Genomic DNA, 142331 nt, shown 5'->3' on the forward strand with positions numbered 1-142331 from the left:
ATTGAACATTGAATATTATTTATTTTTAAATGCGTAAGAGACGATGCTGATAAAGCAGTGCGTTAGGCACTCTAAACTCGACGCATTACTGTCAACATACGAATGTTTACAATTCAAACGTCAAAACATGGCTTCCAAGCTTATTGCATGGCGTTGGTTATAGAAAAAATTCAAAAGTATCTGGTCTTTGAAAGCGTGCGGACGTGTGATTCGATTGTGCTCGTGTCGTGTGTTGATTTTTGACTAAAAAGCGCAGAAAAAAACGAGCTCTTTACAGGTAAATGGATAATTATCGCGCAAAAAAACGTTAGTATTGCACGTGTGCCAATAAATAGCTTCCCAATAGAGCTCAGCAGCCTTGAAATTGATCGAGATCATGCTCGGTTGAGGTCAAAGGCAGGGTTAGACCTGAAGGAAACCCTTGCCAGTGCTACCTTATTGGTGAAACCTGTGGCAACGTGCTCAGCGCGGAAAATGTGTCGAGGAAAGGAGTGGTTGAACAATTAATATTTCCTCCGTGGGAGTCTGCTCGGGAGGCTGGAGTCAAAACGCGTTTTTTCCCTCAAGGGTCGTTGAAGTGTTTTATTCTTCTCCGGTCTTTGGCTCGTTCCTTCGCTGAAGGTTTGTCCTGCTCATTCACGCATAAACGCGCCTTTCCCGTGGTATGTGATTAGAGTTGGTGTGAAAAGTCACGCGTTCCTTTCCAGCTCGACGCGTTGGTCTAGGCAGGAGTCGCGTTGAACGGTGACAGATTGCAGTAGGGGGTCGGACAAGCCCCCCTGCCCACCAGTGTCACCTGTCCGTCTTCAACCGGCTATGGTAACAAGAGGGTGGGAAGCTGGACGACGTTCCCATCCTCTGGTGGCCAGATGAACCACCGTCGAGATTATCCTTGCGGCAGGATTACTTTGATTACGTAGCTTCCTTCCTATCCGCCGGATGGAAGTGTAGCAGCAAGGCGTGCCGCGTACGAGAGAACAACCGAAAGAGAGCACGGGAGCGGTCCGTGAGCGAATCCGTGTCCTTACGAGTGCGAGCGATTGTGTGCCATTGCGTGGCTACAAGCGTATGTGTGTGTGTGTAGCGTGCTGAAGGATAGTGTGCGGTTGCTTCTTCGATAAACACACGCCAGGATATTTTTTCCGGCCCTCGGGGGTTCGCCCTTATTCGCTTCGTCCCACGCAACGAAACGGGATAAACGCGTCGTGTCGCTACGGGGCGAACACACCAAAACTACCACAGCCCAGAAAGGAGTACGCAAAGTCAGAGTCGTCAGGCAGACGGAAAAGCAGGCGCTGGAAAAATCGCCCTCCCGGGTAGCGTAGTGCTGGCACTGTGGCAGAGAAGTTCCCGTGTTCTGGCAGCATCCGAATAGCGCTGATCCTGGTGCTGCCCGTCATTGCAACGTAATTAGTGGCATACAAAAAGGACGAACGCTAGGACGTGTCCCGGGGGTTAGTGCGCCGTAGCAACGTTTGCAGCGCTGTGTGTGTCCGGATTTCAAGGGGCAGTGAAAAAGGTTGGGTCTTTTGCGTGGGTTTTTGCAATCGACGCCAAATCGTCCTGCCGTTGCTTGAGCGAGGAGTGGTTTTCTTGTTTTGATAGTTACAATTACCCTTTTGGGTGTTCGTTTTTCTCTTCCTCGCCAACAGCCCGCATGGAATCGGTTCCGAGAAAAGGTGAAACAGTGAGCCCGTGCAGTTGAGTTGAGTCGTTCGTCGGTCGAGCCTGGTTACGTTCACACGATGAAATATTCTCGCGATTCGCACTGCCGGATGGTGATGCTGCTGCGAGTGTGCGAGTGAGTGCGAAAGAAGTCAGCTTCCGGTTTCTCGTACGGTGGAAAACGCCGAAACCAAAGGATCGCGACGTGGAAAAGTGTACCCGTAGGGTGGTGTTCAAACGAAGCATTCGTGCAGTGTGGTGTGGAGCATTCAGAAGTGCATCGAAAGTCGATCCTCGAGTGTGCGTGTGTTTTCCCAGCAGCATCCCGGTCGAGAAGTGGTGGTAAAGTGGTGAGTGGCAGAGGTTGCTGTGCGAAAAAGTGAGGCCCAAATATATCCCGCCAGCGTGTGGATGCCGTCGTGCCCGTTTTCCCGTGTCGGTCGAGAATCGGAGGATGCGTCAGTGAGGAAGAAAAACCGCTCTGCTTGCAAGAGCGCGTCGCGCGTGTTGTGTTGAGCTGGGCTCAAGTTTGAAGAAATCCTTCCAACACGCGACACCACCACCGCCGGGCACACACACGGAAAGCAAGCAAGGAAGCGAGGCCGTCCGGGGGTGCGAATAGAGAATTGTGTCAGCCTGCACGATGCAGTACGGGAACGTGGTCATGGAGCAGCATCAGCCTGCACCGTCCTTTCTGGTGCAGCTGCTGCATTCGGTGCCGCACATCAACATCACGCTGCACCGGGTCAACGATACGTTCAATCCGAACAGCACCGTCTACACCGAGGTAACTACTTATGGCCGCGAGCCGTGGAAAATGGGCATGTTTACTGTTGTTTTACTGCAAAGGCGTTTACTCAAACCATCTCTGGAAAGTGACCCCCATCCCGTAACGATTATTTTGGCCCAAAATGAAGGGAGAAACAGCGTGATGGCTTTTCTGAGAGCACATCCTTCATCCACAGAGGGAAAACAAAATCCCTCGCTCTCGCTTGCTCTCGCGTATAAAAATTGGCTGGAATCGAGGATTCGAAAAGAGCGAAAAACAGAGCGAGAAGGAGATAGTTCGAAAGTTTCCCTATTCCACACAATGTCAACATCACGTCAGATGGAGAACTTTTGTCGAGGCACCTCATCCAAGAGACCGGGGCTGTTTCCCAGGTTTCCAAGGCGGTGAAGCGATGATAAATAAATGATTGATTCCTCTCCCGTTTATATGACCCATCGCGGTACTCAAACCTGCTGCTGACGTCACGCAGCATATCCTTTCGAGGCGGTGGTTGGTGCGGAAAAGCGAGCCATTTTTCCGAACCGTGGTGTGGTTTTTGTAGAGACTCAACCCTTTCTAGTTTTGTCTCGTGCACAAGTGGATCGTTCTGGCGTGTCCTTCATCCGTGCCACATTGAATTAGAAGGAAACAACTCAAAACACACCGGCTGGAAAGGGCGGGTTGAGTGGTTGAGCTGCGACGCTTTTGCATGACAATTTGCCATTTTTATTTCCTACCGGCACACATTCCACCCGGACTGCTGATGATCCATCCGCCCCGAGTGTAAGAGTAGCAAAGCTGAGATTGTGTCAAAAGAAGAACTCCCTGTTTTGCTCGTACGGATGTACGCAAAAGGACGATGCTGTGAGCGAAGTTCGCACACCACCACCAACACAATCACAGTGGAATTTGCGTCATGACGACACACACAAACACACTCCTTTGCGGCTGCCCACACTTCACACCCCAATTTGTGCTTGTGTGTTTCGCCGGGGACGTCAAACGACGCAGCGGTGTTCTCTGTCGTCCTGTCGGCATCCTTTTTGGTGTTAGCAGAGCAGCAAAAGCTGACAGGAGGGCGGTGTTCAGCATCTCCACACCACGAGATGTTAGGGCTATTTTTGAACATGTGGTGTGGCAGAACAGCGTTGCTACACTTCGTCTACTGATGTCCTTTCGCCGCTGATGGGGGAGTAATACGCAAAGGGCAGTACCAAACCGAAGTCAGCCACTTGGTCGGTTCGCGTGTATGAGTGAAGGTCGTATTGTGCACTCTTGCGCAGGTTCGAAGTGTTCGTGAGATCGACTCACAGGGCAGGACACGCGTGTACGGTCATTTAACTGCGGGAAGGAAACATCGTCCTCGTGCAGATGGCATCGGAGTTCGGTGACGCCATAAGAATTGTGTCCCGTTTTCGCAAACGCGTTCCAGTTCCTGCGTTATCCTCAGGAACCCTCCCGGTCTCGCAATTTTGTGACAGATGTCAAACGTTCGATTGCCGATACGGCGAGAAGGCGAGAGCCTTCAGATGGAACCACGAGAGAGCTACGGCGGGATTACGTGGGTCGTAAAATTTACGTTTATTTACGATTAAAATTCACCAAATCCTCTTTCCTGGACTCCAGTATACATGGTTTCATGGATCTAGAGCGCGAAAGCGAGAGAGATAGGAACCAGGAAGCAATGCATTATCATTACGATAGAATTCGTCCAGAAATTGACGGAATAGGGAATTCACTTGAGCGAACAATTCGTGGCTCCATTCGACGCATGACGTAAGCGATATTCCCGGATCTGCGAGACCCATCGAATTTGATCGATCTCTCGCGAGACCGCGAAATCCCTTGGCAGCTCGTGATGGGGTGATTGGTGCACCTTTTGCAAGCCTCGAAAAGGCGTCATCCAGGGGTGTGTTGTCCGCCCAACAGGCGGCTGATTTTAGCGCTTCCCGAAACGATCGATTGGTGTGCGCTTGTTGATGACGATGGTGGCTGCATGATTGAATTTATTCTCGCGTGATTGTAATTAGTTGATTGAATCGATTTGCCCCCGATACGTTCTCGCCATGCCAGCGTGGCTCCAGCGGACCGTTGCCGTTTGGGATGATCGATGCCGAGAAAACGGCCCTGGAAAATTCCTTGCGTGTCAGTCACTTTATGCCAGTCCACTTAAAGGCGGTTTGTGTGAACGGCCGTTATCTTTATTTTGTCCCACTGGTTTCACGCCCGCGTCAGGTCCTGTGGCTGGTGTGAATGGTTCCGAAAAAAAATGACCCATTCATGAGTGTCGCTATCTTGCATCGAACTTATCGGAACGTTATGGAGCGATTTAAAACACATTAACCTCCGTTACGTGTACGATAAGGCGGTGTTGTCGTTTCGGGCGTTACAAGCTGCGGTTATCGACGATATGCTGTAATTGCCAACAGCCTAATAAAGGCCCAGATTGAGTGCCATTCTGCTACTTCCGTTGACATTTCATCGAATGACTCAGAATAATCGGGTTATGCAGGAGAACCAGAAGTGTTCGTCAAACGCATTCAATACAGCTTACAAAACCGAGCATCACCTCAGACTTGTTTCTTTCCGTGAAACCTAATGTGGGGTGCAAAAGGCCAAGCTAAAAATAATTGTCAAATCTATTATTGGCTATATCTTCCTGTCTCGATTGAAAACTACCATCCCGAGGTGATCCATCGCACATAAATCCAAACACGCCAGTGGCCATCTAAAAGACTTTCCACGGGTACGTCTTGGTCTCAGTTTTATGGTCGAGCTTGTTACATTCCTGCGGAAGAACCGCGATCCCTCGATTCCTGAGTCTCTTGTTTGGTGCCTTAATGCCACTCTACGTTAAGGTCGTCTGCGGCCAGGAGCTTGGATTCTTCATTGGCGATTTTTGGTAGTGATTCTACCGAAAGTGAGCATGAGTAAGCAGCAAGACAACATCTCAGCTACTGACGAGCTCATTCACGATAGACTCTGACGTTGATGGATCGATTCAGATATTCGTGCGCTTGTTGTGATTATGCATTTTTCCTTCGATATACTATTTAGTTGTTGAGTAGTTTTTTTTTATAATAGAACACACCCCTAATCGGTGCTGGAAGGATAGAATTATTTTTGAACACAACGGGTTGCACTTTGCAGACTTAAATAAACATACCCGTATGTAGAAAAAAAAAGATCCTCTATTGTGCATTTAATGCTTATTGCCCAAGAAAGCAGAACATACGATGGAGCGTTTGGTTTGAATCAGGCGTGAGTAGCATAAAATTCACCAAAAGCCTCACTTTGCAATTTAATGCCCACCGTACTCCAATTCGCCACTCGCGGTTTCTCAAATCGCCCGCGGTTTCTGATTACCCATGCATTCGCCGTTCGTTAGCCCTGCCGATGGCGTGTTTGTTGACGGTCCGAAAACAAACCCCTATTCGAACCGCCGGCTGGTTGGCCACAGTCGTCGATACCAGGTCGAAACGTTGGTCGGAGAAAGAGATGAGATTTTCAATTAATTTGCACCCTTCGGCGGTAGTTCCGAACCAATCTGCCGTTTAGCGAGAAAAATCCCAAAGCAGAGGAAGTTCCACGGGCCAACTTCCGACTCCGTTTGATTGTAGCATTCGTGTAAATAGACCCAAGAGCCGGAATGCTCAGGGAGAACGCCTTCTGAAGGGCTAGTTCTTGGCCTTTTTTTGCACCCTCTGGCGATAGTGATCCTGCAACACCAAATGCGCGCGCCCATTGAGATCGATTTTGCTGGTCCACATGTAACCGCAACAAGGACGGTTTTGCGTCGAAAAATGGCGTCCCTTGGTGTTGGTTGGTTGGCAGCGATAAACGAGCTACACCACAGCAAGAGGAACAAGAGGGCGAGTTTGCTCTCATGCTTCACGTGGCCCAGCCGGGAAACTGTGCCCGAGAACTCGGCAGCTTGATTCATTGATGTGGGCCTCGCTTCCGGATTGTGAAAAGGGCCAGGCCTCTGAAGGCGCTCTGCTCATGGCCGCCGTTTTGCGGTATCTGATGGAATTGTGCTTTTTTTTGCCCCCCTTTACTTGTAGGAGACATTGCGCGATGCTGCCCGGGTTGGTTTCGATAGTGCACATCCTGCACTGGGTGCACTTTTTCACTCGCCACGGGCAACATTTGCCGGCTGCAATCAGCTGTACAGCGGAAATCGTAGGCCGCACCCAAAGCTGGCAGCGTTGCATAAGCAGAGCACATATCAAGGCGTTTCGGCGAAAGCAAACTAACATGTTACGGAGACACAACCAAGCGTTCAATTGTGGTTTTTCACAACGCTTAAAGCACAACTAACACTGTTTCTCAGTTACCTTTGTACTTAGCTTTACACTAATTTGCATTGGTATAGCAATATCAATTGATAATATATAATTGCAAGCGATCAAACAGGTACATGCATTGTTCGTCAATGGTAGGTTATAAAAATCTGATTGCCTCACTAATCGGATCATTTAAACGTCAGCTTAGAGCCACCAAACCTGCATTAAGAGGTCCATCATTTTGTTGCCCGTTTGAAATGCAATTTAATGGAACATTTTACAATCCCAAACAGAGTGCTCCTTGGTGTTATAGCAGCAGCAACAACTCTATCGCACACAAAACAAAGCTGAGGCTTAAATTTTAATATTTCACGCACGGCGCTTAAATGTGCCCACGTATGTATATGCACTTGTTAATAATTCGTTGCCCGTGGTTGCCGTTTCGCGCCATGCTTTGAAAGGAAAGGACAAAACATGTTCGCCATCGTCGTTGGTACTTTATTCTTCGTTCCATATTTTCACTTTTTTCGTCCACCACATAATGGGCATAATTACTGACATATGTTTGTGGAAATTGTGCACCATTGAGAACTCTAGTAGTGTAAAATATAAAAAAGAAACCCCATGCAGCGGACCGGCATGTAACAGCGAGACTGGAAATTCATCCATCCTGGCTCCATCTCGCTGTAAGCGTGAGTCATTAGTAGTCGGAAAAGGTACAAGGCCGATTAAGGAAATGACAAAACGCGTTAGCTGGGCGAGTCTGGTCGGGTTTGAGAACGAAAGCGAGCAACCACGTGTGAAGATTGTGTTTTTTGTTGCACAAGAATTAAATCCATCTTCGTAACGTTGGCTCTAGCCGTCCTGGAGTAGAGATTTAATGATACTCACTGTGCGAGATGCTCTCCATGTGTATGAACGCGTACCTTCATGGGGAGTTGTTTTTCCGCTTGCAAAAGAACGTAAAAACCTACCTATCTTTATAATTTTTGCGTTTATTCACTGCCGCTGCTGTGTGGCCTCGAAATGAAGCCTTCAGAATGTCTCATTATTTATGGGTTGAGCGTTGAGCAGCACTGGCGTAGTTTTGTGTAACTTTTCCCTTTTCTGGCAGCTCCACCGAACCACCGACCCAAGCGAGAAGGAAAACCCCCGGATGTCGCCGGTCTTCTTCGACCAGCCCCAAAGCATACTCCCCGCTTCATCGCTGCGTCGCATCGTGTTCATTATCTTCACTCATCAGCAAATGATCCGGTAACATTAGAGCGGCAAGACGAAAGATGGCGAACGCTCCACCAGCCACCCAGTGTTTGGGCAAAACTTTTGAACATCTTTCTTTTCGACCGTATTCTTTCTATTCCGCTTATGCTTCACGAGGCTCGCTCTTTGGTGGTATGCAAGGGTTTAGAAATTGGTGATGGCGTAGCGAGACGTACGCCGGTTTGCGTTGGTTTGCTGAGTTGTCGTATTTTTTGGAGCGCGCCTGATGCTGAAAACTCCACCCGATGCGTTTCGCTCCAGTGACGACGAAACATCACAAGGCGCTGGTGTTTGTTTATGGTGCATGGGGCTGCTCTTTCCCGGGTTTCGAGCTGTAGAAGCTCCTTGCAGAAAGAAGGAGCGAAGCAGCGATAGTGGTCTTCTCCACACCAACATGGAATGCGTTCCATCACGACAGATGTTTGTGTCGGTTCAGCTTTTGGGGTGCATAGGCCCTTGTTTTGTCTCTCCACCGATTGGTGTGGCTAGGCAAACGAAAAATGAGATGGCTTCTGGTTGAATGGTGTTTACTTAGGTGCACGAAAACACAAAACTCACCATCCAGGAAGCATACCACTGCCAGAGTGCGCATATGGCATTGACAAATCAATCCATTTTTTTTGTGCTTCTGGTCATGCTTTTTTAGATTTTTGATGTTGCCGATGTCGGTGTGAGTGTGTGTTTGGGGGGGTTTATTAATAAACACACTTACCAATGGCGGGAAAGGTGCAGCAAGAATTTTTTTTTCGTGAAAAAATTATATAAATTTCGTGCAATATCTCTTCGCACTTCATTCCTTGCCCACGCAGCTTCGATTCGCGCAACACAAAAGACTCCCCTCCGAGGTATCCGTTCGAAAGGTATTCGCCTGGAGTGTGCTGGTGCTCCACTTAACCTCTTGACCGTGCCCCATCCATCCTGCTGGGTGCTCTTTCGATTACTTTCCCGTACTGAGGCGTGCTGCGTACTTCCCGGAGCACGTGGTTCGCGGATGCAAACAACAGACGCGCCGAAACACCCAAGATGAAGCCATTGTGCCGAGCGAATTGTGGAAGCAAAATTGAGGGCAGAGTGCCCTTTTCTTTCCCTTAAGTGTTTCGTGGTGCGTTGTTTTAAAAGCTAAAAGTAAGTAACTGTCGCCCACGCCACGCCGGCCAGCTCTAACCGAGGGTGACACCGTCGTCCATTGAATTTTAATGTTGCCAGCTCGCACATTGATTTTTCACTTCACGCGCCATTTTTTCTTCCTTGCTGTCGATTTGAGATCGCAACACTTCGCGAAGTGTTAAGTGTGGTATGTGTGTGTTTTTTTTTCCTGACATTAAACGTGCTTTTTTTGGAGAGTAAAAGATACTCCTCTACCGTGATGTGATTTTACATGATATTGTAATGAAATGTTGGAAATAAAAAAGCACAGTTTATTGTTGTAATAAGCTTGCGCGTTGAGCGTTGTTTCGTAACTTTTGATTGAAAGTGTAGGTGTCTAATTTTGTTCACCCCATCCTTCCGCAGCCAGTGGAGACCGAGCGAAGCCATAGGCCGCGTATCTATTCGTCTATTCCGGTGTTGATTGCTTCCTCGCCTACATTATATACGTCCCATTTCCCCAACTCACTCACACGCAATCCTCCTCGCTCGTCTTGGCCAGCGTCTGGTGCATTAACGTGCTTTCACTTCCATTAGGGCGCCAAGCAAAGCCTCCGAAAAAAAGCCTATCGCTAGCCGATGCGTATGCGTATGGCTCTGGCTCCCTGTGAGCCCTTCAGCGATTGTTGTAGTGTTTTTCTTTTGTTAATGCTGTCGGTTAACGTAACAACACGTGCGCGTGCGCTTTAAGACAACAAAACCTGTTGCAAAAGTAAAACCGAAATCGAAATTATGCGTATTTAAGTATCTAAACTCTTTGAGTGACTACTCGAGTCGTTTAAATATGGGCATTTTTCATAAACCTCCACGAAGCAGAAAGTAGCTTCAAAAGCTGCTCATTTCCAATACTTCATACATTTGCTTCAGATACATATATCATCGTTTTCGCAGTAAAAAAATGCCTAATGCTTAAGATGAATTATGGGTTTGAATGGTATTGCAGCCGGCTGTGGAGAGCTCTAGAGCGGAAGCGTATCCTTGGAGATGTGAATTGTGCCAAATTCCGTTACGACATCCAAAATCCCCGGTTGCTTCGCAAGGATATTGCGTTTAGCATTTTTGTTTCCCCCGCTCTCGCGGTTCTTTATAGGGAAATTGACAATCCATCCAATCGAGAAGCGGATCCTTTTGAAGGGTTTACGTCCTAGGTACGTCCTTAACCCGCACACGGAATCCGCTTTGGTCGTTGCCGTTTGGTTCGCTTCTTTTCGTCCTCCTCCCTTCTCTCTTTCTCTCTCTCTCTCGGTCGTGGTTTTTATGTCGCAGTCAACCGCAGTCAACACCAATCTCACTTTGCTAGCCCGGATTTAGGCAGTGAACCCAGTCGAATTGCTCTTGCGTAACGTGTGGCGCCACCGAACCGAACCGCGTGTTGTCTCCTTCCGAAGAAACGGGCTAACCAACGGCGCCCGATAGTCCTTTCCTGAGGTTCCTGGTTCCATGCCCATATCTCCCCACGGGTTTCGCATTGGGAAAACCGGGAAAAAGCTTGCTCGTTTCCATCTCGAACCATACTGCAGACCTGCTAATGGGGGGGGGAATATCGAGGGCGACCAAATCGGCGTGTAAAAATAATTTCGTTCCTATAAATATTAATTTCCGCAAAAAAAAACCAGTTACGGCGCGTCATCGGTCGCCGCGGTGCCGATGGAGCGGTCAATTTCGGACACCTCGCTGGAAATCGTTTAGCGGTTGGAACGTTTCCTCCAAAAAAGTCGAAAAAAAAAAACCTCCGCAGTGGTATGTGGGGCCACGCGCTCTGTGGTGACCGGAAGCGGATCGTCAGCATGAACGCAATCAAAACCTAGCCCCCCCCCCCCCCTTTAACTACCCCTACGGTAGGGGTTGATGATGGCCCTCGATGGGGTTGGTTGTGTTTCGGGTTCGTTGATTCTCGGTCAAACTGGAGCACAAGCAGGAAGGCCCCCACGAAACGGCAAAAGAGTGTCGAACCTGCGGTAACACGACTAACGGTAATTAATCACAAAATGTTAATGTTGAATCTGGCGATACCCGGACCGGGAGAAGAGACATAGCGAGAAAGAGAGAATAAGAGAACTGAAGAGGGATTTCCTATACTCATCTCGCGGGAGCAGCATAAAATTCTGAGAACTGTAGATCGGGCGGAGCATTAAAATCGAGCGTAACGAACTTCTTCGGTTTCACCTTTGGTGGACCGTTACTTAACTGACGTCAGGTCGAGATGGGCGAGAGTTTTTCACCACCCCCTTCGATGGTACCCCGTTAGAAAAACTGATCATCAGCGACCGGGTTTCCGAACGTTTGCAGTGCCTCCAATCACCGCTCAATGGCGGGTAACTTATCAACAATGGTGCGAAATCTGCGCCTGACAGGGTGTTCCAAAAGTTTCCAGACATTTTCCCAGTCTCGCGGAAAGTGAGCTCCTGGCGCGACCGCCATTGTCGCCACTGCAGTCGCAACTGCCGGCCTCGGGGCTAAAGAGTACATCAAATATTTATGCACATTTTGCGCTCGCCTCTGTTTGTTTATTGGCCCTGTCGTGCCGTTCGGGCTCGAGTCGTAAAGCATCTCCCGGAGCATCGATGCCGGGTTGCTGGGTGGGAAAGTCCCCGGGACACACAACGTCCAGGGTTCAGGGTCCAGGGTTCGTGGTTCACCGTACGGGTAGAGGATGCAGTCTCAAAAGGAAATATTAATTGTGCAGACGTACGTGTTCTCGTCCGACGCTCGCTCGTCGGAGTGTTAAACCTAACCTACATCTTTGTACAGCCACAGAGAGAGAGAGAGAGAAGGAGAGAAAAACTCGTTTCCTTCTCCATCACCTCAAAGCCCTTTTGACTTTGGTCGGTGGTCGAAAGCGCGCTAGTTTGCCTTCTTGCGTGGTGTTATGATCGCCTGCAATTCAGCGTCCTCTGCGCCAGTTTAACGTGAGATGATCCGACTGCGCGTAAACCGATACCAGTTTCTCTCTCACATCGAGGTCACTGGCGGGCGCATTTTTCCGACCACCCTTACAGCCCTTGAGTGGTGGAATCCACCCTACTTGGGCAAAATCAAACTCCAAGTCGGGTGCGGTCCATTTATCCCCAACAGGGCAGCCATACGCTAAGGATGGAGGATGTTTTGCATATTTTTGAGCCTGGCTTTTGTTTGCTGCAGCGGGATGAGTTTGAAATCTGATCTTGGCGAACAATTGGATGATTGGGCTGATTTAAAGTGTAGGGAATTATGGAAGCAATCTTTTCAAATTGTACTTTCCTTGGCCCGATAATATTTGCTGTTTGTTTTTTTGTTTTGTTGTCCAGCTAATGTAAAGCTTCTGGATGGGGAAAAATTCTGAGTTGTGAGGGTTTATTTTTGCAATAAATTTGAGCTTGTTGTACAAACTTGCTAATTGGTGTATTTATTTGCATTTTTATGCGAGATGCGCGGCTGAGATTGGTATAATCTTCACCAAGGTGCGAATTGCCCCAAAAGAACCGTGCTAAGATCTCGCACTCAGTGGGCGGAATCGAAGCGAAAAATTAATGGGAACTTTATCATTTACCTTTTATTACGAATGGCATCACGTCACGAAGGGTCCGTGGATGGATGGAAACCCGTTTCATTCAAATGTGCCCGTTACATTCCGCAGTGCGCAGTGATGATGAAACACCCTCCAAAGTGGATAGTCAATTTCGTACCGAGCTACCACCAAGTGTCCACAGTTCGTAGTGATTCATGCGTCTATCGTAGACACCCGTATTTCTTGTCGTGCCTAGACGTTTTGAAATCTTTAGAACTCCTCTCAAAGGCCGTCGCCGGCACCACTAATACCAGCAAACGCCCTTTATGGGAAAGCGCAAGAGCAACTGAGCTAGCGAGAAGGGCCGTTGAACGTGCGGGACAAACCGTAACGAATTTGGATACACGATGCAGCTATATGCGTTCGGTATGGCTCGCCCGTACATTTACCTCTCGGATGCAGCAGTGGATGCAACGTACGGTCTTATCTTGGGTGGTGCATTTTCCCCTCATTCCGAGGACACACGCGAACTCTCGTCCCGTCGTTCCATTACGCCGTGTATGAGTGTCGACGCGTTCATTCATTGAATTTTTAAAGCTTCGTTTAGCTCGGTTTTCATGCTGCTTCAAGAAACGCAAACAGAATGGTCTAGTAATTATTTTTCTCTCGAAACGGTCCTCAGCGCGCGGTAGGTGCATAACCACGCTCTGGCAAAAGGACTCGTTTTGAGGGATGATAATTACGCCTGTAAGCGCCAGAAAGTTAAGTTTCTCGTAGCTGTTCGCACAGAACTTGACCAAGTCTCTTCTTTCGCTATGTAGCCGGTATGCACCGATGCTTCAGTCGCCGACCATGCGGCCGTGGGCGTTGAAGTGCATATTCTCGTGCCATTTGCCGTCCTACGGGGCTGTGGCACAGGTTTTGGAAGAAGGGGATTCGTTTCATCCACAGATCCGGCTTACCAACACCCGGTACAAAACTTTACAGACATTCCGATTCGAAATTATATCGAACCCAAAGCTCGATGCTCTCGTTGGCACGCCAGTCAGATTGGACGGAACGAGCTCGATTTTTCCTACGAGGCTACTAAACGCCCAGAATAAACTCTAGAATAGACCACCATTGGGGATTCTTTTTCCCTTTTTTGTTTCTGTGGTCGAGCACAGTGCATCTCGTCCCGGGTCTCAGCCAGTGCATCTCGAGTCCGTGGGCGATGCTGAAGAGAAAGTTTATTGAACCGAAATGCAGACAACGCAACATCGGCTCGATGGTGCCCTCGTTCCGTGGAAGGGCCGAGTTTGTTGATGATTATTTTTGAAGGGCCTCCACAGTGGCTTCAGCAGCTCGGTCAGAACTCGAGCGATGCTTGAAATTGAAAATCGTAGAATGAAATACGGGTGGCAAGTGAAGTGGAATAGATCTCCTCCAATTAGTGTGATACCACCTTCTATTTCGAGAGGCAAAGTATATGTATGAGATCGTATTTGTGGCAGAAGTACTTAGGCAGGAAGTTATAAACTCTTCTTTATGATAACTCCTTTGAACCGTAAAGGTACCTCACTTACATCTCATTTATGATCATGGCGTCTAATGGCTGACTTCAGAATGATGTTTGTATTCCGATTTGGAACAGCTTCTAATCAGAGTGCAGTTACAGGCTCAATAGTTTGAACAAGTGTTTTGTTACTGTATAAACAAGTGGAAAAATACCAGTCATTCATTCTGAAGGCGATATCTATCCATTGCTATCGATTGGTGAAGTGGTCCGCTTATAGCTAAAGCATATTCGCCTCTTCGTTTGTCCGGAACGAAAAACGTTGCTTGAATTTTTGTCATTCTACTGGGGCACTATTCCGGACGCGCTATTTTTGGCACGACCCTGTGAGCTTCTCTTCGCAGGGGGTCACAAAAGAAGCTACAAATGAACGCTACGAGAAAAAAAAAGACAAAATACTCACGCACCTAAAATATGCTCTCAGAGATAAGGACCTCGAATCGCTCCTGCTGTGAGCCAGTCCTTCGAGCGAATGTGGCGGAATGCAATCGAAGACCTCTGCAGAGTTTTTCGGTGCACCCAGCAAAGTGGTGTCCTAACGAGCTGCTGCTTGAGCAAAGAATCTCAAGCCGAAACTTGACCTCCTGCCGATTTCGGGTAGAATCGACCATCTTGACAGATTCCCTTTCTTCTGGGTGGAAATGGGTGTCGTTCGAAGCTAGAAGTTACATAAGATGGCACTTACAACATCACGCGCTCGCTATCACTTCCAATTCCATGGTTTCTGCCTAATTCCACATCGTGTCCCGTTTTCCCGAAAAACGCTCGGACGAGCCCCTGACTCTCGTTGCTATGGTGAGCCAGTTTAACCTAGTTTTCGGTGTGTCGAATCGGAGCGTGGGGTTGGTGAAAAAGGATGCTACCACCAACCTACGTCACTATCTGCGCCGATGACGTCAAACGTGACCGTGTAGTGGAATCGAACATTTCGCACCGAGGGTGCTCGATTTCTCTCTCAACCCAAGTCTCGGGAAGAACAACCAGACTGGTTTAACCTCAGTTCCTAGAACGCCTGCATCTCCTCTGCGTAGCTTGTGTATATGTGGTTATATCTGTTGCATTCACCGTTGCACTGCGTTGAAATGCAGTTGTACGTATGTTCCGTTCCGTTCCGTTCTCTCTGTTCCCTGTCTCTCTTGCTCTCGCTCACTCTCACTCTCGCACATACTCGGTATGTCACAGGCACTGTCGGCTACAACTTTAAACAAAGCGTGATTGCACATAAATTAGAAGAAATTGAGTTAGTGCATCGAGCCGTCAACGTGGGCCAAACTGTCTCACGCATCCTCGGCTCACACCACCGTGCTGGAGCGATGGGCGATGGGCGTTCAAACCGTGGCAGGGCTGGGCCCGTGTTAAGCGAATTTTGTTATTTCATTCGATTTACTGGCAATCCAATTCCCCGTTGCGCAGAGCCTGGTCGAGCGAAAAAGGGAACGTTTTATTAACGATACGGGCTATCTGCAAGGGAAGCGTACACGACGTCACAGCCCTTGGTGTGCGAGAATCAAACGGGGTCAGTTGAGAAGATGAAGCCATCAGATCCGATTTGTTGGCAATCCCGAATTCCTCTTCAGACGATTTGCCGCCCGAGTGGTACGCTAAACCATCGTTTTATCGCGTTTCACCCGGAGGTCACACAAACGCCATCTTCCGGGTTCGGTAAATGTCCGCAGTGTTGTCGTCTCTCTTTCTCTGTTGAATATGATTTATTTACGCCTCGGTTGAATCAAGAAATGTCAATCTTAATAAATCCGTCGAACACCCTTTTTTTTCCATTCCGCCTCGGTTTACTCTCCGTGCTCGAGGCTGCAGCTCGTCCAGCTCGTGGCTGCAATACCGATGGTTTGATTTATTCAGCCGCCTTGAATCACGCAGCAGGCCGGTTTCGCGAACGTTTCATTCATGCTTTATTACTGCTACATTACGATCGATCGCAGCAGCCTTTTATCCTTGCCTGCCATTTTTCCAGCTCCTAATCGATCGTTTGCGTTAAGGGCTCCCAGCTTTATGCCAAGAATACAAATCTGAAAATTTTCCGGCATGATTGATTCTGGTGATTTTTTTTTTTGCTGCTTCAATGCGCTCTCGTTGAAACCCGATTTTCATGTCGGTCTTGGTCTTTCTTTCTTGCCTCGTCGTTCGCCGGAAACCATGCATCATCGATCGCACACGGATGAAGGGAACAGCAGTATGTAAAATCTAAACTCCCTCATCACGAGCCACTCACTCTGCTATGTTGAGCCCGAGCCGCATAAGCCACACAGCATTGCCACGGCCAGGGCCAACATGATCCTGTCCCTGCCGGTTGGCGGTTGGCGGTGAATGCCGGAGAGGACAGAGTGGGTTTGTGTGCAGCAAAGCATTAAACCGTTCGCAACCGTGCAGCATGAGGAAGAGACATAATTTTCGTCCCATTTCCATCCCATCCCGTCCATGCTTAGCGGTCATTGATGCGTGGCAGAGACGGCACGGAAACGCGACATCGAATATTTCACATGCGAAGAGTAAGAGAGAGAAACATTTAGCACCCCAAGAACTAGAGAGAGAGAGAGAGAGAGAGAGAGAGAGAGAGAGAGAGAGAGAATGAGAGGACTTATGCTAACGCAGGAGGAAAGTATGCTCGTCTCTAAATGCGACTGTAAATCTCATCCAGAAAGCAAAACATTGACTTCGAAACTAAAACGACACTGAGTGTGTGTGTCGTATGTTAATGCTCAGTATCGTGTGTTTGTGTGGGTTGCAGGGGGTGGGACGAGTGGGGGGGGGAGGGTTGAGAGCGATCCGAGAACGGCATGGAACCGGTTGCGTCGAACGAGCATAAGCAGCATAAATATTCATAAATTTCATTTCCTCTCTCAATAATGTATGTGTTCCCGGTTCGAAGCTGCGACCGGTCGCCTCGCCGTTTCCGTGGGGCTCGTTACAAGCTAAGGTCTCTGCAGTGGAGAAGTGAATAAAAAAACACAACAACAAATACATCAAACCGACCGGGTGTTGGTGCAAAGATAGGAAAGTAAGAGTTTAAAAAAAGTGTCAGAGCACCCGGCACTGGGCGAAGGGTTCGAAAGGTTGCCCCCTACAGAGAGGCGCACAGACGGCCACACTTTTCGTGACTTTGCGCATAAAAACGTGCATTGCTAATAGCTCCTTTTTTTGTACCGCCGCCTACATTAGCCCGGTTCTAGATTTGCGGCAGTTTTGGGAGTTTTTGCCACCCTGGCCTTATTTGTCAAAGTTATTTCGTGCGATCTCTTTCAGAGTGGCGTTTTGCTCGCTTTTACTGAATGAATCCAAATTTGCAGTGTCTTGTTTGTGTTTGGGAATGTTCTAAAAATAAACGCAACAACATGATGTTGTGTTATCGAACCGTTTTCGATTATGAATTATCAACAACCGTGTGAATGTGCGCGATATTACTCGAGACGTCCCGAATGCGTTGTCCTGACGAATTTAACAACCCAAAACGGTCGTCACAATTTGTGACCCGGTCCGGGGCTGCGATAAGGAAACGTGTTATTATTTCTCCGGCAATACTGCGCCGGAAAATGCTCCCTAAAACCACGCGGTGACCATATTTTGGTTTACGAGCTCGAATGTTTACGACCGCTACTCTTGCGCGCTCACCTTTGCTTCGCGGGTGCTAAATTTTATTACTTGTATCGTCCTCTGCAACCGACCTGCGGCATAGTGATCGATGGGTGAGCCAACAGAAGAAGGAAATGGAGAGAAAAAAAAGAATTCATCAGTGGGTTTTTATGTGGGACATAATTTTCCTCCTCGATGGCTTTGCAAACATTCGATACGCCACCAACTGATGTATTGGGGTGTGATCTTTGATTTTTATTAATAAGAATTGTATTTGAACTCTATCAATTTTTGCACATATTAGACCGACAACTCTACCAAACCTAACTAGCAGAAAATTAATGTAGGTATTCTCTTTCCTTCCTTTCTTCTTCTCTTAGGTAAGCTTGTTTAATTTACGATGGAATAGGAGCACGAGCACGCCATGGAGCATTAAAATACAATCCGTCATACAGCTGTGCATAAAACACTTTTGCATAATAGGCCCCGTAGTGACATGCGCCTATGGTATGATTTATGGTTGAAGAGAACCCGAGAAAAAGCTCGAAGCTCGATCGACCGCCATCCTGCTGGAGATGGGCCAACAATTATGACGTGCCTCGGGTGTCGTGAGTTATAAAGATATGCACTCGACATGTCGCAGGACTCGGGGCTTGTTCGGGAGGTTTCTGGGGATACAAAAACTGCTTCATATTTGCGGTCAATCACCTCAAAAGAAACATGTAAGGCTATTGAGGTTAGTGGGTTTTGCATAATAATCGAGGGGAAAGCATTCCAGAGAATCGGATGCGGAGATTGATGCTGCATACTGCCAAAAAACTGCATCCATTACCGAGAATGGATTGAGTTATTTTAATACCAGCAAAGGGAAACAAAAGTCAAATGTTTTCCTTGAAAGCAAAATGCTGTGGATGCTTCTAGGTAATGGTGATAAATGTTAGATAGCGTAGAATGGAACATTTCGTCGAAAATACGACCGGTCTGGGCTTGTTTGCTTTCCGATAAGATAATTTCACCAGCGCAGCTGTGTGTACCTTCAGCTATCCATGTGCTGCTGTAGATAACGGGTTTCGGGATTGTTAGTAAGACTTGGTAAATAGAAAGGCCGCTTGGTTAATTGTTTCGAATGTTAAACTTGCAAGTAAGGGAGACTTTTACTGCTTTTTATTGTTATGTTTTTATTTGCTATTTACCTCCATTACATGCTCTTTGATATTATCATCGTTTACTTTTCGGCAAACGACGAAACACACAAATTTCATTGATTATTTACAGTTCAAGAAAATTCAATTTGCATTTAAACTCGATTAATTCGAAGGCTGTTCAGTAATAAGCATTCATTTAGAAAATAACGTCAGAATCTTTGATCCAACAACCTGTTTGTTGTGCGGGTAAAAATACGCACCATTCAAAACTGAACAAGAGCAACAAATGATCGGAAACTAGCTTCTATAGGAATCCGGTTGTCTGTGCCTCAGCCAACCGAAACCCATTTCCAAAGTGTCATAAGCTGTTAGATGGCCTTCTTGTGACGAGCATTGTCATTCCATCGCTTTTTTAATGTGCTCGCTCGTTCTAAACGCTTACGCGAGGACATTTTATCGATCATGCTTGAAACGATGCCATTTCGCGATATCGACGTTGTCATCATCATCGCCATCGCCATCGCCATCACCATCAACAAGTAAATCAAGTTCACTTTCCGAAGCAAAAACGTTGGCCGTTTTGCAGCGAACGGGGCAAGTCGCTTGACCTTGAATGAAGTTTGTCAATTTCTTTTTTGTTTCCCTGAACGTCTCTCGCTCTCTGTTGGTTTCCCATTTATGATCGTTGTCCATGCTACTGAAGAGAAGGCTCAGGCTGATATCGATGTAGCAAAGTGTCTGTTTTTCGAGACAGCGGGTCTCATTATGCGGCCCCAGGCCACCCCCAAATATAGCCGAAATTCGTCCGTTGTCGCGTGTCCAAGACGCAACAAAACGCCAGCGTAAGAAAGAGCGCGAGAGGTCATTTAATGGAATGTTAAATCCACCACGCTGCCGTAACACGCGCGCACGCTTGTTGCCTCGAGAACCCGTTTCCTTAGCGCTGCTCCTTACTGGTTCCGTTTCCGTTTCCTGTTTCGCTCGATTTTAATGTCATTGATATTCCACAGACGCGGGTGCGGGTCCTCCTTAAGAAACTCGAGTCCAAACGAAACATGTAGGGTCTGGTCGTTTATTAATTCTTCTCTCAGTCAATTGATGGATGAATTGATAAGTTTGTGGCATCGTCGGCCCGTTTGCTGTGCTCATTGTTCAGTGCAGCTCCATTGGCGCCCACGTAAGTCCTCCAACAGAAGACAAATGAAGGAAAATATTCTACGAATTTCATGCATTGCCAAATAAGCAGTGCATCTCGATTCGAATCAACCTTATGGAAGTGTGCGGCGAAACATTAGCCAAAGGCAATAATTGGTTTCAAGAACCGCTGCTACAACGTTACTTGGCACGGGATGAATCAAATGTGACAAAATGGATCCGGTCCTTGCCCGTCATTTCTTATTCATTGATTCAAGCAGTGGACGAAAAGGCTTACCGCGAAAAGACGAGCATCCGTAATGGGCCAGGAAGTGGCTGTCCTAATAAGGAAAGCGCTGCAATCGAATAATGGTTGCCCGGGGATGAATCAGCACGTGGTAGTGATCGAGAGCTTGAACTCAGAGAGACTCAAAGAAACTGTCCAATCTTCAAGCGATTCATTGCTAAATCTGGAATCCAATCCTTTGCTTTTGCGTTGCGCATTACTAATCATCTCGTTGCAGACTATAGGATCGTATTTCGTAAATGATCAGTTAACAGTATTGCGATTCATCTGACGAAATGTCGTGTTAAATTTGTAGATTAATCTTATTTTTTTTAACATACGAACACTCTATTACTGATTTGCAGTTTATGTTCACTAGCAAGTAACAAAGGCCAAGCACAAGTTCACACTTCCGCAAGTGTCGAGATACGAACTAAACAAAAGAAATAAGACACGCCATCAACACATCACGTTCCGTTAGATAGATGGGCAGAAATTGTATGGAATGCTTCAATAAAAAAATCCATCTACCAAAGGTCACGTTTTTCTACGACGAACCAGGCTAGTGTTACTTCTCTCTACCGAGATAAAAAGTACCATTAAGCAACATCCCGTACATGCCCGTAGCCGATGGGATTTACTTCCATTCGTTATCGGAAAACGATACGCGGTACAATTTGTGCTGCAGGCAAGCGGGCGAGGCCTGCAGTTGAATGAGCGGGATCGAAAATCACGAAACCGGCGGTGAAAGAAACTACACTTGGAGAAATGGCAGCTATTTTTATTTTGATTGTACTGGAAAATGAGCTCCGAAGGGTGTGGGGTGGTTGGATCGATCGCTGGAAAACTCATTTCCGCGTGGGACTGGCGCTGGTTGGAATCGTTTTTAATTTCGCTGGCTGATTCAACGCACCCGACGTAATCATCCACTTCACCTTGTTTCGTATATTCTTGCCAAGCTTTTCCTCGGCTTCCCTGCTTTGGATGGAAATCGATTTAAATGATAGAGACATCGAGAGCAGGAAGAAAATCATTTCCCTTCAACGTAACAATTTGAAGATAATTTGTCAAATTTGCTAAAGTTCTCGTTTTCGTGTTGCGGCGCCCCCTTAGGGTAAAGAGAAGTGTTTCGCACTTTTTGCAGAATGCTGTTTTTCTTTTTCGCTCATTCCATTGTTCCAATAAGTTTCTTATCCTTTAGATACGGTGTGATAAATTGATGCCGGTGCTCGGCAAAGGGCAACGGTCGATAGGCAACGTTTCTAGCTGTAAGTTCAGGTCATGCCCATTTCTAGACGAAATTCAATCTCGACGAAAATTGAATTAACCGAAGTGAAGGAGTGCGAAGGAACGCAGGAGCTCGTTTGGAAAATGGCGCAACATCAGCTGGAATGAATGAGCGCTTTAGGTGCACTTTTCCTCTTCCGATGCTGATTGATCATTGGCCTTTAAACGAAAGTGATTGTATGAAAGAGACACGAGTGGAAGTTACCGAGTAATCAGGACGGATTGATTAATCACTTTTCGTCCGGCACAGGACACTCTATTCTCGGTACTCGATACTTAACTGCTAGTAAATCCGGCGCTATCAGTTAACAAACATTTCAAATGCTAAGATTTGATCTCACTGTACAATCGCATAATGGGCATAGTAAAAATAGGATTTACTAACACAAAGTCAACACAACATCTGTTAGGGAGGAGAATATGGATTGTTGATCCTAACAACAGTTCCAGCTGGTGCTTCATTTCAGCCTCCGTCAGCTCTGTGGTTAGATGCTATTTTTCCACGTTTATTTCACCAATTCAATGGTTTGTTTGTTATTATTCCAAATCCATCCCGCAATACCTTGGTTTGAGTTGCACACCGCGATTAGCACAGGAGCATCGTGGTTTGATTAGTGTACCAACTCAAGCTCGATGAATATTGAACTGGGATTTGATTGGATTGCACAAACGTGCATATGTGCTTTACAGTTACAGCTAGAATAATTGGATGGGGACTACGATTTTTTCGTTCAATTAATTTTTTATCAAACGTGATAGGCTGTTCAAATCGCAGTTCAAATTTAATAGCTATCCTTGGGAGCAGTTTTTATTCACTTTTTAGTTGCCTCTCTGTGTTTTTAGTTGTGTTCGTGTGTTTCAGTTCCATTTCGAACCTACTAACAGTGTAATTTATTTCGAAAGCTGAGGTCGATGGCTTCAGCAAGCCCGTTGGCAATTTGCACCTAATCCATGCATCATGATCATGTTGCATGTTGTGTGGCCCAAAGTGTCCAGATTGATTGACCAGTTTGGTCAGATTTCAACGTTCCGTTCGGTGGGGTTGGAAATATTTGGAAACACTCCATTCAAATTAAAACAATTGCTAACAAATCGCCAATGCTTTACCTCGAGGCCGTTGCGACGGAGGCAAAAGTGGTTGAAATATGAAACGCATGCTAGCGTGCCTCTCCATTCGGCTGGTTTCGCTTTCCACAATAATTGATAATATCATCGACTGATCGACGGCCTGTCTGCCATCGCCGCTGCCCTCGCGGTGCCTCGGCTTCAGCATAATCCTGATTCTGAAAAGTTGAAATCCATCAAATGGGCTTTCCGATTCGCTTTCATCATGCATGTACGGAGTCGATGATGGCGACGTCGTACTTAAAAAAACACACAAAACCAAAACAGCTGATAAACAAACACTCGCGAATTGATATGTTTTGCCCACTTCGTTGTGGCCACTCTATGTGAACGATTATTTTTATAACGAAAATGTATAGAACACAAACTCTTTGACCGTCGTGAGCTCTAGGGAAACATCTAATTATGTAAAGCTTGAACGAGTTATCAACGTCAAACGCAATCGATTGGCGAACCACGATACCTGGTCGTAATGGTTAGCGCATAAAATGGAATCAAAATGATTAACTGGTACGTTTTCTTGCTGGGATTTAATAAAAAAAAACTCTTTCATAGCTACATCTGTTGGTCAGGTGAAAAACGGTACGTTTGGTCATTTAAGCTCAATAGAAACGCAAATGCTATTTCCGCTGCCAAATGTTGATGTTATGCTTGGGGGATAATTTCGTGCACACTATTTTCTCGTCAATCAGCCTTTCAACTTATACTGTTTATTCTAACCAGAGCATTTCCTCTTCTTGATTGCTTTTGAGTAGCAACAATATTTGTATGGAGCATGTCGACGATTCAGCATAATTATTGTTTGTTTCTCACGTCGCCTTTTTTTGTCGCACAAAAAGCGAACTCTTAATAAAGAAATAACAACAACACAAATACCATTGACGTGCTTTTAAGGCATCGTCTGGGGTAAACATTTTTTGACCAAAATATCGTCCACCGCTGCGCTGTTCATATTGTCACAAAAATAAAAGCTAAAAAATACTAATTTGACATTTTTTTCACCTTTTCGGCATGTTCCTATCGTCCTGCCTTTCCGTAGAAGCGTCATTTCGTTTACAATTAGATGGAGCTGCTTTGACAGTGGCATGACGGCGTTTGCTAAATTTATATCTTCCGCCATTCATTCGGCAAGGCGGGATTGAAATCCGTGGAAAGTGTGTATATTTCTAGACTCTCGGCGGAATGGGGTTGTTTTTGCTTCTGAATCTATCACGCACGTGCACAACTCATATTGCTATCCTCTTTAAGCGCTTACCTTAATCCTAGTCCGTACGCATCATGAACGTGCTGCCTTAAACTGGTGTAACTTTTGTTTGTTTTTTACTCAAGTGTGAGTCAAGCGGTTGGGGTGCGTTTTGGCATGTTCGAGCTGTTTTCCGGGATAGGCAAAGGAATTATCAAAATGATTCATGGGTGCAATCGTTGCAGGCGGTGAGATTATTTACTTATGTATTTACGTGATTAGTCACCGCCTGAACAGACGAAGAACTAACGGGAAGAATCGTGGGGGTGTGACATCATCCTTGAGATGAAACAGCACACTTGGCATTAATCAGAGCGTATTCTTTGGCAAGAACTTAATGAAGGCTGGAATTTCTGGAAGCTACCACTTTACGTTCTGTAGTGAAAACTGTTACACTATTCATACTCTGAACTCGATTTTTTAGGAAATCATTTTATTATTCTCTCAGTGCTATTCTTTCCATTTTTTCTGCTTCGTCCTTTTATAACACCTTACATCTGACGTATGACAATGTTATTTTTTCTGTTTTACCTTCGGGGCATACATTGTGAATGTGGCATTCTTCTGGTGCTATATCATTATTAGTTTTTTAGTTTCCTTCTCAACCAAACACAAAGTGGAAAAAGTCAATTAACGAGTACAATCCGTTTCACCACCCACCGTTGCACATGGAAACGCTGCGGACACTGGAAGGATGTTTTTAGAGTGGCCCTTGTGTTTCCAGTGCAGCAAATGCGCCGGAGATCGTCCATCAGTCAATGGAGTGCAGATACTCTGCTGTTCTTCGTCATCCGCGGCATTTGCGATGGAAAGTTGCATGTACCGTCGTGTTTTAGTCTCTCTGTTTTTTCCTCCTGAGTGAAAAAATAAACACGTTTCTATAAATAAATTGCAATAGCTAGGGTGCGATTCGTCCGGACCGGGAAGCGACTGCAATGAAGGACTTGTCGGTTCTTCTTTCGTCCTTCGCAATAGAGCACCAAAGTCCGCAGCGGAAGTTCCTCGAAGTAGCTCCACATAGTTGTGATCAAAGTCAGTAATATGAGACTTTGCAAATTCCGACACCACAACGAGCATACCTGTGCTAGGCGAGAAAAAATCCCCTTACATCCTTATTGCAAGAGAAATGTAAATAACTGCACATTGCTGCCATATTGGATTGCGATAACGGAGCGGCTCGTGGAAACGTGGCCAATAGATCCTGCGCGTTTGCTAGCCTTTTTTTTAAAATTCCCTTTCAATCTATAGTGCATTGCGCCCGGTTCGCGATTCGTTCAAACTTGCTCCTGGAATGCCGCCCGTCTGGTGGAGTTTGCTACTTCCGGTTAATTTCCCACCGGTTCTCTCTCCTGATCTACCTCCTGATCTGCCGTTTGTCACTCCCCGGAAATCTGGAATAAAAAAGCATCGACATGGGCACCGACGAGCACATGGGAGGTAAAAATAAATCCCTCCATCCAGAGGATATCCGGATGGTGTCGTCTTCCGGTTGTGACAGTAGTACGCTCCGTCGTTGTAAGCAGAAACAATCGAACGGGGGATGATTGAAGCTAATTATGTGAACTGTCGCTGTATTCAAACGACGCTGCTTCTCCATACCGCTAGCTCGTTACAATCGATATTTGTTCATCGAACGGGCATAGAAACACAGGGAGTTGTAGGATCTTTTTTGTAAAAGCACTTTTTTTTTCTTCCTCTTCTTCAAGAACAAAAACTCTCACACGTAGTTCCCCCCGACGAAGGATTCCGATGAGCGTGGCATTATTCACAACCCGATAATTATTCTGCCGCGCGCTAATCAACTCCTGCCTTCATTGTGCCGCGTCGTTGGGCGTGATTGCCGCCCGTTCGACAGGCAGGCCATCGAACTTCCGGAATGCGGTACAATTAGGGTTTTATTATCATTATGCTGACGGGCACGGTGATATTGTCGTGGCCGTGCTACAACATCCCGACGCTCTTTGTCCAGCAATTTGGCTCCGAGCCACGGTTTCGGACGAGCGGAAGAATTTCATCAAGCACGGAAGCCCGTAACTCAATCGCCCCCAAGCGCCCGTAACCCGGGTCTGGCCGTTTCGTGGTGGCTTTCACCATGACCATCAGGCTGCCCGCGGCTGATTAGGTCATCGAAAGCTGAAATGGAAGCCATAAACGGGCTCTCGCCACGTCTTCTACCTGACGATGCTAATCCAACCAACAGGTCCGCTATTATAGGATAAACGCGTGCGCGCGTTAGCATGTGTGATCAGCAGAGAAAGAGAGAGCGAGAGAGAACGTGTAATTTTCCGAGGTTTTCTCCTCGGCCCCTGACGATGGACCTCCTTAAGATGTGCCGTGCATGCCAACAGAGCTGAAGGTTAATTAATAGAGACGCGCGCTCCGGTGGTTCCAACCCCAGCGTTGGGATCTCAATTGGAGGCGTTGGAAGAAATGAACTCAATACATTGTGTGCCGGACAGGAAGTTTGTGCGTTGCGTGTTGCAATGTTGCCCAGGAAAAACGGCAGGACCCACAAAGCAAGGAAAATATGTTTTTTTCCTCTTTCTCTCTCTCTCTCTCTCTCTCTCTCAACGTTGCTTTCGTGCTCCTTTCATTGGCGACCTGTTCTTTGGTGACATTTTAAGGCGCCAAGCCGTTGAACTGAAGCCGAACCGTGAGTTGTGATTCCTTCATTCGATTTGCAACCTGCTCGTCGGTGCCGGCCGGGTCGAAAGCGTGTGCATAAATTAAGGCATAAACCCCATCGCGTGCCGGGAGGCATCAGTTTAAAGCGTAATTAAACCACCAACCTCACCACCAGTAAATGACCAGCGCCCGGGGAGACGTCTTGGGTCTTTGGGCGCGTGGAAGTTCCTCGTTTTTGAAGGGAAAATTCCGCATTCCTTGCGGGAGCGCTGGGAAAATGGGAAAGTTTATAACGGGTCACCCTCGCTCGCTGCTGTCGTACGGTGGAAAGTTCAATTAAGGAAACCAAGGATTATGTTTCGTCAGTGGCGTTTTCCTGTTTTTCGGCTTTATGCAGAAGTTGCTGAGGTCCCTACGTTCGCCTTAGAGGTGCTCGTTTGTTCGTCGACCCATCCCCCCTTGGAACGTGGTTAAGAAGCGTAGCACACATATTTGGTCTACCTTGTGCCGCTACCGTTTGTTCGCCGTGTTCTGGTTTTCGGGTCACGCGGGAACAACGAAACTACCCGGGGGGTGAAGTTTTGGGCTGAAGTTTTCCGGCGGCTTTTTTGCTAAACCCACCCGGAAGGCGGTTGCAGGGTTTAACGATGGAAGCGTCCACAGTTCCTTTGCTGCCGGTGACACCAGCACTTGGCAGATTATGAGTATTTTATGGTTTCGCCTCATCATTCCAGCACGATCCGGGGAGTTTGAGGACTGCGAAATCGATAAACTTCCGCCTCAAATTCGGTTATAATGAATGGGCAGAGAAAAAAAAATGAAACAAATAAACTGGGCTCTCGGTCTTATACATGTTTAACGATAATTGAATGCGTTGAAATGAAGTCGATAAAGAATGCGCTCTTGTTTTAGCTTCAATAATTAAACAGGAAGGATTACACGCGCTCACAGTACGGCTCTCGGGAATGGCCAACGTCTTTAACGGACTTCCGGTGCGTACGATGTTTGCAGCTCGTAGCTTTAATCGTCCGAAAGCTCCATCTGTCCCACACGGTCGTGGTCGGTATTATTTCGTTTGGTGCCTCCAATTGAGCCCATGATGGCTTCTAATTTGGTTTCGGTTTCCGGCACTGTTGTGTCAGAAACCTGGCCCAACCCCTGGCTGGGGAACACTAGCAGATGGTGCAAACGAATACGGATCGAATCCACGCTTGCGGCTACGTGGCGATGGCTCCAGCAGGTTTATGAATAATTTGTCCTGATTTGTCCCCATCATATTCATATAATGCCGCTCCCCATTACTTGCAGCGGGTGTTCCTTACGGAGTAGCAAGGCTTTCCCAATGGCGGCGTCCCCACGGCTCGGTTGATTGGCGTAAAATGTGTCTCGGGCTCATTTAAGTGACTCACGAAACCCACTCCTTGTAGAAACCGCATGGGTGCCATAGCTTGGTTTCCTTCCTCCTCCAGGGAAAAAGGTGCATTTCCAGCACTCTCTCCTTCACGAAGGCGCCAGTGTCACGCGCCTGGTCTCTTTTTTTCCCCTTTCGTGTTGCGCTTCTTGTAATACCGCCTTGCTCTAACGAATTGCAGACACCATTTTCGATTGCTTTTCTGCCACCAGCAAGCCGTAGGTTACGGCTGGCTTCCTGGGTTTTCTTCACTCGGTCAACCTGCCGGAAAAACCACCCACACCCATTCGTTTCTTCAACCCCACCGATGCACCGAGTGTAAGGGCTCGATTTTTAGTTTCTTTTCGCCGCACAATGGTGCCGGAGGTAAACGTAATTCTGCACAGTTTATTGCTCGTTAGCATGCTTACCCGGGCCAATACCGGTGGGGAAAAAGTTTGATGCCGTTCTGAATTCGCTTGCATCCTTCATAATAGGGCGTGTTGAATGTGAACAGCGCTTATTGAAAAAACCTTACCGTGGGGACGATTGAAATAATATCCCCCTCGGTGTGGCACCGTAATGTAATGTAAATTTATCTTCCCGTACACCTTGAACCTCAAGTCGAATGTGCTACGTTTTTTTTTTCTTATCATTCTTCACTTTTTTTTCTCCACCACAGAGCCTTGGCATATTGGCGTCGATACCGGCGGCCCTGCTGATCATCTCGCTCGTGTTTCTGCTGCTGTATCTGCTGACGCGCTGCTGTGACCGGAAACCACGCAAACCCAGATCGCACGGTTGCCAAAAGTGCACTCTCATCTTCTTCGCCATCATCTGCTGTGCGGCGATCGGTCTCGGTTTGTATGGCAACGACGATCTGCACAATGGTGTGCTGCAGATCTTCGGTTCCGGGCGCAAGATCGAGCAGCTTATACTGAACGTGCGGAACCAGGTAAGTAGTGTCGTACGGGACAGCCGTTTTCCAAACAGTTTCCCGCTGGCTTGATTCTCGGACAGCGGCTCTCAATCTCAGAAGTCGATAGCTATATATATATATACAACGTTTATTATTAAAATAAAGTACTTTGATGTGTTGATACATTTTGCACAAATCTGCAGACATACTATGTGCTCGATGTGCTGAACGGAACGTGGACTGGTAATGCTAGAAAATAAATCATTACGCCGATCGCACTTGGATCGTACGATTGGATTCGTACGAGAACTGGTTCTCCCCAAGAGGTACTTTCAAGCCAAGAAACACGATGTTGCGGTTTGAAATGATACCTTCGCGTGTGTGTTTTTTTTTCTTCTCCCGCCTTTCGTCTATCGAACGTCGCGGGACTGTGGCGAAATGGCGCGCAAGATTTACCACCGATGGTCCGGGCGCGTGCCGTTCCCTCACATTTAGCGTTAGTCATGGGACGGTTGCAAATGCGGTTACGGCTACGGTATTCGCTTCAGTGAAGTTGGCTGAAGTTTCTTTTGGGCATTTTGTTGAAGGAATCAGCACTCCCACCGAGCGGGATTGGCATTCCAACAGCAGTGATCAACACGATACGATCAACCCTCACGTTCGTTCTGGCAGCCAGCATTGCGCAGGCTCGATCCACAGCATGTCCAACTACATTAGAGACTAGTTGCTGGCTATTTTTCTGGACCAGACCGTTCAAGATTGATTCATAAACAACCCCTGCTTTAGTGTCAATACCTCGGGGATATACCATTGATGAACGCCATACGAATAAAAAGAAACTCAACTGCTACGGCCTGCAAATCATTTACTCCCTTTGGTCTTCTAGGTGAAAAAGCCAAAAGCCACAACAATCATTGTACATGTTGGATCCGTAATCTTAATTCTCCGGCGTCGGTAACAAATGATCATCAAAATAAAGGGGTTCTTCCCTTTTTGGTTAGGTTTCATTCGGTGACCCTTGGATGGTGGTACCCGTACCATGGCTGGTGCTTTAGTTCCAATCAGTAATTCTCAGCGTGTTTTTGCCCTTAATGTCGACATCCAAAATTGTTTACCAATTCTTCGATCTGGTCAATTAAAAGTAAACGATCCAACTGATGTGGTTTTTTAATTCGAGAAGTAATTTAAGCGTTGTTAAAATGATTCATAGTATTTGTATAGCTAGCACATGGTTTGAATTAGATATTTGATAGCTCATTTTCTGAATATGCTGACGTATTTGTTTCTTTTTCACAGACGGAAATGGTGAAACATAATCTCAAATCAAAAGTGGTCCTGTCGGAATTGGAACAAATTTTCGAGCAGCCACCACACCGCCCGAACGTCACCGCTCTCTACATGCTTCACGATTCGGTCAAAATGGCCAAGGACAACACGACCTTCGCGATCAACGCCCTGGAAACGATCGTCTATCTCACCCGACCGGCATACACCGACATTACGCTGAAAAGTCTACTCGATGTAAGTAACGAGTACATTTGCTTCGTCATAGCTTTGCAATATTACGAAACAAACTGCAGCCGGCGAGAAACAGTGTGTGTGTGTAATTTCCCACAAGGAGCATTCTTTTCGCGGTGTCCTGCTGCTGTCGAGCAAAAACAAAATTGTTTCTCGTCGGTTTTATAGGACGATTCTTTTGTGCGATGCACAGCAAATGAAGATGCACTCGTTTGCCGCACTCGTGGGATTGACAAGACGCAAACAAAACGAAGGGTTGGCTCAGCAAAATTATGCCATTGTAATGTTACTTGAGATGTGCATCCACCAATTTTCCCAAACGCCAAGGGTCACCCAACGCTGCACTTGCAGTATTAACGTCCTCATGTTGATGTACATCAGTGAGACAAGGGTACTGTGCCGAGGGAAAACATCCGTGTCATGTCGATTTTTGTTGCATTTTCGTTTTCCCTATCCGGTTGACCTAGTTTTTGTGGGATTGTAAATGAAGGAGGACTGGTTTCTGTATATTTTTTCCTTCTAAATGCGCGATAGCGGTATCCCTTGCAGATCATTCTCAAATCCTGCTGGTATTTGATTTTTTTTCGACCTCTCATTTTAGAGAATTTTCTGTCATCACCGATAGCTGACTGTTACACCGCATGTTGGTACTACGCGTCATAAATGCATTGCTTCATACCATCATAGCGTCAGCTTTTTTGGATGAAACCCATACTTTCCGGAATGCGCGCTGCTTTGCGATTTTCCGTGGTAATTGCTCCCGTCCCCACGGAACGGCGGTCGAAATTGTTGCAACACCCGACAGCTGCCGGAAGGACAAAAGCATTCGGAGCAGATGAAAAATCACGCTTCAACGCCTGTAGTGTTTTATCCACCGCGGCTAGCCTCGAGCCTGGAGAGAATTTTGTGCTTTGTTATGCAGAAAAGAACCGCCCGTTCGCGTTTGCTCTGTGATGTGATGATGCACAAAACAGTGTTGTTTCCTTTAGTTTTTCTTTACATTCGTTTGCTGACTTACATTTAGAGGCCGCAATGCTATGCTTTCAATGGGATTTAAAGTCACAAAGTATAGATCCATTCACGGAATTATAAAAACAAATTAAAGTAGATTTTTCTTATTGACAAACTTAATTAATTGTACCGCAAACACAACCAACCAGGCCTGTACTCTATTAAATGAACAAAAAGATCCTTTCATCAAAATTTTCCATTACCTGACGCGTTTGAAACAGCATTGGCAATAGAGTTTTCCGGTCCAAGATTTTCTGCCCTGGCAAATATCTTAAGAGGCTAAAGTTTTTGTGCCAAAGTTTCTCAGGATACTCATAAACTTTGTTTTATTCCGCCGATGTTTTATTTTTGTTCCTGAAAGGATGTGAAAACCTTCTCATTCTGAAATTGCATAATCTGTATGAATCTGAACTGTTTTTGCCACTAAAATCAGTCCACGAATTTGTAGCACGTATATACTAAAGAAGAAAATTAAATTGTTGGTTTGGGTACGTTTGCATCCATGGTACGATGAAAGCATTGAAGAAATAATGAACAAATGACGAAACTCCCGAAAAAGTATGCCTTGCACCGATGAAATGTTGAATCCTAGTATTGCATAGATGGAACGGTAGAAGTTTGCTTATTAATAATTTAAATAGTTTTCACGTGCGATCTCACGCAAGAAACTGTTTTCTCAATTTACTTCACAGTCCATTTGTGATGTTCGTTTTGTTTCTTCGTTTTCCTGTGCTAAGTGGTGTTGAATGTTCTTTAAAAAGTTGTACTCATCGGGAATAAACTTGTGCTTCATTTGCATTCTTTTTCTGTTACTATCGTTCTCATTTATCCTTTAATTCTCTGAAAGTTAATCTCACCAATTGAATATATTACATGACATCTTTTGAAAGGAAAAATCGATAAAAATGTGGTTCTCAATTTCCGGTTCTTTTCCAGACGTACGAGTTCTACGAAGAACTTCGGTGGCCAATAACGCTCGGTTTCCTGACCTTCTTGCTGTTGCTGTGCATCATACTGATGATTGGAGCGACACGAAGCTCGCGGTGCGCTCTGATCTTCTTCAGCGTATGTGGACTACTAGCTGTCACCGTATGCTGGCTGCTGTCCGGAATATATCTGGCCAGTGCCGTAGCGCTGGGCGACTTTTGCATGAAACCGAACGACTTCATCTGCAGCCATGTAAGTATTTATTGAGCAAAATTGTCATAACTACCAGCGACACGCAATCGTTCCTCGCTACACCTGTTAAGTAAACCAACGAACGTCTGATGTTCATTAGAAACAGTCGCTCATCACACGGTCATGTCTCATTCTTTCAAGCAAGATCCTGGTTTAAATTGCGAAAAATGCTAGCGGTGTTATAGAAATATGGTATGGAGCTTTTTTCGAAGGCCGCTAATGAAAACAATCCATACCGATAACTCCTGCATTGGGGAAAACAGGAAGGAAAATGGGAAAGGTGCTATACGATAAATAGCACATTTGTATTTACGCCAGCGTATTATGTACATACATAGGGGAGAAACGTATGTATCCCAAGAGTCATTTGATGCGCCGCAGAATCTTCTTCGTTCATTCAACTATCCCACTAAGAGTCGCGTGTTTTTTTATTCGTCTGTTGTTTGTGCAACCTATGCAGCATCCACATCTGCGCCATTCGTTTTTTTTGTTGTGTTTCGCGAAACACACGTTCCGTCTTCTTCGCTCGGTGTTCACCGTTGGGAATTCAAGAGCCAACCGTAGTCCCGGATGGCAAGAAACGCGAACTCGCGTCTAACCACAAGAACCTGCGAGTGGAGTAATTAAACAGAGCTTCAGATTGCGCTAGGAGGCGTTCTCGGTGCTGCGACATTGGACTGTTTTCCATCCATGTTTAAGGGGTTTTCCTCAATTTTTTCCCTAGCCAGAGCACTTTGGAGAAGATATGGATATTGTTGACAACTATCCTGTTCAGCTACATATAGCCTTAAATTACACTGATCTAATACACTATAGTTGTTATTGCATAACTTGAAACATACTTTACAACATTGTGGATTTATCTGCTCCCTATATCCTTACATATATTTTTTGTACAATCATATAATATGGATAATCTTTCAAGTTCAAAAAAAGCACGCCCTTTTATTTTTAAACCAGAGTCATTACCATTTCGATTTTGATAATTCCCTTATCCCCTTTTCCGAGAAAAGCTCTCTGGCTCTGCCGGACCGGTGAAAATCCATTTGCATTTCCGTACGGTCTGCTGCATCTTTCATAACGTAGCGTACCATCTGAAGTGGGCTCAAAAGTCTCGCCCATATAGCGATGCCACAGTGAACGAAAATCCGAGCTCAACTTAGCGAGAAAGTTGATAGCATTTTTCCACACGATCCGTTTGGTCAAATTTGCAAATTTTCTTCCTTTAGCCATGGCAGACGAACGAGGGGGAAGATAAACAAGATATAAAATTATCTCCATTATGTCATATCTCAACGTTAATTGGATAATAAAGTTGAAAGTTGGACGAGATTGAGTTGTGTGAATGCAAACGCTCAGTCCAGAATGCGTTCCACGATCCGGAACGCGTATTTTCAGGAGGAGGGATTAAGATATAGCGAAATATATCCGCGCGGAGCGTAAAGGAAAGTCCAGGCGACTCGGCGACCGGGGTCCGAGTGGCTTTCTTCAATGAAATTGTTCCCATTGTGTGCTAGATTGTTTTCCAAGCAGTTTTGTGTTTTTTTTTCTTGCTTCACAGTTCATTTTCCTCTAATTGGAGACAGTATTTTACCGGCACAACCGGGGTCTTAATGCAGCTGGACCCGTTTCCTGTTTCCTGATCCTTTGTTAAGGCCCAAGAACTTGGCGACTTGAAGCTTTGATGTTAAACTTCACTTGGCAAAACTATTTTGCACTCTATACTAGTAGCTTCGTGCTCTACTTTGATCAACTTTGTTGCCACAATTACATTCTTTGTCCAAGCATATTCTAACCGAACGATTGAAGTGTCAATTGACTTGAAGTATTGGTAGTGTTTTTTTTTTCTATTGCGATAAATGCAAAGATCACAAATATACAATCATTGATTTTGTTAGTAATTTTGTTTTTCACAGTATTTAAATTTTCCGTATTTGAAGCAATGATCCTTTTTGATACTTATAAAGTTTTAGGATTTAATAACAAAAGATAAGCCAAAGTCTTACATAATATTTTATGCAAATAATGTTGCCTTTATATAGTTATATAGTCGTATAATTTATGATGTCACATAAGGCGTACTAGTAATTTTGTTCCATCTATCGTAGGCTAATGGATTGTTTTAACGATGAACGTCGGTCCCATAAACTAGTTGGGGAAACTACATGGACTAGAGCCATTAAAACTGTTTCACTGTCCATTCTTCGTAGAAGCATGGTAACGAAAAAGTTTGCTATCGACAAACGAAACCGTGCAAAATGTGGCAGGTTCTAGGTTCTAGCTGCAACCATTTATTTCGCAAACTGCTTGAAAAAACCATAAGACATGTGTTTCAAGCTTAACGACCGTCGCTAGAAGCTTTCCTGACGTTCGTGACAAATCATAATGGTGCAAGGTGATCGTTACTTTTTATATCATTCTTGGCTCATCATCTTCTTGCTTCTACCTTCTCCAACAGCCCAAACTGAAGGACGTACAGTATACGTATTGTAGCACTGTAGGCACCAATCGTTATGTGCTGAGATTGAACGAGTCGAAAGTGCACGTGGACCGTGCCAAGGAATCTCTGGAGATCGTCAACAGCATCGGAATGGATCTATATCCTGGCATCCAGATCAGCTCGAAGGTGAACAAAATCAATGGGGAACTTGACGACAGCAAGCGCCAGTTGACGGCTCTTTCGGTGATGTTGGATCGTCGCACCGTTGCGGAACACTACTCGGATGCTACACGAAGCCTTTGTGAAGGAGGCCTGCTTGGACTCACGCTAATGCTGCTGGCCAGCTTAGTGTCCGCTGCCATCCTAAGTTTACTCGTTTGCGTCGACTCGCACACATGGATTTATCTTACGAAAAAGTAAGCTCCTCCATTAACCCAGTTGGCACGTTAGCATGCAATAATGAATACGTTTGTTTTTTTTCTCTCTCTCTTTCTCTCGCTTTAGACGTCCGGGATACGAGGACAAGGCCGAAACTACTCCACTATTTCCAGCGGGTGCGAACGCATCGCCAACCGCACCGATCATTGCTTCCGGCACGATGACGGTGAACCGAACACTGTTGCACGCCCAGACGGCCACAGGCAACGGATCGACGGCAGTGGTTGGAGCCGGAGGAGTCGGAAACGCTTCCGGAACGCTCATCCCGACAAGTGGCCGAAATGGCACCACACACGGAATGCGCGGGTTTGCATCCTATAGCGGCGATGAGTCGCCACCGCCAGATTATAACGTTGTGGTGCATGATAGCAACAGGCATGGCTTATTTTTTTTTCTTATTTTTATCCTAAGTTATCCTTATTCATATCTCGTATGTTACACACTTTACGGCAGTGGCAAATTTTTATTTAAATTTTGTTACACGCAAGCGCCCATCCAAGGCAGATCATATAGCATATGAACCGATGCATCATGATGAACACGTTGATCTTCGTGCGTACTCGACCCGCCTGGACGCTCGGGAATCGGATTTCTTGCCCTATTTTCTATGTGCTTTTGAATATCGAAATTTGTGTTTCTTTCTTTTCACACCAGCACCTTGATTGCGACAGGAACATGATTGGTTGTAGTACGGGTTTGGCAAATCGTTTTGCTGTTTTTAGATACATTTATGTACATTACACCATTGCATCAATGCAGTAGTTAGACTACCATCTCGAATGTCATTCCTTCGCGCATCATCCGTGTGTGCTAGACTTCTTTCACGCATCTATGTGGAGTTAGATTCTTTTTTTGTATTACCTGATTTCAGTTTTATAACGCACAGCAAAACCATGACATTATTTCTGGGCACAATTTTATTTCATTCATCCGGCTCAAACACATTGAGTATTCGATTGTTGCTAGCAGTGAATATACTATTTAGTCGATGCAATAGCTTTTGAAAACAGTTTTCACTTTCCTTGAAGATTTTGCTTAAAGTTAATTTTGAATATTTTTCTCTTCAGAGCATCCGGACATCACACGCTTGGGCGGCTACCGTCCCAGCACGCTCCGATGATGGGCCCCAACAATGGCAAGTACGCCACCCTTAGTAAACAATGCAAAACCCTTGAATCGAATGATTTCTACTGAGAATCGCCTGCCTGCAATATGTCTGCAGGCAGCAATAAGCTAGGTAAGATCCTTATTGCCTGTACCGATATTAAATGTTCAATATGCGTGCCATTTAATAAACTGTGTCTTTCGGTTTGTGGTTTTAGATAAGAAACTGACAGCATCAACTGCAACACTCTCTGATAAGGATCCACGAGATATTTCTAACAACGGTTTCAACCGTTTCGACCCCAAGTACGTCAGTATCGGCCCGAAAGCAATTCGTAACACGGTAAATAACGTAACGGCGAACGTGAATAAATGTGCCACTCTGCGCCACGGCGGCCGTTACGGTGGTTCGCTAAGCGTTAGCGGCGGATTGGGCGCTGGAGGTGGCCACCACGGGGTTGGTGGGTTCGGTAGTGCCCGCTCTGGTACAAGCCCTAGCCCGAATCTCAAAAACGTTCAGCAACCCATGATAACCCCAAGCCAAACACAGCAATACAAGCAGCACCATCAGGACAGGCAGCTGTCTCAAACCTCCGGCAATACTGCGATTCCCAGCGGGATGGGAGGAGAGCGAACGGAGCCAAAGCTCGCCATTTCAACTGTGTCTAAAGAATACAACCAACAGTCGGCATCGTATTCATGCGCAACGCTTCCCTACAAGAAGCCTGGTAGTGGTTATACAGAAACCTCGACTGCATCAACCGCAGTAACCACCTCGATATTGAAAAAGGAGAGTAATCTGGATAATCAACACAACCAGCGCTACGCTCCGACCGTCTACAGCATCGACACTTCTGCCTATCATCATCAACGGGAAGGCAGTGGAAGTGGCTTCCACCATCAATCTTCGCAATCATCTCTTCAGCAACAGACGCTGACGCAGTCGCAACAGTATCAACAACAGCTGTTACAGCAACAGCAGCAACAACAGCAACTACAACAACAACAACAACAGCAATTACAACAGCAACAACAAAATCAGCTGCACCAACATCAACAGCAGCAGTTGCAACAGCAACAGTTACAACAACAACAGTTGCAACAGCAGCAGTTGCAACAGCAGCAGCTGCAGCAACAAACTCATCATAGATCTCTGTCCAGTACAAATCAATTGTACCAGGAAACAGGAGCAGGCTCGGTATTTGCCAGTCCACCTCCATCCATTGCCTCAACAGCAACGTCCCGTTCAAACGTGTCGATCATTAATCAACCCCTACCGGATATTCCAACCAGCGCCGGTGGTGGAAGCGGTTCAGTTGCAGGAAACTCGATAAAAAATAGCCCGCAACCTCTTTGTGCCGCTACGCTGAATCAATACCGCTCGCTGCAGCGGCCGCACAAGCAGCAACAAAACAGTAGCAGCGGATTGTCCGTGTTGGCCACACCAACAGGACTCGGAAAGCCTACAATTCCGCCCAAAGTCACCCCACCGATGTTGCCACCGAAGAACCGGCACAAAGATGATTCCCAGTATCAGAGCAAAGCGGCGGCATTAGCGGCTGCCACGACGGGGTCCGGTATGGCTCCACCGTTGCCATCGTCCCGGCCCCAACAACCGTTACCTCAACCACCACCACCACCACCCGTGCAGTCGCATCACCATCACCATAGCCAACCAGGTGGGCACGGTAAATCTTCAGCTCAACCGCAGTATGGCGGAGGCGGAATGAGTGTGTCAAGCAATTTTAACGCCATTCAGCAGCAGCTGCAAAATCAGCTCCATTTCAAGCAGTACCATCAGCTAACTCAGCAACCATGGCAACGGGAGCAGTTGCCTCAGCAGTCGGGAGCGAACGTCAATATCGCAAGCAATAGCACGTTCGTTAGCTACGATCGTAATCAAACCGCCATCAATACAAGTACGAGCCGCAATCGATCGTATTCCGGAGGCAGCAGTAGTATCGACCAGCCACCACCATCGAAACCGAGCAATATCGAAAAGGCCAAAAATCATCATTCATCATCCGGCGGAACTGCGGTGCCCAGTGGAGGTGGATCGATAGTAGCAAACTATCAAACCCTTCCCAAAAATCATCATCATCACCATTATCCACAACAGCAGCAACAGCAACAGCAACAGTATCAACAACATGGCCAGTCAGCCTCGTTTGGATCGACCAGCAGTGGCGGACAACACCAGCAGCAACCGAAAAGTATCCTCAGCAAAACGCGGCCAAATGAAACCCGCGAACGGGAGCAGCGTGAGCGTGAACGAGAACAAAGGGAGCGGGATCGTGAACGAGAACGTGATCATCATCGCGAACGAGATCGAGAAAGGGATCGGGATCGCGATCGGGATCGTGATCGAGACCGTGATCGGGAGCATCGAGAGCATCGGGAACATAGAGATCGTGAGCATCGTGAACGCGATCGAGATCGGGATCGGGATAGGGACAGGGACAGAGATCATCGTGATCGAGATCGTGAACGAGATAAAGATCGTGATCGAGACAGGGAACGCTCTGAACGCAGCCATCATAATCGAGGTAGCCATGAGTATCATCACGATTCCAACCACGGTTCCTCGACCAACAATAAAAACCCCAACGTTTACTATCGCTCATTGCAAAGGGGTGGCTTGCAGGCTAACAACGATCTGTATTCTGTAACAGAGTTGTGAGAAAGGTTTGATTTTTAAGTTTGTTCTTATGCCGCCTAAGTTCGACTTGCTAATCATCCTCCTGCACGATCCGGAGAGAACGAATTTGAATAGTCATCTGGTGGTCGCTCGCGGAAGAGAGGACAGAATTTTCATGGCGTGGTGGATGTCGCGTTTCCTACCATGACTATTTCTACTTCCAGCCTAGCATCTTTTTCTAATCCATTTATCTTGCACTCGTGTTCTACATTATACAATTTTCTGATATCAAGAAAACAATTGCTCATACGCAACGATACGTAACTCGGACAGCATAACAGATTTCTCTGGTAATCAGAGGAATGCAGAACAGCAATAGAATAGTGTTAGGTGCGGGGAGGATACGTATAGATGTCTATGCGCGTTTTAACACAACAAAATCGTCAATGGAAGTCCTGGACCGGAAACGATAATGCCTGGTCGTTGGAGCGAAAGGGCTGGAGCTAAAGCAGCACGTTACAGAAGTGCTTTGAACAAATATCGAACTGTTATGATGGTGTCGCTAACGAAGGCAAAAATGGAAAAACGTCTAACGAACCAAAATTCAATTTTTACACGGGGCGAAAGTTGCAGGAATATGTCACAAGTGTACATAGGAAACAAAGAAACGATCAGATGAGAACGCTATCGAAAAGCGATAAAATTTTACTGTTAATGTTATTAATTACTGTCTTTTCAGACTACAGTAGCGCAAACACAAATGCGAAGAGGAAAAAAAAAACCACAGATAAAATGAAATGTAAATGTGAGAGTAATAGAAATTTCAAATTTAATCCGCCAAAGCAAAAATAGAACATCCCAACGTTTCGAAACGGAATGATTGTTCGAAAAAGTTGCAAAAATGAGTAAGACAGAAAATAATTTTCAAATTTCATATAGAAAAAAATAAGAACTTAATTCAATAGATCGAAACATTCCTCAATAATTACAAAGGACAAAATCCTACGGCAATGACAAATTGACACACGACCTTGGGAATACAATTAATGAAATACGAGCAGAAGAATGCACGTTCCAGAGTGACTCGATTACTGTGAGAAATTTTCAAGACTTATGAGTGAAATATTGAAACAAGAACAACAACTACAAAAAATGATTCGTCTTAAATAATCACAAGGAATGGGAAACATTTTGACAAAAACGAGAGAAAAAAGCATGAAGAAATAATACTATAATACTGCAGGTGTAAAATAGAAATTTGATGAAATATTCGATGCAGTTATGTTTCAGAAATCGGTTCATTTGTTTAAAAACTCCATCTTTTATGTGTATCATGTTGGAAATGCTTAGAGATTAGTTGTATCTACCGGTATTATGACACGCTATCTAGTTCTGGTAGGATCTTTCGTTTGATGTATGCAGTGTTTGTCAGTTTCTTATTTAGTTTATTTGTTGCGAATCAAAACGCATTTCTATTTTACTTCATTATCCTACTTTGTTCCAAATGATACATAGTGTGAGTATTAGATTTAAGCGCCAACAAAACGATCCAAGCGATGGAAACATTTTTATACCAAAATACTGAGAAATAATGAAAAACATTAAAAAAAAAGAGTTTAAACAAACAATCAGTGCAGATAAGATACGAATCAACTCCATCGTGAATGATGGTGCGCTGATGGGTAGAAAATAAATACGGAAAAATGAGCAAAAAAAAACCACACGCCCGCAAGCACGAAAACGCCATGCGGCATGGCACCAAAAGCAGCAAAAAAAAACACACACACACATTCATTCATTCTTGAAACAAAACAAATTCTAATAATAGTTGAAGAAGCCAACAAAGAAATCTCGTTGAAAGAATTACATTAATTAATAACGATAGACGCATGTATCGTGGAAGTATATTAAGCATATAATAAAACATTTAAACATTAAAAAGTTACAACCGGTAATGTTCGGGTGGAAGAAAGTTGAAACAAACGGTGGTTTTCTCGAAACAATATAGTTTAGCTGTTAGTACGAAAACAAAAAAAAATCAACCAATAGTAACTGTAAGAAGAGGCAAAGGCAACGCTCAAAGGAATGAAAGCGAACGAGCAAGCGTTTACTCGCGAAAAAGAATATAAGATTAAAGATACTGCAATCGATTAATTATGATATGATGAACCATAGAACGTTAGGTCGCATGGTAATCTAATAGTAATCAAAAACTCACACGCATACCCACATTTGAGAAGGAAAAGTGAAGCTCACAGCATAAACTATAATGCATGATTCCGGAGCAATCATAATGCACTAGATCGATCCACGGATTCCCTGAAAGCGTGAAATTGAAGGTGTCGTTTGAAATGAGAAAGTAGAAACATGTGAAAAGAAAAAAAACACATGATACTCCAACAGTTTAAAACTCAAAGCCATGGAAAGTGTTGCTCCCAATGCATGCAAGAAATGCCCAATTTGCGAAACCGAACTGCGGTGCAGAATTCATTCGTGTTCGACGTAAAACTTTTCCATTAGAACGAACGGCAGTTGGCTTGATCCTCGAGGGAGTACCGATCCGATCGAACGGCAGGAGAATCTGTTGCAAAAAAAACCCTAAAAAAAATAAACGATGGACTGTTGGAATAAATGAATGGCCAGGGAAGGAACGTCGTGTAAGCGAAAAGACATAATAATTACAAGCAAGATTTTTGGGTCAATTTACTACTGTATAAGAAACGAATGGGGAATGGAAGGCTTAGCAGAAGAAATTAATAACCGTTAGACGAGTCACAATCAGGAAGCCAAAAAGCAAATTCACTCGACAAGTATCATGTACTTTTGTTCACCAGCATCCTTGCTAGCCTTTTTCCCTTTCCAAACATGCAATAGTTTTAGTTTTGTGTGGACATTTGTCATCCCATTTCGCCAGTGCGCTTCAACACCCGACGCTGGAACCCCCGCGCAATTTTACAGTATTTCAAAACGGCTTCTTTAGCGAACCAACGGGTGCAGATGCAAATCCCCGAACCAGAGACAATGATTTTACTACAGTAAGTTACTACACCCATGTAAAAAACACACAACTTAGATTGCGTGGTAGATTATTTGAATCGAAATTGGAATGTGAAACCCGACGTGATCTCGTAAAGGACAGGTGCACCGTTTGAATGGCTTCGATTTTGATTTCGTATCATGTGACATGTGAGCAAACCTGCCAACAGTGAAGGAGAGAACTTCCTCAAACCTATGAAAACTGCACTACACAGAGCTTCAATATCAGGCAACAGTTGTATTAGGGTTTGTATAACGGACTACGCACATTGAATGCTTTGGTTTTGTTTCGTAATCCATTCTTTCACGAAAGCTATACGCGGCCTGGAAATTGGACGGTATATAGCTCAAACGGAAAGCTGCTCAGTGAGTGCGTTTGAAGCGTTAGTTTGGAAACGAATCTAGACCCAGTTGGGTGGAGAAGATAATTATATAAAAGTAATAAAACGACAGCCGAACAAGACACACCCATTTTCCAACAAAGGAAAAGCAGTTTGAAGAAAATGTAGATTATGTCAAAACTTTTAGGAATTACTAGTATTATAGAAAGAGTAAGATAAGCTGATCCTGTTAATCAAATAAGCAGTTTTGTGTAGTAGAAAACAGGGCTGGCGAGTACGGTCCGTAACATGCCTGGAGCACCCTGGTTCCTTTTACAAATGACCCAAGGGCGAACGGTCGAGAACATTAGACCCATTGTTTATGCTGTGTGATGTTGCTAGTTTATGGAAGGGTGCCATCTTGAGTAGTAGAGAAACAGAAAAGCTAAACAGTAAGCAGAACGAACACGCAGCGGAAACGGAAGTGCGTCAGTCACACGCAAATGAGGAGCAAAGTTCGTGAATATATACCGCTCTATGTTTCGTGCAGCGATGCACGCCGGTTTTTCTTTCCTTGTTTCCGCATTTAGTCGTTAATTTGTAAGTTATTTGTAAGCTCATTTACGTCACGAGCAGCCTGGAGAATCTATGCCACCTACCCAAGTGCACAATGCAAGATTTTTACGTTACTCTTCCACAGTCCACGTACGCCAAACCGAATGGCCGCACCCCACGTGGGAGCCCAATTCGCGTTAGTTGATAGGAACGATATATTTATTTGATGTCACACACATGCATGCCCTGTGTATCACTTGCTCCTTCGCTAAATCGATTAATGTTTCATGATTCGTCGTCAGTTTTACTTCCAGCAAAACACGAACGCAAGAATGTGAAAAGGATAAATAAACAAATCAAAACAAAATGAACCGGTGTCGTGAGTCGTTGTTTTGTTATCCTGATATATGTTGTATCCTTTCTCAGGGCGGCTCGAAAGAAACTGTACTGTTTGAAAGAAAAAAGCGGGTAAGCAAGAATGCTGTTTGTTAAGCGTAATGTTGAAATATCACAAAATTATCATGTTTTATTGGGTGTGTCTAAACTATCTTAAAGTTGTTTTTGCTGATTTCATGCGAATTCCAAGCAGTTTGATGTAAAAGGTCATTTTAAAACGTTTAAAAAGTTATTGTGAATTACTGGCACAAGAAACGAAACCGCGTTATAGTAAACCAAGGTATTCGCGAAGAACATGCTAATTAAAAAATTGCTCTCACTGAGAGCGGAGTGAAATAATATTGATGCGAAAATTTCCGCCAGCCGCACGGGTAAAAAAACTAGTATGCTCTCCTGTTACTTTTTTGGTAACGAAAAAGTAACAAGAGTCCATACCAGCTAGGAGGTGACACTTTTCTGTACTAAACTGTGCTACTGTTATACTGTACTGTTGTACTAATATGGAAAAATGTTTAAAATGTTCACTAATAGATGGCGCTGCCCGCTAATAGGTTGAAACCTTTCCAACGATGAAACATTTCAAGAAATAATTTAATTAGCGCTCTCTATGGTTCACTAGTGTAAGCATATTCTCTTCTTAACGCACTTAGCGCCACCTATTGGTTAAAAAAGAAAGCAACGAAATATTTTGAAACATTTCATGGATTTTCTTCAGTTTTATTCATCGAAACGTTTCACCCGCCGATGGTATGCTCTTGCGTGCATATTTTGTTTGGATAATTCGGAATGATTTTGTAAATTGTTTAATTTTTGCTTTGATTCAAAAGGTGTGCTAGTTCACGGTTGCAGTTTCCTTTCGCTTTTACCTTTGTAAATATATAGCAACTCATTGTTCAAATCACCGTGCAAGATCAAGACAGCTAAGATACACACGTTGAAAACAATGGCATACCTTATCTACGCTTACTTTGGTCAAAATGTCATCTAAGGAAAGCACTAAACGACCGACGTTCATATGCTCACACGAGGTTTTGTTTTCATACAGCTCTAGTTTTGTTCTGTAACTCGAAATACTGTTGTGCCGCACAGCAAAAGATGGGGAAAGCTAAAGCACATCGTATCAAAAAAATAGCCGCTCCGAAAGCATTCCTGGAAGAGCAAGTCAACGAAAGACGAGTCTCGAAGAAATCAAAACAGCCCAAGATTCGTCTGCGGGCAGAAGAACGCAACTACGTCGATTCGAAAACCTCGAAAAAAATCCTAAAACAAGCTCGCAAACAACAAGCAGAATTGAATTTCCTCAGTAGCTCGTTTGGACCTACACCGGCAGAATCTGGCTCAGCTAAAAAGCGATACCGATTGGACGGTAAGATGTACTCTAATCGCGAGATCCCAACAAACGTTGGCCTGTTCAGCCAACGAACAGTCTGTATGTATTTTTTTTTTTGAATATTTCTTCTCAACTAGACAACGCATCGTCCGATGAGTCTGATTTAGATGATCGTGAGGAGGCGGACATCGATGGAGAAAATTTGTACGATGACATCAAAATTAGCGAAGAAGATGAACGCGCGCTGCAGATGTTTCAAAACAAGTAAGCACTTGTCTCAACCATGATTTGAGCGGCTGTTTTTTTATTCTTATTGCACGGTTTACGTTCCCTCAGGGATGGTACGAAAACACGTACCTTGGCGGATATTATATTGGAAAAAATGACGGAGAAACAAACCGAGATTCAAACACAATTCTCGGACAACGCTTCGCTGAAGTTGGACGAAATTGATTCAAATGTGCGCGAGATGTACAAAGGTGTGCGGGATGTGTTGAAGCGTTACCGCAATGGTAAGATCCCGAAAGCATTCAAGCTGATTCCCAAGCTACGAAACTGGGAACAGTTTCTGTACATTACGGAACCGCAGCAATGGAGCGCAGCCGCCATGTTTCAAGCAACGCGACTATTTTCTTCTGGTCTAACGCAACACATGGCGCAACGGTTTTACAACCTCGTGCTATTACCACGTGTGCGTGATGATCTTGCCCAGTACGGTCGTTTGAACTTCTTTCTATACCGAGCATTGAAGAAGGCACTGTTCAAACCGGCCGCATTCATGAAAGGCATCGTATTGCCGCTCCTGGAAGCTGGGGATTGTACGCTTCGGGAAGCAATCATCATCGGAAGTGTGGTAAGCTGCACGTCGATTCCGGTGTTACACACTGCTGCTTGTTTGCTGAAAATTTGCGAAATGGAATATTCCGGGGCCTGTTCGGTTTTCATCCGTATCATTCTGGACAAGCGGTACGCGTTGCCCTACCGGGTTGTGGATGCTGCGGTGTTTCATTTCCTCAAGTTTGAAATGGACAAACGTGAGCTGCCTACCCTTTGGCATAATGCTTTGCTAACGTTTGCCCAGCGATACAAAAACGATATATCCTCGGAGCAGCGTGACGCCTTGTTACAGCTTTTAAAGTAAGTAGCACCGGGCGCGGTTAGATGTTTTCGAAACAATATTGTCTGATTGTTTTATTGCAGGAAAAAAAGTCACTACAAAATAACGCCCGAAATCCGCCGAGAGTTGATGGCAGCACGTTGTCGTGATGTAGAAATCGGTCAGAGCCTAGATCTTGAAGGTGAAGTCGAGTTTGAGGAAGATAATGATTTCACTCCAATGGAAGACGATACCGAGCCACGGATTAGTTCTCATGGAGCGGCAAAATCCGCAACCATACATGGGAAGGACGAGGCGATGGATAGCGATGACGATGACGATGAAGATGATTATGAAGACGAGGATGAAGATGATGATGAAAATCTATAAAATAATATATTGTTGCATTTTATATGGCATAATATGCTGCGCATAAATCACGTATATGCTTTCGAATTTGTTTGTTTTGTATTTTAATTGCGTACCCGTGCATACCTTGAAACATAGTCACCTTGGGCGTTGACTGTCAACAGTGAATCCTCATAAAAATCTCCTAAAGTGTCAAGCGAGTGAATAAGCCAGAAAAAGCTAAAAAGACCGTAAAACTGTGAAACAGCTTTTCCAGCTGCTCGTGCGATCAACATTAAGTGCATCGATACCCAGCGTCTAGTCTTCATTGCCAAAAGTATGTATGCTTGTAGTTCATAGCATCTGAGAAGAAGTTTCCCTATTGCCTTTTTTTTGTTGTGCTTCATGCAACTACTCCAAAGTATGGCTAAGCCGCTCTGATAACAGCTAAATGACGTAGCCCTTGTGGTCAGTTCGTGACCAAAATGATTGGACCGATTGTGTAGTGAAAGAGGCGCTCTATTCGCGCATTATGCCAATGTTCTTTATGTATTAAACCGATCGTAGTGACGCCATCGTGTAACATTATTTATCACTCTTCTCTGATTTCCATTTAGGCCCCCCTCCCTATACTATCGGTGGTATCGGAGAAGAAAGGAAGGCAACAATCGGAAGTGTTCGATTGATTAGAACCCTACAGTTGACGCAGCTTATTTTGTTTTGCAATATTACACCCCGATAAGTAGTCAAGCGCTGCGCTGCTCATCAACACACAATGGCCGGATTGAACGACAATCCTTTCGGCGAACCGGAGATCGACAATCCGTTTGCGGTAAGTGTCGTACGAATTGAGATGCAAATTATCTCCCCCCAAAAGCTAGGAAGTAAAGGAGAGATTTTTTTTTAACTTTCGTCAGTTAACAAGCAAATGGCTTGATTATTCATTATTTTATCTTCAATTTCGATAGGATCCATCCATTCAGCAGATAACGCGGAACACTACTAGCTTGCAACAGACACTCGATGACTATCGACCTTTTGACAATGACCAGAATGTGTTGGGAAACAGCAGTGGCACAACACAGCCGGCCACCTTACACCCGTCCACACAATCCCCTCCGGTCTACAACCAGAGTGGGGCTCAATTTCAAACCAACAATAATGGCGCAATGGCCGGTGGAAGTAAGTCCCCCGGAATGACACAAATCTCCACCGCCGAACTGGAGGTAGGTAAAACAAGAGTCCTTACAATGCGTATATCATATTCCCAGCTCGATTTGTAATGTTTTTGAATCTCTTCTCAAATACGTCAAACAAAAATTTCTACTTTTAAAACGTCCTCAACTTTCACATCCACCTGGGACAATTGTGATCCGGGATTGACGTGCTTGCGTCGCTCTTTGTTTATACACCACAGGATCTTCGGGTATGTTTGATAGCTTTTCAATGTAAATGTTATAAAATACGCTTATTCTTCTGAATTGACTAGCTCCGGATCTGCTCTTTTCTTTATTAGTCAATGATTTCCTTAATGGTATTGATTGCTCGCTAGCCGTGCATTCATAAAAAATGTCAGTTTCCTAACATGACATTTTCTTATCAACTATGCTATTAGACGAAAACGGTTACCGACTACCAGTGGGACTAATATCAAGCCACATTCTTTATTCGTTTCTTTGCATTTAGTTCATTGCTTGCCAGCAGTACCTTATCAAAATACCAATGTTGCGCGTGTGTATATTTTTTGTTGTCCGATAACGCATATTAATATTTAATAATTAATCTCAAACATGTCGCCCAACCCCCTTTAAAATTGAGTTAAAGCTTGCATTATGTCTTGTAAACCAAAAATTACCATCTTTTTGAATAGAAGCGTATATCTTAAAACAGCCTTAACAATATCATTATCATTTTGAACAATGTTGGCTTTTAAACCGACTTTGCTTATGTTTTTTGACGACATAGCCCTACGGTGGAACTACCGTAGGCCGACAATAATTAACATCAAACTGCATTTCCTTTGTTCCTTCTTTTATTCCGGGCATATTCGACTTATTATAATTAGCCTTTAAGGCGTAACAATGCTTTCTTTAAACAATACGTTGGATGTTGGATTTTAGTGCGGACTTTAAGGATTTAATGTGTTCTCTCCCTAGCGCGCTCAAGAAGAGCTAGAACGCAAGACACGCGAGCTGGAACGCCGGGAGGCAAATATTATGCGGACATCCAACGAACAAACCAACAATTGGCCCCCTTTGCCGTCCATGTGCCCTATGCAGCCATGTTTCTTCCACGACATCAGCATTGACATACCATTCGAGTTCCAGAAGACGGTCCAGCGGCTATACAAGTTATGGATGTTCTACGCGATAGTCATGGTGGTAAACATATTCGGAGGCTTAGTGATACTGATCCATTCCGGTGAAATACGCACCTTCGGTCTGAGCATCTTCTACGCGTTGTTGTTCACCCCGGCATCGTTCCTTTGCTGGTAAATTTTTGCTACGAATGCGTTCTCTGTCAGCTCTAAATATTATGCACTTTCGTTTCTTTCTTGTGTATATATAGGTACCGCCCAGCGTACAAGGCCTTTAAGACGGATTCGAGCTTCAGCTTCATGATGTTCTTCTTCATATTTTCCTTCCAAGCGCTCGTTACTACTATCCAGACCATCGGCTTTCCTGGTTCTGGTACGTGCGGTGTCATCATGGCTGTGTCGCAGTTCAGTTCCGGTTGGGGAGTCGTGGTCGGTCTGTTTCTAATGTGCATAGCATTCGCCTACGGTACCTGTGCGGTCGGAAATATTTTTATGCTGACGAAGGTAAATCATGTTTTTAGCGGCACACATTTGTCAACGTAACTTAAATCTTCTATTATTTTCCCGCACAGATCCACCAAATTTATAGATCGGGAGAAAAAATCACTATGAGCAAAGCGCGTGCCGAGTTCCAAAACGAAATTTTGGGCAACTCGATCGTACGGGACGCAGCGGCTGACGCCGCTCGTGCCTCCGTCCAGTCCACCTTCAACAGGTACTAGACGTTATGCGTCTTTCATCTTCACTAATCCATTATTACTTCTACTCCTGTTGTTATTACTACTATTACGACTATTTCTACTAAAATCATTGATACAACTGCAAGCGTTCGATAGCCGGATGCTTCTCTCCCAAGTCCTGGTCTCTGATCTGTTCCCTCAACGGATGTTCCCTTGGGTTTACCTCAAACGATCGCAACACGGATAGTTCTCTTTCCCATTTCCCAAGCACTCTACAAAGAGAAGAGCAATATTCATACATGCCATGGCAAATCACACCATGGTTCGCTACATAATTGCTTCGCAATGAAATAACGTCAATGTATCACCATTATCAATTGAACATCCTCCTAGAGCGAAAATTAGGCTCCCTTGTTTTCCGTTCTTGATGTTCTATAGTTTTTCTTCATATTCTCTGACTTTATGACGTGATCCCCACTTTATTAGTGCCTTTAGTTCCTGAGTGTAGTGGTTTGATTTTATCGCGTGATATTTTATCCTTACTGTTTTCCCGACAAAGCGTTCCCGTTTGTTAGCGCAGTTTCTTGCTCTTCTATTCGTTTAGCTCTCAGAATTCCACGTTGCGTGAATGTGTTGGCAAAGTATAAGAGATAACACTTTTGTTTTTTCGTTAGACTTTTTTTTTACCGTCCTTTTCTATATCTGAGTTGTCAAGGAACATATCGTTTGAGATCGATAGATAGATAGATAGATAGCACCGGTTTTTAAAGAAGCTTGCAGCAAATCTATGATCAGTGTCATGGTGGTTTAATTTTCAATCGGCAATCAAAGCCACTTTCAGGAAACTTTTATCCCGCGATGCAATCTGTATCTTGAAATGAGATAATCAGTTTGCATCTCGAGTTTCCGAAGAAATTGATACGGCATAAGGACCGTTTGAACAAAAACTAAAACTTATGTTAAGAGGATGACTGAAAAGCATAAAAGATTCATGGAAAGCCTTATCTCTTTCAGTAGGTTTTTGTTATACTGGGAGAACGTTCTGTGAGGACTGCGAATCATTTTCATATTATTCTTTTGTTTGATATTATTGTTTGCTTTGGAAAAAGTTGTGTTTCTGGCTCAGATACGCTCAGAAATACAGTAAAACGATTCCCCTTAGTTTATAATGAGGTCGAGTTTTTTTTCGAAATTCTGAGCGCTAACGACGAAAATATACAACAAAGTATGAAAGAATTCCTAACTGCCTGCTGGCAATTGCTGTGTTGACGCAAATGGTGGGAGATAAATGGTAATTAAGCTTGAAATTAATTTCGATGCGTTAATAATTAACTAAAAGAAAATGTTGGCACATTGAAAAACTTGTCGAAAATTAGTGACAAGTGCGTCGAATTGCGCGATACTAAATCAAAAATAATTACGGAACACTTACTTATGGTTTATATTTATGTTAGTATTACGACGCGACAGAAAAAAAACTAAGCATTATTACACGAATAAAGAATTCGCTGCAATGAGAGTATTGTTTGTTTGGTTATTTTGTTTGTATTTTTCTAGATCACCTGCACATCTATTTGTATCGAAATGAAAATTTCACATTAAAACAATGTATATATATAGTTTTTTTTGTTAAACGCTATATCTTAGAAGACAAACGCTTCTTTTCTTATGATTATTGCATTGCTTTTTTCAGTCATCATGTTGCTGTAGTTATCTTTATGCTACTCTTTTCTTATCGCATGTCCTATCCCATATCGAAAAATCAATACAGGCCCAATAGAATCCTGTGGACAACAGCAGTCCGTAAATTCCTTCAATACAGCGCCAAAGAACAGCGTACCCTTGATCTAAGTGAAATATTAAAACCCTCTCCTGTTTTGTATACTGTGTACATTTCTAGCCCGTACTGAACAGAATACCGATCGATCCCGTTCGATGTCATGTTGCCTCTCATCCTTTTCCTCTCGTGGCAATAAAAAACAAGCTGCTGGGAGTGGCCAAAACAGAATGTGCATCAAGTCATGCCAAACCCCAAACGAAGGGAGTTAGGGTTCAATTGCACAGGAAAAGATGGCAATAGCATTCAACGGTGAGAAGACCAGTTAGGATTACCCAGCCGCCAATTTTGTAATTGTCCCCGTTATCGAAGGTGTATCAACGTTACTCGTTTGTCAATCGACGCATGCTTCCTTCCCATCACCAACTGATTCTTTCATTCGCTTCCTACCTTCTGTATTGCTTGGGGTGTTTTCCGCTACCCAGTTGAGGGGTCACAGATTTGCCCCTATCTATTACTAGACCCCCAAGCGATGTGACCCCTGTTCCTGATCCTTTCCCAGTAGGTACGAGTAAGCGCAGAGAATTTCCACATGTGAGCCCCCACTTTCCAACATCATTCTTCTTTCACCTTTGCCCGTTAATTACTGCTTCCGTTGGATCACTGGTTATTTTCTTTATCTACTTGCTCCAATGAAACGGTATATGGCGCATAAGTCCGGAAAAGCGGAATCACGTGCATCGTAAGCAAAATCGTGTAGGCCATTCCACATCTTTTTTTTAAGTTCAGCTATTTTTTATGCATAATGATTAACAATTAATGCACGGCAAGCAACAATTAACAAGCAAATCTTTTTCCTCAAAGGCACGATGTGCGAAAATGTTCGATATGTTGCATCGGATGTGCAGTTTCCTATCGCTGCGATGCACAAAAATGTATGCCAGTCAAGTGAATGTTGCCACGTGTTTAAATACATTCGGATGCAAAGGGAACATGCGTTAGTCCTGTTTCATATTTAAAAATCTTAGCAATTCATTCGTTAACAGCATCCATACTTCGTATGGAACACGAGGTTTGCAAAATGTGTACTAATGTTATTTTTGCGCAAATAAAATGTACAAATCCGATGGGCGGAGTTGGCGTCGAGTCGTAAATTCGTAGGACACAAATCTTAGGATGTAATCAAACTGAACTTTCTGAATTATTGGCCATTTTCTTTACCCTAAGTCCCGATATCGAACATCTACCACAAGTGTATGAAATTATACGAAACATTATGGATATCATGAAACAGAACCCATGCAAATATTAAATGCTCGATGTAAAATTCTACTGCTGCATAACAGAATAAACAATTGGAGCAACAATTATTATGGTATAGCTTTTCGGCATCATCATATTTCCGAACGTGGCATTCGCCGTTTTCCAAGTACCGGAGGAAATCTTCCATATTAGAAAGAATAGACAAATGTATATTATGTAGAAGAAATCGAAAGAACCAGGGCATAAGGTCTTGTTATGATTTTATTCCTTAAGAATGTTTCAATCCTTACACAAAAACGAACCAGATGCAGGTGCAGCAATGTTCCGTACGTTTCACGGTAGCAGCTGTTCTTTTGTTGTTGCATGCCCGTTTTGCTGAACCATCACCCTCCGAATCACAACTTTTGGAAATGATTCAGACTCCGCGGCCAACGAAGAGAACCGTTTACTTATGGGCAGCCTTGCGCATATGGGCCAGAATGTTGGACAGTTCCTCACGCTTCCTCTTAGCGCGGATGTGCGTGCCAAGGCGTCGCTTCAGGAACTTGAGCGCACGCTTATCCTTCGACACCTTCAGCAATTCCATACCACGCTTCTCGTACGGGGCATGGCCAACGACCTCGCGGACGAGATCTCGCACGAATTTGGTGCGCTTGGTTTGAATCTGCAACAGAGAAGAGCATTGTTAACGAGCTACATTTACATTGGGTTTTGTGATCAGCTGTACTTCTTATATAAAAGTAACGAATCAGATCCAAAATTTAACCATCGTGTATGATTTATACGAACCTATGAGCAGAATCAACCAATAAAACATTGATCATTCTGCTCCAGGTAAGAAAATACATACTGTCTGTGAATGGATTACGGAGTTTTCATCATAACGAAACTAGGTGAATTATGAACATTCTTAAGGTATTTAATTTATGAACGGTAAATAATACTTACGCCCTTCAAACGGGACGGGCGAATTCCTTTGACTTTACGATCACCGCGATACTGCAGCTGCTTTATTTTCGTGGTCTTGTGGCCCTTGTTCAGGCCGACACACAATTCGTATCTCGGAGCCATGTTTCTCTCCTGCTGGCGTCATCGTAGAAACATGCCGGTTCAAGAAGTGCGCCAGGATGCGTATACACAAACCAATCACGAACGTTCAACGGAGTCACGATGCGAGGGCAAAAGAATGAAAACATCACAATATATTAGTACTTCTCTGGCTAGGATGTGTAAGACAGCTGGTGTATAAGAGGGTACAAAGCCGGAATGAGCGTCCGTGCGCCATTGATTTGTTTTAAAGGGAAGGTCTGCGAAAAATTAACTAAATTTTCGTCGAGCAGGTCCATTCACATCTTACCTCCTCGCAATTGACAGCCGGAAAAGAACATTGATTGCCAGCCGTATTGCGAGCTATGAAAGCGGAAGCTGAATCTGTTGACGTTTGTCATTATCAAAGTCGACATTTTCGAATGCGGTCGATGCTGCCCAAAATCGGTTCGAATTTTGTTATAAAATTTAAAATAAAAATGATAATAAATTATATACCTACGGTTTATATTATTTAGATTCAAATTTTTTAAGAAATTTGATGCCATTTTGAACTCATTTCACGCCATTGAGACATGTACATTAACATTTTTTGAGAGGATTTTCATTCGATTGAATAAAGATAACCATCTGTCAAAGTACTTTGTTTAACAACACATTTTAGCGCCTACAGGTGTACAAAAGAAGAGCTCATTTTTCTAAATTCGTCCTTAAACTAGGAGCTAAGCACGCGAAGTTATGGAAGTTGTTAGGACCAAACGAAAATTGTCTTTGAAGCACGTTGAAGACAAACCAGACAAGAAACGAAAGTCTAATGTGGCAATCAAAGTTGAGCCCAGCCCCGATGCCCCCACGGCTGTTGAGGCTGTCGCTAATAAAAGTGCTATGGAAAATTTACTTTCCAATGTTGAGCAATGGGTCCAAGACCAAAAGTCGTTCGTTCAGTCAGCTGAGGCTATTTTGCCCCAAGATGAGATTTGTGAAAGCAGCGACCAACAAGAATACGTACCGGCCTTGGATGTAATGTAGCCCAGTAACATTAGCTCTATGACTGTAGACCTGAGAAGTAATTTGGTTTTCTATTTCTGTTGTATCTTACAGCTAACCTTAAGGGAACTCAGTAAATACTCGGACGAAGAAAAGCGTAAAAGCTATAAGTTTGAGTGCGAATGGCGCCAATGCAAGTTTCTGAGCGGAAATGATCGCAAGTACTTCGAACACGTCGACACGCACAGCGAAAACTTAGAAGTGAACTCGGATGACACGTTCGTGTGCGAGTGGGATTTGTGCGACTTTGTCACCGAAAGCCGAGATGAACTGATCGGTCATGTACATTTCCATGGCTATCATACTATGCTGAAGGTACACGGAGCCAGTCTTAGTCTGCTCGCGAATTTGCCCAGATGCAACCTTGACAGCCGCATGCGTAATTCCATTGGGAATAGGCCTATGACTTACATATGCGACTGGGATTCATGCCACGAGCGTTTCAACAAGGCGATGTATTTTTTCTATCACGTCAAAAATCATTTGATTGATGCATATCCCCAAGGGCGCAAATCTGGCTACCGCGGCGAAAAAGTAATGTGTCGCTGGTCCAATTGTAAGATAGGGTATAACGCGTTGACTACCATGAAAATACACATTAGGGCTCATACCACTGAGCGTGAAGTTGCTTGTTTTTGTTGTGGTACAATGTTCCGTGAACGACTCAAGTACCTCGATCATTGCGCTCGACAGGTGGATGTGTCATGTAAGAAAACGTGGGAAGTGTAATTTTGCTTGGAATCGTTTAGATTGGCATTTGTCTTGTTTTCACAGATCGAAAGTACCAATGTCTTCAGTGTGGAAAATTTTGTACCACAGATCGGCTGCTAAAAAATCATATGGATACCCATTACAAGGAATATGAATGCACGTTATGTCCGATAGGATTTTCAAGCAAAGCTGCGTTATCGACGCACATAATGCGACGTCACTTTCAAGTGCGAAATTATAAGTGTCAGCAGTGCGATTACAGAGCATTCACAAAAGCAGACTTGATGGTTCATACTCTTAGCCACAATGCCAGGAAACTGTACCGATGCGACGAGTTTGGGTGTAATGTTGCCTTCAAAACGGAAACTTCATTGAAAAAGGTAAGTGGAACGGGCCGAATATTAGTTCTAAAATTTAATAAATATACAAATATCACTACTTACTTACTAAACTCGACAATTCACAGCACATCAGCTGGCATTACAATCTTCCGACACCCCTGTACGAATGTCACTTGTGCAGTAACAAATACGCACAAAGCTTTCATTTATCGAAGCATTATCTCTTTGACCACAAGCTGGAGCGTCAGCCAGGATACAGGACATACCGTTACAAAATTGACTCTGACGGCATTCACCGTCTTGCATGGTATGTAGAGAAAAAGACGCAAGATTGCGTAAAGCCCTCCATCGAGCAATTAGAGGCTCAGTCAACAATGAAACATAAATCAGCTTCAAACCCACCAGTCGAAAAGTCGAAGCCCAGCAAAAGCACATACGCTGCTCTGAAAGGAGTTCCACAGGTGGAATGCATCAAATCGATTGGAGTGGATGAATTTTTGGTTGAGTTGAAACTGATAGAAGAACCGAAAGACGAGTCTGAAAAAACAGGGCAAGAGGAACAATCAAAGTTCGGAGATTTACAGATTTCAAAACCTCTAGTAAACGACGTTCATGGAAAAGTAAAACAACATATTTCTGATGAATCGGCCAGCCCATCGCTGCAATTAAAACAGATAAAGGAGACAAAATCGTCTACAAAAGGTAAAAAAGTTCAGGATTTTACTATAATGCGTTATTTGAACCCAAAAAGAAAAACAACCTAAGGTATTCTGTGTATCGTTTGTTAAATACTACATTTGCTACTTGTTTTTCTATCTACTAGCAGTACCAGCTTGTGTTTACGTTGCAAGTTTAAATCATATTAAATCAAGCATGAAAATTATGTTTCAATAAATAAATGACTACGTGAATAGCAGTACGGGACTTTGAATTTGAAGTAGTATATATTTAAAGGTTCAATTCATTGAAACATCAAAAATAGTGGGATTGTACATATTTTTTTATAAACGGTGAAGTGCTAAGATTATATAGCTGATAGATGCTGTTTCCTGCTCCATTAATGCTGAGCCAAAAAGGCTGAATTCCAGCATCATATCGTGACAAAACTGTATAGATAGACTGTTCCAATTTTTCCTGCACCACTATCCACCTAAGTGATTGAGACTATCCCATCGACCCAATCTTAGGTAAAAGATGGTTCAGAACAACAAATAGAAAAGAGAGTCTATTACGCCTATGCTTGGGTTATGACCGAGTATTAATGCAGCAAAAGAATATAATATTAGTATAAAAGTGAGTTGTAGTGTTTGATTTTATTTTCGTATGAAATAAAAAATAAACTATGTTCAAATGTTTTGTTCATTTATGTAACTCGTAAAACGAATTTTCCTATTTAAATATCAAGTCGACATCGAAGCTACATTGAGCGCATCCGATGTAATTCGGCCACTGACAGCGAGCAACAGTAAACGTCATTTAGACGGAAAACGGAAGTTGCTAACATCTCAGCTTTGCCGAATTGGTTCGATTTGACAGCCTTTTTACTCGCTCCGAGTGTATGGGAATAGACGTGTAAAATGAAGGTACGGTTGGATTCCGGTGAAATGGGGATCAAAAAGGGTGAAATTTGTTGCTATAAGTGGTGGTTAAGATGTACGAGACAACTTGCTTTATGTAGGACAAATTTGTATGGCCGAACAAGACGAAATGCCCCGATAATACCTCCTCAATGTTGCCAGCGCGTGTTTGGGGTGCTTCGTTGTGGCATCCTTACCGTTTTGACAGTCGGTTTGGTTGATCAACCCGGTTCATCATGGGATGGCGGTGGCGCTCCACTTGGGGCGTCTCACGAACGTGCCTACAAGAAGTCACATAGGATGTGATGATTGAATACTTCATGTTAAACCCGTTGGAATTACGATTCCAATTTCGCATGCCGGTAGAAGATTTGATTGACGTGTTTTCGTTTTCCAATTTCAGTTGAATGTATCGTTTCCCGCCACGGGGGCTCAAAAGACCTTCGAGATCCCCTCGGATGACCACAAGCTGCGTCAATTCTATGACAAGCGTATGGGCACGGAACTCGCCGCCGACCATCTCGGCGAGGAATGGAAGGGATACGTGCTGAAGATTGCCGGTGGTAACGATAAGCAGGGATTTCCGATGAAACAGGGTGTCCTGACGAACAGTGAGTATCTCACCAGGAAGTGCGTTACGTGTACGGTCTGTAACTGAGTGGATTTTCCTCCGTAGCTCGTGTGCGTCTGCTGTTGAAGAAGGGCCACTCGTGCTACCGTCCCCGTCGTACCGGAGAGCGCAAGCGTAAGTCAGTGCGCGGTTGCATCGTCGACCAAAACCTGTCTGCCCTGGCGTTGGTCATCGTCCGCAAGGGAGAGAAAGACATTCCCGGACTGACTGACGTGAACGTGCCCCGTCGACTCGGACCCAAGCGTGCGAGCAACATCCGCAAGCTGTACAATCTGGGCAAGGAGGACGATGTGCGTCACTACGTCGTAAAGCGGCCGCTTCCGGTCAAAGAGGGTCAGAAGCCGCGCTTCAAGTCCCCCAAGATTCAGCGACTGATTACGCCGGTGGTGCTGCAGCGCAAGAGACACCGTCTGCTTATCAAGAAGCGCCGTTCCGAGGCTCGCCGTGAGGCGGAAGCTCAGTACGTGCGCCTGTTGACGCTGCGTCGTCGCCAGGAGCGCGTACGCCGTCGTTCTCGTTTGTCCTCGATGCGTGATTCGCGTAGCTCCATCACGTCGGAGAAAGACAAGAAGTCGCTGGCCGTCGCCAAGAAAAAGGAAGCTGCCTCCAAGAAGGAGACCTCGAAGAAGGAAGCCGCCCCCGCCAAGAAAGCAACCACCAAGAAGGATGCTGGAAAGGCCGGCAAGAAGGAAGTGAAGAAGGATGGCAAGAAGGAGGTGAAGAAAGACGCGAAGAAGGACACCAAGAAGGATGCCAAGGACACCAAGAAGGATGTCAAGAAGGACGGCAAAAAGGAGGTCAAGAAGGAAGTGAAGAAGGAGGTCAAGAAGGAGGAGAAGAAGCCGGCAGCAGCCACTGCCAAGAAGGCGGCGGCGGGCGCCAAGCCCGATGCCAAGAAGGCCGCCCCGAAGACCGAGGGCAAGAAGCCGGCGGCGTCGGCCGGTGGGGATAAGAAGCCTGCAGCCAAGAAGGAAGCTCCGGCGGCGAAGAAGGAAGCCCCGAAGCGCAAGCCCGAGCCAGCCCAGAAGGGAGAGGCTAGTGCGGCTAAGAAGGAGAAGAAACAGCAGCAGCAGAAGAAGAAGTAAACAGGGCGAGATAAAAACGGTTCCGGCATCACCTCCGGCGCACTGAATTCCGATTCTGTCTCTGAACCTGCGCCCGATTTCCTTCCGGGTTCGCTAGTAGGGGTTTTGTAATTTAATCTTAAACGATATGAAAAACACAATACAAAGGTTAAGATAAAGGATCGGATATGGTGTTTATTTGGATATCCCTTTTTTTAATCCGAATGATGGTTTTAGTTATTCAGTTTAATATGATAGTTACTTTCTTTGATGCTTCCAGTTCCTGCGGAGGCTGAAGTTGAATTTGGATCTATTTCATGGATGAATTGCGTAACTGGTAAGAGACTCCAGTTAATAGGATAGCATTCCTAATCGTTTTGGAGCAGTATGTTTCGAACGAAAAGAAACAACGATTGATCATATTTATAATTAAATAGTAAGTTTATTGGCCACATTTCCTGGTTCAATGCGTTGTGCCAGCATCCAGCATCAATGCAACGTTCTTTGTCGGGTGCATTCTGACAATGTGATTTCGTAGATGTACTTTCTGGGCGAAAGACCTATCGGGGCAAACCATACAGCGGAAAGGTTTCTCTTTCGAATGTGTTAGCTTGTGTTTCGAAAGGTCGGAGCTTGTCGTAAATGATTTATCGCATATATCGCACGCGAAAGGCCTAAGGTTCGAGTGCATTAGCATGTGCGTTTTTAGTGCACTCGATTGGGAGTAAGCTTTATCGCACATGTTGCACTGGAACGGTTTCTCAGCCGTGTGTGTTCTCAGATGTGCCTTTAGATTGCCAGATTGCACGAACCGCTTGTTACAGTAGTCACAGGCGTACATTTTCAGCTGTGCGTGCAAGCGCAGATGGTCAATGAGGTTCGATTTACGACGAAACGTTTTATCACACATCTCGCAGCTATACTCCTTCGGGACATAGTTATTTCCCGTGCGCCGCTGCTTCGTGCGGGGGCAGTTCATCTGCTGCAAGATTATTTCGACCGCAGTTAAAGTATTTTTCGAGGATTTTTGCTTATCGTCTCCATCGGAGTTCTTGTTGCTTTGGCTTTGATTTTCTTCTCTCTGCTCTTCTTGCTCACGCATCTGACTAATTTTCTCCACCGCTGGTCGTTGCAGAACGCTAGCTGTGTTTGATTTAGGAGGTTCTGAAATTGTGTCGTGTAGCGATTCTGATTCACCGTCTTCATTCTCATCGTCGATGCTTGTGGACTCTACGCAGAAACCTTCGGCATACTCGTTATCAAGGTAGCTTTGAAGCATTTCGTAATTACGAACAGTTTCACGCACAAAGCTATACGCATCATTCAACCGGGATGAGCACTGCCCGCAAATTCTAGAAGGCAGCTTGTCGTCGAGGGATATCTGTGTGCATGAATGGAAAAACATTTTACATTACTTATACGCACTGGTGTATGACGAAAAGCTTTCGGAATACCTCAATATTGATGATCTTTTTTACCGCTTCGAGTATGCTGACATCGCGCTGCGATGGTAGCCAGGCATTGCTTATATCGAAATATTCAGAATCGTCTGATGATAAACACAGTCGACAACAGGTGTTAAAGTTAGTGATTGTAATTTCAATTGCAGAATCCTCTTTAAGTGCCATAATTTTAGCTATTTTGTGCAAACAATTCAAAAGTAGTGTCCAGTGAAACGTTAGCAAACAATCGACAGTCAATTAACGCAATCAAGTATGGGTCATTCAAACTATGGCAAAATATTTGGCCATTGGCTCCAAGGAATCCAACGCGGCTAGAACTGAAAGACGCAACAATGAGTTGGACGTTCTTTAAATTAATCAGAAAGCAATAAACCAATACACAAAATAAAGGTGAGGTTACTTACTTCACACGATTCGTTCGTTGTACTTCATAAATTATGAACTCTTACAACTTACATCGAGCTAAGTTGGCTAGAATTACTTTTCCTACCAATATTTTGGTTTATCTTTCGTCTATGAATGTAAACAAACGCCAGTATTGTCACGCACACTTCTTGAACTCATCGACACGGTAGTAAACAGTAGACAGAAGTAGCATGCTTCAAATTATTTCCACACTAAATTATTCATTTTTTTCTTCCAAAAACAAAAACTACTAGAATAAGTGTATAAAAGTAAATCAGAAAATTTTAAAATATTTTTTTTTAATTTTTGTAGTTTTGTCAAACGTCAATTTTGATACATAACATTGCGTTGGATGTGTAACACGATGGCCGACTTTGAAAGCTCTAACAAAAACACCGTTAAAAATGTATCTTTTATGACATTCAAAGTTAAGCGTATACATTCTTATGCAAACCAAAATAATAATGTTTGGAGATACGATGTCGCTGAATATTATCCATACCATTATTTCACAATTTGAAATTGCTACTTAATAGCGTATATTATTCAAGTTTTTAATGAAATATTTGGATCATAAATAAATATTACACAAAGCTATATAAAGTTAGTGCAGCTAAACTCTCTAGTTATTGAGTGAAGTGTTTTATTCCATTATATCAACATTTCTTGTGCTCTCTACAAACTAATCAAATGCAGCTCTATTAATGAGACAACACATGCCTTCCTTTCAGTATTCTTCTCATCAGAACCCTTCGCCCACCAGGTGTAGCCATCCGTTTTAACCAACCATGCACGCGTATGCGTTTAGTTTCACGAGCACGAGGAAAGTGATTCCGGATCACCGTTCGAGACGACAACAGCCCCCATGCGCCGCCTGCCGTAGCCTCAGATAACGAATTCATAAGATTTCCGCAAAAAAATGGAATGCTCGGAAGCTTGGGAACTAGAATTCTGCAGGTTACGTAAAATACCAGATACAATTATAAGTTGAAACATAGTCGAAAAGATGGATACTCACTGAAAGGATCGCACTAATGCCATTTCATCAATTTTTTACTGAAAATGATCTTTGCTGTCCCGGAATGCGAAAAAAACACTCGCGGTTTATTGATGATTTTTCTACGGCACAACAAAAATATTATGGTTTCCAAATTATAAACTTGACAGCCAAATGACAGCAAGAAGTTTCCGGCAGTAGGAGATTTTTGATCTAGATCAATAGCCTTGCACAATAGAAAAGCATGTGGACATTATCTAAATTAAATACAGATCGTGTGATAGAACCGAAAATTATCAATATATTATCATCAAAACCTTTTCGCTTCTAGATAATATGAAATATAACAACCTTGTGATATGCTTATCATTGTCAATATCATTACGAATAAACGAATAAATTCAAGAATATCGAAGAAATGTGTTTTCACATGTTTTTTTATTAGTTGAAGTTGTATTACTTACGTTAATATTAATTTGCTTTCTCTGTTTTGTCGCGGTCATTCAAAGCAATATCGTCATGCTGAATTTATTATTTTCCTTCGATTTTCTCTGCAGTTCTTCTTCTTATACTTAATCAAATATTAGATTAGCTTTTTCGTTTGAAACTGGTTGTTTATTGTATTCTAGGTCGTTTTTTAAAATGATTTTCATCATTTGTCTTTTTTTCATTAAAAAAGGAATAAAGCTTCAATTAGAGTGCATGCGTGTTTATTTAGTAATGCATTTATTTTTTGTTTTTTAAGAATATGTTTTTCTTATTAGTTCCACCCGAGCACAAGTTCGGCGTTTTGAGTTTTGCATTATATTGTACCGCATTTCAACATTGTCCGAAAAAAATCGTGTTTAAAACCACAGTGACTCCATGTATGAAATCCATAGAGCGCTTATGTTTGGTATTGTTTCGGTTTGTTCAGTTTAGCTTGCTAATTGCTAAATAGTGATGGTTTCTTTCTATTTGATTCTCTTCAATCTGAAAAGGCTGCTTACGCATTAACAACAATTTTAGCGCTCAAGGAGTGACCTGATAATTGGCTTTGTTACGAACCACCCTATTACGATAGTCATAGAAGAAGATTGTTTTGAACAGATGTCGAGAAAAATCTAAAATGGCTTAAGAAAGTCAACGATTTGAAAGAGAAAAACAAGTCTATATTACACGCGATGCAGCATTTGAAGCCAGACTAGTTAATCGCTATAGTTGTCGTACAGCTTGTTAAAAGTCTAACTAGGCGATACATGTATATTTTTATATCTCACCCAGAAAGCACTGCTGGACAACCATCCCCAATTCCTATCGATTCGCAAGCGCCTTACTGTAGATCCAATAGGAAAGTTTCGTTTGAGCCAAGGTAGTAGATGCTAGTGAAAGGAAACAAAATGGCTGTCATCTGCGCACATCGCGACTCGCTATTGGTTAGGATTTAGCACTACTCGCAAGAGTTAGTTTGCAATTTACCCTTTTTACGTCAAATTGTTTGGCCATGTTTACTGTACATTTCATGACCGCTGGATACTGTCCGTTTGGTTGGTGATCTCTACTACATCATATACATTCCGGAAGGAACCTTGTTTAAATCTAGCTGATCCAGATTGCCGGCCGTAACAGAGCTTTAGTGTCGCGCTTAGAAAAGGAAAACCATTTTCACGTTATACTGAGATATGCATAATTTTGTTGCTCTATTCTGTTGGCTCATCAAATAAGAAAATTTTAGGTCTACTCGCAATGCAAAAGCAATGGATTGGGGAGAAAGAAAAACTCCCCAGTATGGTATGGAGTGATGGGGATGTTGTAAGGATTTGCTTGGCGATTTTTTTGCTACATTGATGCATTTCTTACACACTAACGCCCACAGTCTACAGTTTCCTTCCCCGACCCGATCGGAACATGCTAAAGCTTCGTAACTGACGCGAGAGCCAGGCTCATGCACTGACGGACGGTGTGTATGTGAGCACGTGGGCACGCGATCGTGAGCTTTATCGTAAGCAAATACACCTCCGCCGCCATTTGCAGCGTGATATGCTGGCATTGGGAAATCGAAGGATTGCAACCTCGAAGAGCAGCATTGTTGGACGATTTGGCGAATCATGACGACGTAATAAGCTTATGCAGCAAACAAGGCACTGTGGATTTTTTCGATTTCCTACTAATTTGCCCTTCTTTTTTTGGCTATCGCTTTGTGCCAGTGACAGGTGCCTACTTTGATACTATGTCACAATGTTTGCATCCCTTTCCCTCATGCTTTCTCCACCCACAACTTCCATCTAACATATAAAAACTTTTCCTTTGAATTTTCTTTCTAATCACTTGGTTTCCTTGCTAGTAGCTCCCCCATTCACTAACATCCTTTGACTATCATCCTTTGACTACCATTCATTGCATCTCCTTCGTTTTTTTGACAGCATTTTCCCACGAACGCTCTTGCCTGACGGTTGCTCTGCGTCTACTTTGATATTTAAATTTTTCGACAAAGCAATTTTACCGGTCCCATTTTTCGGTCACTGTCTCTCTCTCTCTCTCTCTCTCTTTCTCTCTCTCTATCTCTCTCTCTCTTTATCGATCGCTTTCTCCAACTCACTCAAGCTCCTTTAACTTTATCTTTCTTCCCAAATGGATCCCCTCGTCTATCATCGTTAGATCGTTTGCTACTGCTGGTTGACAAAATCAGTATTCTGTTTTTTATTTTCAACATTTCTAGCCTACCAGCAGTGTCATCATTATCATCATTATCATTACTGTTACCTGTGTCGCCTTCCCCATCCCATTTCCCATTCGTTCCGTTGCGTTTCGAGGCAATTGGGAAGCGTTAGGAGAGCAACAAACGACAGCAAAAAATAAAAATAAAACGAAATAACACCTAAACCACCTCCGGCACCATGCGCCACGAAAGTCGATTGGAGTCGTTTTCAGTCAGCAAGCGGCCCGCATCGCTTCGAGGCTGGGCTGACGTTCGCGACGGGGTGTCTATTTGCACATGTTTATTTTTTCCTCGTGTGTTTTGCGTGCGTGCCTGAGACGTCTCATTTCCCCGGTCCGATGGGCGCCATTTCTTAAAGTGTATCGGGGAAAGCTGTTTTTCTTGTCTTCTCTGCTGCCAAGATCCACTCCATCTGCGGGAGCGAGTTTCTGTGGTTGTTGTGTGACGGCTTTGATGGCTTTCGCGAAGCCGTTTGCAGGAAAGTTGTGTTAATTAGGTTGCGATCGATAATATCTGACTTTTACGCGTTACGCGTCATCGCGAATACAAAGCTAATTTGACGATCAAAAATATAGAAAAATAAAAAAACAACTTAAAACAAAACATCCATTAACTAGTGTACTGACGCTCAGCGGTCAAACGTAGCACTGAAAAATCAGTTGCATTCGCTGCTTCGGTACTACGTTCAGGCTGTATGATTGCATGCTCCCATGGGATGCTGTTTCCATCAATGATCAAATATACTACATAAATCTAATCTATGAAACTAATGTTGACTACTAACCCGTTGCTGTTTCGTTTCGATTTCGTAGGAAAAAAAAGCAAATCAACGACCAACCTTTCCTAACAACTGTGACAACACCGTCCATCTCCCATAGGACGTAACGATCAAGCTGAAACTTTCAAAACCCCAGAGGCGAAAAATTTGCGTATTTCTGAAAGCCCCTGGCGGCGTCGGAACATTCGGTAATGAGCAGCGAAGAGACCGAAAGCGCTACAATTTGCCCGAAAACTTTACTTTCATTTTGTTGTTTTGTCAACCAGGACTCGTGCTACGAAAAAGCTCCCTCAGTTCGCCCCTCGGGGCCGATATCCTTGTGAGCTGGTTAGCATTGCCGTTTGCCCCAACGGAGAGAGAACGCGGAGGGAGCAAAAGAAGCAAGCCCGGCATTAGCCAGTTTGATGAGAAAGAGCAAAAGTTTGCCAAAAAAAATAAAAGAACCGCTAAAGTCCGACCGAGGGATTTGAGTTGCCAGAACACTCCGCCAAGTGGGAGTCGCCCGGTTCGCTTCCTAATGTGTTGGGGCGAAATAATCAAGTCGAAGAAGGTTTGAGTGGAACATGCCGAGTAATTGGCTAAATGTTAGACCATTATGGATTGATGGTTGGAAGCCGCTACCTCTAGTGGTGGCTGGTGGAGGTCGTTTTAATTCGCACGGGCAGTAAATTGCCAGCTCTGGCAGTGCGCTATTGCCTATCGATATCGGTTTTCAGCGAAATTCTTCGTCCTCTTCGGATCGGATGGAATCATTTTAATCAAAAGCAATTTTCACCCACGCGAGCCATAAAGAAAGTAGGCGCTTTTGTGTGGTCCTTATCAGTGTAGACGAAGAGAAATTAGTTACAGAAGCCACATTATGTCACACCAGCTGGTACAGGTGGGACGTACAAAAATTGCTTAGTTTATGTTACGGGTGGATGCGCCGTATGCCAGCGTGCTGCCACGTGGTGGTAAGTGGGCAAATCTGGTCTTTTCCACGTGTGCACTGCGCTCGTAAACGGGCGGAAAAGAAAATAAATTTAAAAAATTGCACAGCAGCTTGACAAACTGACAAGAGCAGTTGATGCAAAACTTTTGCCCAGGATTTTATCTTCCGTTTTGTTCCTCACGACGATCGCTAATTTTCCTCTGCAACGCGTTCATCACTCGCCAACCGGTGTTTTGCAGCCGGCGTCACTGTTGGACGGATAACGGTGACGCGTGGGTAAGCAATGCTGGGTGAAATGTATTACAAATTAATCTCATTACCCAAGTATGAACGGCTTTGCGATGGTTCGGTTTTATTTCACAACTGAAGGGTTGCTGGATGCGGAGGCTAAATGACGATTTTTTCATCCTATAAGACTTTAATAGGGTCTTTAATTGATGCTTTGCGCAATAAAATTCATGAGCCACATCAATCTAAGGACCTTCGGGAGGGCAGAGGATCGATCCTTCGTTTTTGGATTAATTTCGAGCACGAAAGCTCCAATTCTTCTCAGGATGGAACGCCTCTTATGATGGGGCTTTTTTTTTTCGAAACATCGATTAACTAGCCAGCGGTCTTGAGAGGATGTGAGATGAATTTAGATCGAAGAAGCCAAATAAACCGATCGATGGGGCCGATGGGGAAGGTCGTCACATTGTGTAACGCTGTAACGCTGCATGTGCGCCATTCGGCGCCGGACTCTCTAACGTGCGATGAATATAATACGCCGGAGCTACTCGAACTCGTGCGTCTTGGTGTCAAAGCTGTTATGTATTTTTTTTTATCCTCATTTTCTCTGGCACATCTATCGTCTAGGAAGGAAGAACGTTTGTATGTGTGACAAAGAACGAGGAATATTTTAAGAGAGGCGTTTCCATAAGTATGTTCATGTTGAATTTCCTTCAGCGTATGGCGCTCCGAGCAAATAATCGTCAGAATAATCGGTAATTTTGGTCACAATTCTTTCCTGGACCTTTCGAAGTTCATTCGTATTGATCAACGAAAAAGAAACGCATGAAGAGAAAAAGGGATGCCTTGTTTAAAGAATTTCTTCATTTGTTGCAATTCCATTCCAATCACAACGTGTTGGCAGATGACAACCGATCGGGATTGTGCGTGCCGTTTCCGTGCATTTTCTTGCAAACCAAACGAAGGAATTTAGTCTAGCTTAATATCATGTTCCACGAAAATGCGGTCGTTTACCGTGTATTGGATGGGTCAATATACATTTCGTCCTTTTGTTTTCCATCCTCGCCACGTGTCGCCTCTTCTGTGGCTGGATATCGATCAACACCGGGGCGCCAGTGTTGGAAAACATCTGTCTTCATCAATTTTGTGGGTCACAAGTGCGGGCCTGAACCCGATGTACTGGGTGGTTTAAACATTCCACATCAACGCTACCGGGTAGCCTCGCGCCCAAAAGCACTGAACTACACAAAATTCGATTACGGAACATGGTGCCCCGGCCTCGCCCGGGTATGATATTGATGCTGGTTTATTGGCACCCAACCCACGCCAGCCTGGCCTTTTCCGGTGTACCGGCTCGTCCCGGAGATAGGCTCGGGCCTTCGAAGACCCGGCGAGAGATCCGTAATATCCGTCCTCCTCGTTTCCGGGGCACGTGACCAACCGCACCTTTTCCCGAGTCTACCCAAAACGCTCTCCGAGGAGCGTTTGGTGGACACATTAAAACGATGGAAGATTTCCCATCGGATTAGTGTTACTCACCCCTCCCGTGCCAGCGTTTTCCTAGGGTGCTGATGGGGGCATCATTTTGATCCCACCATTTTCCGCTTCGACAGCGGTCGATGGGTGTTTTTTTTCTCTCTTCCTTTTTGCTCGCTTTGCTCATTTTGGGGTGGTGGGTTTCGTTCGATCAGCCCGCCATGTGCCCGGGCGGTATAGGCTCGATGGCCAAACAATGAAATTATCGGCGGCTTACGCTTTGTTTGGTGGGCAGCGGTTGGGTTTTGGATCCGTTTTTTTTCTCTCGTTTTTGTTCAAGCTTTATTCCACCCTTGAAAATGGAAGCGACACGATATCCTTTTTCATCATTTTGATGAGCCCGGAGCCGGTCATAAACCACGCGATGATGATGCTAGTGGATCTGTTAGGTCCACTTCCGACGAAGGTTTCACTCCTGCAAGGCACCACAGTCTCGAGAACGTGTCTTCGTTCCACCATCTACTCCCCAGGGGGATCGGTTATTTTCGTAGTTAAATCATCCATGTCCTTTCGACACCTTTGTGGGATATTTTTATTTGATCCACAAGAAGCAAAACGAAAAAAAATAATATTAGAAGAGCCCTCCAAAAGAGGAGTGAAACAAACTTCATTCCAGGCGGCAAGAGACATTAATGTGGATTTCTTTTCGCTTTGCTCACGCTTCAAAAACCATGCTTGGTGATAAATGTCGCAAAAAAGCTCCCGTTATGGCGGCTTTAAGGCTCTCGTTACTGTACCTATTCTTCTGTGCTGTGGTTTCTACGGTCACATAGGAGCAAGCATCAAAGCGACTGAGCTCCGACTGAGTTCGGTAGGTTGGCGTGCGCGAATGCTACTTCGCGCTCATTAAATTGGTCACAGAAGGCACCGAAATGCGGCGTACTTCTGGTGCCGGTGCTTGATATTCGCCGCACCAAAACAAACCTGCCTGCAACGATGTTTGATGTCGCACTACCGGGGGTTGCGCGTTGGCGTCGGATCTCGTGGAACTGAAGCCCTACGCTGATTGTGCCGTAATTGGTCGCATGGGGCCAACGGTCAGGACAATGGGCAGGGTTGGATAAAATTTATGAACCCAATGGCTGGCCTGGCTTTGCCGGTTTCGGAATACACGTGCATGTCCGCTGGGGAGCGATTTGAAATATTGTGTCTTCCCCCTTTCGGACGACACGTTCTGCGGGACATCATGATGGACGTTGCAAATCTTCCCCAGGATCACTGCAGAAATGGATTGCCAACGATTCGCACTTTATGAAGGATGCTTCCTGGATGGAATTTTTTTAAACGAAAGGACCACTGATGGCACAGCCTAATCCCACCTGCCTAGCGGACCGTGCGTTTTCGTTTAAAGCGAAGCAGAACGGAAGGGAAAAAAATGATTCCCATTTTTTAGTTTCATACCCGAGCTCCTGTTGCCGATCTGCCTGGAATTTCGAGCCTGTTGCCTTTAACCGGTGCCTGATCAATTGACAGGTGCCTTTTAGTTGCCGGGACCTACTTTTACGTGCCAAGATGCTTCCCCACCCGGTCATTCCGATGGGTAGCAGGGACGGCAAAGCAAAGGGCCGGAAAAATGTCAGCTCGATCGATTTTTCACTCGCACCGGATCGGGTCCAAGCCAACCGGAAGGTATCTAATCAATTTTTTCCGCCGCGGGAGGCGTTTGGGACGGTCAAGCCCTGGTGATGGTTGGGCAAAGGTTGGTGATTTATTTTTGATAAAAGCTCCCAAATAATAGCTCTCCACCCTGTTCCCGAGCCGAGGCCGGAGGTTGCTGACCTTGGGGTCAAACCGGAAAGGACCACGGCTCGGTTGGATTGATTCGACGTCCATGTGGAGTATTTGTTGCGCCCGTGAGCTGCCGAGATGTTGCTTTTGCTGGATTGATTGAAATTGACTGTTTGTTCGATTTGACATCAATTGAGTCAACTTTCCAATCACTCGAAATTGCCAGCGGTTAGACTGTAGCCACAGGAATGGGCGCAATTCCGATGGTATGGTATGCAGCGTATCACACACATAGATAAATTAATTAATCACAGCGCACCGAGTGACGTCGTTGATTAGATTGGCGAAGCGACGCGTTCTGGGAAACGAACTCTTGACCAGCCATTGATTATGCTCTGGGCTGTGCTTCAGACGAAAACAGAAACAGATCTTCACACGTACATGCTTGAGAAGGACGCAAAGAATGAAGAAAATATCGCTCCATTCCCACCACCGGCTCACAATTTAGTATTCATGCCCCCGGAAAGCAGTTTCTTTCTTCTGGGGAACTTGCTTCGTTCTCACCACCGACTCGCGAGCGTATCGACGGCATAAGGACGCTGCTGGTGGGTTAGGCCAGGGGGATAAAAAGTTGATCTAGGTTGTGCTGGCGGAAACCCATGGAAACCAAATGGGATCTTTAGAAATTGACAGGACACGGTGAGTATGTGTGGAGAGTTCATGACATATCGGCTATGCCGTGTGGCGCTGAACAAGCACCATGCGTCTCCATCGGTGGAGTTTGCTCGAGTGAGAGTGAACTGTTCCGGGAAATCTCATCAGGCGTTGTGTGACGAAAGCACGGGCGGGAAGTAAGGACGAGTGTTTGCAAGCGACATACACCTGTCACTGGAAGGCAAACGGCAATGTCTGGGCAAGCCATTGACAGGCGTCAGTGAGAGTTTGTGCGAGAGAAAGAAAGCGAGAGAGAGAGAGAGAGAGAGAAAGAAAGAGTGAGTCGCGTTTTTCGTCGATGATGTGCTTTGTTGGTAATGGAAACATCAATTCGAAACGACACATATTTTTTTCTTTTAAGGATCTGAATCACGCATCACGTCGATGGGATTCGAGAGAGTGTAGAGACATCGTTCATCTTTAAACGGGGGTTTGATCAATTACAATTCCAGCCACTGACAAACCAGGACACAGGGGAGTTGTCAAGATTCTAATCGATATGTAAATTGATCACACTAAAAACTTGGTCCGAGCGCGCCCGGTAAAGAACGGACCTGAATTTATTGTCAGGTCGGGTCGTAGGTTTCTTTTAACGCTGCCATTCGAGCCCAACAACGACGAAGGGCATCGTATCATGCGATCGTACCTTACGGTGGCAGAAATATAGCCACGCTACCGCCATCGTCGAACGTTCGTCCTACGTCACTCTTTCTGGGGGCTATTTTCACGCAAGGGTGCGTTTAAGAAACGCTCGCCAAACTGCAACCATCGTGCGCTACCGATCCAGATGGTGACAGTTTGCCGAGCTGGCGCTTTTCTTCTATTTCCGCTGCCCCGGCGTCGGATTGGTTACTCTGACATCTTTATCGATCTAGCCGTTCCGAGTCCCGGATGCCATGCTGGAACTCGCGGTAGATCCTTGAAGCTCGTCGAGTGCACAGATCGTCCGGGAATGGAAAACAAATTTGGCTCGACTGCGTTGCAGGGAGCTTGAGCTCCTGGACTGGGTGCCAAGAAACTGAACAAATAGACGCAAGAAGCGACATCGATTCAGCATCCTTCAGCCGAACGGTGGTGCCATTTTCGTGCTCACGCCACTCGAGCAAAGCCAGAAGGACTTGGCAGATCATTTTGGGGATCTATTTTTTTCTTCTTTCGAGTGCACATTTTACACTCGCTCGTTCCGTCTGCGATTGCCGTGTGTATCCGACTGGTCCTTCAAGAGTAACCGTACGCCTGCTTCTGGCGAAACCTAATCCACCCATGCCGGCGAGGTGTGATTGCGTAAGCGATAATGAAAAATCGATCCACTCGATGTGGGGCTGAATGGTAATGTACGAAATCGCTCCGCTGGCCGGATGGACCGTTCTGGTGGATGGTTTAAATCAAGCACGATAACGATGAGCTCTGCTATATCTGTCTTTTTTTTTCGTCTGCCTTATACCATCTACTTCGGTTGGACATAAACGCTAAAGAGTTACCAAACGCCTCTAAAGCAATGATTAAAGCTTGTAGTATCTAGTTTCGCTAGTGTGACCCTGAGGAGGCCGGTTATTGCAAGGGGCCACCGGGGTGGCTAGCGATGGTCAAGTGTCATGCACACTGTACAGAAACCGTTTGTAGTTGTAACAGGAATTGAATTAAAACCCGCCCAACACCTGGCGATCGTTCTCCGTGTGAAAACTTCACCCGTGGGCATTGCTAACGATCGAGAGATAGAGAGATAACGCTCGTTCCGAGTGGAACTTGCGGATGTTGCCTATTTCTTATTTTTTGTTTGCTCATCTAGTACGCCGTGGAAAAATGACAAGGGCTGTTAAACGACGGATTCAATTACTTGTACACTATACTGGTCTGATTTGATTCCTACGCCCCAACACCGATACCACCGGTGTCGCCTTTTGTGCCTCAACGTCTATGTTAAGTCATGTTGAGCTAATGTTGAGTAGTGTTTGGGGCCTGTGTACGAGCGAGAAATAGAACTCCAAAATTTAGGATTGACTGTAACAGTAGAAAGGTATCGGACTTATGAATTAGCTTTCATAGTTGTTATTTTTTTTCACTTTCGTTATCTTATGCTTTGGTTGATGCTACGTTTCACGTAATAAATCGCCGTTAGAATTAGTTCAGTAGTTAAGTTTCCCTCCCGTCTTAGATCCCCCGTTTCACGGGTTGTGCCCGCAAGTTACCGTTTGCGGCCCCAATTTTAAAAGCTATCTTCTATTGACTACTGTGTTCTAATTGTTTCCTTTGCTCTTCGCTCGAAGATGCGTGTATCTGTGTGTGTTTGTGTGATTTTGTTTCGTTAGCTATCTTAATGTTTCTATAGCGGCTTGCTAGTAATCACTTCTTTTTTTATAAAATAATTAGTGTTCGGGTGCAAGATGCTGCCAAATCTCGCCAGCGCTACCATGCTGCATCGCTCACAACCGCCCGGACTTTGCGTCCCATATTTGCCATTCGAATATTCTACATCGGCACATCCTCGCAGCGGAAGCGGTGTTACGACGTAGCGGCGCAGCGTAGTGCCAACGCGGCCACGTGGCACCCTCAGCCGAGCTATGATGGCAGCAGGAGCAGCCTTTGCGTAACGGTACGTACTAACGCCACCACTAGAAGCCCGGCGGCTGTAGTCCTGCTGGCCGGTGACCAGAATCCACCTCCGGCTCGTACCAGCTGGTTGGCTCCGTTCCCGGCCAGGATCTCTGCACGTTTCCGGAGCCGTTCCTGTGGAAAACAGAAAAGAAAATAAAGGTAAGCCAGAAACAAGACTAGTGCGAAGCAACAATATCGATGAAACGAGGCCTGTTTCATAATGTTGTTAGGCGCAGAAAACGTAGCAGGCTCATGGCCCGAACGAGGGGAAATTTAAAATGAATTTGTGGAAAGCAATCAACGGTGGCATGGCTCGTCGGAGCTCGTCGCTTGGCCGTTGGATTCATGCTTGGTGGGCTCGATGCGAAGGGCATGTAAAACGAAAATATCGGATGGAAGGAGGCACGGAACCGGTGCCCGTACCGGTTAACGATAAATTATGAGCCGACGCCAATACGGCCGTGACAGATAGGCTTGTTTTTCCTTTACACGGCCATTTTATATCCCACCGGTTTACCGGGTTTGAGCAAATTATAATTCAACACAACACACCAATCATGGAGCCTTGTGCCGGTGAGGCAGAAAAAGAAAAATCGTTGTGCAAAGACTTTGGTGGGAAAATATGAAACAATTTATCCCACCAACGCACACAACCGACCAACCACCGACGTGGTGGTCTACGCATTGAATTATCGATGCTTTTTCCTGTTTGAGCCGGTGGGTTGCAGTCGGCGTGGGAAGCTTTATTGAGTTAAATACGCCCCGGTGGTGGCGGACAGAATTCCAGGAAGCAACCCACTGGGATCGCTCAAATTCGGCCTCGTGATTGAATTTTTGTGTGGTGTGTTTAAGGTGCTATTAAAATGAGCCCCTAATCAATACGCTTGTGCCGTCGAGGCCAGCTTTGATCATGTTGATTGGTGCACGGTTCAAACCCTCCTCGATGGGATGCAACTTAATTAGGGGGCGCGAACTACCACGAACGGAAATATGGCAGTGCTATCGGATGGTATCACTTCACGGTTACATACCTGATACATTTCGTCCTCTCCGGGCGGATCTAGACATTCAAATTCACAGCATCGTTCACCTACGCGAAACTTTTTACAAAACTGCAACGAGAAAGCGAACAAAAACAGAGGGTAAATAAAACATCACGCTTATTTGGTATAGCCCGAGCTAGCAACATTATTGAGTTCGTCAAGCGTAGGAACGAAATTGATATAAATAAACGGTTTATGGGTGGGCTGTTGGCAGCGTTTATTCGGATATGAAACGAGATGCGAGCAGGAAATGTAGATTATTGGGCTACGGTGGGGAAGCAACTCCGAGAGAAATATCACGTTATATTCGTGCGCTCCTACGCGAGGAACGCACTTTTCATAAGATTTAATAAACAATCGCTCGAATAAGCCATCCGATCCGAAGAAGAAAAAGAAGGAAAGAAATGGAGGGGAAGTAGAAGTAAACAACTTCGCCGTAAACTTTGAAACCACCCCGGCTCCCGAGGGTGAAACCGGAACGAGCATTCGATTCGCGGAAAAATCGTCCTCGGGGAGCGCCTGTGGAACGGAATTGGATTAGTGGTAATTGCCGTGCCGATCCGGCAGATTGCCCGATACGGCGGTACCTTTTTACCAAGGTCATCGAGTGGGATTCACAGTGATGACTTCCGGGGTCTAGCAACAGTACAGAACCCGTTCCATCGTCGACGATGACGGAGACGGCGATGAGGATGCCCTGAGGAGGTCCTTAATTGAGTAATGGCGACGAAGGGCGTTTGTTTTCTCGCGTGGCACGAGGGACTGTTTCCTTCATCTGCGCTCGTTGCACCGTGGATGGAAAATTGCATTTGCATGTTGTTTGATTGGCAAGTGATGAGATTAGCGGGTGATGGTGAATCCACTGGATCGAGGACAGGCGACCATAGTACGAACAGTTGGTTGAGCGAAGGTAAAATCGCCCTAATGAAGCTTGATTCAAACCGGAGATGATATATTGAATTTTCTCGCTCTTGCACTTGCGCTTTCTTTAGTAACTCACATGAAGGCTGTCGTTGATGAATGAATAAGCGATGAGGATATTGATATATGCGCAGTAATAAGATCCTGTGGTGGTAAACACCGTATTGGTAACACCTTTTACAATACTAGCATATTTCCGTTCATTTTTCATCTTTTCGGTTCAATCCGGCCAAAAATAACCATCGAAACTAGCTGATTTCGAAACTATCGCTTTGATATCGTGCCTATTGCTTGTAAATACCTATATCAACCAACACCGGTCAGTAACGATGAAAGGATCAATTGTTTCAGTGAATAGGAAGTAGATCCTTTCCTCGATGTGCTTATTTTGAGCCCACACCGATCTTGTTAGTGGTAATTGGCAATTCATTCGAACCGGGAGCTATCGTTGATGCTCGGTCAGTAGTGCGTTGGATTAGATGTTTCCGCGCTTGAATAGCGTATCGCTTTATCTAGTTGACAAGGATGGCTTTTTGGGAAATTGTTTGCAGTTTTGTAGGTAAAATCGTCTTATGGGCGTACCAAAATGAGACCCTGTAACGAATATTAATTCTAGTTATTTTACTTTTTTTTTTGTCACGAGACTCTTCGTTGGTGATATCCGTTGGTTGCCGAATCATCAGTATTCAGGCGAAAGTAATTGAAACCAGTTCGTTGCGAAAACTCGAGCTCTTCTTAGAAAAGGTTCCCGATGTCAGCAGTTAATGCAGGTTAATTCATTACAACTACCTTTTTCTAGGAAATTAGCTAAACAGAGTCTCAAATTAGTTCTGGCATTCGAGAGCGTGATCCTAATAAAGTATAATGAACCGAGAGAAATGGAGTCGGGGGTAGGTTGATGGAAAAATACGAGCCCCATTGTAACGGTCAATGTGATGGAAATATAGTATCGAAAGCAATGAGATTGGAATACGACAGCTTTGGGGCGTGATTAGGAATTAATAAAGTACGATTAACGGTAATGATCTCGAAAAATCACATATGTCATTATTCTAGATTAACGTAGATTTATCTACATTCAAAATAGGTGATTACAAAAATAAAAATATAAAGAGAAATGGATAATTTTGGTGAGAAGAATAAGGCCCAAGCAATTTGAAGCACATCTTTTTTAAATGTGTAATGCACGTTACGATAATGCATCGCTACTAATTATCTGCTCAATGCTATATCATGAAGCCTTCTGCTGTATCATGAACGTTGTTTGAGGCTACAAGATGATGGAGCATTTGAGAGGTTTTGTATTTCAGCGATGCACCAAGCACCATGGTGCAATCATCAGGCCGTGGGAGTGCAATTTGGCTAATGAGTCTCATTCATTCGTTTCTTGGATAATTTCCTATAATTTGTGGTAATTTTCACCATCAGTTCTTGAATAAATGCATCTGGGTTTACCTCAACTGCTTCTCCCAAGGATACAATGGCTAGATCTTTTAAGTATTATTCTCGCCGGGAGTTATAACTGGGAAAGCTATAACTGCATAAAGAAATATCCGCAATGCAGTTCGTTCACTTTGCTTTGCATGTTGTATGACGACGACTAAAATGCTAATTGAAACCACCTGTAATCTGTTTCTTTAGGGCGATATAGTAACATTAAATAAACAAATTTTTTACATCAGTCAAATTCTCAATTTAAATAACATTTACCACAAAATTTAAATAACCCCTACTATGCGAATAATATGTACAAAAAATACAACGAAATAGAATAATTTCACAATTCACATGAGCTAAAATCATTTGAACAAATATAAGCGAAATCGCAATCCAACAGACCTAATACATCCGTTGCAGAGCAAAGCAAAAATGCTGAACTAGCCAACTACAAACGCTATTGGAGAATTTGGTTTGCATTTTCCCCAACCAAATGAATACTTTTCCACGAACACCATTTCGTGCTGGACATTCCGAACCGGTCAACCGTTCAACCGTGGCAGCAACTGGCAGGAAAATTGCATCACCGGATGGAACTGGAAGGCACAACCAACCAGCTGCAGAACAGGATCTGCGGGGTTGCAGGATTTACTCTGCCTCATACGTTGAACCCATAAATATTGTTGTTATCGTGGAACTGGGAAAAATACACCGTACCATGCAGCGGATGAAGAGCGAAAATTATTTCACGTTCGAAGAAACAACGTTTCCCGTTAACAGCCGCATTTTTTACTGCTCACTGTCAGTTTTCACTGTCAGCACCATACCGAAAATGTACCGACGTTTTTTTTTTTTTCAAACAGATCTAGTTCTGTTGAATCTTCATTAGCAAGCGAAATTGTAAATATTGTGAATATAAAAATTAGAAGTAAAATTTTTAGAATCAAATTGAGGCGAAAAAACGAAAACTACGTTTGTTTTAATACCGTTATATAACTAGATTCTCCTCAAGCTCGCGGACTTAGATTTTATTGAAGAGACATTGTTGATGAATGTGGGTTCATGTTATTCTGGGGTTTCTAACAACATTTACCTGTGACGTAGGATGGTGTTGGAATGTTCACATTTATCTGATCCAATGCCGATAGAACTATGTTTCATTGTTCAACCGTTGCGCTTGCAAAGCAACTTCCGTATAAGCCAACCGCCGAATGCAATTTTCGCGGTGAGCTGGGGTGTTTGTCTTTGAGATATTTCGCTTCAGCTACCTCACTCGAAAGGCATGTGACAGCTTTTCTTTGGGGGCTCAATGGGCTTCTGGAATCTGTGTCAGAGGGACTGAACGATGTAAGCTTTGATCGTTAATTCTCTTTCATGCTGCTTGCAAACCAAGCCACGTCATATGGCTTAGTAGATGCAGCATGTAGTGGCAAGTAACGTGCATCTAAACTCCAATATAGCCATGTGAAGAGATGCTCGAGGGTCGCAGAATTTTAATGAATAGTTCAGCAAGCAAGAGACCATAAGGATTAAAAAAAACTTAAATGAGGTTTAGTACCAAAAGGATTGCCGAAAGGAGGAAGGGTAAGCTGGAGCTAAAATAACAACTTTTAATATTTTACAGTCCAATAAAGTTATTTTTTCAGTACACATTACATTTAGAACAGTATACCAGAAAGTAAAATTAAACAAAGAGATTTATGTAAAATATACAATGTCTTCATGTGTTTGCTATGTTTTTGCCCTCATTGTCACTTTATATTGGTTTAACTGATAACATATGGAAGTAGATTAATTTTGTTGGTTTGGCACAAAACGAATTAAATCAAGCATGCAGTATGGCTCGTGGTGGCACGGGACACTTCACAGTGTTTGAAGTCGAAAGCGGTACAATCATGTCGTGTGTGGTAAAAAGTTGTTCTGTTAATGAAAGGGTTCTCCACCGGTGGGAGTAAACCGCCTGCACCTCGGCACAGTTCTTGTTGTTTGATGAGAAAAACAAAAAAGAACACTGTGCAGTTCGGAAACACTTCATTACAGCACTTGGAGAGAAACAACGAGTCTGCTTGGTATGTGAGCGGTTCTTCATAACGCTTTTATATGCAAATAATTCCTAACAACAGCTGCGACGGTAGCTCACCTATGAGTATAAGAGAGGAAAAAATACGCAGTGTTTTGCTAAGAATTGTAGGTGGAAATGAAACTGGATGAATCTAGAAGCTACGTTGGTATTCAGAGGAAAAATTGGTAAAACCAGTAATCCTCTGAGAAGATTGAAATGTTATGCCTTCGCTGGTGGGAAAATAAGAACCTGTAATATATTTTAATCAAGAATTTTATTCAATGACGAATATTTTTCTATGAAAAAATATTATCAAATAATTAACCATTAATAAACCATTAGTCAATACTCATAGCTGCTGATATCGTATGTATCATCAAAATTTCAATCATCGAAAGACGATAAACTTACATATTAAGCAAACAATATATTTGCATTGAGCTATGTCTCAATTTTTGATTCATATATATATATATATATATATATATATATATATATATATATATATATATATATATATATATATATATATATATATATATATATATATATATATATATATATATATATATATATATATATATATATATATATATACATATATATATATGTATATATAAGAGGTCCATTATTATACGAGGTTGAGCGATTTTGTACGGTGCACACTAAATATATTTTGAAGTTTAATTTTGCAAATCATACCTTCTAGGTCTAACAGAAAAACACGTGAACTACGTCAAGTGTTTTTCCTTGCTTTGTGGACATGTCAACGTGTTTATGCGCACTGAACTCGAAAGTTTGTGAGGGAAAGCAATCAAATGGGTAAGGAACTGGTGCCAATCGCGTACCACGGAGTATGTCATGGTTTTTGGTTTCAATGTTGTTGTCTTACAAGAAGGTAGTGTCTGGCTCGTGTTTTCCTCCTATTGTGGCATTACGTTTAGAGAGACTAAGTCGGTTGGGCAACTTTTTTCCACGTGATTTAATGAAGCTTATACGAGCTGATGGCGGGTGGTAGAGTAGCCAAAGTGGTGGCAAGGGAACAGGCTGTAGTTTATGAGTATGCTAATTGGCGAATCTAATTAAAAAGTTTGAACGGTTTTGCAATTTCCGGCGGAGTGGTGAACACCGTTGACTCGGGCCGAGCTATGGCTTCAATTTGATGGAAGTACAATGTTTGATGTACGGTAAGTAGATTTATGGTTGAAGTCATTTGTCCCAGCGATCGTGCGAGGTCTGTAAATAGTGGATTGAAGCTACTCTTTCAATGCGCACCTTTAACTTGACAGCTTCATTGGTTATTCTATGGCGTCATTTTTTGGCGTGCTTTTTGTCGCTGCTTTGCGATCAACCGCGCTTTTGTCGAGTCGATTGGCTATATTCCATCACGTGCGATGTGATATCAATTTACGTTTCTTCTCCATTTGCCACTGGGTGCCGTTTAAAATGTTTGCATAATTTCGCGAATCATGTTCACCCACGGCAACAATAAATTCCGCATCATCGATTCGTACCGTTCACGCACCGTGCCATGTGGTACCACCGCGAGGCAGCAAGAACCAGCATCCGAAGCAAATCGAGTGAATTTATCGTGCGCCATTGCGGGTGTCATTGCAAGCGACCATAATTTATGTGCGCTTTCAACTGCTGGCGAATCCGTGGTGGATGTAAAATGAGCGTTACATAAAAAACTCACCCTGCCCCAACAACCACAACATTCTGGAGCCATCGTGACGAAGTGGCATTATGCGCAAATCAATAAGCGTCCGTGATTGGCACAGCAAATTTCCCGATCGTTCTGTTTGATGTGTGGTCGGCATTTTCATTCCGCTGTGTGAACATAAAACACACCCTCGTTTCAGGCCCATGTTCACGTAGTGAGGGCTTTTGTGTTGCGGAGAATGAATGATATGCATATTTTTTCCGGCACTCCAGTCGGATGGACTCAATTTGTTATAAATGGAATGTTTGCTTTAATTAGCAGTCATCGCGAGGGCTTCTGCAAATATGCGACATGGATTGCATGCTGCAGAAAAATACATCTGTTTAAATAAACTATTCACCTGTGGTGCAGTCAAGTTGGTGATCAATTGAGAAATGTGAAAAAGGTTGCAGTTTAATTAAGTGCGCTTATCAACATGTAATGTCTGTACAGAAAGCTTTATAAATGCTTGAGCAAAAGTAAATCGTTTCAGTTGCTTTATATCTGGCTATTACGACCATATTATACTGAAACACTTCGGGGGGTTTATACGTGGTGCACTTTGATTGAGATATATGAAACACTTAATTATTTTGAATTGATGGTTGATTTATACTTACATAAGGGGGATCACAGTAAATTGCTTTGCACCAAAGCGGCTCAGAGTGGTAACAGACGCACAAACTGCACACGCCCGGACCAGGTACGTAGAGTAGACCGTGTGCGACCGAGTTACCCTGGAAGTCGACACAATCCTCTTCTAAGCTAGCTGCAAATGATTGTGAGAGAAAGAGAAAGAATATAAGATCTTGAGCAAATTTGTTTTTCTTAAAAGTTTCGCAAAAAGTTAAGCCAGACAGTAGGAGCTGGGTTGTTCGAAATCTTCCGGAGGCTTATTCATCGATAGTACGATTATAAGTCTGAGCCAATCTTATGCTACAACAGCTCGAACGAGAATTACACTCAATTGAGAAGGACTTGCAAAGAAGTTTTTCTTTCTTGTTATCTGTGGATAGTTTCTCAATGTTCGATACTCAAAGAAAAAAAAATATCCTGTCAATAGATCTTTCGTCATAGTGTCATCTTTCGAAAGGAGAAAGTTCTCTCATAAGTTTATCTTCTGGGTACACGGAAAGCGGCAGGCAAAAAAGGATTATGTACGTGAACTGATGTATTTCTTCCTGCATCAGAGAAGAAACGGATATTTTGAGAGCAGTGAAAAGCCGACCCGGATATTTCGAGAGTAAAGAAAACCAACCCTTATTCTGCTTACCTTGGGATAGATAATGTTCACGAGCGAAATCTGTTACCATAACGCACAAACTAAACTGATCGACAGAACTTGAATATGTTTTTTTCTTATATAACGTAAGCTGATTCACTGCATAATTAGTCAAATGAATGAGGAGGGCGAATGAAGTTTAGCTGCATACTGGTTTTTGATAAAATGTGGTCTAATTTATGCTGTAATAGCAACGATTAACTTCGACTTTTATCATCCGAAGTTGAAAGTTGCTTGATTCGCTCGTATGTCCACGCCTAAAGGGCCGTACTATGTTGTCCTTAGCTTGAAAAATCTTCTTGCATGCTACTGCTTCATCGTTCAAAGCTTCAGGTATAAAGCGTACGAGTTTCGAAGTTTCCGGAAGTATTTCTGGAAATATCCAAACCACTTTCTAACGACTAGCAAGAACAGGATGGAGCGTGACGGACTAAGACCGAGAACCGGGCATCCTTACATCTACTTCTTGCCTACTACGCGGTGGTTTTTTGGAAAACGAGTTTCTCCCTTTTCACCATGAAGCATATTACTACAAAAGACGAGATCTTCAAGACACGTTTTCCAGTTTTACCAACGTCAAATTTGGCTTGTTAGGCATCGGACTCAGATAACGTTTCCACGGAAAGCTGTGCATAATGACCCTGCAGAGAGATCCGACAGACGGCAAATACGGTGCCTGGAGAACCTAGATCTCGTTCCACCGCTGTCACGACGATGTTGTGGATGAATGATCGTAGGTTTAGCGCTCTTGAAATGTGTATTCGGATTTGAAGGGCTCTTGAATGGAAATGAGTTCTTCAACCGTAGCTATCGTCCGTCCAAGTGGTAAGTTATAGTGAGGGTCTGGAACCCTTTCTCATCAATCTTCGGGCTGGCGAAATGTAGCGGGACGAATGAGCAGGGTGTTGGAAAGAGAAACGAAATCAAAACGACCACACTGCGTGGGAAGGATTGCAAGAAGGAACGGCGGATAAGCGATTTGAGAAATTAGCTGAACAAATGAAAGGCTCATGTGTGGAGCGTAATAAGCCTACGTAAATGGGTTGGATAAATTGCTGCTCTCTTGTTGGAATGGAACCTGCATATGACGATTGGTAGAACAAAACGCTGGAGATGAGGAGAGTTTATTTTATCAAAGATCATTCTTTGCAGACGAATGCAGAAAATATAATACATAGTTGCCAAAGGGCTAGGTCTATCTAAAAATCAAATGAATTGAACAAACGTCTACTCCTGTTTCTTTCACCAGGTTTTATTTATATGGGTGCATTTCGTTTAATAAATGCAATTGTACTACAGACAGACATTGAGGGTACATTTAAATATACAGGCAATGAATGCATTTCCAAAAGCATGATCAATTCGCGTATGCTACTGCATGCATAATTAACGGCACCCGTCGCGTGCATACCAATGTGTGAGCAGCGCTGCATCTGAGTAAAGTAATCGAATGGAATGTATATGTATGAAGATTCGAATGAACGATTGCAACGAGTGCCATCTGAATGGGCTCCAACTCACGCCCGAGATGTGCAACAGACCGACGAACAGCAATCGATTGACGTAAATTATTTTTAGATGTATGTTCGTTGCTCCAACACTACGCTGTGTTACGCCGTAAATCCAGACGAATGTGAAGGAAATTATTATGAAACCAAGCGACGAAATAGATGGGGCTGGTTGTTTCGTCTTCACTGGCGTACAGGATACCAGTTGTTTTTACGTAAACGGTTGGTCGCAAAACTCCCTGGGCGATTTCTGCCTCGTATCTCGTACCCACCGGCAAAACGAGCTGCCACGAATTTGATCGAGTTCTTCGAGTTTGTTGAGTGAATTTAATTACGCCTCATACTGGACCCGGTATCAGGACTTACGGGCAACGGACGTCCCCGATTCCACTACGTGCTGCGGAAAGCGGAAGAAGGAGAATCAACAGAAAGCTCGGATTGGGGTTTGGTAGAGGATGGAAAAGCTCAGGGAATAGTCCCGCCATAACGAAGTCAGAGTATTATGGGGGAAGATGCCAATGTGCTGCAATTTTCGTGCCACCACTCGTTCGTCCTGTTGAACCTATCGTTTGCAGTTATATTTCACCAGAAGGTCACTCCGGTTGCCACCAGTGATCCTGACCCAGGGTTGGATGAATTTGGTCGCACGTTATGCATACCGTAGGGAGTCGAGTGTCATTAAGCGATTGAATTACATTTGCCATTTGACCAGGTGTGAATAGGCGTGTGCCACGATGCCAGACATGGGGCAAGCCACAAGCGCAATACAACATTCCAGTGAAACCATGCGCTTTGAAACGAGTTTGGCTATGCTAGAATTTCGAGAGGTAAGCCAGCATATAAGACTATGAGAAATGAAACATTGCAAGCATGATAAGAATTTGTTTGCAGCTAAAATTAATTCTGTAGCTAGGATGTGCAGAGTAAATTTTGTTTTAAAATAAATGGAGCACATGTGTCATTTGTGTTTTTTTCTTTCAATTCAATGGTTGCAAAATGAAATATAAATGGCATCATCTTAGAATCAAACACAAACGTGGCACTAACGTAAACGGTTGGTAGTAACAAATATGGAAATGAATAAATAATGTAGCGAAAATTTAGGAGCATATTATTTGCTAGTCGACCACACTGATCGAATGCATGTGATTGCAAGCATTAGTATGAAATCAGAACCATTCTCAGTGATGCTTTGTGATGCGTCGGAAATTGCTGTGTTGGGGGTTACCTAGTGATTGCGTCTATCGTGAGACTTTCTGCGCACCAGGGACCAGAGACGGAAATTGCTTGATTGATTGTAGTATTCTCTGAAGTCGCTTAAGGCGATCGATTTTGTGTAACTTAAATCACAATGGAAACGAATGCCTCAATGCGGTCGAAAAGATTTCTGCTATGGCAGCACTTCGAAAAGATTTGCATATCCGTTGCTTGTTCGTGCCGAGGAATGCTATCAGGGTGTCTAGTTTGCAGTGCTGCCGACAAGAACCGGCAAAGTGGGGCTGTCGTTTGTCCCGTTCTGCTTAAATCGCGCTTTCTCTCTCACGGTTTTTCATTTCTCTCTTCATTTTCGTCCTCTCGTGGCCTAACGAATCGTTCTCAAAACATCCTGCAAAGCACAGCCCCTCACTGAGAGAACGACCGGTGAGTGTCTGAGTGACCATCGTGAGTAGCTCTCGAAAAAGCTCGAATACAAAACGCACTAACGCCGTGGACGGAAGTACAGCATAATGACGTCAACATTGACACACATCCGCCGTCCTAACTGTACAACGCTGGTTTGCGGCTGTTCCCTGCACGATTACTCAATAGGGCAGCGGAGTAGTGAGAGAATACCTGACTGGGTGACATTTTTGCCGGAGGGCAGGCGGTTCTTGATGCAATCTAGCCAATGTTGCCGTGTATACCCTCCGTGCGCTTCCTTTGGAAGACAGCTGAACGGGTTGATGTTGGTGGGCAAGGCACGCGCAATTGAAATACAGTTCTTCAGTGCTTGGCGGATTTTTTTTGCCTTTTATAACACGATAAAGGTCATGACCGGATGGTGGGTATGAAATGTGTGTCAACCAGACGAGTGAGCGAGAGCCAGATCGTTTGATGTCGAGATTCGTCTGAGAGAAGGAAAAATGTCCTTTCCGTTCTGGAAAGTTGCAGGGTGCTGGTATTTTTTCTACTTCTAGCTGCAACGAACGGCAGGAATAAGGACATGATTACAAACGGGGACTTGCACAACACAACGATGGTTCGATTTTTCTCACAGCTGATGGAACAAGTTTAAATTGCTGTAAAACGACATCATTCGATTGAAAGACCGATGGAATTGCATTTTTGCAGAGAAAAACGAAAAAAAAACGAGTTGTATCGTGTTCTTTGAGAAGTTTGACTATAGACTCGTTGTTGATATTTTAGTATTATTATCAACATCAAAATGAGGAAAAGCCAAAGCCAAATGATTTTTTTTAAATTCCAATATAATTGTTCCCATAAAAATAGCAAAAAAATGGGAAAGAAGAATCGACAGCATACACAAAGCACTTAATTGGTTACTTCTTTGGAAAACCCAACAGCCTGTACTATTATGGGTAGCAAATAATGTACTCTTTAAAAGTAGCCGCTTATCTGATTGTATTTGTTGAAAGGAAAACGATCAATGGAGACGCCTGGTGGCGCATTGTTTTAGGTCGGGTTGAAATAAACGCACACAATACGCTGCCATCGGGCAGCTAGCCTGGGAATTCCCATCAGGTAGAGCGCACAGTGCAAAGCAGAAAGCGGCAAATAAAAAAGTAGTCCGAACAAAAGCAAACGCGGTTCACCCGCCCCAGAGCGGCGCGTCATAATGAGAAAGAACAAGCAACAAAATGGGAACAAACAAAGGGAAAGTAAAATGGACTGCCTCTTAAGCTTTGCACGCGATAAACCTGGATACTGCCGCTTGGTCAAGCGATTTTATACTACAGCGCAGCACAGCGCTTATCACGGCAATAGCGTACCATCGTAGCAAACGCCAGCGGAAATTCCGCGAAGCTGGCATGACACGAGTCGGAACGGTTTGGCGGAAATTAGAAATTGGAAATGAACAACAGGCACGGCACGCCAGTGTTGTCTGCTTATTTTTGCTTCTTACGAAATACTTTGCCAACACATACACATGAAAGAGGGATGGATTTTGAAATATTTTTTATGGGATCATATTTAATTGTCCTTTCGAGGTTTCCGGCATTTTAAGAAAAGCCCGAATCTGATACTTTATCATGGCGCCATAGATTTTGTTCCTTTTGAATCCGTATGGTGAAAAATGAATTTCATGAGTACCGATTGTACGAAATCCCCTGTCTGCTATAGGGGACAAGCATCCTCGACGCATAAAATGATCATTTTTACGATGGGATCAGCGCTATTTTTAGCATCTGCGCATTGAATATTTGAAATTCTCCATGCAACATATGCTACCCGTTACATCCGCAGGCATTTTGGGCCCCTTTGAAGTTTTAAAGAAGGCAGCGGTAAATATTTTAGCTGCAAAATCCAGAGCAGCGGCATCCTATGACATGACCGGCTACAGCAAAGCATATGAAGAGCAGCTGTCTGACTCCCTTTGCCGTGCAGGAATTTCCCTGCAGGAACAGAGAAGTGTGCCTTCGCTCAGCATTCCACAACTACTAGCTTTCCGACACCGAGGTCTAGGCTGTGGGATGTGCCGTTTCATTCCTTATTGAGCGAGCTAACACTGACGGCGCGTTAAGATGGCAAGGATATTCTGGTTGTTTAACGTTTAATGGCACGTGTGCGCTACACCGCTTCTGGGTAGCTGGTAAGCCGTCTTTCTACCACCCAGCACCGGTGTCATTGGATCCCTGTTAGTTATCTTAGCCTCTATGGATTGGAGCCACGAGTAGTCCGAATGTAGACGGCGCGAAACCGTGCGTTAAAGTGTCGGGATGGTCGTAGCCGGTTAATGAGCATTTTCGTTAATTGAATTTCTCGCGGCACATTAACCACAGCGTCTGATGCTGCCCGTTGAAGAGGTCTTCTATGCCCTTATGCATGCTTATTTATTTTGCATTTGCTTTCCGCGCGTTAGCGAACGGTTTACAGTTCTTCACTTTCACGGTTGGTTTTCATTTGCTGATGTAGTGACCCTCTTTGGGCGAGTACTTCGAGGAGGATGCTTTTGCGCAACGTAAACAACCCGTCCGTACACACCCATCCCGGATGGTTTTGCAAACAGTTCCTTCCACCGGACATCATCGGACCTCTTCGTTATGGGTCAGTGGCAATTCAAACGGCTTCTCAGCTTCAGTTGAGAGTTTCACCGTTTCGGACTTTCGGTTGCTTCTGTTTCCACCCCCTCACTAATGCAGCCTCACTCGTCAGGTAAGGCACCGAGATTTGGCAATCAAACGAAAGGAAGCGTCTCATGGTGGAGCAGGGGAAACATAAATTTAATTTTAAAGGGTCGACTAGCTTGGCTGATTTCGGCCGTGTACCAATTGACCCGCTTCTTAGAATGCATTTGGCAGGATTACGAAGTCGAATGGGTTGGGATTGGACCGCTATCAAAAGAAAATCTGTTAACCTCCTCCCTGGCTTGGCTAGAATGTTATCATAATGATTCTGACGATCAATATTTTTTTCATGTTGAATGTGAGATGTGTGATAAAGTTTACATCGGCTAAATTGAGTTATCAGGAAAATGTTTGTTGCGAGAATTTGTTATATTTTATTTTGATATTGAAATACTCTGGTCGTGTGAGCTCGATCTAATTGCGTAATTTGTGTGATTGATGTAGTTTTTAGCAACGTTAATATCCCACCGATAGTGATTGTGAGTAACAATTAAGTACCCCGTCGTGTAATGTTTTTAATGAAAACATTCTTCCAAAAATGAAAGCCTCCATAAGCACTTTATCAAATTCTTGTCTGGCATTCTGGCACCGAAACCGCGACAACGCCCATCGTACCGAGTTGGAAAGCCTAAGCTTCCTAGAACCCCCGGGGAATATTAATTTAATTATCATCCATGCGTAAATGAAACGAAATCTAAAGCCGCACGAGTCATATCAACGGTCCCCAGTTTCCGCCTGACGGCTCCGAGTCGCGTTACTGAAGTCATTTCAGAATATATCTCCACAGCCAGATGGGGATTTCCATCCGGGGTAATGATGCCCCTATTCGTTCATCACCAGAGCGCGAATACTTCTTCGTAGGAAACATCACGAGCCGCTTTTCCAGTTGCAGCCCCACCTTACGGATGGTACGCGAGTGTCGCAATAGGGGCAATAAGTGCCCTCGGTACTTAGCCCGCGCCCCATGCCGGCCGGTTATTATCGTTAGCATTTTTCGACGAAATGTATGCAAATTAGATAGCGCGCGCGAGCCATAATCGACTCCAGGCATCGTCGGAATGCGTAATGGAAAATGATGTTTGATGTCGGCAAAACCGGGTGGCACCTCGGGCTCAGGAATGGAATGCTGGGGCGCATGTTTCAGGGCCGCTTGCTAGAGAATGTGCTGAGGTGAGTTGGCGACGAAACTATGCGTCCAGTACTGCCGAGGGAAAGGTCTCTGGTGGTTTGCCAGAGTAGATTGCTTTTCTCGGGCACACCCGGTCACCTGAAAGCCAACGAAACAAAAACGGCGAAGAATCGCGTCGAAGGTGCGGCCAATCGCACCAAATAATGTGGCACAAGGGAATAGACAATATGCTGATAAGATATTAAGAAAAGTACGAAGGCTAGCCGGGATTTTTCGATGCAACCATTTGCCAACGAAATGTCCTTGAAATGACCTTGGCGGGTCGGCAGAGTTTAACATATTTGTTTTGAATAGTAACCTATCCAGATATAACTTTAAGCAGATGAGGAGGCAATTGTGGAAAATAATACTTTGCCAGTCAAGCACTTTGTTTGCATTTAATATACTTATCATACCTATGAAGCACACAAAAGAAGAACTTGATAAAGAATCGTGTAATTCAAGATTTTACAGTATTATATTGCACTATATATGTTTTCAGTGCTTAGGCATAAGCCCAAAAACAAACAAATAATTACTCAAGCTTAGGATGTGTATCGTTTGAAAAACTTCTTCGTCGAACGAGTGTCTAAACATCGGCTGACGGTAAAAGGGTAGCCTGTGGCAAATTTCACTACAGCTTCCTCATCCTGTAGCGTCGAGAAATGCGAGAACCTCACAACAACGCAATTTCGACAACTGGCGGAACGAATCCGCCCCTAGGGGTGATGGCGGCTGCTTCAACATGAGCTGTTGAACGTCGGTTTGCAGTTAAGGTGATGCTTCCGCATGGGTTCTGTCACGTTTGCACCACCACCACTGATCGATGGTTGATGACAGTGATTTGCTTGAGCGATGTAAGACAACAGCTCGTGTTAACCTGGTCCTGTTTACTTGAACATTCGTCGTGGGTGTGCCTCAAGAGCTTTTATTTCGGGTCAGTATGACTCCAGACACGTTTTACGATGGATTTCCAAGATTTTTCTGAGTCGTTTTAGATATTTTATTTAAGGGTTTTCTAGCGCCCGGATATTCGATCCTGCCATCGGACGATTTCCAACAAACCCGTTCGTTAGCATCGCCTTGATGTGTCATATTTCAAGTTGTCGGTGCTTCATATTCAAAGCCAGACTCCAGTGATTGATTTCGGCTGAGGCAAGCGAATGCTTTTACATGAGAGACTCTAATGGAATGAGCTTCAGCTTAAGCTCCTCGTCAATACGTTTAATATCTGCGGAGCGTAATGATAACGCAGCGGTTGAGCGGCTCATGAGAAGGATGAGCGACAGGATTTAATCCCTGCTCCGGATGGTGGAGGATTCGACGAAAAGGGTCCGACGGCTGAGCGCTCCCCCAAGTGTGCTCCGTGCGCCTTCAATGAGTATGGAATCGACATTAATTTACTCAACGTGTTCAGCGATTGTTGTGTCAATAGGCGCGCTTGTCAAGCCCGAGATAATGGAACGGCAAGTGCTGCTGGCAGGCTATTTGTTTGGAATTAATGGAGCTGTACGGAGTGCTGTCGTTCGTGTACATTCGCGCAGTCATGTTTGCCTTCACAACAGCACCCCTAAGTTAGGTAGCTTTGAACCGTGTTGTATTTTTGTGGGACATTTTCAGATTTGTAAATCTGATGTAAATGAATTTCTATTTCGCTGACGCTTTCCGTAACAGGGTGGTTTTCCGATTTGTCACAAACTCGCATCAACCCATTGTGTCGATGTTTCGGACGGGATGATTGGTTTGACACTACACTGTTGCTATCGATCGATCCCCCCGAACGACACCGTTGAAATGCGCTTGAACACCGTCCAACTTGGGACCGGAACCGTACTTATGACGGTGCCGTGCACCAACCGGTGCCGGAGGGTCGAGACCTAATCCCATCGTCGTCAGCAAAGCGCTAATCGGCCCTTGTGGGGTGGGTGGCTGGCGATAAGCCAAAGCGAGAGCCTCTCAGCCACTACCCACGGTCGATGGTGAGAAAAGGGTGCCTTCGGTGCTAATTTGGATTACAAATCAAATTTGCCATCTCCGCTCCGTCACAGTGTGGTTGGGGTTCAAACTTGTCCCATCAATGAACGTGTGCCTTCGGGAAGGTGCCGAAAGAGCGGAATCGGTCGTTCGGTGACACCCCATGCATAGTAAACGAGTTATTTGGGCCTAGTTGAACACATTAGGCACCCGGTCGTCTGGATGCCAAATGCCTGGCATTGGGAGCCGCTACTCTCGGGGCAAAAGCTCACCCGGGTGTGGCGTGATTAGGAGCAGGAGGTCCTGTATTACGGCGTTCCGTGCAGGGAACAGTGAAACGTCCATCAAAATGCAGACCGTGGTTTGCACGGTGCTATTTCTCGAACGACCCAACTTTCGCCCATCAAAACCAACGCTCGACCAGTGCGCAAATCGCTCATGGAAGAAAGAGCGCCTCGGACGACCTTTCCGGTTAGCCAAAGCGGCACACAATTCCATCCCAAGTGGCTCCTTCCAGCACGCGGAACCGGAAGGAAACAATGCTTCGAGCAGAGCGCCGCGCAAGAAAAAGCGCAACGCCACTTATAGGTGGCTGTCAACAATGTTTATTGCCAGCTTGAACAGCCGGCACGGCCCCAGCGAAGACAATGGGACGGTAGTGCGACAAACGCCGGGAAGCCCTTGCTGATTTTCTTACAAAGAGCTCAAGTGGCCCTGAGGACGAGCCCGCCGAAAGGCGAGGGCAAGTCGCAGTTATTTTGTGTTTTCCTTCCGAAACTCTTTTCTTCCCACTCAAGTGCTCGTTTTCGCTCGGTGTGTGGCTTCACGTTGACAAGCCGACCATGCTGGTGTCCTTTCTGGCACTTCTCTCTGCCCGATGGCGTATGTGCCGAGAGTGGTGTGCGTGGCAACAGATCGGAGTGTTGACTGCACGTTTCTCCGATTACTGCACCAGTGGGTCCGACATTTTCTTATTCCCATCATTGGACCATATTCTCCATCGTATCCCATCTTTCTTGCTCTAAGAGTGTCTCTCTTTTCCTCTTAATTTCAGCGTTTTTGTTCTCTCATCTCTTTCCCTCGTTCATCCTTTGAGTTACGACCTCCTCTGTGGACACGATCTCGGTCAAAAGAAGTGGCTTTGCTGCGGGGTAGGGTACTGAGGGCTCCAGTCAGTTGGTCAAGTGCATGCATGGAGCTAGAGCTGGGGGAGAAAGTTTCAAGTGGTACGGGTATTCGAAAAGTAGGTTTCAAGAATGACGCTGCAGGGATGCATAAGGACCCTTGCAGGTCGTGGAGAAAACATGAAGCTACAGAAGAAAAAAATGAAGAAACCATCTACAACAAACAGCATCTGCTGTCGGGTAAGGGTGCGACTATGCCGAGGAGAAAATGAAAGCACACCCACAGCTCCGTTGCCCCTTTTCCGTTCATATGCGTCACGGAATTGCGAAAACATTGACATAGCGGAGTGGCACAGACGGCAAGCGACGAGACGAGAAGGGTGCAGATATGGAAAACCAGTAAAGTGTTGCCTCTTGAAGAGGAACTTGAGCGAAAAAAGGATAATAGAGTCACGGGCTGGAGCGATCTGGCAGAAGTTAGTTAGGGTGTATTAAAGACCTGCAAGTGAAGTATATAATTAACTTCTTCTTTAGGGTCTGCTTGGCCGAGCAGGAGTAGGTCTCACTCGTTCGCAGCGGGCCTTCACATAACGGTTTCTGATGTGTTTATACGTGAAAGAAAAAAAAATGCACTCAAGTTAGTGGACCATCTGAAGAATTATGTAGCCTACAGGAGAGTTTTAATGGGTGGAAAGACAAATTTCCATAGTAGATGATTCGTACGTTTACTACGCTATGATGGAAGCAACGTTGTACGAACCATAATAGTGCACTTTTCAATTATTAATTTGTTTGACGTGCGTGGAATAATTGAATTAATCTTTAACATCCCGAAACCGTCACTGAACTGGTTTGGATGAGCCAAACTTAGTAGGCTTAAAAACAAGCGACCATAGCAATACAGGATGAGAACAGATACGGGGTCCAAGTACAAGGAGAAAAACCATGGCCTCACTTGATCCAAGTCAAGCTTAAGTGTGGCATAGGTGTGATTGACGTTAGCACCACTCAACAGAAATGGTGCGAGTGCAATTTGGTGTTTTGGGAGGAAGCGTGTATTAATATTAGTGACAGCCGTATGGGTTTCATAGCAAATACCGTCAAATGTACGGCTTGGCACAAGTGTTATCAGTCGGTGACTGTCCGTGTGATGCCATGTTAGAAGGATGGTATAGTGTCGGAAATTTTTAGTAAAAGTCGTGTTTTCGTGAACTTATAATAAGATATGATTTGTGCAAAGTACAGTTTTTGGTCTTGTATAAGTTTCCGTGCATTTATTTTCACCGCAAGTGGCAGTACAAGTGAAATTTCAAGCCACGCGGTGAGGACAATTGCACAGTGACGCCTAACAAAAATAATGCCGTGGTTGTGTGGTTAAGTGTGTGCTGCTCTCTCTCTAGGATTACGCTGAACAATGTGACACCGCTAGCAGGTTAGTGTTTTTGTATATGATGATGATGTTATATGATTATGTTATTTATTAACCTTAATTCTTAAGCCAGTTAAACCATCGTCGGTGGACAGAAGATTTTCACATCAAATAAAAAGCAAAACAAATAAATTTCTTAGTCAAATGGTGAATTCAAAACAAAGTGTTTTGATTTGGCGCCTTCATAATCATTGCGTGCGTCATTAGAATTCAAGTTCTTGCGCTTGCTCAAACAAGAGCTATTTAGTGAAACGAGTTTACACTCGTACGATGTCTAGGATCCGAGTTGTATCGATCAACGCAAACTGAGGAATCGTAATTTAGTTTTGCCTTGCTCGACGTGCAAGAAATGCCATCAAATCTTATTTTACACAAGATTGTTTGTATCGTTCGAGAATGTACACTTCTTTCTAGTAAACCTACCTCCAGCTAGAAAAAAAAATCATCCGCCAGGTCACACGTCAAGTTTGACCTAAGTCCCGTTAAGTCCCAGCCGGGGACTAAGCTGACCAAACCAAGCGACGGTCCCTAGAAATTAAATATCACCCACCCAAGGCCCCGGGTCTGCTGCAGGGTTGGTCAAAAGTTGTGCGCAAGTTGTTTCATTCGTTTCGAGACGGAACCGGCTGGACAAAAGTTGGTCATTTACACCAACCGGTGCCGGGCGCACGGAACGCTTCCGATTCAACGCAATCGTTTACCATTGCCAGTGAAAGTTCGGAAATTTCCACTCTTACCAATGAACCACTGAACTTCCTCTTTACCACCCATTGGTTTGGAACGACTGGCATCTGACATTTGACACGGTGCGTGACCGTTGCTGAATAATGTCGAGTGTGGCGATTTCTGGACCAGAATTGAACCTCCGCTCACGTCGTGGCGAGTGGCCGGAAAAGTTCAACCAAACTTGACGTAATCTAAAACACTTTGGGTGATGCTTGGTTTAATCAGGTACGTAAAATGGATTAAGCCTCCAATTAAACAGGCCCTTCGCCGTTGCGCCTGGACAAACACTTCTTGCCCACGTCGAACGAGGGATCGTCATTTAAGGGAACCTAGCCGCAAAACATTTCTACCGTGTGAATTGCACCAATTGAAGCGGCTCCCTTGGTGGTTAGGGTCAAGTACCGGAGGTCTTCCACATAATTTGTATCTGAATCAAAACCTTGGCCCACCGAGCCGCTGGAGGCGAACGGCAAGGGCCCTAGAAAGCTCTTCAGAAGTAACTCTATTTTCAATGAAAAAAAAAAACTTCTGCATTTTTCGATACTCACCTACATAGCCCATGAGCAGGCTGAGCAGCGGCACAGCCAGCAGATGCAGCTTTCCATTCATTGTGTGCTACGCTGTTCACGAGCCCGCTTTATGCCAAGGGTGTTCTGCGCCGCGCTGGTGTCGATTTCGGACCGGGGCACTCAATTTGCAAGAGCAGAAGAAAAACCGACCCTTGCGCTAGCGACCGGAAAATCCGACCGGGTAACGGGAGCGCTAGAAAAACTCACAATGGGAAGTGGTTACGAATGAAACGAAACCGTTTGGCTCGAACACGTCCCGCGCCACCGGTTCAGCAGCAACCGGCTACACTCACTGCACTTCCGGTAGATTATCTCCGTTCACTGGTTCAGCATATTTTTGCCTTTGGCAGCGGAAAATCTTCGCCAACCCAACCTCATTAATGAGCTTAGCACATTCTCTTATTTTTTGCGCTCACTTTTTTCGAACACGCGATTCGCACACTTACACTCCAGGACACATTCGTGTCGCCGACGGAACACCGCGCACTGACACTGGATGGATATTTGTTTGTTTAATATCTGCTACGACTTTAATTCACTCCCAGGATGGGTTTTTCACCCGTGCCGATTCGGCAGCGAAATGCGAAGCGAATGAGCTCAAGCTCGAGAGTGTACACACCTTCCCACTCTGGGTGCCGGATCGATAGCGGCTTCTCCGGGCACCGGGCTGGCAACATCCATCGGTGGCAGGCAGCCAGGCGGCCAGGAACGCCCGTTGTTCGATTGGCGGATCCGAGCGAGGCAATCTGAAATTAAGGATGACAGCCCGAGAAGAAGGGGAACAGTAAGAGCTTTTCGTACCTTGATGATAAAATAAGGCCAGTTATGTGTGTGTGTGTGTTTGTGTGTTTGTTCGATTTTGTGGATTCGTCTGCGGTCGGTGGCTTATGTCTTCACAGAAACGGCAAAAATATAAAGGAACCCCGCGTCGAAGAAAAAGGAACACTGTGAACTGTTAATGTAGGGGCTGTATTGATTTCGTGTGGTGTTTTTTTTTGCAGCCAACAGAAAAAAAAACTCGAAAAGGATACAAAAGCGGTCGATAAACCGCACCGTGCTTTTCAAGCCGGTTCCGAGCGGTTTGGCGGAAAGGTTTTCCCAACTCCCCCCGGGAGGCGCTCGAGCTTTAGTGAGGGAAAGCGAAAAATCACTGACGCCTTATGGGTTGATTTATCATTAAGCATGATTTATGGTGAAGCCAACGGGATGCGGCGTCGCACGGGCTTGGAGAGGTTTGTTAGTAGAAGGTGTCGTTTATTTACATTTTTATACAAAGCTTCCATTCAACCTCCACCACGCTCAGGGAAGTCCCAAAAGTCTGGGAACCTGGCAGGTCCAACAATTGCGTTCGCTTCGCTGAAAATTAAGCATTACACAGCAGCGCGATGGTGACGGGAAATGCGTTAAAATATTCGCATTAAATTCCACACCCTCCTTGCGGGGCCGATGTTGGTTGGTCTCCGATAAGGGGAAGCGGGCTTTGGGAAAATGCGACAATCGAAAATAAATCATCCGGAGAGCATGCAAATTTCGGGCGACGTGGCATCAGCTTACGCTTCGGTGTGAAACCCGTGCGGATCGGGTGTACCAAGACGTTATCGGCGTTTGCCGACACACAGCACAAACAAATTAATGCGCGAAATTTAAGCCCGTCTCGTTGCTGGTAACATGGGCAGCGACAATGCAAAGCAAACCGTCCTGGGAGAATTTCCACGCTCGCGTTCATTTTTCTTTATTTGTGTTTTGCTAACGGAAGATAATCCATTAGAGCGAAGCGCGATTTGAATTCAGAGCGGAGGAGTGTTCGCTTTTAGAGTGCCTAACTCTGGATGTTAAAGTTTTGGCTAATTACAAGCTCAAAAGCAGCACCTCAACCTAGAACCTAGACACCGCGAGCTGCCCACGCTCACGCTCTATGGCGCTATATTTGGCGGCAACCGAAAGTGAGCTTTTAAAGACCCTTAATGCTCCCCGCAGACTCTCGCCTTCGGTCGGCGACAGCGGCGGTGGCGGACAAACGAATCATAATCCAATAAATCGTCCGCAATTTGTGACCGACCGTTCGCCTACCGGTGGGCTCATTCTCCGAAAGCGAACACGGGTCGGATCCATCGACTGGAAAGTTACACCAAAAAGGGCCGATTCGGGCGCGAAAGCTGCGGAACGGTTCGGGCGCGTAATTTCAATTCTCCCAAGCGCCTTTCGGCGGCCTGCTATACTTGCGTCAGGTGGCGTCGTCGGTGGTGGTAGGATGAACTTTATTGTTGAGTTTGCTTCGTTTTCTTTTTCCTCGCATTAGCGATGGTTTCCAAATAAGGCCACACAGTCACCAACGCCCCCTGGACCGGGTTTGCTTTGTTATTTCCCAAAAACTTTCTGTCCTTTCGCGCATAAATATTCATGATAAGAGCATTAGGCGCGTGCAAGACACCGTCCGAGAGATTATTTCGGCCGAAGGTGAGAGTCAAATCGTGGTCCCGCTACTGGTGTTGCTACGCAGAAAACGATATCACAGCATGGCCGTGCGATACTACCATCTTATCGCGTTTTCCATCACTTTACGCGTCCGTTCTCCTTTTTCTCGCCACTCGCTTTTCGCTGGTGCGTCTTTTGACAGCGCACGCCGAACGTTGGGAGTTTTGCGCTGGTATTTATAAAACGGATGTCACTTTGATGTGCCCACGGTGACGTGGAGGTGTTGGCTGCCCACGCTGGCAGGGAGCCCATCTATGCGAAGTGTTACAACCTTTATTTCTCATCGCAGTATCCATCACGATGCCGGATCTGTCTTCTCGTTCTACCGGTGTGTCTGACAGTGGAGACGCCCGTGACAGGAAGCGGAGAAGTGGCAACCAATGCAGACGGTAACCGGGTGCTATGCGAAGAAGCTAACAGTAAACAACACGGCTCGACAGTGGCAGGCTTGAGTATTGTATTGTTTCATGCAACAGGATTTCGTTCTACTGGCCGTAACGTTACCCGTAACGCGCTATCGCATTCGTGGACCCGGAAATGGCATTAAGAGACAAGGTGAAGCACAGGGTAGGAGGTGCTCATTGTTGGTATGCCCAGGTCTGCGATAAAATGTTTGTCGCCCTGCGAAGGAAGTGTTGCAAACAAGGAACCCTCGAACGTAAAGTGACGTAATAAAAGGGTGCATTTGCCTTTGAGAAAGAACGCGGCAAAAATACCCGAACGGAATGGTTGGTGTGCGAATTAATGCACGATCACACAGCAGCCGGTAAATGCTCACCGACTGACGATGGGTCACAGGGGGAGCGAAAGCGTCCCAAGGGCGGGTCGGCGTGAATTTATTCATCCAATTTCAAAAGCCGTTTTTCCTTTTGTTTTACGAAACAACCGTCCGTCCCAACACCGGCTACGGACGGCGCGGCGAAGGTGACAAGGACGAGCCGAATTGACACATTCCGTAAACGAATTTTCCTCTCAAAAGCAACCGAAAAGCACAACCGCCGAGCTTTGTTCGTGAAGGGAGCCACCCGCTGGGCGACAACCGGTGTCCAGAGGAGGAAGGCATTTCAAATCTCGTTTTCCTCCTTTATTGTGCCACGCTTGACGCAGGATACGGGTAGCTCTAGGGATGTTTTGGATGGACGCAACGACCACGTCGACGGAAAAGCGGATGGTACGCTCTTTAGTCAAACAGGAAAAATAAGTAAAAAAAAACAAGCTAAACACAATAAAAAGCAGCGGGAAATGTGGTCACTGCGCCATTGGCTTCCTTGGCAAAACTCGTGGCCCAGTGTTGTTTGCGTTTGGTTCGGTGGGAGCGATGATTCGCATGTAGCTGGCAGCGATTACCGCTAAATCAGTGCATTGTTTGCCTACACAATAACTTCGTGGGTGTGCTGGTCATTGTAATTGAATATGAATAGCGAATTTAATAAAATTTTACGGTAGGATTTTTCAAATTGGAATTGGTCTGTAGTTTAGTGAGTCTTACCGGTGAGTGTACCGGTTCAATGATTGGATCGCGTTTGTTGAAAATCATTTTTATTTGTACAATCGAATTTTCGCGAAAAAGTATCAATTAGCTTATGTTGCAGTGTTAAAAGGAGATTGTTCAAATATCCATGTGTCGGTTCGGCTTTCAAGTGAGAGAGAAGCTTAAATAAAATTTCTGGGATCCAAGATTCATGGAAGGAAATCCCCAATTCCCCGAACGATGGGCGAGGATGATGAAGGATATGTTTGGTGTGGAAAATGAGATTCAATTTTCAACAAAACAGTCATCCAACCGAGCCCACAAACAAAAAAAAAGAAAAAACAACAACACAGCCACACTACGCTACGCAACGCTCTGCAACGTTGTTTATTTAGCGCACCGTCTCGGGGTTTGTATTCGCCGTTTTGCCAGAGGCGAGAATTATTTTTGGCAGCTCCGTCACACACCGTCAGTGGGTTGTCGGAGGGCGACACTGCTCATCATACCGCCGTTGGTTCTGTGATGATGCTGATGATGATGGCAACATAGCAATTAGCGTGACCGGACGAGGGCCTTTTCTAGGTTAACCTTTGGATAGCCGGTGATGACACTGAGGGGTTTTGAAGGGAAGCAAAGTTTGAAAAACCGTTCTTGTGCCCAGGAAAAAACAACACCGAGAATCGTCCGATGTGGCGGTAAGGTTACGACGAAATCATCTTCAAAATGGCAGCCCTAGCGGCAGCTAAAAATAAATCAAAACCAGCCGCTACCGGGGTAGGTGTGTACGGGACCGATACGATTCGCGTACGTTTTCCTTCGACCATGGGTGCTGTTTTTAGAACGATCGGGTTGTTTGACGTTTTGCGATATTTATTTTCAACGGGCCCCTTTTCATCAGCAAACGATGCGTAACCTACCATTCACGCTTAACTTGATGGGAAAATTGTGTTTGTTTGTACGGTGTCGAGCAGGGAGTTGTGATTTGACATCTTTAATGGAACGATTTCCGGTTCGTGATGAGGAATAATTCATCACAAAAATAAAATGATTACTAAGCTCTATTTGTGAAGTAATTAGGAGAGGTTTCAGCAATGAGGAAAAAAGGAAAAATTTCGACCAAACCAAGGTGGAATATGCAGTTACACTGCAGTATGACCTTGTTATTTTGCGCCAAAAAATAAAAAGGTATAAAAAGCGGCAGCAATCACGTTGGTTAAGTCGCTTAATCAAATCAAAGGACGCAAAAAGTTGAATAAATTAAATTGGAAAACTTTGGCCTACTTGAAATGAAAATTAATGCGTGATTCGACGAACCGCAGCGGAAATTAGGATTCATGAGGCGGCGTTTGTGCGCCCTCCAGTCCGTTTACGATATGAAAGGGAGAGCCGAAACCGTGAGACGATAGACGCGCACCAGCTAGGATCGGTATGCAGGATAGCGAGAACGTGAGAGAAAGATGCGCTTGCCTGGCTTGTACCGCCACTTGCTGGTGTGGGACATCCGGTGTGCGGTGTTGTTGATCTTGACACCCGTACGAGCCACGCCAGTGAAAGCATGAGAAAGTAGGCGGAAAATGGAACATGCAAATATGGCATCGCTTCGCGCTTGCGACTCCCCAGGATGTCGAGGGACTTTATTTGCGTTCGTTAGCGAAAGATGGATCGGCTGTGTGGAGGCATTCAGTTCCACGACTGGCTGCTAAGGTGACGGAGTAATAAGACGCCGGAACTTACGATCTCGCCGGTGAACTTTCTGCGGAAAGGGCAAATTTGTAAGTGGACAAGTTTCACCACTCATCCTGAGTGCACTACCCAGCTGCGTTATCGGTGTAATTGCTGGAGCAGCGTGTGTTTGCAATGAAGGTAGCCGCAAAATCAATTAACTGCAACCAGATCGTAATCATGCAGGGTGTCCTTATTCCTTGTTTTCCAGAGGAATAATTACACACAGTCAAACCCGGCCAAGGGATTAGGTTACTCGCCCAGCAGGACACGCGGTGTGATTTTTCTCCTCTTGCGTGTTGGAACCTGGTATTTTATGCTTTTTCTTTCCACTTTTTTATTCCACTGCAGTGAACTTGATCGTGTAGCAACGCGTTCAGCATGGAACCACGTTCAACCGGAACGTGATAATCATTTCCGTTGGCTTTCGTTCACCAGCGACATGGCTGGCGTACGGTTTTGCGTGATTAAGCGTTCGTCGTTCAGATATGCGAAAGTCATGCGATGGATCCGTTTCGGGTAAGCTGCTTTCAAAATGCTATCGCATAAAATACCCTTTTTGATGCGTATGTGTGTGTATGTCGTAAGAGCAGCCCTAATGTGGATGCCTTTTGTTCCGTGGAACGATATTCAGCAGTGAGTTCAAAGACCGCTTTTCAAACGAGGGAAAACATAAATGAACAATCCTTCGCTTCTCGATTGTGCCTTTAGACGCTGGGAAAAGGCTGCGGTGAGACATCCGGGAACAAAAACCTCAACGATCCTTCTAGGTTCTGGTTGTGCTACTACTGCTGCGATGTATAGAAATTTGTCTACGATAAATTATTAAAGTTCCTCTGACATGCATTATTTCGTCACTAACTTCAGCTTGACGTGTGGTTGGTTTGTGGTTTGCATAAAAATGCATTATTGTGCGCTACTCTCGTATGATGGTTTGTGAGAGTGAGTGAAAAACCCCACATATCCATTATTTAGAAGGCTTGGACATGGAAAAGCCGCGGTCGGTGGATTTTAATTTCCCTTCGTCCAACCACCGGTTCCCATTTCCGGCCCATTCGTGATTTGCGTTGTCAATGCAGCCGTTCGTAATGTTTCACCGTGTTATTGTGTGCACCGCGATGCGCCTGGTGGGAGCATTTTCATGGGTGCGATTTGCTGGAATGTGGCGGTAGAATTGTGGTTTCCCGGAAGCGTTAGCATCGCTGACGGACGGACGATGAGCACAAAATTTTGCCCGATCCGCGAGCATGTTGCATTGTCGGTATTGTGACCCTTGCATCGTTCGACTTGCTGCCGTAACGGATCGTTGTTCTGTGAGTAGACGCCGACCTTCAACACGACGTTGGAGTGAAATTTCCGTACAGTAGAGCGTCACAGCAGACGTCCGGAAACCGATGGTCGACGTCAACACGATCCGTATTCTGTACGAGCGGTTCGGTTTGCATGGCGAATACGGCATCGTTACAGAATGGAAAGCACCCACAAGGCTGGTGGGCATATAATGGAAATTGATTGAAAATATTCCATTAGCAATAAACAATCGAATTTGCAAGCGTTGTGTTTCGTTTACTACACAAAACCGTCTTGGTTGCCATAAACTATACTTGATAGCCATAAACCATACGACTAAGAATAATGGATGAGAAGAAATTTATTCCCGCCCATTCCCACTTGGATTATGTTCGATATTGAAGCATTTGAGAATTTGTGCATCAAAATCTACTTCAGCTCAAGCGGGCACCCTTGTTATCTAGTGCGTTAGTGGCAAAAGCTGAAGTGGAATGGATAATGTTGATCAACCCGATTGCATCACGTACTGTTCGTAGTTGCGCTCGGTCTGGTGTATATTGCATTAATTAAAACGATGGCATTTTAAATTATCTACTTCATAAACGGGGTTCAAGTAAAAAGTTACCGATCGTGCTCAAACATCCTAGCAAGCGGATAACATGTGCGTGTGTGTGTGTGAGTTCTTCACCTACTTCACTCCTCCTCTCACTAAATACCCTCCCCCCCGGAATTCGTGCGCACCGTCTGAGACCGGTCTGGGAGATGGTTTTTCACCACCCCACGGGAGAATGGCACTCTCGCGGAGCACGCGAATGAATGCCAAATGCCCGTATCGCGGCTCGAGGCGTGAGACGAGTTGTATTTTTAGCCCGCACGATTTTCGGTCCCTGCATGACATGGTCCCCTGGGTAGGGTGACTGGTGTCTTTGGGTGTCACATGCTTGATCACAGGCTTCTGGTCGAAGTAGTCGGGCTTCGTTGCCGGTGTGCCGTTCAGCGTCAGTCGCCAGCTTCCAGACCGGCGCAAACGGCGCAGCTCTGAAAATTTAAAACCCACTGCAGTGTCGTTCCATTGCGGTGTCGGAAGGGAGGTTTACAAAAGGGATTTCCGCCAGCACATTCTGGCGCGTCTCGGTCGTTTGTGTTGTTGGTGAGATCTGTGAACTGGAACTCAAACTTACATCCTTCTGGCTGGTTGCCGGGCCTGCTCGAAGGTTTCCTCTTTCGAGACCAGCACGGACAGTCGAATCGAAGATTAGAACGGTCGATTCCGCTCTCCGTTGTGTGCTAATCCGGCTGCAATGCCGCAGCACAAGACCGGAACATCCGATTGGAACGCGAACAGGAGCTTAGCGTGATCTGCACCACCTACGGTAATGCCTCGGGACACTTCTACCCTTTGCCTCTAGGGCTTTTGCAACGACAGCCACGTTCGTACGTAGTAGGGCACTTCCACTGCTTTTCTGGGACACTTGCACCAGCACAAACACCGATGCCGATGTTGGATGCCGATAGAAGTGAAGCACGTTGGGAGTAGGTTTGGGACGATAAAGGGAAGGATCAATGTGACCAGAGAAAATTGGTCACCGCGTAATCGTAACGCTGAACGCGAACGGACTCACGCACACATACATTCACGAGACACGAGGACGCCTTCCTGATGCGCCTTGGCGCACACGTGCGCATAAACACCACGCAAACTGCACGCACGCGACACGCTCACACAAACACCCACTGACCACACTGGCACGGGTTCAATGCAGCAAAACTCACCGGGATGGCAAGCTCGAGCCAGCGAGCTTATCGCTCGAGGAAGAAAACGAAGACGAACCAAAACACAACCCAAACCCGCAGTATGAAACCTCTGCTGCTGCCCTCTCTGGTTGGGGTCCTTGGGTGTGGGTCCCGAGGAACCAGCCTGGTGGTGATGGTGGTACGTATTTCTTCCTCGTTTCCTCCGTATTTGCGTCCACTCGCCACCCTCCGTTCGGCAGGCGACCAACCGTCTGGTGGTTTATCCGCAGTCCGGAGCCACACCGAATGCGCGAGAGCGCCTTTGGGAGAGAGTGTCGTCGTCCGTACTGCGGCGGTGGTGGCCGCTTTTCCCGTCCGACACCCGCTTGAGCCACCGAGCTACACGCCTCTGGTTGCCCTGTTGTTTCACGCACGGCCAGGACACGCACGAGGGCCCGTGCGTTCGTGGAGACGCACGCAATTTTCGTCACCAGCGCGCGGCTGAGGGTCGAAGGGCGAAGGGGTCGCACATGGCGAGTGGGGTGATGAAGATCGAGCGATTGGTGCGGGTTGACGGCTGGTTTGCGACAGTACGGCGGCTGCTCTGGGCCGCTTCCGAGTCACACGCGTCCGACAGGCTTGACGAAACTTCTGCAACTGACGGAAACGCTCGACTTCAAAATACTGCAACGTCTCCGCCGCTGCCGACCCGCTCGTTTCGTTACTGTCAGCTGAGCTGATGGTGAGAAAAATTGAATCGAGAAATGGAGCGACGAAGAGAGTGAGAGAGTGAGAGAGAGAGAGAGAGAGAGAGCGCTATAAAAGGAGCAGAACTCACTTAGCAGAGTGTGTCACTCACCGCGTGATGGAGGCGCCTGGTGAGTGGTACACTTGATCGGTTTTCCTTCGTACATGGCCGGCATACGTGTGGTGCGGTACTCGCGCGAGCACATCTTGTGACAGATTTACCGGCGTTTTATTTTCTCTCTAGTGATGTTTTTTTTTCCATATCTTCGGGTCGAGCTCGGGCGGTGGACGCGCGTTGAATATGTGTGCTTTACATATTTGTTGTTAGAGTAAGCGCATTGTGTATGCCACGCGCCATTTATGATTAGCCCCTCATTGGTCGCCACTGCTGCGGTTTTACAGTTCGTAAGATATGAAGAATAGGTTTTATCCCTAATCGGGTGCGTATAAATTGACCGTGAATCAGTTGGGTCGGTGCGTTTTGCTGTCGATATTAATCTTTACTTCCTGGAATTGTACAAGCTACTCTAAGAATGCCATTGGAAAGTAAGCTAAGGTGAAATACAAATTATATCGGATAATCATGCTGTATAAGTATGTGTGAAGAGATTTGTAAAAAAATTAACAAATCGCTTATGAAATATACTCTTAACCTTACGGAGGAGCTATGTGAATGGCTTCAACGATTGCATCAATTAGCAAGTAATAATTATCCAACTCCAACTGTTGGCAAGATGTACATTTCAATTTCTGCGTGTTGAAATTTTTATCTGAATAATAGATGATTCGTCGACGATAAGAGATAAGAAGGGTTTGTGGGTGAATTGCATTGAAACTGACTGCTTGTATATGCAATAATAAGTAAAACAAATATATGTTATAGACAAATTTTGAGCCATTATTCGAAAGCTATAAAATAATGTTTTATACTTACTCAAGATATGAAAGGTATAGGTATGTTTCCACTGAAAGGAATAAAAGTACTTTTTATTACTTTTCTGTCGTCATAACATAGTTACTACAGCAACGGTGTTTGAGGGTATCTTGAACGAAGTGGCAGTTATTGTCAAGACGACCCAGGGAATCAAACGTTATCAAGAAAACGATTCAATCTCAGACATTGGTGGATGAGCATGCTGGTATTTGATTAACGTAGCAAAAGTAAATATAATTTGCTTTCTATCTTATCGCAATTCCACGAGTTCGTTTAAGTAAACGAACGGGCCTTCAAAACGCCGACACAACTGCTTACATGTGAGAGTTTGGGACGTATGGGTAAATATGAGAGCTGCGGGAAAAGTTTGTGATTGATTGATGCGAAGATGCCATCATTTTCACCGAGTGTGCACATGTGCCAAACATATGTGAGCAATGATATGATATCGAACTGACAGCCATATTGAAAAAGTAATCAGCGTAGGTATAAATACCTCGAAAATAATATCATTTTATATCATTATCTCTTGCCAAAAATAAAAACACAAAATAGAAAAGCATGCCACAATGTGTCAACAGCGTCATGAAAAGTAAGATGAGTGAATCGATATCGCAGATGATACATTGTGGGCTCTCTTTAAGCTATTAATGTGGCCTATGATTTAAGAATAAAGTAACCAGACAGACAGTAGCTAGACAGAGAGTTACAGTTCCATGAATTGCATGCTGGAATAGAAGCAATAAACTTAAATGGATTTGAAAGTATAATTCTGTTGGATGAATCTCTTTTTGTGCCTTCTTAGAATAGCTTTGAGTTAACTTACTCACCCTTTTCCGTGGAAGTATGGTCTCGCATGAAAAGCAACCAAGGAATGCTTTGAAGCGAATCGAAAGGAAAATGACGCCAGGAAGACGTTATTCAATACAATAGAAGCAAAAAGCTCTGCATGGTTAAAGTGTTTTTCATGCAGATAAAGGAGCGTTCATGAAAAAAAACGCTGATCGAGCCTACAAAACGAAGAAAGCGAAAAAGAGAGCGAGTAACGAAATGGTAGTAGCACGACTGATACCACCGGCTGAATAAAAAAAAGAGTTTTCAAAGAAAACCTGTCCCGGTTTCGTGCCATGCAGCTTTGTTTTGACAAGCGAAATTTGTTTCCCGTTTTGGTTGCTTTTTCATGCTCCGGAACCGGAAGTAGCTCCCCGTGTCACTGTGGACGGCTGCACTTCCCATTCTTGCTCACGAATGCTCTGACATACTCGCAAACTCTATCTTTGGAGTACGATGGAAAGACGTGTCATAATGCTGACGTCACAATGCTGCAAGAAGACACTCACGTTGAGTGTAGCGAGCTACCGACTGGGCTGCTGCGAATACCCTCTCTCGTTCCCAGTTTGAGTGATATTTTCCGCGCTCGGTGAAAGCTTCCATCGTGAGTTTGCCAGTTGGTTTGCCAGTCGATTGTAGAGCATCTCGGTTTGTAAAGTTGTTGCTTTTAAACTTCTCGTTCGTTACTGTTTCTACTCACGCGAATTTGTTTTTACACTTTCTCTCGTGCTGATCTTTCCACTTTTCCACCGTTCTCCAGTTGTGTTCTCACAAAACTCTTACTTTTCTCTTCTGCGTGTAAAATTTTTGCACCGTTTTTGGATTTTTATGTGCTTTATTTATGCTCGTGAAGGTTTGCTTTAATTGTCCACGTCCTTCCAGGAAACTCATTTCTACTAGCACAGCTGTTAACGTGAAACTACGTTTTACGAACTGGGCCAGTCAAAGGGGGCCTTCTAAGAACACAAAATTGACTCATACTATTGATGTTATTTGCTTTTCATATTATAAATTATCCGCATTTGCTGGGTATAGAATCGAAAAAATTGAAAATATAACATAATATCGTGCAATTCCATTCAACCGATTGTTGTTTTTCATCTGCATATGTGGGCCATTATTTATTTTTGTTGTAAGTTGAGATCACAATAGGATTTTTTTATATATTTGCGTGAAATGTTTTAAGGATGTCTAGCTTACTTGCTTAGAAGGATTGTACATAATTATAGCCACAAATGCTTTAGATAGTATTAATAGAATAACATATTCTCCTTTAGCTTTCAATTTATTCGAAATGGTATTGTGGCCGACATTATTCTAGCAATTGGGAGAATTTCATGGAAAACTTTTGCGGTTTTGAAATATTTTCACATTCTTAGATCAAGCTGTTCAGATTGAAAATCGAAAAAGAAACGTTTGTTTGTAGACTCTTTATGTTCACGTTTACTGAACGACCGGTGGTGGATCCTAATTTGGGTTTGCTTTCCTGGAAAGAACTCTCTCAAGCGTTCATAAATTGTATTGTTTAGGAAAACTCGTGGTGAAAAGAGCGATACACAAAACGCTTGCAGGAGTCTGTTCCCCCAAGTCCTTCAACAAATTTATTAGCTTCACTTAGCCCACCATTTGAAGTATTTTCATTATCACTTCAACAGTCACCCACCAACACGCCGGGGCTTTTCCGGCGAGTCTGCTCGTCATTGGCGGATGGCTCATTTCATGGTTCAGTTTTTTTTTCAGAAGTCAGCTGTTGAGGTTTTATCTGGAAGTCTACATCCTTTCAGAGATGGTGTGTAAAATCGCCTTTCCAAGATTTCATCTCTTTATCCTATTCGGTGGGCTCAGAGTGATTGACGGAACCATAAACGGTGTGATTAGGCGAGCTCGAGTGAAAAGACGGCCACAGAAGAAGGGTGATTCGTAATCTCACGTTAAATTCAAATCGTGAGCACATGCCATGGGAGGATTGCTTCGTATCGTGCATTGCTGCAAATGTCTATAGGGATTAGATTCGAGTAGAGTTGGTGCTTGTTATGTCGAAATAAATTGTTCACCATTTGTGTGTGTGTGTAAAATGGTTTGACCGGTTAATTTACTTCAATATTTGAGTCTAGAGTTGTATCTTTGGCATTTCTTTCCTAAATAATTGACAACCATATACATACAGAAAAGGTAGTACAACACATGTTTTGTAATTTTTTTATGTCATATATTTTGTTTATAATTCATATTGAATTGTTCTCTTTTGTTGGAGTATCGACTTTGGTGAAACCTCGAGTGCTGATTGAACCTCGGTCAAGGTTGGTCAGTGTGAAATCGATATTCGAGTTAAGCATACAAGGTTCAGCTGAAAAAAGGCTTATAAAAACTCTTTTGCCGAGCAGCGCTACATGATGGATGTTACCATCCATGGGAACGTGACGACAGCAGCAAGCTACGGTTGATAATTGCATTACATTGTTTCTGCTTTGGTTGACATTCGAAAAGGGTTATAGCCTTGAAACAAATTTCAAAAAGACATACGAGATGAATCGAGCCATGCGAGCAATTTTTCGCCGTAATGCTACCAATGTGTTTGTATCAATGTTGTTTTTTTTATATATTACATCGTATTATAATTTATTTTATTTATAACCATTTATGATTGAATGTTTTTTTATACAAATTGAAGTGCAGGTATAGTGTCTTAGAAGCAAAGTATCGTATAGAAAGTAAGAAGGCGCTGATAGATCTGCGTCAAAAGACTACGAATAATGATAGCGATAGCATTCAACGGAACTAAGGATTTCTATAGCAGAACGAGCTACTTAGTAGTGCTAGAATCTGAGATTACATTTTTTTCCCTTTCAAGACACACAATTTTCAAAGTAAATATAAACAAATGAATGATTTTTTAAAGTATAGCTTATTGCAATAGTTTTTTGAAATATATATGTTTACCTGCTTGTGAAAAGAACTATTAAAAGTGTTCCTTTCAAAATGGATTTTGCGAAAAAAGAGCGATGAATTTTTAAGCGATTCATTTAAACAAACGCTGCTGCCATCGAAGCCAACCACATTTGTTATGTATTGCTTGTATCGATCGAGAGTTGAATCATTTAATAAACTGAGCTTGGTTTGCACTTTTTGTTGTGTTTGAGCTGAATTGTTGGAAAACCTATAAGGGTGATAAAACCAAAACAATAAAATCATTAAAAAAAAACAAGTTTCCCAATTCGGTTTCTATTTTAAGTGAATAATAACGTGTAAATGATCAAGTTATTTTGATACAAAATGAAGTAATGGAAATAAGATGATGAGAATGTATGAACAACAAATTTCACAAAAAAAATATACTTTGATATAAGAGGAAATGATTTGATTGATTCCTCACAATATTAATCACTATAAAATTTCTACGACGTTGATACAAGTATCTTTCAAAATTTATCGAGGAAAAAGTATACGACATAAGTTGACATTGGTTAGTGGAAGGTTCCCTGCAATTTCCACAAGCCGGAAAAATCCAGTTCTAAAAACGGAGCTTTTCTCGTGAATATATAAAAGCACAGCTAGCGGGGGCTTTGGTTTCGGACATCAAGCTTTAAAGCTTTTGAGGTTATACAAGTCTTGCGCAGTATAACAGTTGTCAAGGGCTGCGTGAGAGGTGGGTTCGTTTATAGAACGAAATTTGTGATGTAAATAATGAATAGATTACTCAAAAGCTGCGTGTAAATTATCATCACTAGATCTAGTGATAAATTTCAGTAGTCAATGGCCGGAATGTCACTTGTAGTTTGTTGATATGTCTTTGAATTTTGTGCAATGACGCATCTTGGAAGAGCGCTGATGCGTTCAACCAGTTAATCTGCGTTCTGGAATAAATCGAGCGATATAGAGAACAGCAAGTAGCATTTCATGGTCGATGCAGCATGAAGCATTCAAAGCTAATCCATTCTACGTAGCTAGAAGTCCTTTTGCGTGCACTGATTGTAATTGATGGATGGTTTTTGGAGAATATTATAAGGCTTGCTACTATCGAGTAAAAAACCAGAGCTGCAGCTACGTTGGAGTAATATGCAAGAGAGCGTCATCATCTAAAACCAACCAGCCGCAGCTATCGGTTTAGGTGACCGAACCGGGCCGTCAATTGATGGGCTGACAAATTACGCTTATTTCAGCGTGAATATCACCGTCACGCGTCTATTTCGGGTCGTCCGAGCGAAAAAAGGACAACATTAGGGGTGAAAGCCACCTACGAGCACGGGCTGTCCAGTTGGCACCGGGTTGGAACATTAATTTTACAGCATCCGTCGGAACCGGGAAGTGGTTGGTTGGTGGGGATGGATGTGCGACCAACCCGAAATTCGCCCGAGCGGAAATAATGCTAACGAAATGTTTTATCACGAAAATTAATTATGCAATGCATGGAAGAACGTTGCACGAATGGTAGAAGGGACCATAGAAAGCGCGGTGTGTGTGTGTGTTGTTGGGAGTGATGTTGAATTTTGAGTTTTCATCACGCTTCAATGGGTGATGGTCGGGAAACGACTGGCCCGTCATTGCGCTGCAATCGATCTAATCAGCCCAATTTAGTGCTGCATGAATATTGGACCGTGAAGCAGAAGAAGCAGCGTGCGCTGCGTTCGTTGAAATTCGGAGCCTATTCAGAAGAGCAATCAGAAAATAGTAATTAATTGAAAATATTACTTGTCGCTTGACTCATAGTCACAGCTCCAACAAGTAGGTGCTGTTTCTGAAAATGATACCGAAAGCCACTTTTGGACGTTTTTTGATGCGATGAAACAAATGTTGGTGAATTATTTAGTGACGTATCCATTCTGATGTCGATGGGTGAAAAACTTTCTTTCTGAAGCCCTTCAAATAATAGTTCGAATCAAAATGATGAAGAAAAATCTGCAATGCTTCCCTATCCTTCGATGGAATTTTGTTTTAGACGAAGGCTTTAATCGTCTTAAGATTGACATGTTTTTTCCCCATGAAACCATTGTTATTTGCACCGGTTCGTTGTGCTGAAAGCGAAGGAAATTATTTATGTATCACTTCGGCATGGTAAGAGTGGCAAGGTAAAAAGTTGGCCCAACAATCACGGTTTCGGCTCGATGTCAATAACGCCCCCAACGATTCGGTGACGAGCAGCAGCAAGTTTTTGCTTTCTCTTCCTATCGAGTGGCCTGCCGCTTCTTTGGTTAGCGGATTAGACGCAACTGGTTGTCCCTGGCTTGACCCGTGTGCGATTGTTTCCAGTTGAGGGTCGCACCAGTATATGCCTGCAGGGTGAGAGCTAAAGTTTCTCGCTAGCGTTCCAACGAAATCCTTAAGCCAATAACCGCGATCCGATCTCGCTTCTCCGCTGGTAGCTCCAGGTCCGATTAAATATTGATTTTGAAGCGAAACGAATCGAAAGCGTTGGCGATGGCCGGGAGCGAAGGTTTAAAATTCTACGGCCGGAAATAATCAGAATTTCTAATCAATCAATCGACGGCGTGTCCTGGCCTTAACGCGACGTGCGTCCCGGGGTGAAAGATGTGATTGGAGAAGTTTTCCATAGCTGGCGATTCGGGTTCGTGACGGTGGTTCGAAAGGATTGTGTTGATTGAATGCGCGAAAGGCGATGAAAAGTTCGTTGTGAAGGCAAAAGTTTATTTACGGATATTAAATATGGGATTGAATAGCTTTAAATCGCTAAAAGTGGGAACAAGTGATTTTCTGAGCATAACGAACATGCATATTTTAATGCATGCAGCATCTGTGTTCGTATCGAGTTCAGAAAAAGGAAGCACACTTCATAACTACCTTGGGAAGCGAACCAACTACCCCGTCAAATATGAGCACCTGTTTATTAGTGAAAATTAGATCGTGGCTGTTTGCGATTGGAACATGCCCTTATTCACTATCGGAACGTAATTTATCAAACAATGAAAAGCTTCCCCACTTCTCGACTGCCATTGAAACGATCGTTGTAATTGGCGTTTCGATCGTTGCTGCAACACCATCTCGCTACGATGCTAGTGGCCCAATCTAGTGTGTCGGTCCTGTCGTGGGCAGTTCTTTATTTGCTGTCGTAAAACGAGCATGCCGTGGCGGTGTAATTGTTTGTTTTTATTATTTTATTCACACCATTCATGCACTTAATTTGACTCCTGCCAGGCCTGTGCGCTGAGGCTCACGACTCCTGTGTGCCGAGTGTGGTAGAGGACCGAGCTTCGTAAAAGAGAACCCCGCTGGGATTTGTTTAGAAATGTTGCATGTTGTTTTATTTACACACACACACACACAGCCACACAAACGAGCTCCAACCCCGAACAAGTGCACTTTCCCACGTCCTCCATGACATTGGCGGTCGGTTGCGAAAGCGGTGCCTGTACGCCATTTGCACATGCAACCCGATAGCGCGAGAATGGAGCTGTTAACGTTGCCCCGATGAAGCGTGCCGGTTGCATCGTGTGGCAATAAATTAGCTGCATGCGTGTGTGCACTCGCATGCAGGGCGGGATATACGGGTGCAATGGGAACGCGCAAGGACATGCAAAATTGGCCATAAATATCCGGCACCGATAGAGTCATTAGTCTCAGCTTTCGGTGCGTGAGTCGGCTGTATGGCCAATGTCGGCATAAGGAACATAAGGTGGAAATAATTAGCCTCCGGATTGGTACAGCAACGCCCAGCTCATGTTGCGTGGTGGATAAGAGAATGATAGAGATAGGACATTGGAGCATAAAAGCATAAAAAGGAACAAAATAGGACATTCATTTACTGAGGACGCCCAAACATGGGGTTAGCAAAGCTGCAAAATGTTTCGGCAACGAGGAAAAGAAAATGGAAACGAATGATAAAAAAGGACCTTACCTGTCATCGGGACACTGTCTGCTTGCCAATACCTGAGTGCTGGGATCAGATTTCGCATGGAGAACCCGAATTAAACGTCGCTTTAGGGGGTTCGCTATCGCGGTAAAGTCTGACATCGTTCTGCCACAAGTTCGGAGCGAATTTTAAGTCGCTGTTCCGTCTTCTGGGCACTGAGCCAAACGACCTGGCGACAAGTGTCGTTTGGCTTCTCGAACGGGTGGAACACTCGGTGATGGTAGTAGCCGGGATTGTGGCATTGTTGGCGTGTGCGAAATCGAATTTGGAAGCCTCTTAAATCACTGTGCGGCGCGAGAAGATATATATAAAAAAGAGCCTGCGAGTAAAGCAGGAGGTCGGGAATTTTATTTCGAGCTGATGTCGGGAGATTGTTCTCCCGGAACGATATTATGTCGCAGGGCAGGGAAAGAACGTCAAATATGCTAGAGCTTTATTTTTTTTTTTGGCTACGTTCCGGAGAAAGGAACAATTTCATTGTGGGATTTCTTCTACTGAATTCACAAAACGCAATATTGTGCGAGCGCTCGGTGCTGGTATAATTTGCATAAAATGAACGACGACGTTGCTTAGCAGTGCTCGATTGTTCCATGCTCCATGCTACACGAACCGTGGTGCCTTCTTCTAATGAGCATAAATTTTGATTTGTCATTCCACGATCCCTCGGCGTAAGATGCTGCACGGTTACTGGCGACCCGTTCGGAAAAGTGTTGTAAGGCTCACATCGCCAATGCCGATCAACGGGAAGAGTACGCAGAAGAACGCAATTGCCAAAACTTTGCTACAAATCTTACCCCGAGTTCGGCAAAAGGATGGCAGTTGTTTCAATGATGATATATGACGGTCGGCTGGGAGTTTGCAGTAACCGACGACAGCGCGTCGAAAGGCCATCGCGCATCCTTTCCCACACGGAGTTGATATTTCCCTGCTACGCTACAAAACCCATAATCTATGGACTTTAGGCTGCCGGGACGTCACGCTCCAAACGCACGCCTGCTGCTACATCCTCCCCCCCTCCCCCCTTGCCATTCGGCCAGGCCAATGAGCGAACCTTTCGGGGCCGTGGTGAAAGGACATCCCAAACCAAGGGGAAAGGACAAAACTTAAAAGCTGATAATCACATTGTAAACTCACCAACGTCAACGTTCGTTTCAACGTTTTCCCGGTGACTTTCTGGTCGGTTGTCTGCTTCACCCGTGCCTACGGATCCTTCGTACCGCGCTCCTTTTCCAAAAGCAACACTCGCCGGGGCATATGTTTGCGCAAAACCCCTGACAGCTGCCGGACCACGACGGGCCTTCCCAACCCGAGCAAGGCTGATCCTGTTTGCAGTTCATGCAGAAAAGTCGCTTTCCATCAGTTGCACTCGCACGAGGATTTTCCCACCAAACTTGGAGCCAGCTGGTGGGGCACGAAGGGCCAACATTCCACCAACGACTATGGCAACAGATACAACAGTGGGGCCTCAACCCGTCGAAGGGTTATCGGGCCGGGTGCGCCACCATGTCGAACGCTCGTTATTTATGGGCACCGGCAAGAAAGGGGTGACAAAATGTGAATTATGTACTCGTAATCCAATTTGTAAATATTTCCCACCAGCGTGTGTCCGCTTTCGAAGAGGGGAACTGTTTCGCGTGTGGGTGTTGCTGGGCAGCCATTTGTCATGGGTTCGCGGCGTGAAGTCTACGAGACGGACCTGCCATCTGGACGGCTGGAATGGATCGCCGATGGTTGGTCGCTGTTTCGCTAACGTTCGCAACACATGAGGCACAGTTTTGAAGCTGGAACCTCACTTGTGTGACCTTTGACCTTTACATTAGTTAGGTTCCCGGAGCGTAGGGAGATTGGAGCACTTTTTTTTTTGGTTCGTACTCCGCGTCGAAATAGTGCCCCGATTTAGGTACGTTAGGTGTCCGTTTTCGAATGGGCTCGAATGGGACAGCAATGGGACGGACCGGGACTGACGCCATCGTATAGATAAATCTGTCGATTTAAAAAAGGAAGCCCTCCTAGTGCTGCCACCGATGCCGCCATGAAAGCAACCAGTGAATCGATTCACCGCCATCTTACGGGACCGTCGGAGAAAAGTCAACCGAAAGCCAGTGCCGATGGTGGCGTGGGCTTTGTTAGGGCCACAAGAACGATCCGTCGCCTCCAAGAAGGCAGAACGCGGCCAGGTCCACGATGGCAGCGCCGGATGCGGAGTATGATGATGCAGTTTACGGCTTTTCTCCTTTCTTTTACGACTTCAATTTACATAATTGGATGATCGGCTTGAAATTATATTGATCGTAAAATTCGTCCGTTATTCTTCCTGCCGCCGGGCCCGGCTAGAAGCGCCATCTACGGTCCGGTTCTACGGTACGGCTTCCCAGCAAGGACCCCGGCAGCACGTGGACGGTTGGCAAAAGGTGGACAAATAATACAGATTTGTGACAATTGCGCCCGACCATTCCCGGACCATGGCCAAAGACGGTCCGGGCCGGCGCTCGGAGAGGCTGCCAAAAAGGCGATGGTTGCCGATGGAAACGATGGTTAGAAATAAAATCCGGAAGAAGTTCGCCGCTTTCGAGCGCCAAATTTACTGTCCCCGGACTCGGAAGGAAATCGATTTCGAAGATTTATGGCGCACGGTCCGTCACGAGCAAAGTACCTCTTAGGTGAGGATGATGCGCCCGTCTTGGTGGCGTCCCGACCATCCAAGGCGAACGTTCGTGCCAGCTATTTATCGTCCGGTGCGCGATGCTCACGGTCCCACATGTCCTTTCGTGGCGATAAGGTGTGGGTGCAACCAGAAATGTTTTACGATTGTTTTGTAATAATCGCTAGCGTTGCTTTTATAGGATTCGATTTCTTGCGCTCGGTTCTGGCAAGATATATGGTAAGGGGCGAAAATCCCGTCGTTGCACGTCACAAACAACAATCTATCGTTGAGAATTCCTCGAATGCTCCAAAAAGTGTTACCATATCTTTTTGTCTGTCTACAAAGTTCTAGTGCCGTGCGTGCGATTGAGTTAGCGACAGCACGCTGCAAAAGAATACGGACTACTCCACTCCGATAAAACAACAACGCGATGTTGCTCTCCGCACGCGTATAGTGTCGTTTTTGTGGACCGATATTTCTTAATTATAGCTAAACATTTACATTTCATACCGCCACGTGTAGCTTCCCGGCGCAAAAGCACACTCCCAGTATCGTGGGAAAAAGCAAAGCGCACGACGAAAAATACTCGCAGCTTATCAAGATTTGTGTCTTTGGTTCGAAGTCTCGTTCCGGTGAATGGCCGAAGTTCCCTCCCACACAAGGGTGGTGTAAAAGCACGAGACACTCTGTCGCTGACCTACGGGGACGATAAATTCCAATTCCCACACACTCCGTGGTTCGATTTTAGAGCTGCCTGCCTCAGGATGGCCACCGTTGCCAGCTGTTGATAAAAACTTTTGCTATCGTTCCTGTACGCGCCGGTCTTCGATCCTCGAGCGACCGTTTGCTGACCGATCCGATCTATGGCCACTGGAACCGTCCCTACGCCAGCAGCGCCAGCATTTGCACACATGCGACGCGTTCAGCCAGAACTCAATTATTGTGTAATAATAATTTTATCCACCGGAACCGTTTGTGTGCATAAAAAGGCGATAATTTACGAAAGTTTCTGCCGTCGTTGGAGCACCCCATGCTCTCGCGCCATTTTGCTGCTTGCGTCGGTTTATCCGCGGACCGTTTCCGGTTCCGGATGGCAACCGGACCGGGCTGAAATTCCGGTGAAAAAGTAGCTTGGTGAAATTATCTCATACCGGCGGGGTTTCACGTGGCACTGAGGTAGTGGTGCCGACTGGCCACTGTGATTACTTGGGACCAGATCATCATCATCAACTGCGTGTGTGTGTGCGCCTTTTTGGTATGCCGGCACCCTCGGCGTACCAGCACGAGCCCTCCACGTACTGGTTTCCGTTTCGCAGCGAAGACGATAACACCGACGGGACGAGCTGAATGGTGACCAAACTGGGCACGTTGGCAGCTTACCAAATCTCCGATCGGGCCACGAAAAATTATCGCCGGACAGAGTGCATTATCATAACCATTTATTCATGTGGACAGAATTAATGAATTTTTTAATACATTGTAGTGGCCTGGGCCGGGATCCGGGCGTAGCATCCGCTCGCGCTCCGAGACGGTTCGATCGGAATTTGCATCCGCAGGGAAAAGAGTTGGCCACCGAAAGGAAACTCTACGCGAGCGGCTGACTAATGCCTTCTGTCGGTGCGGGGAACGTTATTAGACGGCGGTACGGTGGATCGGGCATGAAAAATAACGTCAGCTATCTTTTGGCCTGCATCCATCGCGTTCCGTTTGTTGGCCGACGGAGCGTTTCGGAAATAGAAGGTAAAGCTGTGTGTCCGGCGGATATTTGTGGTCTTCTTCATGGGCGGGAAATCCGGCGACCTGTACGGTATGGGTGGAATTTCTTTTCCCGTTTACCTCGAGCACTGTAAGCAGCGCACGGCAGTCGAGAATACACGACTTGTTTCCACGCAATGAATCACTTCCAGAAAAGAGATCTATGAGAGCTTTACATTTCCTGACAAATTGAATCAAAGTTTGTGGATAGCTTTATTTAAATTGTGACAAGATCCGTGGGGAAGATTCTGATTGTATGATACATGTGCAACCTTTTGCCTCAAGAACACCCAAACTCAATGAAACAGGAGGCAAAAAATACGTCCATTATTCTCGAGCAATCTTCAGCGAAGAGTGCAGCACGGCATGAGCAAATGGAAGCGTAAGAAATAAAAACCCAAAACAATGCACATGTACACATCAAACGAAATGACAAATGTGAAAAGTTTTTAACATCATTTCCTTGCCGTTCACCTTCCTTCTCGTCTGCGGAGTGAAAACCTTCGCATGGCGCCGAGAAAAAGCTCATGAAAAATTGAAACCACGAAGCGATGCGCCGACCCACCGCTCGAGTGCATCTGCATCTGTGGACGTCGGGTTGTCCGCTCCATCGACGCTGGCAGCTTAAAAGCCAAGATGCAGCCCGGTGCCATGAGCAACAATGGTGGCCGGTCGAGATGGTGCATTCGAATGACTGCAAACGATGGCGGATGCTTTTCTGGTCCATTTAGCCGGCGAATGGGAGAAAAGAAAGCGAAGGGCGCTCACCAACATCAAGAGGGAAGCGTGTCCTTTACTCGTTCATTGACGATCCCGAAGAGCGGGTGAGCGTGTGCTGTAAAAGTTTTTATTATCATAGCAACGGCAACAAGCGTGCTGGAGTATGGAATTGAAATGGCGCAACAGGGACGAGAGACAGAGCGCTTGAGTCGGGGGTGAAATGGGATTTGTGCGACCGCGTTCGTACGGTAAAGGGAGAGCCAACGCTCGCGAGGGAGTGAAACGTGCGTTATTATGATGTATCATTTTCTTTAAATCACTAAAAGCTGCGCTCTGTTGGTGGTACGTTTGTTGCGCGTTATGACGTTGGCAAAAAAAAAAAAACAGTTAGCTTGTTCACGAACCCATACATGGGTGTCCTTTTTTCCAACGGGCATTATGAACTATTAAACAGGCGTGCCACCAACCGTGGGAAAAAACGCGAAACGTTACTAAATCGTCCAGCGGTATAAATCGTTGTTCTAGTTCATGCTAAACAAATGCTAGCTCAAATCGGGCCCAGGAAAAAGCGCTGTCCACAAATTATCAGTCCACACTCGTGCTAATTGAATTTCCATAAAACCTTTTGCTCCGACGAGAGCAAACACTTCATACCGGCGTGCTTTCGTTGCACCGCGTGGCACTATCCTGTTGGCGCAAAATTGAAAATCCCTTCCCCGGCAATCAACAGTTCATTCAGTCGGAAGCTATTCTTTTTCCGCCTGATTTGATATTTATAGCCCGAACCGTACGGATTGGGGGTGCTGGAAAAACAAAAAAAGGAATAAAACACCCTCACACACACACACACCCGCACGACCGCAACGAAAATCACTCGAGTCTGGATGGCACTCATCTGCATACCGGCGTGCATGGCTCAGATCAGCTCGAACGTGCTCCATCAAATCCGCACCCACTGCGGACACGTGGTGTACGTGTCGCTCAATGCCGGGCCCCTGTTCGAGAGCCCGCAATTGAATTTGTGAACCGAAAATGCTGAATTTAATTAAACGCTCTTGGTGCACACCGGCGCACGCGAAGGACCGTCCGGCATGATGCACATGCTCTGGCACTGGGAACTGGAGGTCGTGCAGAAGCAAAGCGGCCTTGTTTGGGGGTGAATTTTTGAGCGAAATTATTTTTTACCCCGCCATGAATCAAATGCATAAACACGGAAATATATCAACTTTCCTTCCTTCCGTTGTGGCGTGGGGAGTGAGATTCAATCGGGTGACTTCTTTTTGAATGGAATTGAACGGTTCGGGTGGAATCCGTTGCTTAGGGAAAACTCAACCTACGGACGAGAACAACGCGGCGGTTGGTACAACGGGAAAGAAAAGCGGCCGGCTGTTTTCGGGATTCGGTTGCACTGCCGATGCGGATGGAAAAGTATATATGTTGATTATTCCGTAAAGTTCCTTATGGTTGTCCGGCTGGACGGTAGGAGCTGTGCTGCGCCATCGGGACCCTGGTCGGGTGCATGAAAAGAATTTGCATATGAAAGATTGTTAGCTTTTACTCGTGCCGCTCGAGAGCGTGTTGAGTAAGTTTTATGCGCACTGTGCTGCAATGGGGGTCCCGGTTAGGGCTTCTCCATCGAGGGTGTTTGCATTCACATTTGCACATTCAAGTGCCTCCTTCTCTCATCACCCTTTTGTGTGGGTGTGTGTGTTTTGTGTGTGTGCATGCAAAATCGAAACAAGAGCGTGCACAGACACACACACATGCGCTTGCATTTGCCATAATTCACTTCCCAACGGCGAAGAAAACCGTGTTGGTCGAGGAGCAGATAACATCAAAAACACGAGAACGCTGCGAAACCGGCAAAATGAAGATGGAAAGAAATAAATCCAAGACGATGCGGGTATATTTTGGGTTCTCTTTCTCTCTCTCTCTCTCTCTCTCTCTCTTCGTTGCCCCGCGTACCCTTTCCCCCCCGCACGCAGCCACTGTGTTATAGCCCCTCGGTCAAGTGTGCTTGTTCCCGCGCGTTTTTCCCAAACACTCATCCGAGAGCTTTCCACACCCATCGGAAACCATGTTTGATAATGGTCACAGCCGGAGGCTGCCGAGAGGGCCCCGTCGGAGCGGGGATGCTGGGAGCTGGAGAGCTGGAGAGGTGAACTAAATTGTGTGAAATTTATTCGCATTGCATCTTTTGTGCATCGGCCACAAAAGGCAACCTCGACACAACACAACAATGCGCACTTGGCTTCGGGGCTGGAGTAAGAGCTCTCGAGCCATCCGCTCAGGTCTCCAAAGCGTTGGTCAGTCCGGGACTTATTTCATCTGGCGTTTCCTTCGGCTGTGCTGTGTTTTATCGTCGCATCCTCTATGCCGGACCGTCGGAAGGAAAAATAGAATTATGCGATAACGTGGAACTTTACAGCAGAACGGAGGTGACGGAACGAGCACTTTTGGGGCGAGGAGTGGGCAAAATGTGATTTATTTTGCCACAGGTTTCTTTGCGAGCTGGACACCAGCGTGGAAGACCGAGCGGTGGATGGAAATCTTATGACGGACCGAAAAACTTTCCGTTACATTATGCGACGGGTCGTCAAGTCGAGTCACCGATCCCTGCGGAGTGCGGCAGAAGTAAAAACTATAGCCACTTGCACGGTGCTAGAGCTCTGCTGCAACACTTCTCTGCTGGACAGCGAGACGTAAGAAGGTTTTTGTATGGCTTAGGGATGACCGATAAGGTCAGTGAACGAATTTTAACCCCTTGTCCATCTCGTTCTTGAGGTAGCACCTTTTGAAGCGGTGCTGTTGGGAGGAAAGTTTCGCCCGCTGGTGAGTTTTCGGAAAACTTTGGCGAAAAATTGAGCTTAACCTAGCCCCGGTGGCTGCCATCGTCCATTAGCGTGTTGGATGCAGACGGTTACCCGCAGAGTTGAGACGGTTCGGTTGACGAGAGCCAAAGATATTATCACATATCCATCATCGCTGTATGCATTTGTTAGATTCTGCCACCGTTTCGCTCGAAGCTGGCCATCGGTCTGCGGGAGGCAATTCCGTACACGATGCCGTACATCGAACAATTTTCAAGGAAAAGCAAAGAAAGGCATCTGTAAGTTAGGTGTCGGGATTGAGGGTTCCTTTCAGAATACATTAAGATTTTCATTGGCTCGATTGTTGTTAGTTAAAGGAATGTAATCTTTGGGTATGATAACGTGTTCAAGAAATCGTTACGAACCATTACGTTTTCAAGAAATCCAATTCGATACATGTGACATTTAATTATTCTAGTATCGACGATTAATGAGTGGTATTTAAAAGTTGCTTTTCAATGGTTTAGGAGAATAAGAATTCTGTCAACCCAATCATGTTCAACGAGTAGCTACACTGTCTATCCAATTAATAAGCCCACAGGTTTACACAGATTGCTGTAGATGTAAAAAAAAAAGAACGATTACTTTGTGGTTGCATTGTTATGAACATAGCAATATTTTTCTCTTGCATTGTGTCAGTCAGGCAGAATCATACGTCGTACGCTGAATGCGTGGATGCAAATCTCTCCATGGTAATGATTGCAGTCAGTCATTTTACGAAAATAATCGAATATATCTGATTGCGGTGTTATTGTGCGCCGTTTGGTAGAATTCCAATTTATAGCACGTGAGGCAACATCACGGCTTCTCTATTCAGCGTTGCTCACCCGACCGATTCAATCAAATCTCGAACGCGTGCTCGTACAACAATGAGAAGTAAAGAAAAACACGCTTTCTTACAATAGCATTGGGGATGGCGCAAAAATGTAAACCTATTTGTTCAGCGTCGCTTCGCCGAACGTGGAAAAGTCAGCGTTTCTGTGATTTTTGCTTCTCGTTGCTTACACGTGTGCACAACCTGGTGAAATGAAGGACTAAGAAAAAAACTCATGTAATCCTTTCCGTGCTAACGAGACCAAGCCGCTTATCCGGGGGTTGCTGGCGTATCATAAAAGTATGGAAAATAATCAAAATATGTACGAATGGTGTACGAACGAATATTTGAATGAAATGGAGAAAAAAGCCATGCCTGAAATGGAGCCGACACATAGATACATTTGAAAACGTTTCATTTTTTTTTTCGCTCTACTTTGGCTTCTGCTTTCAGTCAATGCTGGGATACGATTTCTAAAGCAAAATTCGACGAAATAGAAGAAAGGGGAACATAATTTTCTTATGCGTGTGGGGCGTGTGGGAAAAAGTATAACGGTATCTCAATCAGCCTTTGTTGGAAGCGCATTTGGGTGTGCATGATTTTGAGAGAATATCAATGTCCTGCTCGGCTCAGCGTTTGGTTGCGATTGCCTTCATCTGTCAGCCTTCAATCTGCGCTCCCTTCCGCATATACAGTGCGGAAGCGTCCGTTTGGTTTCATTTTACGGCCTTACGTGCCACGCACCATAGTACTACCGTTCAGGTGCTGATGCTGTCTGAAATTGGTTTGGTTTCTTTAACAAACCTCAAGTCTCTGTGGTACGGCAGCAAAATAAATTGGCTGCACAGCGTTTGCCATTTTGCCATTGTGTGTGAGTGTGATTGAATCATATGTTTATGTGGATTTCTGACCCCTTCTCGAAAGCTCAAGATTTATATCGTGCAAACCGACCTATCAGTCATATCGTCTCGTTCGCGTACGATCTTGATTCCGGCACTGGCAATGGTGAAATCATTCAGGTTTTTTTTCCAAAAGGTATAAAAATACAATCTACACCATGCTACGGTTCAAAATGGGATAAAAAATGGCAACGATACATTTCCAGGGCGATCTAAGGATCGATCAATTTTCCACGCGAAACGTGCGGTGCTGCGGTGAAGTACGTATACACTGCGGATAAATGGCTCGGGTTGATTGTGTGGCTCAGCGTTGATATGCAAAAGCAGGAAAATGAAGGCTAAAAAACGCTACGGCAAGTGTCTTGGTTGTGATGTGAATACTAACGTCGAATGTCGAGTGCAGCCAGAAAATGATTATAGCTCCCGTGCCGATCCAACCGTGTAACGTCTGCTAAATAATGCATCCACTTAATTATTGCGAGCCATTTCGCGCTGATTTTGAACGGTTGAGCTAAGACAGTAGGTTCGTTCTTGCGGATCCGCTTCGTTGGCTCGTGGTGTCGCGAAACGCGTTTAGTAGATTCTCTTTGAACGGAAAATTCACCGCAAGTTTTTTTTTCGTAATTATTCATATAAAAGCAGGTACGTGATCCCTGTTTAAAATAATTTAAGTATGATTGTAAATAATTATTTCATGATTTTATTCCGTTGCCGCAACTGTGAAGAATATTTTCTTTCAAACATCCTTGATCCACCTGAACGCACCGTAGTAGAACCCGAGCAGTAGTAATTCACTCGCGACAAGAAACGATTATCTACTCTTCCTTCGGTTGCAGTGCATCAATTATGGTTCGCATCGCTTGCCCAGAAATGACGTTCCACCGTCGGTGAAGATGTTGTAAAGCTGCCGAAGCAGGCGGCATTAGCTTACGCCGCGACGTTACAATGAAATCTTGGTCGGTGCTCCGAGCCTGTGGCCTTATGAGCTGATGAATTTAATTAGATTTCATCCCCACGCAGCACCGTTGAACGCAAATTAAGACGCCATGAAGGATTGCCGCTTGCGATTGATAATGAGCATGCAAAAGGGAGGCGCATTTGTTGGATGCAGCTCGGAAACTTTTGGTTGACCGTCAATAGCAGTGTAGAAGGTATACTTTCAGGCGCATAAATGAATTGCGAAAGCAATCAACAGTGTGCTTCATCGCTGCCCCGAGGGAAAACGATAAAGTGGTCCATCGTGGCCCTGCTGGGATGGTTTTAAAATACGAACCTTTTCCCTTTGGCTCCTCGCTTTTAGAGTGGGAATGGGAGGTTTTGGGAGAGTGGAACGGGTGGGTTGCTGGAATGTCGGTGACGGTGGGTGCATATTTATGGCTTCATTACCGTTACCATCTCATTCCAGCGGAACGGATTGTTCTGGTGCAATTTTCGAGTGGGTCCTGCATCGTGCCACAAATGCAAACGGAAAATAAGGAGATAACTGAACCATTTTTAATTTGCACGTCGGTGAGAGCAAAGGGTGGGTGGATAGTAGCAGGGATGGATTAATCTCTAAAGGTCCTTAAATTAACGACATTATTCACCGACCGAGTACCGATAATCCTGAGGGTGAGTAGTCTAACAAACCCGTTGTTTGGTTTTACTAGCATACTCAAAGAGACGCAATTTCTTTGAATTCCATTTATATGCAGCTATTCCTCAAATCGATGCAGATTGCTGTACGCTAGCTGCAAAGACAAATATTTTCTACCATTACATGGGATTTTCAGACAGCTTTGCTATGAAAGGAGCGCAAAATGTGCTTCACCAACACAAAACATAAAAAAGAAAAGCTTTCGTTGGATTGCCATTCGGTACGCTAGCGCCATAAAAATTGGCCACCTATTGCGAGCCGGTATGGGGTAGAAGGTTTTATGGAATTTCCACGCCTTCCGCAATCGCCGTCACACAGGACAGCACGGTTTGCATGCCCGTCCACTCGTTTCGGTCGCGACGATGGCTTTCCACGCTGTGATAATTCGTTTTGATTGGATCTATCGATCGCCACGGTGTGCCGGTCGGCATGGAAAGTTTATCCCCGAGTGCGAGAGTCACTTTTATTATGCTTGTGGGTTTGCTCGTTTTTTTTTTGCCGTTCTGTTTTACTTCTGTGGCTGTGTGAGCTGGATTTATGCGTTCGAAAGTTTTTGGCCGTCGTTGTCACATAGCTTACGCCAGCGTCACCATCCATCCGGCGAGCAGCCTCGAACAATTTCCACCACCCATCGTGAAATGGTCGAAGCCATCGCTCTACGTTTCGATGGAAGGATTCGTGCACGGAGTCAGCTGGAAAAGGGTCACCACGCATCGACGGCCACTAGAAGGGTGGGTAAAAGTTGATAATATTTTCATCAGCGAAAAACTACTCAAGTGCTGTGCCGGGGCGCTGATTTGGAGCCGTTTCCAAGTGAAGCCTTAGCCAGATAGTGCGTCATTATCATTCTTCATCCGCCTGCGCTGCGGCTCTGCCCCAACGCTACCGGTGGTGCGTTTTGGGTCGTGTGTCGATTTACGACCGAACAAATGTTGATTTACGACCGTCGAAACATGGACCGCCTTCTTCCCGGCAGACGTACGAGGGAATGTCCTTCTCGTCCTGAAGGTGATACCGGGCGCAGTGGAAGATGGCGAAAAATCGCATAAAATGGACCTAAATCAAAATTAATGTGTTTTTCTCCGGCACCGGCCAGGGAGCCTCGCAGAAGAAAGGGCCAATGTCCGATCGGAGGCGGCTTAATCGGTTAGCCTCAAAAACGGTTCGACTGAGCGGGCGAGCAAGTAGCACGCGGTGTTGGGGTGGTGGTACGAAATTTGTCGGAAGAAATTGATTTCCCGTCTTAAGAGGGCATCGAGGGACCGGAGAATTCTGGCGTTCGGATGATCGATCACTATCTGCTGCAGGAGGAATGAATATAAAAGTTGGCCCGATCCAGCGTTTCAAGCTACCATGGATTGAAATTTGATAGCCATCTGACGAACGCGGCGAGTGGGCGCCATGGCAGGCGGTTTTTTTTCTAATTTAGGTGCCATAGAAGTGGGCAAGCTATCGGAACATGGCTCGCAGAGGTCAAGTGAGTTGTTAAACCGGTCATTGGGTTTACGTCCTCGCGTGGACGCAATGAGGGGTTGGGTGCCATAATAAAAAAGGGGCCACGAAATGAATTCTGCACCGCAGCGAGGAAATGGTCCACGACGGGCAGAAATCAAACTCCCATTAGCGGAGCGGAACCGGGTGATGGTTCCGCCCTCGGGCTGGCAGAAATAAATTTGGTTGTGGGTCGTTGGTCATAAAGCGGCTGGCTGGAAATAAAACGCTGTTATCACGGAAAGGCGAGAACAAAAGCCGCGGCTGATTTTCGCTTCACGTAACGAAGTGAACGGAACCGGTTGCTCTCAGCCGAACTTTGGCCGTTGGGTAAGCGAAAGGAATAAGCCGAAATGCCTTATCCGATCTTGATGAATTGGAAGAAATCCAAATCAAATTTTGATACTGACCGCCTGGCCGACCGCTGGTACCTTTCATCCGAAGCCGGCAATACCATATTCCAGTTAATTTCCTTTTGATTTCATCCTTCCCTTCTGCAGGGCTGGTGCTGATTCGTTTGATCAGGTGGTGCGCGCTAGGCTGTAACAGGTAACGAGCTCGAGTCCTGCGTCAGCAAATGCAAATGCGAGAACCACGAGCTGTGAGCAAGCATTCTAGAAGGATGAGAAGATTAAAAAAGCAATCAATGGACCTGGGGAACGGATCCGATTAGCTGTGCGAACCGTTACCAATCGCAACAGAGGTTTGCCTCGAAGCTTTGTGCATGCCTGAACAAAAGCGAAGAAAAAAAGGCATATTACAGAATATTAAGCTCGAATTGGCTGACTAGTAAATGATTTATTTATCTTTGAAATACGATTAAGTTCTGCAACAAATTTGTACGTGAAAAAGGGTGTTGTTTCTTGAATAGTTTCTTCACCACTCTCTGTTTTGGGTAATGAAACGCCTATGTATCCAATTTCAGCTAAAAAAGCTTTTTTTCATTCTGTGGTAAGTATACAAGTGCTTATTTGCGAGTGAAGAAAGGGTAAGTGCAGCCATATTTTTAAACTATAAAAAGGAATTAAAGTGTGTTGATCAAAGAACGGAAATTGGTGTGTTTAATGCCAGACGTTTGGTGTTAATGATACCATTTGGTCATCAACCTGCGTAGAACGCTTCCCTAGCAATGCAACAATACCATTCTATCGATACCGATTGGTCAGTTTAATTGAACGGCTCATTTAGCACTGCTTCAAGCACGAACGGACGATCTATTTTCGGTCAACCGACACCGTACGTCGACTGTTTCCGCTTGTTTCGTGTTTAAATTCCAGTTGCACACATTCGGGTGTTCATACTCAATGTTCGGAATGCTGGTTGAGTAATTTTTGGCAGAGTTTAATAAACCGAACCGTGTAGGTCCGCAATGCTATGCAGTAAACTACAGACCAACCATCGTACACACCGAACAATGTGAGCAGTTCAATTTAATGATTGGTTTGGTTGCTATCGATAAACCGCGAGATAAATATCGAACGAATGATTGTGGAGTTCCAAATGCATAGAGCTTTTTTTGTTAACGTTTATTTTTTGTGCGTCCGATATTAAAGCCACTTGCGTTGGATATACTTTTGAAGCGGATCGTTAGGAAGTGGTTCTGACAATTGAGCGATGAGGTGGGGAATGAACTTTCCTATGATGCACTAGAATGAATCCTTCAATAAATCCGATTGTGCTGGGATTTGAGGAAAGTTGTAGGTTTTATTGATCCATTTGTTTGTTTTTTTTTTGCCTAACAACGAAACGCTTAATTTGTTGTATGTAATCTCAATTGTCCGCCCAAACCAAACTCATCCTATCACCTCTCATTCACCATCACCTCTGAAGCGTTTTCTAAAGTATTTTCTGAAGTGTTAACCATCCCAAAGACGTTTCAAAACACGTCTCACGCTTGAAATGGTGATGAAACACACGACTGTAGCGTAGCAACATCAAAAGAATCCTCCCAGGTGGATATGAATGAAGATGCACACTTCCACGATTCTGTGCTTTTGCTGGAAAAAGCTTTCTTCCTTGCTCCGATGCATGTCCAAAGGTGGGTTCGTTATATTTTTGCCTTTTAAACGATTTAATCGGTGGCGAGAGAGAAGCAGCTTTGCATCACGTACGTCTCTGCAGTACTGTGGAAGCGATCCCAGAACTGAGAAAACGATTTCGATCGAACCGACTGCTGCACTCGATCGGCCAATCACCCAAAAATGGTACTTGATACTAGGAGATGTGGCATCTCGGGGGTAAACGAAGAAACCGAGCACTCTCTGCCTCGATGGTGGGGTTGATAAATTTGTTCGGAAAACTAAACCGATCGGAAACGGGTAACGAATGAAGCAAAATTTCCATCCACCCGGAAGCGGAAGTCACTTGGCCGGCACTTTATATTCAAATCGCATAATTCAAAGACAATACCGGGAGAAAATCAAATTCATAATAATAAAATATGATGATGGTTTGGGGTTCGCTTCCGAATCGTTCCACTGGTACGTTTCCCGGTGGCTGGGTGCGTTATTGTTTCCGAGTGGTTCGCGTTGTTTTAGCACGAGCTCGAACGAGGAACGGGTTTACACTCCCCTGTTCGGGCACTGCGGAGAAAATTCTTACCCAGTTTGGCCAGTTGCGGGTGCCTCATTCTTTGGAAAGCATTTTTCAAACTCGAATGCATTCAAATAGCGAACGGAAAGTTTCAACCCCTTTCCAGCCTTTCCGGTTCACTTACGCGGACGAACCGATGGGAAGATAAAGTGGAATGCCACTCGAGAACAAACATGTCGGTTCTGGAAGTTGCTTGATCTTTGGCGCAGTGTGCATGGGAGGTTTTTACGTTCTTTTGCTTCGTTACGGGCGTTTGTTTTCCTGTGGCGAAAAGAATAAAATAAAACACCGAGATGCTGCGAAAAGTATGCTCGAATGGATGCGAAAACAATGTGAAGAATCTGAACGGGAGTATTTAAATCGCTGCAGTGCATGCTGTCGATATTTTTCGTTTCTGTTTGTTTCCAGCCATTTGTTTGCATCCTAAGATTTATGTGATGTAAATGGAAATGTAACAAAATTCACTTCCGATCTCCATCGGATGGAAACATCGTTTCATGATTGATTGAGTGCAATTAAACCAATCATTGTGAAGGGAAATTGGCGCATCGTGTTACTGGTCTGAAATATTTCATTTTATTTCCAGCAAAATGGAAACACATATGAGAGGCGTGCTCGAGACATCCTGTTGCTCGAAAAACCTGATTTATCTATCTGATGCAGTTGCTGCGGTAGTGTCAAGCACAAAGAGAGATGATGAATGAAATAATTCTCAGCTGAAGAATAATGCAATAAATGCCGCATGTTAGAATAACAAAAAAGAACAACCGTTTGTTTCGGTTGCATTTGATTCTTGGCTTGAGTTTTAAAAAACTTTGATTAAAACCATGACCATTTATGATAAAAAACGTAAAAACTTAATTGTTGCGTTTTCATTTCAAAATTGATACAATTTCATATTCAATTTCAATATTCATATTCAATTTGGTGCTGATATCCCTGATCGCTAGTTCGGTGCAGTTTTGTTTAATAAATGTTTTGAAAATTGATTAATTTAATTGTTCAGTTATTTTTTAATGCATAATTTCTTGAACTAGTATTTATATCATGCAGAAGTATGCTTGAAGGTTGAATCTTTTATTTATTACCTGCAGCTTTCTTAGCTGAAATTTTAGCCAGAACAAGCTGTTATTTTTCGCTCTTGTAACAGTTTGAGCGTATTGCACACATACACACATACATTGCTCATTGGCTTTTATCCCACATTGGTGATTCCAATCACGTACGAACCTTTATTATCAATTTTCACCATTGTTACCATCGCTTTTACCCTTTTATCTTCTGCTATCGTACAAAGCCAAAGAGAGCAAGAGAGTTTAACGAGCGGGCCCTTAGTATGCTTAGTACGGCAGCGTCTTTCTTCCAACCATCTAGTTCCGGTGTGGACAATACACGTTCATGCTGATGGTCAAACCATGTGAGTTTACCCGGACGATAGCTTAATGGGAGAATTTATTTGTCTTTCCTTCCATCATCCGATCGCAATTCCTGCTCCTGTAATGGTACTTTGTGGAGGAGCTCATAAAACAACTGAAACAACAAACACTAAAAAGGCTTCGAGGTCGTCTGCCACGTGTGGAATACACGAAATGAAACTCACCTTTACGAGGTCCGCAGAATAGAAAGCAAGAATTTTTAGATTGAATTGTATGGTTCTCACTTCAAATCAGCCTTGTACGGCAGAACACAGTCGTACTGTTCTAGAAAATTGAACCGTTTCGGCTCGTTTGCATGGAGGTTAAGTTCTATATAAGTGTCTTTTCATCGTTACAGTACGACCATTATTAACCATTCAGATTCAAACGAGCACAACTAAAATGATATTAAAAGACATGATTAATCTTGATTAAATATTGATTGTTGATAAGATGATTAGAATTAATGCTCTGACTAGTAATATAGATCTGAATTAAAAAAAAAGCATTATTTGGTCCAATTTATCTTCCCAGCTTCATTCAAAATCAGGTGCATATAGTCACAATTGTGTTGTCTATGTTCGATCGCTTCAGCATCCACCAGAACTATACTTATCGGTGATTCGTAATCCAAAGCAAATTTTTAATACAATTACGAAACCAATTACATCCCTAACAACTCCTTTCGCGCGAGAAAGCCTGAGTCAGGCTTCTTGCTCAGAAACTTTGAATCTCTGAGCAAAAAATAGAGAGAAAAATAAAAGACAGCTCGGGTATTTGGTCGATCCTTAGCTCAGATCGTGAGATGAAATTAATCGCCCAAAGGTAAAGTTGCTCAGAACACGGAACAGAGTCTGCAACAACCTCCATCGCATTCGCTTTATCCCCAAGTGAGTTTTTACCGACGGGACGTCGATGATGAAGTGAAACAAAATCAATTTCATGGTACTGAATATCCTTCGGGGTCCGGTGATTAAAGAAAAGGCAGCAAAGAGTTTCTGATTTCTCCGGTGCCGAACGGCTGGTGTAGTGAAGCGAAAGTTTAAATCTAGTTGAAATGAGTTCCGACCTTCGCGGGGTGGCTATATTTTTATCCCTCAGCTAACATTTCTTCTTGGAAGCCGATCGCCTGGGGCGTGCGTGACGTGTAAAACAAATCTGGATAAGGTTCCGGGCCGATTCGGTAAAACTTTTGTCCTTTTGGTTGCCATACCACCATGCTTTGCTGTGGGGCTGGCTTTGCGATTGGCAGCTTCTGGCTGATGTTGCTGGTATGATTCTTGAACTTTTCGCCAAAGGCTTATGGTCATCATACCTTCGGCGACTGGCGACAAAAAATGCGCAAAGGTGAGCAAGCTGTTCGGTTATGCACAGTTCAATTTATCCCGTGTAGACATTCTCGTTTATCCCAACGGGAAATCCAACTGAAATTATATTAAATCAATATTTACTAACTACAATATTAAAAAAATCAATCAGTACGTTTGTTGTTTGTGCGAGAGGCATTGTATTCATTAAATGAAAAATTCATTGGTTTGATGTAATTGATTAAACCAATTGCCCAGAGCAAAGTGATTGAAGAAAATATACGGAAAAGATTACAACATCAATCATTCCATTTCCCAAATGATTTTCCCAGTTGAATACCAGCATAGTAGCATTTCGTCGTAAATGAACAAATTTCATTATATTTCGCATGATTAATGATGTTGCGGGATCGTTCTATAAAGATAAACTGTAAACACCAGAAGCCTTGCTTCCCGAAATGGAGTAAGCTGTGGTGGAGATGCAATGGTCTGGTTTTAAATTATTTCGGGGCATATCGACTGTCATTTATGAAGGTGCTCAATAAAAAAACAGGTTTTAAATCACTTCTGTAGGCGAATGCATCTAGTGAATTAAAATACCATCAGCACAAGTTTGGAGCTGTAATCACACAGTACGGTTCCAATGTAGTAACACACGCTGCTCAAACAATGCCAACAATGTCCGAAACTCTACAAAGGACCCCATTTATCCCTCAACATGGCGAGTACATTTGTAAAGTGCAAGCGCATTCCTTCTTGGCTCTTTTGTTCGGAAAGGAACGCATCGTAAGGTGGAGGCGCCCAGTGAATGCGAGGAATCGTAACTAAATAATACAGTTTTATGCTTTTCTTCATAAAACTCTATGGCAACGAAGCAATTCCATCCCGTGCTGCAACATTTCAATCCCCACCGTGTTCGTGCAACGCCAACGCTGGGGTTGAAGATATATTCTTCTCCCAGTGGGTGAAAAGAGTGTATTTTTGTGTGTATTTTGCGCTCGCGCGCGCGTGTGTGTGTGTGTACTGCTATGCAATGCACGCTGCAGGATGTGATATGTAACGGACGGTAAAATGCTTTCACCGCCCGGAGCGTGACTTTAAGGGATTTCCTCGTTAGAATCCTTGCACGATCATTTATCTGGTCATGAGTGCATGCGTGTGTATGTGCGCGTGTTAGTGTTAGCCACCGGTGTTAAACCGGGTAGCTGGTGTGGGCAGAAGAATAAGTATTTGGGTGCAGTCCATCGATCGCTTCCTAGCCACTTTTCTCTTCCTACAGAGGGTGGCACAAACTATTTCAATTTCTGCGAAAAGCAATCAAAATCAACTTACATGCTGCTATTCATGCAATCTTCTCGGTGCATGCATGCTCAAACCGGGCTTCGGCAACCTTGATCGGCACAAGATGCAACCATGAGAAAGGATACGGAGAGGCAGTGATGGTGAGCCAACGGCTGTAAGAAATCTGCCTGATGTGATTCGAAAAATTCCAAAATCTAACGGCATTACGGTGTAGTTTCATATGGATCGTTTTTTTTAGTCGTTGGGTGTGAGCTTGGTCCCTTTTTTCTCGTTTTTCTGGCACTCCTCGATCGTGTTGCAAGCGGGAAATGCAAGAGAGTTTCTTTACCGATCTTTGGCCAGACAGCTTCTTGACGATATTTTCACTAAAACACTCGCGAGATCTCTTTTAAGCACCCCATGCACTCGTTGGACGGTTTAATTTTGGGGCATGTCTGTTGGGTGCTTCTGTTTTTTTTTTCCTGTGCACGCTGCAATGTGCATGAAAATTTGCATATCAGACGGTGATGTGATTGGAAAAGGACGGTACGGCGAGCAGCAACACAAACGGTACCTCCATAAAAGGCGCCCCACGCTCTCCCGCATCATCACCCCCTTAAATCGTCATTTGATCGTTGAAAATGCTTCTAGACGGGCCGGTTTTTTTTTCTCCGCATCATGCAGATTGAAATTTTCAACCGAAAAAGTAGCCGGGTGATTGGATAATCGAGGACGTAAACGATGTTTTCGGCCTTTCTTCGTTAGCGAATCTTATTAGGATATGGGTTGCATGTGAAATTGTAGGCAAAATTGTCCACCCCTTTTGGTACGGGTGGCTGGATGAGATTTTCACTAACGATCACCTCGGGCAGATAGTCGGAAATATGAAAGAAAAATGTTTTGGTGCATTTGTAGCGCATTAGATGCTAAGGCAATGATCCAAAATTTTAGAAATCGCAATTTAATGCTTTGTTTCTATCGAAAATGATGGTAAAACTACGTTTGCCAGCCGTAGCATTTAATGATAATTAGTGATGATGCTGTCTTTGCTGCATTGCAGCGCAGGAGAACAATTAATGAAGCACAGTGCATCCATTGAGGGTTGCATATAAAAAGTAGCAAGAAGTGCGAACATAATACGGCTAAACTACGTATGGCTTGCAACTAATTAAATGTTGGTAAAAGTAAGCCAGTGTAGAAAGGGAAAACATTTCCCTTCTCCGAACCGGGAAGCCGGCTCGTGTTGTGGTGCTAATGCAATTACTACCAATGTGGATGCATCTGAGAGGAAATGCGGAACTTATTCCACTCGTTCCACTTTTTGCGCCAGAGATAGGGTAGTGCCTGGGATGGCTCGACAGCTCGGTGCTTTTATAGGTGTATTTTAATCGGTATTTTGCCCCATTTTGCAGCGCATCAGCGAAATGGAAAATGCAAAATAAAAAGTTCGCCCAGTGCAGCAAATGGCTTGAAGTGCGGGTGAACTTTGTTTTTGCTCGATTCCATAAAAATAGCTCCACCGTGTGCGAGAGGCTGTTTATTTTCATTCGTTTCAGCGCAATTGGGCATTAACGGTGGTTGAACAGCAATTAGAGTTTGCAGCTTACGTTGCGATGCCGTTTTCCTGGCGTCGTGAGAGGTAAAGGATCGGGAAAGCTTTTATGTTCTTCTGCCTTCGTGCATCTCTCTGAGATGGTCGGGCAAATAGGCTTGGTTTATGGTTTCCGCATAATGAGCTTTTCTTTCATTTGATTCAGCGGCGCTATAATGATCGAGCGAGGAAATGTTGCTTATTATGCCTCGAGAAGGATATTCTCCCACTGTTTGTTTCTGTCGTTGGCCCGTTGCAGCTACCAGATTTAAAAAGATTAAGTTTTTTAATCGTTAAAACTCGATTGGACGCAAGCTACTGGGGTTCTTTCGATTAAAATCGGTTCATTTGTAGGACAAATTATTCTGTCATATAATTTTTCTGTTCCTCCGTTGCCACCGTTATCAACTCGATCGAGTACTTGCTGTGGTTTAATAACTAGCGCTGCATTACAAGTCGATGATAAATCACAATGCTTTTCTGGGAGTCAACTCACGGCGGGCAAATTAAACCCGCTCGGAAAGCAAATCAAATTTTCCCGCCCATCCATGGTCCGTTCATCCGCTCGCCTGCTTGTGCGACAATACCGTTCGAAGCCAGGCCCAGCGTTCGGTGGAGAAAAATACGTAAACAAGCAAATTTTAATTTATATGCAAATCAGCATCGCAATTTAGATTCGCAGTGGTCGTGCTGATTTTCGATTCAACCAATTTCTTTTTTCCCTTTGCTTCTTGTGCTACAGTGAGACGGACGTATACAACTGTCGGTCCAGTTGTTTCAAATATTATGACGATGAGCAAGATTGACGGTTTCACGATGGGAAATACGGCTTACGTTAGGTCGTTCGTCAACAAGCGGTTGAAGCATGGGCTGGGAATGTTATTTAAGAAAGTTTCTAGCTTACGGTCGAATGGCTGCTACCCAACATGATGCAATTCATGCACGAAAAACTGCGCGCTGATAGAATGCTAAATAATCAATTCTCTTTCGAACGGATAAAAAAAAACAAAACACACACACAAACACAAGAAGAGTTGATTTAAATACGTTACCAATCTTAGCTGATTCAGAATAATACGGTTGTTGATTGAAACTAGTGAGCGTTTCCGACGGATGATTTCCGCGTGTGGATGAATAAACCCACCGGTTGGTGATTCTGTGTGCAGCTATTGAAAACTCGACATCAATATGCATGAGTTTTTCCAAATATCTACAGATTTTACATGAATATTTAATGTCGTTTGATTTTTCTCGCTTGGATTACACGGAACGCTGGAACAGCTGCTCGAGTGAAAAGTATATTTTTCACTAAATCCATGCATTGCATTCAGTTCCTTATGCATTATTTGAAATGCAGATTGCTTGAGCTGCCGCATCGATGTTTGTTATGTGCACGTTTGATAATATATTACGGCGGCTACTCAACAAGTGCAATGCTTTCTGTTATGTAGCATTTTCATTCCGCTTTCAACTCTATAGCCAGTTTTTCTACTAATCATGCATATCGAATGGTATTCCAACTATCAAAGGACTTTTCTGCACAAGCATAACATACTCATGCTTCTTCCTAAGCTAAAAATAAGTAAAATCAGCTGACGTTCCGGCGGGATAGTCGACTTTACAGCACTGGAACGACAAAGTTCGTTCTGCAACGAGTCAAGTAAGGTAAACCTAAATAAATGACTAGCCCCATTGCCGGGTCGTATGACGGTGCTTATACACAGAGAAAACAAGCGAAGCCCTCCGAGCGTGGTTAAGGGCTGATAGTAGCAATAACTGCACCGTCATAACACTGGACGATGGTATGTGCATTGTGCTCGATAATTACTGCATCGCTGGCCTTCTGGGCTCCGGTAAATACGCTACAGTGTCCTTCGATGGAGTGGCTAATGTCGTAATAGGATAATTATACCGTACTGCTAGGGTAGGTTCTTAACCGTGCACATCATAATGTGAGTGTAATAAAAAAGGACAGCTATGTAACGGTCTCGACCTGAGGAAGCGTAGTCGAGCGGTGAGCGAAGGATCAAATGAAACTTTTACTGTACTCGTTCGTTCCCCGGAATGTAGTTTCCTCGTCCACCTCGGCTCGGGGGAATTGTGTGAATCTTCATTTTCCCACCCCGTCCAGCAGACGCAGAGGGCAGAAGGAAACGGAACGAAAGAATAATAAAATCCACCCCGAAACACAATTCAATGAAACGATTCGGCGCAAGAAAATGGCATCAGTGTTGGGTGAACCGTTAAATTAGATATCCTGCACCATGCCGCCTCTCGGCTCTCTTCGAGGTTCTTCTCCGTCCCCAATTGCCCTACGAAAATGGCTTCCGGTGGTCCAAAATACGATTACGATATGTTGACACCATTTACGGGATAGTTATCTCTGGAATTGTCAACCGGAACGGGGCATGAAGCAAGCGGACGAAAAAGTTCGTTTCTTCCTTCCGTGCATGCAGGCTTCTACGATCGCACCACAGGGGTCGTAAGAAAAATGCACCAAGGTGAGAAGCCGAAAACCGTGTGGAGGTGCTGGACGAAGCAGGAAATTCGAACCTCAACCATTCCATTCGTTCTGCGAGCGTGCGCGTGTGTTTGTAAATGGAAATCTGCCGAAAAGCTTGCGGTTAACCGCAAAAGTTTCACGTTGAACTTTGTTGGAATTTGTGCCAGCGCATCGTTGCATTGAGTCGGGGTTTTTGGCTAGTGAGGCGAATTTCGTTCACTTCGATTGGAACAGATGATCAGATTTCCCACCGTCGCATCGGCTGGTTTGCTGGTTGAAGGTTGGTCCGTGGGGTTGTTGGGATTGCTCTGTTCATTAGACAAACTCCCGTTCGGAACGTACCCGGATCGCTGGGCGTTGGGCGCATCTGCTTTGCGTTGGGTTTTTATAATGAACGACGCAGAAGGAGAAGAAGAGTGCTCACGTTGGTGCTGGGAGTAGGGGTTTGGTCGCTTAATTACTCTCCAGCAACCGCAACCGGCACAGACCGGGGCTGCATCCATTCATATTTGTGAAGCGATGTTCGATGCTTTGTGGTCGAAGGGTGAAAATTTGGCCTCGTGAATTTTCAGCATTTTATTTAACAGCCCTCGTTGTCGATTCAATCATCGAATCAAGGGATGCTCGATATCATTAATGAAGAAGATCATTGTTTGGATTAATAGAACACATACTGTATTTGGAAACGATCATATGTTTAAGTGTTAATGAGGTGTTACGTTTACAATCACGTTTGAAGGAGATACTTTTCAACTCTGTAAGACTGTACAAAACGAATACTCCATTTTGGAGTGTTGGCCCCTGCTGGCAAGCTGGAAAAATGTCAAACAGCCGTACCATCATCACATTAGCGGCGCTGTAAACGCTTTTCTCATCAGGCATAAATTTTCTAATAACCTTTGCGTCAGCGCGCTAATTTCACATATGATGCGCTCGGCAAGTCGTTAGCCATCCGTGCGATGGTGGTCCTGGTGTTTACCTCACATCGTATCGAGTGCCCGCTCCCCAAGTCCCACACGCAATTCTCTGCATCTATTTTATGATACCGGCGCAAGTTCCTCAGGTGTACCGCGAGCAACAAAGATTGCTTGCTGGCGTTCGTCTTCGGTCATATCGGAGGCGAAATGGATGGCGCCAAATTGCAGGCTTTGTAAAATTTTACGCTCCGTTTTCCCCACGGCAACATCCCATTTGATGTACGGTACTAAAAATGTGCGCACTTATTTATTTATTTATTTTTTGCGAAACACACTTTTAAAATTGCGGCGCACCAAGGTGACGCTATAATTGACGTAACAGGTTTACATCCGGTTCCGGTGCTAAATGGCTCCATTTGTTGTCTGTTGTGTTTTGGCTTGCGCCTTGATAATGCGTTGACGAAGCACTTCCAAATCGCCTATCGGACGGATTGCCTACGATCGTACTAGCAGTCTTTTTTGCATCATAAGAGAAGCTGAAAAAATGAAGAGATAAAATTCGTAGTAAAATAAGTCCCGCGATCAAGGCGCAGCTGTGGCAAACGACTTTTCGAAGCACATCGTTTAGACACGATTGGAGGGATATTAGACGTTGGATGGCTTTCTTTTTTCGCTTTATGCGCAATATTCTAAGGTCTAGAGAGCACTCAAACACTTGTACCGATGGTGTTACAATGTTCCGCTCCTGCTGGGAAAGGTTAAATGGGTGCTAAATTGAGGTAGAACAATCTGGTTGATTCGTCATTAAATATGTCTAGGAAGGAATAGTATACTTTTCACGATTGTACAGCTGTATAAATGCTATTGGATTTTTTTATTTTTAAATCGAATATTGAGAAGAAGGTAACAAATAGAGTAACAATTTCTTAGCAATAATTGTAGCTAATAAAAAGGGTTTCAACTGTAAATAGATAATAGCGAAATTGTCTTAAACTATTCTACAAACAGTGTAATGGAGTTAAGTAATTTTCAGCTCCTTAATCACGTGTGATCACAGTGCGTTGTATTGTCGTGCTGATTCTATAAGACATGCTATTGCTATTATGTCGTAATGAGCTGTCGTAGTCTTTGTTTCTTTCAACGTCTTGCCGCGGACATTTCAATCAGTCAACTGCAGGATAACATGGCTCACCGGCTGCTTTGGCACGATTACAAATCAACGCTAGAGGGCACACGATTGGAGCGTGATTGTGGGGAGTGAGCGAGAAACACAAAAGCGTTCTCGAAAGAAAACGAAAGCAAAAACCTGAATGGAGTCAAACACAGACCCATGGAGAGATGATGTTGATAAGCGCACATGAAAGCACTGTCCACTGGGCCGTTCGATGGTTGGAGCTTACGGCATCAATCGCTTTTCCTTCACTTCTCGCTTCGTGCTATTTAGTGACAGTGTGATGTTCTGTGTTTTCCTTACTTACGCGCAGGGCGACTGGCTCGTTTGCCTATCGTCAAGAAGCAAGACGCGACACATTTGCATAGCAGGATAAGCAAAAGTACGGTTGCTTATCGCGCACGAAGCCACTTTATGTTTGGGCGCTTCCGAACATTTCCGAAGGCTGGAATAGTGTCCTCTCGACACCGCAACATGCCGGTACTGGGATGGATGCGATGAGAATGGCAAAGGCAAATAACGGCAGTTCGTGCTGGTTCGTTTGTAATCGTAAAGAATTTAGCCTTCACCGTCGACCAGAAGAATGCATCGACGAGCAAGCTGGCTCAGGTGATGGAAGCTGGACACGCAAAGGATATACCAAATTCCAAACCAGCCAGTCGGCCACCATGTTCCTTATCGACGTGCCGAGTGACCCCGAGCGAAATGGACCATTCCCAGTAGGGGTTTAATTGTCTCGTCTTATCTGCTCTTGTGTTGGTGTGCGTAGGGTGGCCCAGGCTGTCGGTCGGTCGATGGCACCGGTCATTATCAAACGACGAGCGTCGTCGTTGGGTAGCCGGCATCCTTGTTGTCGTCATTAGCAAAGCGATGGTTGTGGCCGGAAAACTTCTGCACGATATACCTCTGTGCAAGGACTGGCCCATGAAGCGTTCGAGACCATTGGGGTGAGTGAGGTATATCGGCCTATTTTTACAGCTCTCTTGCAGGATAGCAGCTGAGAAACTATGGGGACGGGTTCGTCCGGGAAAAGGACATGTCTTCTCAAAGAGGCCTTCCAAATGTGGTTTTACCGTACGGTACAATGAATTAGGCATATGGGCCTACGGTGCAGTAATTAGGAATGCAATCCGTCCGCAAGGTAGCCCGAGTACGGCACAAAATAGAACCACTTTGTGCAGTTTTGTGACATAATACACGCGTTCCTTGTTGCAAATGGTAGCCTACAATCCTAGTGTCTTCTGAACGCTTATTATCCTTCAATTACGTAAGTACGTAGAAATGAAATTTGTAGTTGCAGATTGTTTCCTTTGATTTAATTACCGTGACCCGTGCTGTATGGTGACCCTACCACATAGACGGTCACGGAAGGTTTCTCGTTTTGATTAAAACAATGCAACAATGGGACCACACAAACCCACTACGAAAATTACTGAAGTGTGGTTTTCGTCGGGAGCTGCAAAAACAAGCCCAAACCCGAAACCACATTTTCCTATTCAAACACGTTAAAAATACATCCTAACGCCGCAACGGCAGATTTGGCTGCCGCTGGCCAGTTTGTGGTGACCATCGGAAACATCGTCCATAGGCCTTCCGGCAAGGTGTTGCTAGAGCCTCCGACAATCGCACCAACTAGAATGACCCACGACACGGTGCGGGTGATGAAGAAATCCTGTGAGCCCCAGATAGAACAAGGAACTGCATCTGCCCGGACAATCGCTTGTTATCATGGCGTGGGAAATGGTCTCGTTTTTATCGTAACGTAGAAAGTATGAGAAAAAATCAAACAGGCTGGGGACTTCTTTCTCCGCTATTCTTCCAAAACTCGACCATTTCTGGTGATAGCTCGGTTTCGCTCAACTGGCGTCGGTGTTTAGCCATCCGTTTTGGCCGAGAGTGTATTTAGTGTTGCGAAATCTCGGTTCCTTTCCTTTTTGGAAAGCGTTTTCATCATTTATTCAGAGAGTGGCTCGCATTTTATTCGAGCCAGGATTTGCTGGGAACCATTCCTACCTGCCGGGTGCATCATTCTGCTGAACGACGGCAAGCAAAGGTAGATGCACTGTAACCACAAAAGCAGCCAGCTGACAGCCGCTGTGGTGGTTTCGGCTAGGCTTTCGATGCCAGACCCGTCTGATAGTGTCTTACTTGTTCGTTTTCCCGTACCAGTCGTGCAACCCATCTAGGGAACTCTGCCCGTACACGGCGAGCTGAACCGAGCCTGGTGCATTACACTAGTTTACGCTCGGACTCATCACTTGGATTTGGCTCTTATCGCAGCGGTAACAGCATCTTCAAAGTGAGGGTGTTTTTGATTATTATACGCACGTCCAGACAACACAATACCAGTATTTTCAAAATTTTGAACACAGTCATTTAGAAAAAGCTGTACTTAATCGAACAAGTAATACACTTCGGGAAACATGTGATAATGAAAAATGTTATTTTTTGCACAAAGCACGGAAAGCATGTACAAATTATGAATTCTATTTTTAGAGGATATTAAATTGAAGCTATTTTTGCATGCTACAAACTGCCTGTTATCGATTGGGTTAGTAACTCGTTTCCCAGATACTATCTTGTCGCAGATTCGATTGCATCTGGAACGATTTAATTCCAGGATGAGTGCCACAAAATGGACTGAAACTACTCTCCATCACTTCAAACTACTAGAGTGAAACGGGAGCTGAATAGTTGATTGACTTTCGATACATACCCGGCGTAGCGAATCTCTTTGCAGGCTTTCCAACGGAGAAACGGACTTTGGCAAAGAAAGAACGCTTTGATGCGTTGCACCATCGATCAACTTAGCTGACGGTTATTTGCTTGATAAAGCCTCGGACACGTACCGGATGGCTGTGAAACCGATGGTGATCGTGCGCGGGACGCCACACATACCCGCAACGGTACAACCTACCAGGCGTCTCCATCGCGTCGGGAAATTATTGCGAGCTCTGTCAAGATTGGATTTCGCTTCTGAGAGCCATTCATTTCTGTCGTAGGCTCGTCTAACGGATTGCAGCACACATCCTGATGGTTTGGTTGACGACAAGCAGAAAATCTTCCGAGCACGTCCAGCTGATCGGAGGTTGATTTAGCAGTTGGCAGCTATTACCGGGCGCTAAATGGGGTTTGCTGAGAAAACCCGATTATTCGCTGCGCCGAGAGTGGTTGTTCTACGCCTTTGTTCGTGCGAAGTTTTCCAAAGAACCAGCATAGTGCAAGTGCGAAAGGTTCATTTTCGCTAACGAAGCAGCGTTGTAGACGCGACCAATTTTCGAAGCAAAAATGGTAACAAGCTTCATCGGATGTCATGTTCATCGGTTTTTAACGTCAAACAAATCATTACACTGAAAGTTCAGCATCGTAGTGAAGCGGGATTTTTCAAACAAATTTCATTGCAACCCTTATCTATTGCATATGCATCCGCAATGCTTCCGGTAGCTAGTGTGGTGTACCATTTCTGTTCATCATTAAAGAAATTAAGCAAAAAACGAAAAGAAATTCCGCCTACCCACGTACTTAGCTTAACCCACTACTCGGGAAGGTTGCAGTCGGTTGCAAACCACTGCGACAGGCTGCATTACGGCCGTAATTGCAGTTTGCACTTATCGTGAATGTATCGTGCAATCCGATGAACGAGAAAGACCGTCGGTTCAGGGTGCCAATATCAGCACACGCTGATGACTCTGTGGGTCGGTCCGGGTGACGATGATGCTGATGATGTGGGCAAGCGTGCACACGTTGGTGTGTTCGTCCCACTCTATCCGTTTTTTTATTCTGCTAGTTCTCTTGCCTCTTTGCCGATGCACCTGCATAGCGGAAGGAGATCACTGTTCAATATTTTAAATTGAATGAATTGCCATTTTGTCGCTCAGCAGTGCGGTCGAGATTTAGGTCGCCAGGGAGATGGTACTTCGCGTTTTGGCACCACTCGTACCAGCTCTTTGTGGGTGCTGCGGTGCGTAGTGTTCGGAAAATCGTGCTTCATCATGCATATTTGATTGCTGATGGCGTATAGCGGAGGTGGTTTGCATTTCTTATTGCAATCAATGCTGCTATTTGGATTCCATTGTAGCAGTGATAGTTGTTGAATATATTTTTGCACTAAGAATGCTATGCTATGCTATTTTGTTATGCAATGGTACATAATCAGCACCTACAGAATTACTGTATTTATTCTAGACGTTATGTGACTAATATGTTTCGTGACTTAGGTAACACAGCCAATCATAAATTATTTAACTCATATTCATTATCATTTTCATGAATTTTTGTTTGTTTCTAGCAACACAATTGTGTAACAATATTATCCACTAATGTTGTGCAATAATATCTGCCTCAGCTATATTGATGGACAATTCTGTTTCTATTTTGTACTCTTCTAAACATGCTTTGATTGGAACCACTTTTTTCAAATGTCCATGACGTCGCTAAGCGTTTGTTTGTCCTCGTAATGCGTATCGCATGCGATGTTTCTCGGCAGGCGGTGCCACTTGGAAATGGAAACTATATTTA

At 44.7% G+C, this 142331-nt stretch overlaps 10 protein-coding genes across 10 annotated transcripts; 6 read left to right on the forward strand and 4 right to left on the reverse strand.

Annotated features, from left to right (window-relative positions):
* The first annotated feature begins 2329 nt into the window (after positions 1–2329).
* On the forward strand, positions 2330–36690 carry LOC128730999 (protein tweety-2-like). The gene is made up of 7 exons (XM_053824094.1): positions 2330–2452; positions 28674–28946; positions 30207–30431; positions 32376–32618; positions 35077–35474; positions 35563–35871; positions 36564–36690. Exons 1-7 carry the CDS (start codon positions 2330–2332, stop codon positions 36688–36690), a joined length of 1698 nt encoding a protein of 565 aa, XP_053680069.1.
* An 18-nt stretch (positions 36691–36708) lies between these two features.
* LOC128730998 (uncharacterized protein DDB_G0284459-like) lies at positions 36709–39280 on the forward strand. Its single transcript, XM_053824093.1, has 3 exons — positions 36709–36733; positions 36819–37641; positions 37729–39280. Exons 1-3 carry the CDS (start codon positions 36709–36711, stop codon positions 39278–39280), a joined length of 2400 nt encoding a protein of 799 aa, XP_053680068.1.
* A 5360-nt stretch (positions 39281–44640) lies between these two features.
* Positions 44641–46408, forward strand: LOC128731669 (bystin). The gene is made up of 4 exons (XM_053824802.1): positions 44641–44911; positions 45013–45139; positions 45212–46012; positions 46076–46408. The coding sequence occupies exons 1-4, from the start codon at positions 44641–44643 to the stop codon at positions 46359–46361; spliced, it is 1485 nt and encodes a 494-aa protein (XP_053680777.1). The 3' UTR covers positions 46362–46408.
* Positions 46409–46553: 145 nt separating this feature from the next.
* Positions 46554–50794, forward strand: LOC128730766 (secretory carrier-associated membrane protein 5). The gene is made up of 6 exons (XM_053823845.1): positions 46554–46656; positions 46937–47151; positions 47288–47545; positions 48476–48810; positions 48888–49140; positions 49209–50794. The coding sequence occupies exons 2-6, from the start codon at positions 47095–47097 to the stop codon at positions 49356–49358; spliced, it is 1053 nt and encodes a 350-aa protein (XP_053679820.1). The 5' UTR covers positions 46554–46656; positions 46937–47094; the 3' UTR covers positions 49359–50794.
* Positions 50795–52599: 1805 nt separating this feature from the next.
* Positions 52600–53734, reverse strand: LOC128722149 (60S ribosomal protein L36). The gene is made up of 3 exons (XM_053815988.1): positions 53714–53734; positions 53305–53436; positions 52600–53020 (listed from the first exon to the last, which is right to left on the reverse strand). Exons 2-3 carry the CDS (start codon positions 53425–53427, stop codon positions 52802–52804), a joined length of 342 nt encoding a protein of 113 aa, XP_053671963.1. The 5' UTR covers positions 53428–53436; positions 53714–53734; the 3' UTR covers positions 52600–52801.
* Positions 53735–54450: 716 nt separating this feature from the next.
* LOC128721814 (histone H4 transcription factor) lies at positions 54451–56693 on the forward strand. Its single transcript, XM_053815608.1, has 5 exons — positions 54451–54456; positions 54505–55156; positions 55225–55541; positions 55628–56070; positions 56690–56693. The coding sequence occupies exons 1-5, from the start codon at positions 54451–54453 to the stop codon at positions 56691–56693; spliced, it is 1422 nt and encodes a 473-aa protein (XP_053671583.1).
* A 360-nt stretch (positions 56694–57053) lies between these two features.
* LOC128720350 (40S ribosomal protein S6) lies at positions 57054–58961 on the forward strand. The gene is made up of 3 exons (XM_053814013.1): positions 57054–57085; positions 57483–57690; positions 57756–58961. Exons 1-3 carry the CDS (start codon positions 57080–57082, stop codon positions 58793–58795), a joined length of 1254 nt encoding a protein of 417 aa, XP_053669988.1. The 5' UTR covers positions 57054–57079; the 3' UTR covers positions 58796–58961.
* Positions 58962–59227: 266 nt separating this feature from the next.
* LOC128721818 (zinc finger protein 75A-like) lies at positions 59228–60402 on the reverse strand. Its single transcript, XM_053815614.1, has 2 exons — positions 60229–60402; positions 59228–60155 (listed from the first exon to the last, which is right to left on the reverse strand). Exons 1-2 carry the CDS (start codon positions 60400–60402, stop codon positions 59238–59240), a joined length of 1092 nt encoding a protein of 363 aa, XP_053671589.1. The 3' UTR covers positions 59228–59237.
* Positions 60403–61255: 853 nt separating this feature from the next.
* Positions 61256–61796, reverse strand: LOC128720183 (39S ribosomal protein L34, mitochondrial). Its single transcript, XM_053813837.1, has 2 exons — positions 61661–61796; positions 61256–61593 (listed from the first exon to the last, which is right to left on the reverse strand). The coding sequence occupies exons 1-2, from the start codon at positions 61681–61683 to the stop codon at positions 61344–61346; spliced, it is 273 nt and encodes a 90-aa protein (XP_053669812.1). The 5' UTR covers positions 61684–61796; the 3' UTR covers positions 61256–61343.
* Positions 61797–72811: 11015 nt separating this feature from the next.
* Positions 72812–94178, reverse strand: LOC128720975 (uncharacterized). Its single transcript, XM_053814676.1, has 4 exons — positions 94118–94178; positions 80633–80781; positions 73879–73959; positions 72812–72979 (listed from the first exon to the last, which is right to left on the reverse strand). The coding sequence occupies exons 1-4, from the start codon at positions 94176–94178 to the stop codon at positions 72812–72814; spliced, it is 459 nt and encodes a 152-aa protein (XP_053670651.1).
* Between the last annotated feature and the right edge of the window lie 48153 nt (positions 94179–142331).

This window comes from Anopheles nili, chromosome 2, assembly GCF_943737925.1.
Source record: "Anopheles nili chromosome 2, idAnoNiliSN_F5_01, whole genome shotgun sequence".
NCBI lineage: Eukaryota > Metazoa > Arthropoda > Insecta > Diptera > Culicidae > Anopheles > Anopheles nili.

Coding starts and splice junctions, on each gene's coding strand:
- LOC128721818 (XM_053815614.1), bottom strand. CDS start 60,402: ATGGCACTTAAAGAGGATTCTGCAATTGAAATTACAATCACTAACTTT. Junction 60,156..60,228: donor AAAAGATCATCAATATTGAG/GTATTCCGAAAG, acceptor TCATGCACACAG/ATATCCCTCGACGACAAGCT.
- LOC128731669 (XM_053824802.1), top strand. CDS start 44,641: ATGGGGAAAGCTAAAGCACATCGTATCAAAAAAATAGCCGCTCCGAAA. Junction 44,912..45,012: donor AAAGCGATACCGATTGGACG/GTAAGATGTACT, acceptor CTTCTCAACTAG/ACAACGCATCGTCCGATGAG. Junction 46,013..46,075: donor GCCTTGTTACAGCTTTTAAA/GTAAGTAGCACC, acceptor GTTTTATTGCAG/GAAAAAAAGTCACTACAAAA.
- LOC128722149 (XM_053815988.1), bottom strand. CDS start 53,427: ATGGCTCCGAGATACGAATTGTGTGTCGGCCTGAACAAGGGCCACAAG. Junction 53,021..53,304: donor GCCCGTCCCGTTTGAAGGGC/GTAAGTATTATT, acceptor TCTCTGTTGCAG/ATTCAAACCAAGCGCACCAA.
- LOC128720183 (XM_053813837.1), bottom strand. CDS start 61,683: ATGGCATTAGTGCGATCCTTTCA. Junction 61,594..61,660: donor GCATTAGTGCGATCCTTTCA/GTGAGTATCCAT, acceptor CGTAACCTGCAG/AATTCTAGTTCCCAAGCTTC.
- LOC128730766 (XM_053823845.1), top strand. CDS start 47,095: ATGGCCGGATTGAACGACAATCCTTTCGGCGAACCGGAGATCGACAAT. Junction 47,546..48,475: donor TCTCCACCGCCGAACTGGAG/GTAGGTAAAACA, acceptor TTCTCTCCCTAG/CGCGCTCAAGAAGAGCTAGA. Junction 49,141..49,208: donor ATATTTTTATGCTGACGAAG/GTAAATCATGTT, acceptor TTTCCCGCACAG/ATCCACCAAATTTATAGATC.
- LOC128720975 (XM_053814676.1), bottom strand. CDS start 94,178: ATGAATGGAAAGCTGCATCTGCTGGCTGTGCCGCTGCTCAGCCTGCTC. Junction 80,782..94,117: donor CCTGCTCATGGGCTATGTAG/GTGAGTATCGAA, acceptor AATCATTTGCAG/CTAGCTTAGAAGAGGATTGT. Junction 72,980..73,878: donor GAGAGGACGAAATGTATCAG/GTATGTAACCGT, acceptor TGTTTTCCACAG/GAACGGCTCCGGAAACGTGC.
- LOC128730999 (XM_053824094.1), top strand. CDS start 2,330: ATGGAGCAGCATCAGCCTGCACCGTCCTTTCTGGTGCAGCTGCTGCAT. Junction 28,947..30,206: donor TACTGAACGTGCGGAACCAG/GTAAGTAGTGTC, acceptor TCTTTTTCACAG/ACGGAAATGGTGAAACATAA. Junction 35,475..35,562: donor TGGATTTATCTTACGAAAAA/GTAAGCTCCTCC, acceptor CTCTCGCTTTAG/ACGTCCGGGATACGAGGACA.
- LOC128720350 (XM_053814013.1), top strand. Junction 57,691..57,755: donor ACAGGGTGTCCTGACGAACA/GTGAGTATCTCA, acceptor TTTCCTCCGTAG/CTCGTGTGCGTCTGCTGTTG.
- LOC128721814 (XM_053815608.1), top strand. Junction 55,157..55,224: donor TCGACAGGTGGATGTGTCAT/GTAAGAAAACGT, acceptor TTGTTTTCACAG/ATCGAAAGTACCAATGTCTT. Junction 55,542..55,627: donor CGGAAACTTCATTGAAAAAG/GTAAGTGGAACG, acceptor GACAATTCACAG/CACATCAGCTGGCATTACAA.
- LOC128730998 (XM_053824093.1), top strand. CDS start 36,709: ATGTCTGCAGGCAGCAATAAGCTAG. Junction 36,734..36,818: donor TGCAGGCAGCAATAAGCTAG/GTAAGATCCTTA, acceptor TTGTGGTTTTAG/ATAAGAAACTGACAGCATCA. Junction 37,642..37,728: donor CAACAGCAACAACAAAATCA/GCTGCACCAACA, acceptor ACAGCAGCAGCT/GCAGCAACAAACTCATCATA.